Source organism: Anomaloglossus baeobatrachus, chromosome 3 (assembly GCF_048569485.1).
Source record: "Anomaloglossus baeobatrachus isolate aAnoBae1 chromosome 3, aAnoBae1.hap1, whole genome shotgun sequence".
In the NCBI taxonomy this organism is placed as follows: domain Eukaryota; kingdom Metazoa; phylum Chordata; class Amphibia; order Anura; family Aromobatidae; genus Anomaloglossus; species Anomaloglossus baeobatrachus.
This window is the reverse complement of record NC_134355.1, coordinates 390,156,202-390,300,380: the sequence shown is the minus strand read 5'-3', so window position 1 is coordinate 390,300,380 and position 144,179 is coordinate 390,156,202. Positions and strand designations below refer to the sequence as shown.

General features: G+C 44.5%; 1 protein-coding gene across 2 annotated transcripts; it reads left to right on the top strand.

Annotated features, from left to right (window-relative positions):
* Positions 1–24,222: 24,222 nt before the first annotated feature.
* Positions 24,223–92,285, top strand: OGFRL1 (opioid growth factor receptor like 1). 2 transcript variants are annotated; one of them, XM_075340234.1, is made up of 7 exons: positions 24,223–24,621; positions 57,685–57,774; positions 63,760–63,838; positions 67,044–67,122; positions 72,599–72,665; positions 76,562–76,707; positions 85,077–92,285. In XM_075340234.1, the coding sequence occupies exons 1-7, from the start codon at positions 24,412–24,414 to the stop codon at positions 85,798–85,800; spliced, it is 1,395 nt and encodes a 464-aa protein (XP_075196349.1). In that variant the 5' UTR covers positions 24,223–24,411; the 3' UTR covers positions 85,801–92,285. The 2 variants fall into 2 exon arrangements, with proteins under 2 accessions (XP_075196349.1, XP_075196348.1); XM_075340233.1 differs by having other exon boundaries at positions 63,757–63,838.
* The last annotated feature ends 51,894 nt before the right edge of the window (positions 92,286–144,179 follow it).

The window sequence follows — 144,179 nt, the reverse complement described above, 5'->3', positions numbered from 1 at the left end:
ACACATACAGGCACCCTTTGACCAGGACACACACACATTAGAGGAGACCTCTGGGCAGACCCAGGAAGGGGGTGTAGCCCACGCATCTCAGTTAGTGTGGTGCGGTAGTGAGGCTGGAAAGAGAGTTGTGCAGTGGCTGCTGGCGGGAGAGAACATTACCACCAAGTCAGACTGAAAGACACCCGAAGAAGGAGAGCAGTAAGGAGTCGAGTATGGGGACTCCTGGTAATGAACGCACACACGGGGGACAGGCCCCTAGAGACAGTCATCCATTTAGTGGTCTGCTAAATCCTGCAGGCGGTGGGAATAGAGGTTCCACGCCAACCAACACAGAACCCGCAGCATCAACAGCAACGAGGGGGCCCATAAGGAGGATTGAGCCTGGAGCCATCTTATCCTTGGTCCACGCTGTCAGCAAACAGGTCAGAAAGGGGAGAAAGGCAGTAGCGACTTCCCTGGATGCACCCCACGATATACTTCAAGTCAGGGGTGGTCCGAAACAAAGGTGCAGGAAGGCAAGTCAGCAGTCACCCCTATATCAGCCTGAAGGATACCTGGTTCCACCTGGTTCATCATAGCATCGCCCGGGTTGTCTCACTCTACCAGCAAAAAGTGAGTAAAAACCCGAAAGACATTGCTGCCTGTGTGTGAGTTCTTCTGCGCCCCGTTGTACTACACACGTACACCTGAGCCCCTGGGGCCAGCCTCACTCTCGGGAGGCCATAACACCAGACTGCATTTACCATCAGCCCCAGGCGCTCTCTAAACTGCAGTGGCGGTTACCCCCTGACCACAATTACCGAGAGTGGCGTTACGATTCCTATTGAAGTTAACCCGACATACCTGTTGCCGGAAGATTTCCAGCACGTGAAGACCCTGAGGCAAACTGAAGGTGAGAGGGGCTTCACATATACACAGCATGCATACGCAGATGCCACCATGATGAACCCCACCAGCTTGGCCTTGGGAAGAGGACCAGAGTGGATATTCAGCCGCAACAAGAAACGGAAACTGCAGGAGCTGTGCCAGCGATGACAGATCAATTACCAGGCCACAGACACACAGTTGGATTTGATCCAGAAGTTGGTCTGTTGGGATGCCCAAAATGTTGTGAATGACGACGAAGACCCTGGCGAGATTAAGGCAGAGGAATTAAACTACTTGCCAGATCAAGGATCCAGCAGTCCTCACTGTCCTTACCTTACGGCAGATTGGTCACCCTACACCAACAAATCTCTATTGTCACATGCAGTCTGTCAAGGTCTGTGACATCCGGGCCCTAGAAATTTAGGAGACTGGGTCTTCCATCACCCTGGTAAGTACAGATGTTGTCCCCCCAGGGTCTCATATTGGGAAAAGACTACATCCTATCCAGATAAACCCTGGACCTGTGTTCATTAACTCGTGGTACTCCAGCTGTGCTGACCCCAACTTCTGAGCTTGGCCAATGATGTCTCTGCAGCTGGGCACAAGGAGGTCAAAAAGACCAGCGTAGTTTTCTTTTCTTGAGGATTACTCAAGATGTACAGAAATACCAAGCCTTTTGACTGGTGTGTAACAAGATGGAGGGAGCCCCTTTTTGTGCCCCGCTCCAATTCATAACCTTGATAAGTGAACCATTCCAGAGGGTTAACATTGATTTAATAGGCCCTTTAGCCATATCCAGTCCTAACGTAAAAAGGTTTATCGTCACCCTGGCTGACTTTCCCTCCCGCTACCAAGAGGCCATTGCTTGTCATCCATAGGTGCGGAGCACATGGCTTAGGCTCTACTTGACATCTTTACTTGAGTAGGGTTTCCACAAGAGATATTGACCAACCAGGGTGGCCCAGTTCCAAAGCAAGCTGATTCTGACTCTCTGGGAGAAACATGGAATCCGCCCCATGCACATCACCGCCTACACCCCTGAAACTAACGGGCTGTGTGAGCTCTTCGACGGAATACTCAAACAGCTCATTAGCCGGTATGTAGAATTCAAGGGGAGAGACTGAGAGAAAAACAAGAAGTTGTAGCAGCTCCTCTTTGTCTACTGGGAGGTGCCATAGGAGCATACTGGATTTTCCCCCTTTCGAATTGCAGTATGGCCAAAAAGTATGAGGTCCATAGAGCTGGTATGAGAGAGTCGGGAGGGCACCCTCCCCATAAATGAGGTTTCCATTCTGGAATAAGTCCAAAACTTTAGGGAAAAGATGTTTCAACTCATAACCTTAGCCCACGAAAATTCAGAAGTAGCTCAGGAAAGGCAACAACGATTGTACAACCGTACTTCCAGACTCTGAGAATTTACCTGTGGATAGAAGGTTCTAGTACTAGTAAAGCAACACAAAAACTAGCTGTAAGCCATGTGGGTGGGTTTAGTAACCATTTCCAGGAAATGTGGGAATACTGACTACACCATGGCCATGGATCAAACAGGTGTTCGTGAAAAGACCTACCATGTCAACAGACTAAAAGCTTATGAGGAATGGGAGGTCACCAACCTAGCAGTTTGTTCTCTTTTAGATGACCCAGATATGGACCAGATCTGAGACTTATTGGTGGACTTCAAAAGGGAAATGAGGTAATGGATCCCCCATTGGGGGAGTGCCTTGGTCCATCCCAAAAGCAGATATTAACAAACCTGCTCTGAACATATGGACTACTGTTCATGAGTCAGAATGGTCAAACACAACTAGTCCAGCATCATCTTAACACAGAGGCAGCCACTCCACTCAACCTGCCTACCGAGCGCAAGAGAATATAAAAAAGGTTTTTGGGAGGTACACAGGGGGAGTCAGGGATAATATACACTTTTATGGATTGCAGCACAGGTGATGCTGACGGCAGTAGTCTTAGTTCACACATGCAAAATCTGGTTGTTTAAGTACTAACAGCAGATCTAGCAGACCGGACTTTAGATATCCATAGAAGAGAGTAAACCGTCCATATACAAAACATTCAATTCCGCTGGACTTTGCCTTTGTTGATTTAACTCCGCCTGAACTTCTGAGGTAGTGCCCTAGCTGGCAGTTACTATCATAATGTCTGTGATACATACTGTACAAGGAACTTCGGATGGAAATGGTGACGTCGCCTCAATTAGCTACGAAATCCTGCTAGATCAAAAACGCTCCATTAGCGTTTCAGAGAACACTGTCTCCTTCCTCAGGGATCACATATTTTTCTAGAGTTCTGTCCTCATGCTTGATCATTCAACGTTAGACACGCCCAGGTACTAAAATGCAAACAATTTTATTTCAATGTTTAACTCCTTAAGCTTAAGCGTATCCAACTCAAATATCTGTCTGCTTTCAACCCTTGATATGCTCTTAAAATAATCAACCCCCTCCAATGGGCTGTAACCGTTTCGGATCAACCAAACTTCTGATCCTATAAATTGACCACCATGTTTATGTACATAATGCTTTGACAAAGGGTAATTATTTCATATTTTTTTTTACAATATTTCTGAAGTGTTCACAAATTCTTTTTGTAGTTGTTGTTTGGTGCATCCCATATATCTTTTATCACATGGGCACTTATTTGCATTATGTACCCCTTTTGAAAAGCATGACAAATGTTCCTTAATCTATTTGTGATCATTATTAAAAAACCTCTTTCATAATTTTTCTAGATTTTAAGACACGACTAGTGATGGGTGAACCTGAACTGTAAGGGGTTAATGACACTTGTGGTTTGTCAAAAGATCACAGCTGTCATCAAGTCCAAGGTTATTAATGGTGAGGGGTCTATGAAACTCACTACTAAGATGCTCAACTTTGGGTCAAGTCCAGTCCTGAAAATCTGTTAGTTCGCCTATCTCTAGCCCTTTCATTCCCCAGTGATTTTTGATTTTTCCTTTTTTCTCCCCTTCTTCCAAGAGCCAGAACTTTATTTTTCCATCAATATTGCAGTATGAGAGCTTGTTTTTTGCAAGATGAGTTGTACTTTTGAATGAAACCGTCAGTTTTATCATATAGTGTACTGGAAAACTGGAAAAAAATCCAACTGTGGTGAAATTGCAAAAAAAAAGTGCAATTGCACAATTGATTTTGGGGCCTTTCATTTACCACATTCACTATATGGTAAAACTGACATGTCAGCAGGGCATGACAACCATGACTGGTATATGGGGCCCGGCCGGGCCTGGGGTCATTGCTTTATTAAGTGCTGAGCTGGTGGAGCTCCGCCTCTTCACCGGGCCCCAGCCACAGCCGCAACCGAGGGGCCTGGTCTTGTTGCTTCCGCTACTATACATGGCTAATTTGCATATAAAGGGTTGGCACATGCAAATTAGCCATGTGTTGGACAGTAGGCAGGATCAGTGGGGCAGAGCAGGGCAATGGCGTGTCATCTTATGGCCTAGCATGCAGCAGCATGCTGAGGTCATCACTCTGTAACCTCATCACACTGCTGCAGGTAACAGAGCCAAGGAGGTAGCGAAGATGCGGCAGCTGGCCTGGCAAGGACAGGTAAGTGCTCAGTAAGCTGAAGACAGGAGCAGGACGATCGAGGGGGGTGCGGTTCAGAAAGGACGCCCTGCAACGTGAATGAATGTGCCCAGGAGAGGGATATATATATACCAGGAGGAGCCCAGGAAGAGAACATATATTCCAGGAGGAGGACAAATATATCTGGATGGGGATAAATAAACCAGGATGAGGACATATATAAGGGAGGACAAATACCAGGAAGGGGACAGAAACCATGAAAAGGACATATATAACAAAAAGGGAACAGAAACAAGGATGACAACAACATATATATCAAAATGTGCCAAGAAGAGGGATATACATATCAGGAGGGGCCAAGGATGGGATATATATACCAGGATGGGGACAAATAAACCAGGATGGAGACTTATATACCAGGAGGGGCCCAGGATGGGGACATACATACCAGGAGGACATACACTATAGTTCAAAGGTTTGGGGTCACCCAGACAATTTTATTTTTTCCATGAAAAATTATACTTTTATTTATCAAATGAGTTGCATAATGAATAGGGATGAGAAAGCATGCTTGCCGCTACTCGGTGCTCTCCCGAGCATCTCAGTGCTCGGTATACTCGGTGAGCTCCGAGTACCAGCGAGATGCTCAGGAAGATGCTCGGCTCCCCCTCCCTGCGGTATTTACAAAGTCAGCCCAAATGCAGGTATTGGCTGTCACACTGTAATGCCACAACCAACATGGCTGTGGCATTACAGTGATTGGCTGGCCACACAGCGTCATCAGCTCTATATGACACCTGACGGCACTGTGCTCGGCAGTGTGATCCACAGTCAGCTAGTGTAGGGGGAGGTGCTGCTGAGCTAGAGACAGACTTTAGTGTGTGTCTTAGGTAGTGTAGGTACTAGGAGACGTAATGTCATCATTGCCATAGTAACCTACCGAGCTGGTTACTATAGCATCGGTAATCTCTGATCATCTGATTACCGAGGCCGCTATGAACTGGCTCCTACTGGAGTCGCAGGAGTTAACTCCCTGTTTACCGGAGCCGCTATTCAGCGGTTTATGCAGGAGCCTCTGAATAGCGGGAATCAGCTGATCAGAGATCACCGTTGCTGTAGTAGCCCGCTCAGTAGGTTACTATGGCAACGGTGGCAGCGGTGACGTCACCGCCTACCAACCCGCTGCAGCCTCTGCTCGATTACACAGCACGGGGAGGAGCAGCATTCTTTCTCCCTGTGCTGTGTGATATAGCAGAGCTGCATGGGTTGAAGAAAGCAGAAGACCAGGATCATGGAGGGGTGAGAGGGAGTAATAAACATGGGGTCCCTAAGTGTGTCTCTGTATTTATTTCTAATAAAGTATTTTTTATCTGTGTGGTGTCTTTTTTTTAAACCTTTATTGGAGATTCTTAATGGCCGGGTCAAACTTGGCCTGACATTAAGAATCTCAGACTTAATACAAGCTGGTAAAACAATGCTGGTAATAACCCTTTATTACCTAGTGTGCCACCCGGCACCAGGGCTGCTGGAGGAGTTGGATACAGCGCCAGGAGATGGCACTTCTATGAAAGCTCCATTTTCTGGGGCGGCTGTGGACTGCAGTTCGCAGCAGAGGGGCCCAGAAACCTTGGGCCAACCTGCACTGCGGATTCCAATCCCCAGCTGCCTAGTTGTACCTGGCTGGACACAAAAATTGGGTGAAGCCCATGCCATTTTTTTTTTTTTAAATTATTTCATGAAATTCATGAAATAAAAAAAAGGGTTTCTCTATATTTGTGGTTCCCAGCCTGGTACAAATAGGCAGCTGGGGGTTGGGGGCAGCCCGTTCCTTCCTGCTGTACCTGGCTAGCATACAAAAATATGGCAAAGCCCGCGTCTTTTTTTTTTTTTTTTTTAGTTTTTTGGATAAAAAATTAAAAAAAATGGCTTCCCTGGATTTTCCATTGCCAGTCAAGATAACGCCAAGCAGTGGGGGTTAATAGCCAGTAGCTGCTTGGGTTACCCTTAGCTAGCAATAGAAAATATAGCGGTAGCCCATACATTTTTTTTTTTTACCCCTTAGGTTAGGGTTAGGTTTGCCCCCAACCCTCAGCTGCCTATTTTCAGCTGGGAACCAAAAATATAAGGAAGCCCTTTTTTTTTTTTATTATTTCATGAATTTCATGAAATAATTAAAAAAAAAACGATGTGACAGAAAAAAACCAGAAATGTAGAAATATTTGCAAATTTATTAAACAAGAACAACTGAAATATCACATGGTCATAAGTATTCAGACCAATTGCTCAGACACTCATATTTAAAGGCCACTTCACACATAACGAAATCGCTAATGACATTGTTGCTACGTCACAGTTTCTGTGACAAAACAACGACTTCACCAGCAATCTCGTTATGTTTGACACATACCAACGATCCGCCCCCTACTGTGAGATCGTTGGTTGTTGCTGAATGTCCTGGGCAATTTTTGGCTCATTGGAGTCCTGCTGAGCAGGATGGATCTGTATGTTTGTCCTTTCAATGATGTAGTCTAAAGGTCCAGTCACACTAAGCAACTTACCAGCGATCCCAACAACGATAGGGATCGCTGGTAAGTTGCTAGGAGGTTGCTGGTGAGCTGTCACACTGCGACGCTCCAGCGATCCCACCAGCAACCTGACCTGGCAGGGATCGCTGGAGCGTGGCTACACGAGTTGCTGGTGAGCTCACCAGCAACCAGTGACCAGCCCCCAGTCTCCTAGTTACAGCACACATCAGGTTAATTAACCCGATGTGTGCTACAGCTAAATGTGCACAGAGCAGGGAGCAGTGCACACCGCTTAGCGCTGGCTCCTTGCTCTCCTAGTTACAGCACACATCGGGTTAATTGCCTGATGTGTGCTGCAGCTAAATGTGCACAGAGCAGGGAGCAGCGCACACTGCTTAGTGCTGGCTCCCTGCTCTCCTAGTTACAGCACACATCGGGTTAATTACCTGATGTGTGCTGCAGCTACATGTGCACAGAGCAGGAGCCGGCACTGACAGTGAGAGCGGCGGAGGCTGGTATCAAAGGTAAATATCGGGTAACCAAGGACAGGGCTTCTTGGTTACCCGATGTTTACATTGGTTACCAGCCTCAGCAGAAGCTGGCTCCCTGCTCACTGCACATTAGTTGTTGCTGTCTCGCTGTCACACACAGCGATCTGTGCTTCACAGCAGGACAGCAACAACTAAAAAATGGCCCAGGACATTCAGCAACAACCAACAACCTCACAGCAGGGGCCAGGTTGTTGCTGGATGTCACACACAGCAACATCGCTAGCAACGTCACAAAAGTTGTTCGTTACCAGCGATGTTGCTAGCGATGTTGCTTAGTGTGACGGGGCCTTAAGGGGATTGAGGTAATCCACAATCAGCAGGCATTCCACAAATTAGTAGACAAAGGTGGCTCCAAATAGTCTAACATGAAACAATGGCTAATATGATTTACTGAACAAAACGTCTTGCATAATTAAGAACAGTTCACCACCTCAGTGGCCAGATTGCCACTATGTAGGAAAGTTTATCACAAACAGGTTTGAAATATGCCCCATCTGAGAATTTTATCAATTTTTTTCAGTAGTTTATAGGTATAAAGAAATGTATGCGGTGCTTAGCTTTGAAAAAATATTATTTAAAGAGACCTGGCCTGGATGCAGCAGGTGTTGAGGCTATTTACATATGAACGTAAAATGTTTTTCAAACTTTAATCCTCAGTAAGCATATTCTGAAACATTTACCCATTTTGAGAATCCGGTTACTAGAGATATCAGTAGATCATATATCAATAAACGTAATCCATTATACAACAACCTAATGGTGGGAGAGAAAAAAAAAAAGCTATGGGGTGCCGTTAAAGAAATAATAATATAGTAATACGCCCAGCTGACAAAGGAGGGAGCATAGTAGTGATGGACTATGAAAAATACCTTTCAGTTTCTCCGCTTGTTAGGGCATGCTAAAACCTATGATATTAAAAAATAATTTTAGTCAGCAATATGGGAAAGAATTGTAGAATATAGATAAAGAGGGTTTAAGTAAAAGTATATTAGCAAGCAATGAGGCAGAATTCATTAATATTTACAGCCCAAAAATAGCTATATATTCTCAAGTATCTAAGCGGCACTTTGTGGAACTTTCTCTCATCGCATTGAAAGGACAATTATGCAGTTAGAGTGAATGAGTAACCAATGAGGGGACAGCCATCTCCCATCAATCCTGTAAGGCACAATGCTAAATAATGCGAGCTGTGGAATATAAAAAGGGCCTTGTTTTAGTCACCAGTGTTATTTTACTGGACTTCAGCCTAGCGTCCATGGATCCAGCTAGAGGATTACAGAACTGCTCTACTGCCCAATACTGAGCCCACAAATTTGCTTGGAGAAGCCAGGTTGGGACAATTCGGTCACCTAGCTACACTCCTTACAGTGCTCAGTCAGCTTCCTAAGCTTGCCGCTATCTTCTTTCTGTGAATGCCTGCCAAAAGTAGGGTGTTGCTGGCTGGAATAGTTGGCCCTAGATGCTCTAAAGTAACAAATTTTCTTATCTCTGGTGGGCCAGTGAAAGGCTGAGACGCTTGTACCATCTTGTATTCTTGCTGGGAATATACTACTGTATATGCTATGACTGTTGGGAATCAGTTAAAGTCTTACTGGAGTATAGTACCTTTACACTGTGTTGGTTTTGTAGTGTTCTGCCTACGGGGAAGGAGAACGGGTGTTCAGTGGGATGAACCCTGATCTGTGCAGTCTGTTGTGAACGTCGTCTGTGTGGGTGCTGTTCTGAAGCTCCCTCTGGTGGCCAGGAATGGTATTGGAGCTAAACCTGAGCCATTGACTCAGACAGGTGTCAGTGTTAATTGGGAATTGGGGAAATCCTATTGCAAACAAGTCTGGTCTATATAGGAGAGCACTTTTGATCTTCCATTTCATTATTATACTGTCCTGAGGAAGGGGGCAGAGACCCCTGAAACGCATAGACCTGTATATGCTCCCTGAATAAATTACTTGGAAAAATAACTACTAAGTGTCATTGGTGACAAGCGCGGCGGTGATCCCGGGTTTCCTATAAAGATCCATTATTTACAGGAGTACCTGGTATAGTGGTAAGGTCGTATGATCTCAAGGACCATTTTTACTCTCAGGAGTTTAGTATTTTTCTATAGGGATTTTGCACTGACCACAATCAGTTCCTTTCATATGCTTTGTATCAAGTTGGTTGGGCCTCGCCTTTGCTAATTCTATTTATCCTATCCTATCTGAGTGTTGTGTTTTTCTACAGTACAGACCAAAGGTTTGGACACATCTCATTCAAAGAGTTTTCTTTATTTTCATGACTCTGAAAATAGTAGATTCACATTGAAGACATCAAAACTATGAATTAACACATGTGTAATGAAATACTTAACAAAAAAGTGTTAAACAACTGATAATATGTCTTATATTCTATTTATATCACTTCTGGGCATGCTCAGAAGTAAAAACCGGAACCGGTACATGCTTCTGGTGTTTTACGCATGTCACCGGATTCGGCACGCATAGACTTTCACTATGCACCATGCCGCACAGCGCCGCACCCGGCGCTATGCAGTTTTTTGCCACTGGCAAAAAACGTTTCTTTCTGCGTCCTGTGCGGCCACCGGAGTGACGATTTTTGCCACATTCGGCAAAAACCGGATCAAATGCAAGTACATGCTGCACAATCCGGCGCTAATAAAAGTCTATGGGGAAAAAACGCATCCGGCGGCAAAAAATAAACAAATGCGTTTTTCCCGCAAAGCGCCGGATGTGTGAACATACCCTAATCTGAGCTGCTGTTAACCTGCGATTTCTGAGGCTGGTGACTCGGATAAACTTATCCTCCACAGCAGAGGTGACTCTTGGTCTTACTTTCCTGGGGCGGTCCTCATGTGAGACAGTTTATTTGTAGCGTTTGATGTTTTTTTTTCCACTGCACTTGGGGACACTTTCAAAGTTTTCCCAATTTTTCGGATACATTTCTTAAAGTAATGATGGCCACTCATTTTTCTTTACTTAGCTGCTTTTTTCTTGCCATAATACAAATTCTAACAGTCCATTCAGTAGCACTATCAGATGTATATCCACCAGACTTCTGCACAACACAACTGATAGTCCCAACCCCATTTATAAGGCAAGAAATCCCACTCATTAAACTTGACAGGGCACACCTGTGAAGTGAAAACCATTTCCGGTGACTACCTCTTGAAGCTCATCAAGAGAATGCCAAGAGTGTGCAAAGCAGTGATCAAAGCAAAAGGTGGCTACTTTGAAGAACCTAGAATATAAGACATATTTTCAGTTGTTTCACACTTTTTTGTTAAGTATTTCATTCCACATGTGGTAATTCATAGTTTTGATGCCTTCAATGTGAATCTACTATTTTCAGGGGACTACTCTGAGGCAAGATAATTGTCATCATTTCATTCTGTGAGGCGTAGCTAGTTTCTCAGGCTGTGACGTGGTGTCTAGGATTTTAGGAAAGCTCCACGGCTAATTCTAGTGTGGTCTGATAATCAGGGGATTGTGGTCAGCCCAGGTTCCAACTACTCCTGTTTCTTGGTATTTTTCACCAATGGAAGTTTTTTGTAATCTTCCACGGTTACCGGATCATAGCAGCAGTCTTTCTAAAGACAGTTATGCCATCAGATGAAAGCACCCACTGACCCACGTGTCTCCACACTGGGCACTATGCTTTACCTGTGTGTGACTTGTGCGTGACTTGTGCCCTATTGCAAGCCTCATCACTGTGAAATTCTAATTGGGCAATCACCCCCTCCACCAATTGGTAGGTTGAGAGTGGTTGTTTCATCAGTATTTTGCCCTGGTGTTACTGAATCCTGTTAGTGCATTTATTTCTGAGAGCTTGGATGGTAAATACCATTGCCTTTTTGCTATGTCTATAATGTTCAGGAGGAATGTAGAATGAAAGTCAATTGGATGGTGGTAACACGCAGCTCATGCAGAGGATCATGAAAATAATGCAGCTTTTGTAAAGTTCCTTCCTCAGACTTTGTAGAACACATAAAGTCTCCAGAAGTCTAGCATAGTCATAGCAAAAGCAAGATGAGTAGACCATGATACCTGAAGTCCTAAACAGGACTGTTGATAAACCAACTGCAAATAAGATTATTGGATAACCTAGGACCTAGTGGTGTCATACTCAATGCCCGCGGGCCAAGTCCAGCCCGCCAAATCATTTTATGTGGCCCACGAGATCAAGAAACAGAAAAATTAAAATTTTGTGCTGATCTCATCCTAGCCTCGGGCAGCACTTGAACAGATTAATGTTAATGTTCCTAGTGGACATCAGTAAGATGGAGCCGGTGGCACTGAGCAGTCTGCTTATGCGCAGCCTCCAGCGTCATTTTCCTGAAAACTGCCAAGGCTACTAATAGCCCTATTACGCAGGGACAGCACCCTTAGCCCTTCTCATCAGTGAGAACACTCCTAACCCTACTAAGCAGGGACAGCATTCTCACCACTACTAACCAGGGACAGCTCTCTTAGTACTACTACCCAGGGACAGCATTCTCAATGGTACTAACCAGGGTCAGCTTTCTTATTCCTACTACCCAGGGACAGCTCTCTTAGTCCTACCTCGCAGGGACAGCTCTCTTAGTCCTACCTCCCAGGAACAGCTCTCTTAGTCCTACCTCCCAGGGACAGCTCTCTTAGTCCTACCTCCCAGGGACAGCTCTCTTAGTCCTACCTCCCAGGGACAGCTCTCTTAGTCCTACCTCCCAGGGACAGCTCTCTTAGTCCTACCACCCAGGGACAGCTCTTAGTCCTACCACCCAGGGACAGCTCTCTTAGTCCTACCACCCAGGGACAGCTCTTTTAGTCCTACCACCCAGGGACAGCTCTCTTAGTCCTACTACCCAGGGACAGCTCTCTTAGTCCTACAACCCAGGGACAGCTCTCTTAGTCCTACTACCCAGGGACAGCATTCTCACCAGTATTAACAGCACTTTACAATTCAGAGATTCATATACAAACAAACATTCCTAAGTAGCAGTTAGAAAAATACAATTAAAGCAAAAATAAAGACAACCCTGCTCGTAAGAGCTTACAATCTACATTGGGGTGAATTGGGGTGACAAAGTACAGGTGCTTACTACCTACTACCCAACGACAACTGTTGTAGAGCCCTACTATCCAGGGACAGCTCTTAGATAGCCCTACCACCTAGCTTTAGTACCCAGGGACAGCAGTCATATAGCCCTACTACCCAGGGACAGCTGTCATATAGTCCTACTACCCAGGGACAGCTGTCATATAGTCCTACTACCCAGGGACACCTGTCATATATCCCTGCTTTCCAAGGGACAGCTGTCATATAGCCCTGCTTTCCAATGGACAGCTGTCATATAGCCCTATTACCCAGGGACAGCTGCATTATAGCCCTACTACCAAGGGAAAGCTGTCATATAGTGCTACTATCCAGAAACAGTTGTCGTATACTCCCACTTACCAAAGACAGCCGTAATATACCCCCTACTCTCCAGGGCCAGCTGTCCTATACCCTACTTCCCAGGGACAGCTGTCACATTGCCCTACTACCACTGAACGGCTTATCTTATAGTACTGCTACCCTGGGACAGCTGTTGTACAGCCCTAATACCCAGGGAAAGCTCTTGCTTAGCATAAAAACCCTGTCAGTACTATAAGTGTCAGATTTGCTATTTTTTAACAACTGCAATATTTTCCCCACAATAAAGCAATTGAAAGGGTTAAAAACATGTGCTGCATAAAGGTATTATGTAAAAAATGTCAGCTCACCATGCAAGAAAACCAAGCCCTCACACAGGACCACCGACAGAAAAGGAAAAGTTACTGGCTTCAAAGAATGGCGACACAAACCACTTTTTTTTCCATTTATTTTAACTAATATATATATATATATATATATATATATATATATATATATATATATATTACAGACCAAAAGTTTGGACACACCTCATTCAAAGAGTTTTCTTTATTTTCATGACTCTAAAAATTAAACAACTGAAAATATGTCTTATTTTCTAGGTTCTTCAAAGTAGCCACCTTTTGCTTTGCTTACTGCTTTGCACACTCTTGGCATTCTCTTGATGAGCTTCAAGAGGTAGTCACCGGAAATGGTCTTCCAACAGTCTTGAAGGAGTTCCCAGAGATGCTTAGCACTTGTTGGCCCTTTTGCCTTCACTCTGCGGTCCAGCTCACTCCAAACCATCTCAATTGGGTTCAGGTCTGGTGACTGTGGAGGCCAGGTCATCTGGCGTAGCACCCCATCACTCTCCTTCTTAGTCAAATAGCCCTTACATAGCCTGGAGGTATGTTTGGGGTCATTGTCCTGTTGAAAAATAAATGATGGTCCAACTAAACGCAAACCGGATGGAATAGCATGCCGTTGCAAGATGCTGTGGTAGCCATGCTGGTTAAAGTATGCCTTCAATTTTGAATAAATCCTCAGTGTCACCAGCAAAGCACCCCCACACAATCACACCTCCTCCTCCATGCTTCACGATGGGAACCAGCCATGTAGAGTCCATCCATTCACCTTTTTTACAAAGACACGGTGGTTGGATGCAAAGATCTCAAATTTGGACTCATCAGAACAAAGCACAGATTTCCACTGGTCTAATGTCCATTCCTTGTGTTCTTTAGCCCAAACAAGTCTCTTCTGCTTGTTGCCTGTCCTTAGCAGTGGTTTCCTAGCAGCTATTTTACCATGAAGGCCTACTGCACAAAGTCTCCTCTTAATAGTTGTTCTAGAGATGAGAAGGTGTGTCCAAACTTTTGGTTTGTACTGTATTTTTATATATATATATATATATATATATATATATATATATATATATATATATATATATATATATATATGAAGGGAATTTTGTTACTTACCGTAAATTCCTTTTCTTCTAGCTCTTATTGGGAGACCCAGACGATTGGGGTATAGCTACTGCCCTCTGGAGGCCACACAAAGCACTACATCAAAAGTGCAAGGCCCCTCCCCCTCTGGCTATACCCCCCCGTGGTATCACGGGTTCTCCAGTTTTAGTGCCAAAGCAAGAAGGAGGAAGCCAATAACTGGTTTAAACAAATTAACTCCGAATAACATCGGAGAACTGAAAAAACCGTTCAACATGAACAACATGTGTACCCGCAAACAACAAAAAAACATCCCGAAGGACAACAGGGCGGGTGCTGGGTCTCCCAATAAGAGCTAGAAGAAAAGGAATTTACGGTAAGTAACAAAATTCCCTTCTTCTTCAGCGCTCTATTGGGAGACCCAGACGATTGGGACGTCCAAAAGCTGTCCCTGGGTGGGTAAAGAAATACCTCGTGTTAGAGCTGCAAAACAGCCCTCCCCTACAGGGGTGTCACTGCCGCCTGCAGGACTCTTCTACCTAAGCTGGCATCCGCCGAAGCATAGGTATGCACCTGATAATGCTTGGTGAAAGTGTGCAGACTGGACCAGGTAGCTGCCTGGCACACCTGTTGAGCCGAAGCCTGGTGACGAAATGCCCAGGACGCACCCACGGCTCTGGTTGAGTGGGCTTTTAGCCCTGAAGGAACCGGAAGCCCTGCAGAACGGTAGGCCTCTAGAATTGGTTCTTTGATCCATCGAGCCAGGGTGGCTTTAGAAGCCTGCAACCCCTTGCGCGGACCAGCGACAAGGACAAAAAGTGCATCGGCACGGCGCATGGGCGCCGTTCGGGAAATGTAGATTCTGAGTGCTCTCACCAGATCTAGCAAACGTAAGTCCTTTTCATACCGGTGAACCGGATGAGGACAAAAAGAAGGCAAGGATATATCCTGATTAAGATGAAAAGAGGATACGACCTTAGGGAGAAACTCCGGAATAGGGCGCAGCACTACCTTGTCCTGGTGGAACACCAGGAAGGGAGCCTTGGATGACAGAGCTGCCAGCTCAGACACTCGCCGAAGCGATGTGATCGCAACAAGAAACGCCACTTTCTGTGACAGCCGAGAAAAGGAAACTTCCTTCAGAGGCTCGAAGGGCGGCTTCTGGAGAGCAACTAGTACCCTGTTCAGATCCCATGGATCTAACGGCCGCTTGTACGGGGGCACAATATGACAGACCCCCTGCAGGAACGTGCGCACCTTAGGAAGACGTGCTAGACGCTTCTGAAAAAACACGGATAGTGCCGAAACTTGCCCTTTAAGGGAGCTGAGCGACAAGCCCTTTTCTAACCCCGATTGCAGGAAGGAAAGAAACTTGGGCAATGCAAATGGCCAGGGAGACACTCCCTGAGCAGAGCACCAGGACAAGAAAATCTTCCACGTTCTGTGGTAGATCTTAGCCGAATTCGACTTTCTAGCTTGTCTCATTGTGGCAACGACTCCCTGAGATAATCCAGCAGATGCTAGGATCCAGGACTCAATGGCCACACAGTCAGGTTCAGGGCCGCAGAATTCTGATGGAAAAACGGCCCTTGGGACAGTAAGTCTGGTCGGTCTGGCAGTGACCACGGTCGACCGATCGTGAGATGCCACAGATCCGGATACCACGACCTCCTCGGCCAGTCTGGAGCGACGAGTATGACGCGGCTGCACTCGGATCTGATCTTGCGTAGCACTCTGGGCAAGAGCGCCAGAGGCGGAAACACGTATTTATATATCTGTACAGTACACCGATACACCGTGAGGCACTAGAGGGACCAGCACAGAAAAATCGCTTACCGCCCGCTTAAAAAGCGGGTGTGTGGTCGCCAGATAGCCCCTAGTCCAGGTCTCCCAGAGCCTTGCGTCCTTCCTCCAGCCAGACTGCATGTAATGGCTGCCGGCGTCTGAGAGGAAGGGGGGCGGGCCCTGGGCGTTCCTGGCCAAGAGCGGGAAGCCTGCTTCCCTCTGTGCCTAGTGTGAGGGCTGGAGCATGTAAATCAGGCTCCAGCCCTCGTCGCTGCTAGCGAACAGCGTCTCTCCCCTACCCTGAATGACAGGGTGGGGGCGGGAACGAATCGGAGCTGCCGGCGTCCTAGGCCCAAAAAGCCGGGGACTCAATTTATAACCGCCGCCGCCGTAAAAGCGCGGACGGCGGATCCCCGGCGCACCACAAGTCACAGCAGCGCCGCCCGGTCCAGAGGGGGTCGGCGCTGCGTTCCCATACACAAACAATCCCCCAGTAATCTGTAGGGACACTAGCTCCAACGTTGCGGTCCCCGGCGCACTACAACACCCAGCCAGCCCGGAGTGTGTCTGTGCCTGCCGGGGACACAGAGTACCTGTATGATGCAGGGCCTGTCCCTGATCGTACTCCTGCTCCGTCTCCAACAGGTTCTAATGGGTCTGTGGATGGAGCCCGGCGTCAGAGCTGAGAGGCCGGCAGGATCCCACTTCCACAGAGCCCTACAAGGGGATGTGGAAGGAAAACAGCATGTCAGGCTCCAGCCCTGTACCAGCAATAGGTACCTCAACCTTACAACACCATCCAGGGGTGAGAAGGGAGCATGCTGGGGACACTATATGTGTCCTCTTTTCTTCCATCCGAAATAGTCAGCAGCTACTGCTGACTAAAATCTGTGGAGCTATGCATGGAATGTCTGACCTCCTTCGCACACAAAGCTAAAACTGGAGAACCCGTGATACCACGGGGGGGTATAGCCAGAGGGGGAGGGGCCTTGCACTTTTGATGTAGTGCTTTGTGTGGCCTCCAGAGGGCAGTAGCTATACCCCAATCGTCTGGGTCTCCCAATAGAGCGCTGAAGAAATATATAAATGTTGGTATCATACTGCCAGGTCATCACTGCTGCACAATGAACGCTGTTAAAGCAAAAAAAAAAAAAAAAGAGACATAAAAGGAAATGGCGAAATTTTGTTTATGCTCAATAATTTATTGCACTAGGAATTTTTGCTAATTTTTTCAGCATTATATGGTAACATGAATGGTGTCATTTGAAATTACAGCTCTTCCAGAAAAAAAAGACAAAAAAAGCTAAGACTATTGGAAGAAGGGGAGGAATAATCTAAAGAGTTAAACTCAACATGACCTTCACACTGTGACCAGTTAACCCCACCCAGGTCGCCAGACACTCGCCATGCTTCTCGCTGTGCCCACTAGGGTGCCATGTACACTCGCCATGCTCCTCACTGTGCCTGCTAGGTCAACATGGATACTCGCCATGCTCCTCACTGTGCCTGCTAGGTCACCATGGATACTCGCCATGCTCCTCACTGTGCCTCCTAAATTACCATGGACACTCGCCATGCTCCTCACTGTGCCTGCTAAGTTACCATGGATACTTGCCATGCTCCTTACTGTGCCTCCTTGGTCACCATGGATACTCGCCCTGCTCCTCGCTGTGCCTCCTAAATTACCATGGACACTCGCCATGCTCCTCGCTGTGCCTCCTAGGTCACCATGGACACTCGCCATGTTCCTCACTGTGCACTCTAGATCACCATGCTTCTCACAGTGCACCCTAGGTAGCCAAGGACAATTGCTATGTTTCTCGCTGTGCCCCCTAGGTCACCATGCTCCTTGCTGTGACCCCTAGGTTGCCATGGAAACTTGTCATGCTCTTCACTGTGCCCCATAGGTCACAATGCTCCTTGCTTTGTCCCCTAGGTCACCATGCTCCTCGCCATGCCCTTTAGGTCACCAATGACAATCGCTATGCTTCTCACTGTGCCCCCTAAGTCGCCATTGACACTAGCCATGCTCCTCACTGTGCCTCCTAGGTCACCATGGACACTCACCATTCTCCTCACTGTGCCTCCTAAGTCACCATGGACACTCGCCATGCTCCTCGTTGTGCTTCCTAGGTCGCCATGGACACTCGCCATTCTCCTCACTGTGCCCCCTAGTTCACCATGCTCCTCACAGTACCCCCTAAGTCGCCATGGACACTCTCTGTTCTCCTCACTGTGCCTCCTAGATCACCATGGACACTCGCCATTCTCCTCACTGTGCCCGCTAGGTCACCATGCTCTTCACTGTGCCCCCTAAGTCGCCATTGACACTAGCCATTCTCCTCACGGTGCCGCCTAGGTCACCATGCTCCTCACTGTGCCCCCTAAGTCGCCATTGACACTAACCATGCTCCTCACTGTGCCCCCTAGGTCACCATTAACACTAGCCATGCTCCTCACTGTGCCCCCAAGGCCACATGCTCGCCATGCTCCTACCGTGTTTGCCCGAAAATAAGACCTCCCCCGAAAATAAGACCTAGCAGGAGTTTTCAGGGATTCTTAAATATAAGACATCCTCTGAACACAAGACCTAGCCGCGGTGAATAATGAAGTGTCATGCAGCGGTAAATTAAAGATACTGCAGGACACATCATTCATTATAGACAGCGGACACCCCCAAAAGAAACGAGAGAAGACCCCCCCGATCATACTCACCAGACGCCGGAGCAGATGAGTGCATCAAGGTCCTGTGGCGGAACACACACATCACACACATCCGATCTCACACACACACACATCAGATCGCATCCACACACTCACCACATCTAGCGATATCGCTTCCTTCTTGGCGGCGATACTGTGCAGTGCAGTTGTGGCGCCCTTGAATACATCAGGGTGCCACAGGGTACTGCATCCTTACCCAGGGTGCAGGGCCCACCCCCCCATGGTTCCAGGTACCCAAGAAACCGATGTCACTCCCATCTGCACCAAAACCCAATCACCTAACAGCAGACACTGTCAGACACACCAGGGGGGTTGGACTAACTGGAAAATGGGCCAGCCACTGGGGGACTGAGCAGACTGCCAGGGAGAGACAGAGAGAGAGAAGTAGGTTCCAAAGAGAGAGGATCTGTGAGAGTGAGCTCCTGGGGAGCTAGGGACACTGGTTGGGTCGCAAGCGGTGATTCGGGTCCAGAGGAGTCGGGGACCAATAGCAGGGACATTGGACAAGGGTGCGACGGACATAGTCTTGGAAGACTGTCGGCACCAGAAGGGCCCAACAGAACTGACCGGTACCGAGCACGACGGGGTACAGGACTCTAGGTCAGGAGCCGATTCAACGTCCTGACAATTCACCCGAAAGGGAGAGGATCTTCAAGGACTTCCCTAGACGCTCAGAGGTTGAGGGTATCAGCACAAGAAGAGGGGGACGGGGGTGTTTCCAGGCACAGTAACCCACTAAAGTCCAAAGTGTCAGCCTTCAAGAGCATGGCTACGCTACACATAGTGAGCAGAGCCCCCAACAGCTTCAAGCCACGGGAACCACCAATGGACAATAAATTGTGCACGGAGGCAGGTTCTATATCACTAAGTGACAACGGTGGGACCGGGTACTTGGACGGGCTCCCGGCAGCGTGAGCTATACACTGAGACTTTTGGTTTAACTACAGTGTGTGTGTCTCCTTTCTAAACCTCATCCAGCACCACGACTACCCACAGTGAGTACCCTGGTCCCCTGCACCCTGTCCTCCCCAAATCTACCAACACTTTGAGCCCGGGGCCTTCCCTACCTGCGGAGGGACTGACACCTTGCTGCTTACCACCATCTGCCCCGGTACTCCTTCCAGCAGCGGCGGTACTCCCATTACCGCAACCCACAGTTGGCGGCACAAACTCATCCCCTGTAAATACCCCCTTTCACAGATCAAAGTGTCCGCCAAGCCGGGTCCGGACCCCTCGAGCCACGACGATCCCGGATCCAAGCAGCCCGACTTACACCGGGGCGGTACACAGTGACCTTCCAGGACCTGCCGGAGGATCACATGGCCGGAAGCATGTGGTATCTCCGAATGTTGTGAGTGTGTGCGCGCGCGATTGTACCGGTATATGCGATATCGTGAGTCTGTGTGAGTGTATGCGATCGGATGTGTGCGTGTATGCTGTCTGATGTGTGAGTATGTGTGTGAATGTATGCGATCGGATAAGTGAGTGTCGGCAGGAGGCAGAGGAGGACGGTGTGCAGCACAGCTGCTGGGAGCGCCCACCGGAGAGCACAGGGAGGAATGATGTGAAAGCTGTGTGTGTGTATGCTGTCTGATGTGTGACTGTGTTCTGATGTGTGAGTGTCGGCCAGACGAAGGAGCACAGCTGCTGGGAGATCACAGGGAGAAATAATTTAGAATGTGATGTGTGTGTGTGTGTGTGAGAGAGAGATCTGATGTATGCAAGTGTCAGTCAGATGTAGGGGAGCACACCTGATGGGAGATCACAGGGAGGAAAGATGTGGAATCTGATGTGTGTGTGTCTGTGTGAGTATGAGTGAGTGTGATCTATGTGAGTGTCAGCCAGACGCAGGGGAGGCATGCAGCACACCTGCTGGGGGATCACAAGAGGATCTGGGAGCCATACAGACGCCCGGGGCTGGTAAGTATGACGATGCTGGGAAGGGGGAGGGGGGGTCTGCTTTTTGTGGGGGGTAAACTTACCCCCAACCATGTCTCCTGGAGAATGACACCCCTGAAAATAAGACCTAGTGCTTTTTTCAGAGCAAAAAAAAAAATATAAGACAGTGTCTTATTTTCGGGGAAACAGGGTAGCTGTTCCATCTAGGTCGGCATGCTCCTCACTCTGCTCTCTAGGTCGCCTTGTTCCTTATTGTGCCCCCTAGTTTACCATGATCCTCGCTGTGCCCCCAAGGGCGCACACTTGCCATGATCCTAGTGTGACGCCCTGGACCCCCAGGGGTCACAGAATAACACCACATACACACACCCCCTCCCCTGGTTAGGTACAGCAGTCAAACAAAATCCTTGTTGCCTCCCTCCAAGGCTTGATGTCCACACCAGGTGGGGCAGGGCCATGCGGTTGGCCCCACCCACCGAGGAGTTTAGAGGCCTGGAGGCGGGAAAAAGCCAGTTAGTTGAAGTTAGAGGAGTTGAAGTTAGAGAAGTGGAAGTGTGAGGAGAAGGACTGTGTGTCCGGGTTGGAGCCCAGGCACAATCAGCAAGGTCGGCAAACGGTGGTGGCCGTCTGCAGGAGTTGGTGTAGGTCAGCGGAACCGTAGGACCGGGGTCGGGCGGTGGCCCGCCGGTACCGAACCGGGGAGCAGATTGAAGCCAAGCACCAAGGCAGGGTACTCAGACCCCGAATAGGCTAGGAGCCGCCGTAAAGATCAAATTCTGATTGCGGTCTGGACCTCAAGGGTTCATTCCCAACCAAGTCCCGTCAGAAGGCAACAGCCCAACCCGTCCGGATAAGAGCCACCGCCAAGGGCCAGAGATCTAAGGGCCAGCGCCTGCGGGCAAAACGGGCTCTCCCGACACGTACACGCCGGGGAGCGGACTACCCGTGGGAAGCCATAGGAGTCAAATACACCTACATAGGTGCAGGAAACGACAGCCACCATCAACCCATCCAGGGAGAGTGAGAACACCACAGACGGCTGTGGGCCCCGTCCATCCAGCCGTTTGGTTTACCAGAGACTCTGTCCTTCTGTGTCTGAGTGAGTACAACAGTGCCATCCGGCACCGCACTGCACCACAACGTTGCGCCCACGCTGCCTCCCCGCATCGGCACCTGCACCTATACCCTCCTCCCCAACCGGGGCCCTGGGACCAACAGCCCCTACCCACGGTGGGGTCAACACCTCAGCTGCTCTCCGCCATCGCTCCCTGGATCCCCCATCACCAGCAGCGGTGGTGCCCACCATCACCACAACCCGTGGGTGGCATCACGACCGACATCCCCAAATACCCACCACAAACCTCCCCTTTTCACTCGTGGGCAAGGAGGCGCTGCTTGAGCCCCGGGTCCAGCCCCGTGCTCGAGCCACCGAGGAGCAGAAGCAGTGGACCCGAGCGCCAGCGATTCCCAGGCGAGCGGCGTTCCCACCCCTCCGCCTGCGACACTTGCTGTGCCCCTTAGATCGCCATGGACACTCATCATACTCCTCACTGTGCCCTCTAGGTCGCACACACTTGTCATGCTCCTCGCTGTTCCCCCTAGGTCGCACACACGCCATGCTCCTCGCTGTTCCCCCTAGGTCGCACACACGCCATGCTCCTCGCTGTTCCCCCTAGGTCGCACACACGCCATGCTCCTCGCTGTTCCCCCTAGGTCGCACACACGCCATGCTCCTCGCTGTTCCCCCTAGGTCGCACACACACCATGCTCCTCGCTGTGCCCCCTAGGTCACACACACGCCATGCTCCTCGCTGTGCCCCCTAGGTCACACACACGCCATGCTCCTAGCTGTGCCCTCTAGGTTGCACACACGCCATGCTCCTAGCTGTGCCCTCTAGGTTGCACACACACCATGCTCCTCGCTGTGCCCCCTAGGTCTCCATGGACACTAGCCATGCTCCTCACTGTGACGCTAGGTCGCACACACGCCATGCTCCTACCTGTGCCCTCTAGGTTGCACACTTGTCATGCTCCTAGCTGTGCCCTCTAGGTCGCCATGGACACTAGCCATGCTCCTCACTGTGCCCCCTAGGCTGCACACACACACACCATGCTCCTCACTGTGCCCCCTAGGTCGCACACTTGTCATGCTCCTCGCTGTGCCCTCTAGGTTGCACACACACCATGCTCCTAGCTGTGCCCTCTAGGTTGCACACACACCATGCTCCTAGCTGTGCCCTCTAGGTTGCGCACACACACCATGCTCCTAGCTGTGCCCTCTAGGTTGCACACTTGTCATGCTCCTCGCTATGCCCTCTAGGTTGCACACTTGTCATGCTCCTCGCTGTGCCCTCTAGGTTGCACACTTGTCATGCTCCTCGCTGTGCCCTCTAGGTTGCACACACACCATGCTCCTAGCTGTGCCCTCTAGGTTGCACACTTGCCATGCTCCTAGCTGTGCCCTCTAGGTTGCACACTTGTCATGCTCCTCGCTGTGCCCTCTAGGTTGCACACACACCATGCTCCTAGCTGTGCCCTCTAGGTTGCACACTTGCCATGCTCCTAGCTGTGCCCTCTAGGTTGCACACTTGCCATGCTCCTAGCTGTGCCCTCTAGGTTGCACACTTGCCATGCTCCTACGGTAGCTGTGCCCTCTAGGTTGCACACACACCATGCTCCTAGCTGTGCCCTCTAGGTTGCGCACACACCATGCTCCTAGCTGTGCCCTCTAGGTTGCGCACACACCATGCTCCTAGCTGTGCCCTCTAGGTTGCACACACACCATGCTCCTAGCTGTGCCCTCTAGGTTGCACACTTGTCATGCTCCTCGCTGTGCCCCCCAGGTTGCACACTTGTCATGCTCCTAGCTGTGCCCTCTAGGTTGCACACACACCATGCTCCTAGCTGTGCCCTCTAGGTTGCACACTTGTCATGCTCCTAGCTGTGCCCTCTAGGTTGCACACACACCATGCTCCTAGCTGTGCCCTCTAGGTCGCACACTTGTCATGCTCTTAGCTGTGCCCTCTAGGTCGCACACTTGTCATGCTCCTAGCTGTGCCCTCTAGGTCGCACACTTGTCATGCTCCTAGCTGTGCCCTCTAGGTCGCACACTTGTCATGCTCCTAGCTGTGCCCTCTAGGTCGCACACTTGTCATGCTCCTAGCTGTGCCCTCTAGGTCGCACACTTGTCATGCTCCTAGCTGTGCCCTCTAGGTCGCACACTTGCCATGCTCCTAGCTGTGCCCTCTAGGTCGCACACTTGTCATGCTCCTAGCTGTGCCCCCTAGGTTGCACACTTGTCATGCTCCTAGCTGTGCCCTCTAGGTTGCACACTTGTCATGCTCCTAGCTGTGCCCTCCAGGTCGCCATGGACAATCGACATTCTCTCTCTCCCTCCAGTGACTGCTCCTCACTGGGAACCGTGCTACCCTCGGGAAGAAGCAACACCACGTGACTGTAAGAAGTGCTTGGTCACATGATGTGATGACGTGGGGTGTTCCTTATGGAGAATGGGAACTAGCCGCTACCCCAGCAATAAAGGAGGGGGTCACCTGTCTCCTCTGTTATCCGCGCTCAGCAGCAGCGGAGGGAGCGACGCTCTGGAGGACAGTGTGCTGCTCCGCGCTCATCCGCTCCGGGACATGTCAGCCCCCGCTGCTGGGCACTGCTAGCACCCTCCGTGCCAATGGGCAATCTCCTGCCTGGGGTCAGCTTTAAAGAGCCCACCACTGTAGAGGAGTGCGATTCTACCTGGGACACTGACTCCGGGGGAGAAGACGAGGGAGAGGATGAAGAGGAAGCGGAGAGGGAGCAGGAGGAGAAGAAGCGGAGTGGCATGGAGGACGAGGCTGGCACTGATGTGATGCCAGGCGACAGAGAGGACGCTACCAGCCAGGTACATGTGTGCTATGTACTTCACTGTACTCGGTGCCACTTCTGCCATTGTAACCACAGGACAGGCGTGGCTCATCATGTCCTGCACAGCCGGCTGTGGCATAGGGTGGACATGGCATACACTGCCAACTTCATGACTCCAGTGCCCTAACCATGCTCTATACTGTGCAGGAGCAAGGGCACACATGTGCAGAGTGGGCATGGCTGTGTCCATCACTACATTACTACTGATCTGCTGTGCAGCAACATGGGCACTTACTGTGTGCTACCTGGGCAGGATTACAGTAATATGGGCACTTACTGTGTGCTACCTGGGCAGGATTACAGACACATGGGCACTTACTGTGTGCTACCTGGGCAGGATTACAGTAATATGGGCATACTGTGTGCTACCTAGGCAGGATTACAGGAACATGGGCACTTACTGTGTGCTACCTGGGCAGGATTACAGTAACAAGGGCACTTACTGTGTGCTACCTGGGCAGGATTACAGTAACAAGGGCACTTACTGTGTGCTACCTAGGCAGGATTACAGGAACATGGGCACTTACTGTGTGCTACCTGGGCAGGATTACAGCAGCATGGGCACTTACTGTGTGCTACCTGGGCAGGATTAGAGTAATATGGGCATACTGTGTGCTACCTGGGCAGGATTACAGTAACATGGGCACTTACTGTGTGCTACCTGGGCAGGATTACAGTAACAAGGGCACTTACTGTGTGCTACCTGGGCAGGATTACAGTAACAAGGGCACTTACTGTGTGCTACCTGGGCAGGATTACAGTAATATGGGCACTTACTGTGTGCTACCTGGGCAGGATTACAGCAACATGGGCACTTACTGTGTGCTACCTGGGCAGGATTACAGTAATATGGGCATACTGTGTGCTACCTGGACAGGATTACAGTAATATGGGCATACTGTGTGCTACCTGGGCAGGATTACAGGAACATGGGCACTTACTGTGTGCTACCTGGGCAGGATTACAGTAACATGGGCACTTACTGTGTGCTACCGGGCAGGATTACAGTAACATGGGCACTTACTGTGTGCTACCTGGGCAGGATTACAGTAACATGGGCACTGTGTGCTACCTAGGCGGGATTACAGCAATGTGGGCAGTTACTGTGTGCTACCTGGGCAGGATTACAGTAACAAGGGCACTTACTGTGTGCTACCTAGGCGGGATTACAGCAACATGGGCACTTACTGTGTGCTACCTGGGCAGGATTACAGTAACATGGGCACGTGGGCGGGATTACAGTAACATGTACACTTACTGTGTGCTACCTGGGCAGGATTACAGTAATATGGGCACTTACTGTGTGCTACCTGGGCAGGATTACAGCAACATGGGCACTTACTGTGTGCTACCTGGGCAGGATTACAGTAACAAGGGCACTTACCGTGTGCTACCTGGGCAGGATTACAGTAACAAGGGCACTTACTGTGTGCTACCTGGGCAGGATTACAGTAACAAGGGCACTTACTGTGTGCTACCTGGGCAGGATTACAGCAACAAGGGCACTTACTGTGTGCTACCTGGGCAGGATTACAGTAACATGGGCAGTTACTGTGTGCTACCTGGGCAGGATTACAGTAACATGGGCACTTACTGTGTGCTACCTGGGCAGGATTACAGTAATATGAGCACTTACTGTGTGCTACCTGGGCAGGATTACAGTAACAAGGGCACTTACCATGTGCTACCTGGGCAGGATTACAGTAACAAGGGCACTTACCGTGTGCTACCTGGGCAGGATTACAGTAACATGGGCAGTTACTGTGTGCTACCTGGGCAGGATTACAGTAATATGAGCACTTACTGTGTGCAACCTGGGCAGGATTACAGTAACAATGGCACTTACTGTGTGCAACCTGGGCAGGATTACAGTAACAAGGGCACTTACTGTGTGCTACCTGGGCAGGATTATAGTAACAAGGGCACTTACCGTGTGCTACCTGGGCAGGATTACAGTAACAAGGGCACTTACTGTGTGCTACCTGGGCAGGATTACAGTAACATGGGCACTTACTGTGTGCTACCTGGGCAGGATTACAGTAACAAGGGCACTTACTGTGTGCTACCTGGGCAGGATTACAGTAATATGGGCACTTACTGTGTGCTACCTAGGCGGGATTACAGCAACATGGGCATACTGTGTGCTACCTGGGCAGGATTACAGGAACATGGGCACTTACTGTGTGCAACCTGGGCAAGATTACAGTAACATGGGCACTTACCGTGTGCTACCTGGGTAGGATTACAGCAACATGGGCACTTACTGTGTGCTACCTGGGTAGGATTACAGCAACATGGGCACTTACTGTGTGCTACCTGGGCAGGATTACAGTAACATGGGCACTTACTGTGTGCTACCTGGGCAGGATTACAGTAACATGGGCACTTACTGTGTGCTACCTGGGCAGGATTACAGTAATATGAGCACTTACTGTGTGCAACCTGGGCAGGATTACAGTAACAAGGGCACTTACTGTGTGCTACCTAGGCGGGATTACAGCAACATGGGCACTTACTGTGTGCTACCTGGGCAGGATTACAGTAACATGGGCACGTGGGCGGGATTACAGTAACATGTACACTTACTGTGTGCTACCTGGGCAGGATTACAGTAACATGGGCACTTACTGTGTGCTACCTGGGCAGGATTACAGTAACAAGGGCACTTACTGTGTGCTACCTGGGCAGGATTACAGTAATATGAGCACTTACTGTGTGCAACCTGGGCAGGATTACAGTAATATGGTCACTTACCGGATTACAGTAACACTGTGTGCTACCTGGGTGGGATTACTGTAACATGGGCTCTTACTGTGCACTACCTGGGCAGGATTATTTAGGGCTAGTGGGTTTGACATGGGGGAGTCTGTTATAGTATCTGTTCAATTTGGGCACTACTATGGTTATTACGGTTATAACTATTATTTTTTTTTTTATGTATAAAGTAATCAGGCCAGAGCATCCTTCTATTCTTATTTTCTTTGTCATTATTTGTTTTGAATGTGGTTTTATGGGATCTCGTCCTATCATCACATTCAGGACTGTTGTATGTAATCACTATGGATGGTCTTTCACTCCGTGTTCCTTGTTACCGGTGTCTGAGTGTCTTCTTACCTTACAGTAAGAGAGATGATCTATAAAAATAGGAAAAAAGTGTATAAAATACATTAAGAGTGCGTACACTTGCAGCTCTCCGTGCACTCCACTCTCGTGGGGCAGAATTCTAGTGCAGTTTGCTATTTTTTTCCCAGTGATGAATATTGAAATAGACGTTTGGCTCTAAATAACAGATGCATGATGCCAGCCGACCGTGCCCACATCCCTCCAGGTATCTGCCGATGCACCATCATCAGCACCGTTCACCTCCGATATGTAAGTGAGCAGTAACAGAAAACTCTTATAAGGCCGGGGTCACATTAGTGAGATGCTAACGACACTCGGCTCAAACTCTGCTGCGGGTGTGACTCGGATGACATCGGCTCAGTCCAATGTTTCACACGCACCCATAGACTTTTGTTGGGGCGCATGAGCCGAAAGACACTGACAGTCACACCATGCAGCAAATTTATGTTATTTTTTATTACCCCTCCTTTCGTGCCGATCCAGCAAAAAAGAGAAAAAAGTCCCAGACCTGTTCTGCCTCACTGACTAATGCTGGAGTCACACTTGCAAGGCATTCGCATGGCCTGACGCTCTCCGGACAGGAGCATCTCAGCTGTATAGAAATTCACACAGCCAACCCTATCCTGTCAGGAGAGTGTGCGGCCATGACGGGCTATGCGATGCGAAACTCGTTAGAGTCCCTCGCAAGTGTGACTCCAGCCTAACATTGGTCCTAGGGCAATGCGAGATTTTCTTACATAGTACTCTTCCGTATTATTTGCCAGTGTATTAAAGGGAATCTGTCACCAGGTATTTTCCACCCACCCTGAGAGCAACACAGTGAGAAGTCCCTGTTATCTTTATGGCAGTATAATGAGAAGTGTAGCCTCACAACAAGCACTGACACACTGCTAATGTCTGACCTGCCAACTTTTACGTAAAGAGAACCAGGATTTTCGTGTATAACCTAAAGCCGGTGCTATACTGGCACTATCAGGCTGATTCTCTACATACCTTTAGTGGTCAGCTCTGATGTTTAGGTTTTAAAATCCAAAAAAGTAAAGTGAATAGTTTGTATAATACTTATGTTAATTCTATTATCTGATTCTCAGCTGCTGTCACTCAACAAGCTGCTGATTTTATAAACTTTACTTTTTTTGGATTTCAAAACCTAAACATCAGAGCTGACCATTACAGGTATGTAGGGAATCAGCTTGATAGTGCCAGTATAGCACTGGCTTTAGGTTATATACGAAAATCCTGGTGATGTGTTCCCTTTAACAGAAAAAGATACAAACTATGGGCACTGTGGCAAACGTTGACCACACCCATTTACCATTTCTTTTTACCATGGCAGGAGGAGATCGCAGTGAGAAACATTCAGCATATGTCCGAGATTGCTGGATGTAGACTACAGCTCTCTGGCCAGGAATATGGGCCACACATAGAAAGAAAACTTAATTTGCCTGGCCACATTTTTTGACAATATATATCTCTCACCAATCAGATTCCACCTTTCATTTTCCAAAGAGACTGTGAAGAATGAAAAGTGGAATCTGATTGGTTGCTAAGGGTGACTGAGTCACTTCCACTTTACACCCTGTTTGATAACGCTATTACATATACTGTCCACCTACTTTTGGACCACCCAGTGTATATATATCTACATACATAATTGCCAGTTGCGGATGTAACAGTATCCCACAATGCACTGCGGCACTGTCAGTTGCACAGCCGCAGTTCGCGCCCACATCATAGCCATGGTAACCAGGGACAAAAGTGCAGGCGTAACCCAAATTGTGGGCTGAGTAAGCACAATTCTGTTCCCAGTCTAAGATTGTGCTACCCATACCACATCCAGGTATAATGAGGTGTTGGTGTTTTAAATTACACATTTGTGATGTCACGGAGCAGTAAGGAGGCGTGGCCGAGATATATTGGAAAGCGGAAACAGTGTGACACATGTCCACTGCTCCTGTAACGCAAGTGTCGGCGTTGCATCCGCTGGACGACGCAGCGTCGTTATTTTGACGCTGCATCGGGCGGAAGGAACGCAGCATGTAACTTCTTTTGAGCGGCGGAAACCTTTATTTTTCACTGCGAATGCTCATTATTTTTTTTTTTTTTTTTATCAAATCACAGAAACTTTATTTTGTTTCTCGGTGGCCGAACGTTCAGCTGAGCACCCGGCCGCCGGCATGTGAGAGCGTTCAGCTGAACGCCCGGCCGCCGGCTATTGAGAGCTCTCAGCTGAGCTCCCGGCCGCCGGCTATTGATAGCTCTTAGCTGAACGCCCGGCCGCCGGCTATTGAGAGCTCTCAGCTGAGCGCCCGTCTGCCGGCATATGAGAGTGCTCAGCTGAGCGCCCGGCCGCCGGGTGATCAGCTGATCGTTCACAATAGTCTGCTGCCGGTGAAACTGTAAAGAAGAAAAAAAAATAAAAAAAGCTTTCCGTTTTGTACGATTTGTTGCATCCGTTGCGCCATTATATGCGTTGCATCCGTCACACAACACAATGGATGCCGTTCAATGCAAGTGTGAAACTAGCCTTAATCATGTGTTATGGCACAGTTTAATAGCTTGGGTCATTAATGATGTGGCGATAACAAATGTATGCTTTAGTTTGTACATAAAACAGCATTTTCAATGACAAAATATTTTCTGGGGGTTTTTTTTGCAAATATTTTTAATTATTTATTCCCCCCCCCCCCCCCCCATTTTTTTCTATCTCCCAATTAGCCCATTAGCCCAATGCTGTAATGTTGTCTTACAAATAGCACCATATAGTAAATCCAGCCAACATCATGTAGCAATGTCCCCCATCCAGGTCCCGATTTTATAGCAATGTCACCATCTTCCAGTAATGTCAGCCATTCTGCTGCTCTTTACATGCACATAAAAAAAATAAAATTCTTCTCACTTGTCCTCCACTCCGTTGGCAAACAGCGTCCTCTTCTCTTCCATAATCTGGACGGTGCATGGCAGTGACGTCATACACCATTGCGCCAACATCTGACGACCTCTGAGTGGCTGGTATTGGTATTGCAGTGCAAAAAGCTGGTCTCTGCGGCGCAATAAATTTCAAGTGTTTCCAAGCATGCACATTCATCTGAATTAGAGCACTGACGTCTGCAGCTCCCTGGACCAGGCTGCAATCATCACAGAAGCTTTGGTGCATGCGTTCCACATGATGCAGCCTTTAGGGGCGCCTTGTAGACTCCTGACGTAGACCCAAATCCTGGACTGTCCATTTATGTCTGTGATGGGTGAGACTAGAGATAAGCCGATCGATTCACAAGACCGGTCCAGCCTCCAGGTCAGTGACACCTGGCGACTTGATGGGAGGCACTTGAATCTCTTACTTTCCTGTGTCCCCGATGCAGCTTTTGATTAGCCAGGAATGGTGCAATGTCACCTGTGTGTCATGCTCCTCTCTGGTTGGGACCTATAGATTTATTTTTTTTGTTCATTCATTCATAGTGGTAGCCTTAACGTTTACCAAATTAGAGGGTTATAAAATATATATTTTTTTGGCATTTGTAGATCAGGTTGGAGAGAGAAGGGTTTTCCAGTGAGGATAGAGTGTCCAAAAAAATAAAATTATTAAAAAAATGCCTTTATTAATTAGCTTAAAATTATAGAAAAACCTGCATAAGAATATGAGACAAATAGTGGAATCGGGACTACACGTTTCGTTAAATAAACTTCATCATGGTCCATAATGAAGTTTACTTATCAAACCGCGTAGTCACCATCCCCCTGTCTGTCTAATTCTAAGGCCCCTTTCAAATGTCAGTGATTCTGGTACGTTTGTGCTTTTTTTTTAAACGTACCAGAATCACTGACATACGCAGACCCATTATAATGAATGGGTCTGCTCACACATCAGTGATTTTTCACTGCACGTGTCTCCGTGCGGCGTACCCGCGTGTGCGTGATTGCTGCACGGAGACATGTCCATTTTTTTCTGGCATCCCTGATGTCCCACGGACCACGCAGGGGTGTGGTCTGTGAAACACGTGCCAGAAAAAAACGTGCATTTAAAACAATAAACATTTTAACTCACCCAGCGTCCAGGGATGTCCTCTGCAGCCCGTTCTCCCTGCTGCTTCTGAGCCGGCTCATTACTGTCGCGCATATTCATTATGCGCGACACAGCCGACCCGGAAGCAGCTGCTGCGGGGGTCAGCGCCGGCCGGCTGCTGCACCGCGGGAGGATTCAGCACCATGGAGAGCGGGAGCGGGCACAGGTGAGTTGATTTTCTAAGTGCAATCACGGGCCACGGAGAACGGAGCCCGGATTGCACTTAGACAACCCACGTGTGCCGAGATTCACGGCACACGCAGGGACATGTGCGTGTTTTACACGCCAGTGAAAAACGTCTGTGTTTTTCACTGACGTGTGAAACGGGCCTTATGCTGGTTTTTCTATAACTTTTTGTATGCTAATTATTAGACATGTTTTAATATATATTTTTTTTTGGACACTTTTTTTTTTTCATTGGTGGAAAACACTTCTTTTTCCTTCCTTGAATTACATTGTGGTGGGCTGCTCCCGACCATCCGCGGGGGGAATACGTGATCCAAAACTGGAACTGCAACCAGGACAATTTTGTGAATGATGAGCTGGCACTTTTTCATTTTTCTTGTAGATCAGGTTGGGGGCATATATAAAAGTGAATGCCAATAAATTAGAATATCATCAAAAAGTTAATATATTTCAGTAATTTAATACAAAAAGGGAAACGCATATATTATATATAGTCATTACACACAGAGTAATCCATTTCAAGTGTTTATTTCTGTTAATATTGATGATTATGGCTTACAGCCAATGAAAACCCAAAAGTCATTATCCTAGAAAATTAGAATAATTACCACAAAATGCCTGCAAAGGCTTCCTAAGCGTTTAAAATGGTCCCTTAGTCTGGTTCAGTGAGTTACACAATCATGGGGAAGACTGCTGACTTGACAGATGTTCAGAAGGCAGTCATTAAAGGGAACCTGTCACCTAGAATATGCGTTCTGACCTATCAGCAGACGCATGTGTGCCCTAATTACACCTCCCTACCAATCCCGGTGCTGAAAAAATTGTATAATATGAAAGTAATAAACGTTTTATTACCTTCATATTTCCTATGTAAATAGCAGGGAATGGGGTCACAGGGGCGGCGCCTTGCCCTCTGGACGTCTGCATACTGTCCGTGGTATCACGCCCCAGTGGGATGTTATGGGCTGCTCATCTCCAGGTAGGCAGGTAAGTACATGTGACAGCTCCTAATGATATTGTGCGCCACGGGCAGCGATTTTGTCCATGACGCACAAACGACAAGGGGAGGGTACGCTCGGTAGCGATATTGCTGCGTGTCACAGGGACTTTAGTCCGACATAATCCACAGGAACAGCAATGTCAGGTTCATCACTGTGTACAGACACAGTCTATACACAGTGAGAAGCACAGAGAGCCAAGTCAGCTCTGCTACATCACTCTGTACAGAGCAAGAAGCAGGCTGACTGTGAGGGGATGATTGCATTTGCGTCTCTCATCACCCCGCACGGACTGACAATGTCTGGACAGGAGCACATCAGCTGCATGGAAATACATGCTGCCGACCGCTCCTGTGGGGAGATTGTGCGCCGTGATGTGATAGTTCAGCTACCAGGACCTTTGATGACGTCATAGTCATGTGACTAGTCTGTAAGCCAATCAACATTCACATAGATGGTCACATGCTATGATGTCATTGAAGGTCCTGCAAGTCACTGCTAGTTACCGTCAGCACAGCAATGATCGGACTTAGAAGCAGGACGCGTCGCGGGACCTGTAAGTATAATGACGATGTTTTTTAATAATGTGCTTTTTTTTTTTTTTTTTTTTTTTTTTTTTTTTTTTTTTTACAGCCCATGACCCGACCTGCACCCGATCTCGACCCGGTCTGTAACACGAGCTTCTCAGGATAGGTAGGGATCGTGTACACGATCACTACGTGACCGGTACGATCCCCGATCTATACAGATCGGGATCGCCCATACCTAATTAGCAGAGTATGGGACAGCGTTCAGCAGGATCTCGCTTCTACACTGCAAGAGCGGCCTTGAAGGGTTGTAAGATCCCATTCTGAAAGCTGCGTTCCCACAACTGAGAAATTGGTGTTTCTCTTTTGCTAAACATTGCTACATTTATAAGTGATTTTGTTATTAGATAAATGTAGTAAAATCACCAAATTGGGGCTGCCCACCCTGTCATTAAATAATAAGAGCAGCACCAGGTTGGTGATTGTATGCTCATTAGATTCCTGGAGTAAAGGCCCAGTCACACTAAACAACTTACCAGCGATCCCAACAACAATACAACCTGATAGGGATTGCTGGTAAGTTGCTAGGAGGTCGCTGGTGAGCGTCGCTACACGGGTTGCTGGTGAGCTGTCACACAGGCAGATCTCACTAGCAACCAGTGACCAGCCCCCAGCGCTGCGTGGCAGCGATGTTGCGCTTGGTAACTAAGGTAAATATCGGGTAACCAAGGTAAGGGCTTCTTGGTTACCCGATGTTTACCGTGGTTACCAGTGTCCGCAGAAGCCGGCTCCTGCTGCCTGCACATTTAGTTGTTGCTCTGACGCTGTCACACATATCGATGTGTGCTTCACAGCGGGAGAGCAACATCTAAAAAATGGTCCAAGACATTCAGCATCAACCAGCGACCTCACAGCAGGGGCCAGGTTGTTCATGGATGTCAAACACAACAACCTCGCTAGCAACATCGCTGCTATGTCACAAAAGTTGTTTCTTAGCAGCGATGTTGCTAGCGATGTTGCTTAGTGTGACGTGGCCTTAAGGAGGATCGGTCACCAGATTTCACCATACAATCTGCATTCATTAACAGATAGATCTTTAGACTTGATGGGATGCTGTATTTACTATGAGAATTACGTGTTAGCCTTGCTTTTGTTTGTTTTTACAACTTTAGAGTTGCAAAATAGACCAATTACCAGAAACTGCTAATGCAGACAGAATAAGTAGACTTCATCAACATAGTCTGCGCCTGGAGAATTCATGTAACAATCTGCTTCATCCTATAGATTAGGTAAGGGAATATGTGAATCACTTTCCCTATTAACACAAAATTACTTGTGCAAAAGGAATGCAAATCCCTTAGTCCTGGATTTTAAGAATAAAATATGACAGAACGCTTCCAAATAGATATGTATCTTATAGTAGTGTTTTGTTGTGTGGTGTTTTTTGTTTTACAGCAATAAATGTTTAGACTTGATCTTCCTGGTAACATTTGGACACCCACAGGCAGTGTAATCACAGCATTACAGCAACCCTGTGTTGTCAAAAAATAAGCTAATTTTTAAAAACGGATTTTTGTGTACTCACCGTAAAATCGTTTTCTCTTAGCCATCATTGGGGGACACAGGACCATGGGTGTTATGCTGCCTATCCATAGGAGGACACTAAGTAGATGCAAAAGCATAGCTCCTCCTCTGCAGTATACACCTCCTGGCCGGGCCAGGCAAGCTCAGTTTTAGTACACAAGCAGTAGGAGAAAAAAAACAGTAAAAACTTCTCAACAGAGGAACATGAGGGAAAAAAAAAAAAAAAAAGTCATAACCAAATAAGGTACTGAGAGAACCAAGTGCCAACAGGGCAACAGGGTGGGTGCTGTGTCCCCCAATGATGGCTAAGAGAAAACTATTTTACGGTCAGTACACAAAAATCCGTTTTCCTCTGACGCCTCATTGGGGGACACAGGACCATGGGACGTCCTAAAGCAGTCCATGGGTAGGAAACATAAAAGAAGACAACATAACCCAAGGACTAGGAACCAGTCCCGGACAGCCTGGAGCGCCTACTGAGAGAGGTGCTCTACTGCCGTTTGCAGAATTTTCCTACCCAGATTTGCCTCAGCTGAAACCTGGGTATGGACTCTGTAATGCTTTGAAAACGTATGTAGGCTAAACCAGGTTGCAGCCTTACACACCTGTTCCACTGAAGCCTGATGCCGAATGGCCCACGAAGCACCAACTGCTCGCGTGGAATGAGCCCGCAGCCCACTAGGAATGGGCTTGAGTTGCAAGCGGTAGACTTCCTGGATCGCAGAGCGAATCCAGCGAGCCAGCGTCGCCTTTGAAGCTGCCTGTCTCTTCTTAGGCCCCTCAGGAATGACGAACAAAGAGTCCGTTTTCCTAAAGGGGGCTGTCCTGGATATGTAATATCTGAGAGCTCTGACGAGGTCTAACGAATGCAGAGACCTTTCCACCCTATGAACTGGGTGTGGACAAAAGGAAGGCAGAACAATGTCCTCATTCAAATGAAACGGGGTAAGAACCTTTGGAAGGAAATCCGGAAGGGGGCGCAGAACCACCTTGTCCTGGTGACAGATCAGAAAAGGCTCACGGCAAGAGAGTGCTGCCAGCTCCGAAACCCGTCTGATGGACGTAATTGCCACTAAGAATGTTACCTTCCAGGACAGAAGAGCAAGGGAGGATTCCTTGAGAGGTTCAAAGGGAGACCTCTGGAGACCGTCCAGAACGAGGTTGAGGTCCCATGGTTCCAGCGGCCGTTTGTACGGGGGAACTAGATGGGGAAACGCCCTGGAGGAAGGTCTTGACTTGCGGTTTTTGAGCCAGGAGGCATTGGTAGAAGATTGAGAGCGCTGAGACCTGCCCTTTAAGGGAACTGAGAGCCAACCCCGCTTGCAAACCAGACTGTAGAAAATCGAGAATTCTGGGGATGGCCAGAGGCATAGGCTGGACGTTAGTTTCCCTGCACCATGAAAGGATGATTTTCCACGTACGGTTGGTAAATGCGGGATGAAGCAGGCTTTCGGGCGCTGATCATGGTGGCAATAACTGCGGGGGAGAATCCCGCTCTTGTTAATATCCGGGTCTCCATGGCCATGCCGTCAGCTTCAGGGCTCTGGAGTTCTGATGGGAAATGGGCCCTTGGGTCAGCAAGTCTGGGATGTCTGGAAGTTGCCACGGTGCGTCTGTGAGCATTTGTACTAATTCGGCGTACCAGGCGCGCCTGGGCCAGTCCAGTGCTATCAGTATCACCGGGACTCCCTCTGCCTTGATCTTCCTGATTACCAGCGGCAGCAGGGGTAGAGGTGGAAATATGTAAGGCAGGCGGAAGTGGTGCCAGGAGCAGACTAGAGCATCCGCGCCGATGGACTGTGGGTCGCGTGACCTGGCTATGAACGCGGGTACCTTTGCATTCAACCTTGAGGCCATTAGGTCCACGTCTGGTGTGCCCCAGCGAGTGCAGATGTGTAGAAACACATCTGGGTGGAGGGACCATTCTCCGGCAGCCAGGCCTTGGCGACTCAGAAAGTCTGCTGCCCAGCTCTCTACCCCCGGTATGTGTACCGCTGATATCACTGATCCCGTCGATTCGGCCCAGCTGAGGATCTTGTGGGCCTCGAGATAAGCCGCTTTGCTGCGGGTGCCCCCCTGCTGATTGATATAAGCTACAGCTGTCGCATTGTCTGATTGGACTCGAATCTGACGACCCGCTAGCAGAGGGTTGAACGCTCTGAGCGCGAGGAAGATCGCGCGGAGTTCCAGGATGTTGATGGGGAGGAAGGACTCCTGGGGCGTCCAACGTCCTTGAGCAGTGTGGTGCAGGTACGCTGCTCCCCAGCCTAGGAGGCTGGCGTCCGTGGTCAGGATCAGCCAGTTCACTGGGAGAAAAGATCTCCCCTTCGATAGGGATGAGGACTGAAGCCACCAGCGGAGTGCGTACCTGACTGAAGGCGTCAGGTGAAGATGTCTGTCCAGGGAGAAGGGGCTCTTGTCACAGGCCGCTAGAAGGGCTAGCTGCAGTGGGCGGAGGTACAGTTGAGCAAAGGGTACTGCTTCCATAGCCGCCACCATCCTGCCGAGCACTTTCATGCTGAATCGAATGGAGCGAGACGGAGGACGTAGAAGGCAGCGTACCGCTCGTTGAAGAGCGAACGCCTTGTCCTGAGGGAGAAGGATCAAGCCCCGACGGGTGTCCAGGGACATGCCCAGGAAGGTGATGGATCGTGATGGGATCGGGGATGATTTGTCCAGATTCACTAGCCACCCTAAGCGGGAAAGGGTGTCCACAGTGATTTGTATGCTGATTGAGCAGTCACAGAAGGAGGGGGCCTTGATGAGGAGGTCGTCCAAGTAAGGGAGAACGACTACTCCCCTGGCGTGAAGGACGCTCATGGCGGCCGCCATGACTTTGGTGAAGACCCTTGGTGCGGTGGCAAGGCCGAAGGATAGAGCTACGAATTGAAAGTGGGAGTCCTGAATTGCGAAGCGTAGGAACATTTGGTGATCTGGGGCGATGGGTATGTGCAGGTACGCGTCCTTGATGTCTATGGAGGCGAGGAATTCCCCTTCGACCATGGATGCAATAATGGACCTTAGGGACTCCATTCTGAATCTCCGTACGTGCACATGTTTGTTTAGGTGTTTGAGGTCCAGGATGGGTCGAACTGACCCATCCTTTTTGGGGACCACAAAGAGGTTGGAATAAAACCCCCCGAACTTCTCGTCGACTGAGACAGGTATTATCACTCCTGCTGTTTGGAGCGAGTGGATTGCGGAGAAAAAAGCGTTGCGTCGTTTTCGAGTCTTTGGGGGGTTTGAGAGAACCGACTCGGGGGTCGGGTCCGAAATTCTACGTGGTAACCGGAAGACACAAGGTCTCACACCCATTTGTCGTCTGAGGCAGCAGCCCAGATGTGTTGAAAGAGCCACAGTCGACCTCCCACAATGAGTGTGTCTTCCGGGGCGCCGAAGGAGTCATGAGGGGGTAAAACGTCGTGGCCGAGTCTCCCTAGTCCTGGACTGTTTCGGTCTAGGCTACCATGACAAAGTGGGTTTCGGGGAGAGCTGCGAAGGTCGGTCCCTGCGTAGTCCGCGGCTGGTGGCGGGGACAGCACGGGATGTCGACCAACCAAATGAGTTCCGAAAGGAGCGGAACGAGGACTGTGGACGTCTGGTGAAGGAGGTCCTGGACTTCAGCTGGGGGAGGTAGGTACTCTTTCCTCCCGTGGCGTCAGAAATGAGCTTGTCCAGACGTTCGCCAAGCAATCGGTCTGGAAAAAAAGGAAGGCCCGTGAGAGACTTCTTGGAAGCAGAGTCCGCTCGCCATTGTCGGAGCCAGAGAGCTCTACCAATGGCTATGGTATTTGAGGCGGCAAACGCTGCGCAGATAGCAGCGTCCATGGAGGCCTGGATGAGGTACTCCGCCGCAGCGGCAATTTGAGCTGTTACCTCTGTGAAGTTGTGAGTGAACTGGGATTCCTCAAGAGAAGTGTTAAGGGATTCTGCCCAGACCGAGATCGCCTTTGCGACCCACACAGAGGCAAAGGAGGGCGAGAGGGAGGAACCCGCAGCCTCAAAAGCAGAGCGGGCGAGGTGCTCCACCTGTCTGTCTGTCGGGTCCTTAATGGAAGAACTATCGGGTAAAGACAGGAGTGTCTTTGTGGTAAGGCCGGAGACCGGGGGGTCGACCGAGGGCGGATCGGCCCAGCCCTTAGGGGCAGGTGAGGCAAAAGGGTACCGGGACTCCATGAGTTTTCGGTTACCGAAGCACCTGTCAGGCTTCTCCCTTTGCTTTGTGAGGATATCCTGAAACTCTGGGTGATCAGCGAAAACCTTTTGGGGTTTCCTTGCCCTCTTAAAGGAGACTGCATGGTCAGTGGTAGTGGATGGGGGATCCTCCACATGCAGAGTTTGGTTGATTGCTGCTATAAGGGAGTCTATTGCAGTTTGATCATCTGGGGGTGATGAAACCAAGGAATCCTCCTGGTACAAACAGCATTCTCCCTCCTCCAGCTCTTCAAAAGCCGTGGAGCGTGTGGGAGAGCGTGCCCTGTGTGCTCTCGAGGGAGAGCCCTCTGGAGACACCCGGCCGTGTGCCCTTTTCCTGATCCCTGCAACCGGTGAAGCATGTGCCCGGATTACCTCAGAAGGACCCTCCATAGGGGTATGCTCAGGCTGCGTTCCGTCCAGGGACCCAGAAGGGTGTGGAGGACGACATTGCATAGCCAGAACCAGGTTCTGTGACAGTTTTTCCATGGATTGGGACAGAAACTGTGCCCATTCCGGTGGGCTGGGGGCCCTAGGCTCTGGGCTGCCGGTTGCGGCAGTGGTGGCAGGTGTGTCTTGGGGGGCTATAGGGGCACAGGACTCACAGAGAGAAGAGGTGTGTTTACGTGGTAGCTCAACGTGGCAGGCAGTGCAGGCTGAATAATAGACTATGTGAGCCTTAGCCCTCTTAGTGCCTTTTGAATTCTGCATGTTCCTAATAGGAGTATGCCAGGAGGGGGAGCAATGCTCAGCAGAGCTACAATTGATAGCAAGCACCTCATCAGAATCAGCCGATGACCCTGTCCTCAGGAAGGCTTAAGCTCTAAGAAGATCTCGCACGCTTCCCTGGGGGGGGGCTTATCGCGGCCGCGGGGGGGCGGGGCTTAGCGCTAAAAGAGCGGGAAGATGAGTCAGTGTGCCCCCCCCTGCTGTGGGTAGTAAAAAAAAAATGGCGGGAAGGGAGCCTTTGAGTTTTCCTCCCTCTCTCTACAGTCAACCACGGGTTACAAGCTGTGTGCTATCAGCCGGCTTTTGCTGGAGCAAATAAACATAGCAAATAATACACAGAGTCCCTGAGCCCTGGGTCCTCCCCCTGCCACCGGAAGTTATCTGCAAGACTTTCTGCAAACAGCAGAACTTCCCCCCCAGCCAGCAAGCTAGAAAAAGTTAACACTGTGTGTGAAGGATCCTTGCTCCTTGCACATAAATACTGTAAATGGCCTGGGAGCCTTCTGCAGCGTCCTTTCTCCCTTTGTCTGGGAAACCAGTCAGGGGGGATCTCACCTTAAAACACTGCTTTCCAGGCAGTGAAAATAGCAGAGCCAGCTTGCTGTGTCAGTGCCATCTTCATCTCATAGCCTGCGGAGAGGGGCTGAGGAATCGGGCTATAGGGCACAGGCCTCTACCCTGGGCTTTGGAAAATCGGTGTCTGTGGAACCCGTCGTCCAGCCCAGGATCCAGCGTCGCGGGAGGGGGTACGTGTAGGCAACGGTTCACGTTCCCGCCCGTTGATGGTAGTGGGAGATCAAACCCAAAAGGAAACAGTCTCCCTCAAAAAAATAACAAACCTTGAAAGGAAGTGCCTCCTACAGACACTAAGCTAAAACTGAGCTTGCCTGGCCCGGCCAGGGGGTGTATACTGCAGAGGAGGAGCTATGCTTTTGCATCTACTTAGTGTCCTCCTATGGATAGGCAGCATAACACCCATGGTCCTGTGTCCCCCAATGAGGCGTCAGAGAAATCAAGTTTTATTTTATTAATATCATAATCTTCATTGTAGATAAAAATTTAATTTTTGAATTTCCACATTGGCAACTGGGGTTTAGTTAGATTTCTTGAAACAACAGGAAGGGAAAATTCTATCTGCAATGAAGATTCTGACCCTATCTTTTATATTGAACCATCTATTGAGCCTGTGCACAGATCACTGTTAAGAGACAGAGGCATCTGTGACTTCACCTATTGTTATGGTGTAGCCCACGTTATCAAAAAAATCAAATCTTTTTTTTTTTTTTTTTTTTTAGATAGCGCTAACATACATCAGGAACACTGTCCCCATTGGGGCTCACAATCTAAATTCCCTATCTGTATGTCTCTGGAGTGTTGGAGGAAACCGGAGAACCCGGAGGAAAACCACACAAACACGGGGAGAACATACAAACACCTTGCAGATGTTGTCCTTGGTGGGATTTGAACCCAGGACCCCAGCGCTCCAAGACTTCAGTGCTAACCACTGAGCCACCCACGTTATAAAAAAAATAGATGAATTTCAGAGGTGTTAATTGTCATTGTAATCCTGCCTCTGGTGATATGCAGTTGCTGAAAACTCCTCCCTCATTTATCAGGAAGTATTAGTCGAAAATAGCCCTGGTTGCCAGTGTGAAACGTGCAAGATTACTGATTTAGTTGTTTTTTTTTACCTATAGTACTTCTTCAGTACGATTACAATAGCAGGGACTAAAACTTAACTTTTACTTATTATCAGTTAAAAGAATAAAGTGCAAATGCAAAATTACATATAAGGTGCCAAAGAGACAAAAAATGGAATAATCTCACCCGATCTTTCTCCACAGGCAAGGATAACCACCAATAAGATGAGCGAGGAAAAACGGGCTGGAAACACCGTGGTAAATCAGGCTGTCATGTACAAAAACCCCTGTCGTGCCCCATGTATCAGTTTCCTCCCTGACAAGGGCAGCACCCTAGTAAGCTGTCTGCCCCGCAACCTCATCAAAAAGAAACGCCCCCCCCGACGCTTTTCCCTTTCATTAAAGAGAGTTCATGAGGGGAGAGAAAAATATCCGTACATCAACCTGCAGTTTCAGGGATTGGTACAATTTAAGGTCCAAAAACCTGTGTGTGCAAAGAGTTCAGTACGGCCCATAAATGTGTGGGCAGTCCACTCTTATTCCTGTACTGATGTTGAAATGGTCAGTGCAGTGGAAGCAGCTTTCACTAGATTGTGAAGCTATGGGGGAGCCAGACTTCCCAGAGAGAAAATACCTTCTCATCTACGTATCCATAGTGCTGCACTAGTTGCTGTGTATATAGATTACGAGGACCACGGGGAAGACTATTCTCCTTATGGAGACCTGACAAACAAGTCTGGCTGCCAGTGAGGGGACTTATAGTTGCACTGCCCCTCAAATTCTAATTATCCCTCCAGTGAGGTGTGAGTGTTCTCACTGGAGGGACAATTTGTATAGATTATGAAACCCCCCTGCTTTCTCCTCAGACCCAGTGAACGTGATCACTTGATCTAGGGTGAGAATCGGAGCTGCTGGGGCCTAGGACATCCACACTGCTCTGCTATACAGCCAAGAGGGTGGTGTTTTCCTGTAACTGGGGATAACATACCAGCCCTAGTTATTTAGGAAATCTGCAAAAAAAAAAAAGTATAATACATAGAAAAGAATAAAAAAATATATATATGACCTATAGAAAAAAAAAAACCCGTGTTTGGGGGGAAAAAAATATACAGACATGGCTATTTTCTGTTTTTAAAAGTTTTTGTTTTTTTTTTTCCTTGAGCTATAATTTTTTTTTAATTTTCCCATCAACATAACCATATTAGGAACTGTTTTTTTTTTTTGTGGGATGAGCTGCACTTTTCATGGACATCATTCACTTTATCACTTCATCATGTGTTGTACTGTTAGGGTGAACTCTTAACCAGAGATCACTAGTTGCCTACTGCCTGGCTGAATTGGTATATACCAAGTGCATGCATAAAAGAATTCACACCAGACACAGTCGGATATGAAATCTCTTCTTGGTCACAGTAAAGATGGCACCAAACAGACAGAGTACAAGCATGCGTCCTCTTGATATAGGCTAGGGGCGTACACAAGTTCAGATATGCCCATTTAGTGGGACAGTTCATGGGTTAGCCAATGGGGAGATCCGTGTTGCTGTTGACGGGCGGGTCTGACTTCAGTGGATGATACCATGGTGATGGGAGGGACGTCATCTGGTGGATCCATGCTGATGGTTTGGTCTGTGATGTCATCGGGGGCCATCTTGGCTTCCTCTTGAGTGACTGGCTTATGTATAGAGAATTGATTTAATTGAACACACTTCTCACAGTGCTCTGTCCAGAGGTTAATTAAGTATTTCATCTTATAGCTCTCCTCAACAGTCCCCCCTAAATACTTTATTAACCCTCTGACCCTATCGTGGTCCTCTAACACATCAGCTCTAATGCTTTAACTGCAACTTTTTTCATTTTTCTATCCGCTATACAAGCAATGCTAAGCCTTTGCCCCCACTGGTACAGACTGTTGATCAGAGAGTTATTCACATTCCGCACACACAGTTCACAGAGGCACAGGTAATGTCCCAGTCCTTAGTGCAGACTATTTAATGCTGAAGAGCTCACCCAGATTTTGAGATTAATCAATTAGAAAGAGTAAGGCAATTGTAAGAATAAGCTTCTTACTGTTATGCTGCAGCTTTTAGTATTACCGTTTCTGAAAGACTGATTCTCAGTCAACATCCGAGTGCTGTCCACATCTTCGAGACTTTTCTACCTGAATACATCTGATTGTATCACAACACTAATGGATCTCTTCTTGTCTCTGGTCCCTAATCTACCACCAGGAGGCCTTTAACAAGATTTCCCTTACTGAAGGTAATCGGATCCATGTGTAAGGGTTGTGTCACACACAGCGACGACGACAACGACGTCGCTGCTACGTCACCATTTTCTGTGACGTTGCAGCGACGTCGCTGTCGCTGTGTGTGACATCCAGCAACGACCTGGCCCCTGCTGTGAGGTCGCCGGTCGTTTCTGAATGTCCAGCTTCATTTTTTGGTCGTCGCTCTCCCGCTGTGACGCACACATCGCTGTGTGTGACAGCGAGAGAGCGTCGAAATGAAGCGAGCAGGGAGCAGGAGCCGGCATCTGGCAGCTGCGGTAAGCTGTAACCAGGGTAAACATCGGGTAATTAAGGGAAGACCTTTCCCTGGTTACCCGATATTTACCTTCGTTACTAGCGTCCGCCCTCGTTGCCAGTGCTGGCTCCCTGCTCTCTGCACATGTAGCTGCAGTACACATTGGGTAATTAACCCGATGTGTACTGTAGCTAGGAGTGCAGGGAGCCAGCACTAAGCAGTGTGCGTGGCTCCTTGCTCTCTGCACATGTAGCACAGCGACGCGTGTCGTTATGATCTCTGCTGCTTCTGCTGTGTTTGACAGCTAAGCAGCGATCATAACAGCGACTTACAAGGTCGCTGTTGCGTCACAGAAAATGGTGACGTAACAGCGACGTCGTTGTTGCTGTCGCTATATGTGAACCCAGCTTAACACAGAGTAGCACTTTTACGGCTTCAAATACCAACAAATAAGACAATACCAGTTACCTACAAGTGTATGTTATCCTTAAAAGGTCACTTAAACCCTTAAAATAATGAGCTGGTTCAGGTCAGATAATGTTTTTCCCACCATGAGCCCTTAGTTGTGTAATGTTCCTGTACCCATTGTTCCCTTATCATGGTTATTTCTCATGTTTCATCCCCAATCTAGAAATTCTCTATAAGGTTCTATGTGAAATAGTCCAGCACTGTGTGTTGTAACCCTCATTCTGCTGGTATGATGGACTCATTACAGCGGCTGTTGTCTCCAGATGGGTTTTCCCTCAAGCTTCATGGAAGTTGCTGTGGTCAGGAAAAGCTGGATCGGTCCACCTGATTCTGACTCGGGGATCATTCTGACTTGTCTTTTAAGGATCACCCAGTCTCCTGGCTAGAGACCACGTGCTCCTGACACTGATTTAGTTTCTGGAATTGGAGGATACACATGTTTAACACACTATATAGGCAGTTGTATAAGGCTCGTACATCACTGGTCAGGATATCACACTGCATCTGAAGTATCTGTGAGAAATATAATCACGTTCTAGGGGCTAAACCAAAAATATCTTATATAAAGATCTAATTATTAAGAAAAAGGAAAATTTGTTACATGATTTTCCAGCGTTCACCATTATCTTGGGGATCGTTACATTTTTATGTTATAATCATTAAAATTCTAAACATATACCCATGTAACTATAGACACAATTAAATATTCCAATAAAGGAGGGGGCAGAGATTAGGGCAATAGCCCTAAACTCTCCCTACCTCGCAGCGGTCGGCACCCTATAAGGCGAATTGGCGCCCCCGCTCACCGACGGCTCACCCTCCCTATCCCTACACTGCTAAGCTAATACGTGCTGCTAATGTCAGTGAGGGAATATAGAAACCGTGAGATACAGGGGATAAAGAGGCGTCAATATGCAATTTTATATATATCCAATTCATTCCCAAAGATTAAATATTCAAACTCTGTATTTTACATAGCTGTTGGGTAGCTTAAATCAATATAATACAGCAAATTAAAGGACCAAACCCTAAAATAAATTGAATATCTCACATGTATAACATGTACCCACTGTATCAATATAATAATAATAATAATAATGCCAGGTAAAGTCATGAGGAGATCTTGTCCGATCACAGACCCTCCACTGTCCAATTCACACTCAGGCTAATAAAATAAACGCATATTTGTCAGACACTTAGCATGAAAGAAGCCCAACGCGTTTCTCCCCTCTTCACAGTGGCAGACAGGGGTTCATCAGGGGCATCCCCAAGTATTGTAAGATCTCTATAATGACCTCTGCTATAGAATATGTACTTTTACCGCTTTTTAGGAACTCCATTTTTACATACCACCAGCATCATGAGTTTTTCAGCAGTAATGTTTTCCATACTGGATATGTTTCACAGCAGGCCTGAAAAGAAATTCACACAACACGCACAAAACTCATATATACATCTACCATGAGTAGGTTTATGACTAATCTGCTATCACTGGAGCAGTAGAGCGGATGAGGGGGTGTTGCTACGAGGTCTTTACAGTTTTTCTACCTTAATAGACATGTCTTACAAGACTGGATGTGTCTGGCCACCTGGATACTGAGCAGTGGTGCCGCCCATATCTTGTCCATCCCAACACCTTTGTCACATGTGTCACCTGGGCCATTATTGAGTAGAGCGCTCATGGCAGATAAAGCTTACCGCCCTTGATACACAGACCTTCCTCAGTCAGCTGGCTCCCTGCGTCTCACACGCCGTTCCTTGCTGAATCGCTTGTTCCTGTAGGGATTTAAAAACACAAGGAGTGACCAATGTCACGGACGTGACAGGAGCCACCGAGGTACTGGTCTTCATTGGTAAAGGACTCTCAACTCTAGGCCCATTCACTGCTTCTTTGTTGTCTACACCTGTGCGACCATCTCCTCCGGCTGCTGCCTATATCCACAGTTGACCATCTTACCCCCCTCCGCTCTACAAACCACAGTGATCGCAAATCTTCATCTCGTTCTCCTATTCCGTGGGAGAGGAGCGAGTGGTTCGATTTTTTTTTTTTTTTTTTTTTTTTTTTTTTTTTTTTTTTTTTTTTTTAATTACCTCCTATTGCGTAACCTCAGCATATCCAGTGCAGAATCAACCAGCATCTTGGTATCTAGATCCATCTACGGAAAAACTCAAAATCTGCATTAGCAATGGGCTGATCTGAGATATGTTCTCAAAACCTGACGATTCTTGTTACATCAGAGCAATCGTGAAATATATGTACTGTAAATCTACTGTATCCTCCTCACAGATAAAAAAAATAAAGAAAACTTAATAGAAAAACTCAATTGATGAACAAATTAAAACCTTAAATAATGTGTGATTTTCCACATCATGCTTCCCCCCCCCATTTTTGAATCTATTTTCCAAAACATAATTAGATTAAAAAAAAAAAAGTGTGTGGCCCCGGAGCTCTACATTTAGGCATATAAGTCACATTGTATAGATTGTACCTAACCGGGAACACCATAAATATTATGTTATGTGTAACCTTATAATGGAAAACTATTTCAATGGTTTTTTTAACCTTTGCTTGAACCACAGAAATCTGCATTACAATCTTTCTTTCTATAAAAAAGAAAACAGATGATTCAAACATTATATATCAAACTCAGAATGACATAAATCATCCACATACTTTTAAACCAAATTATTGTAATTATTAATAAATTAGTATTAATAAAAATTATTTATCATTAACAACCATAATAATAATGATAATACAACCTCTGGATATAGAGGCGTTCGTATTTGCAAAATTGAGGACGTTATCGGGAAATTTTCAGCATCTCTGTGATAATTCTGTCCATGAATACTATTACTTTTTATAAAATGCTGATTTACCATAGAAATCCATCTGATTAAACAGCTTCCTATGCTCTTGTATTTACCAATAAATCTAAACATTTCCACAATTAAGTTTTATTCCTTTGGGATTAAATTAGTAAAATAAAAAGCTATTGTCAATGACCTTTTTCCAATATAATTTGCAATGAATTAAATGCAGGGTTTTTTGTTTTTTTTTTTTTTAAAAAAAAAACATGCTTGGGCTTTTCACAAGAAACCCCCTTTGTAACTTAAAACTCTAGTGGAAAAACCTGTATTTTCCTCCTCCCACTAAGGCAAACAGGCCTTCTCCTATGCTGTTGGACACACCAAGAAGCCAAATCTCTCCTCCTGGATATATATCTTCCATTGATTCATTCATTCATTTCCTTTATTGTTCATTAATTCCTTTAAAATTTATTATCTACTTATTTATCATGACCTCTCCAGCAAAGGTACGTTATTTATGAATTTTTACCTTTAATGCTTCCCTAACCCTATTATTTTTAATATTGTAATGGATTTTAACTATTAATCCCTAAGCTTCACACTGCAAATACTCATTTCATCTAATTCCTACCAAAGATGGCTGCACAGCACATGGTCTCCTTGCTAGAATAGGACCAAGTGGGAAGGGAGGGTAAACTGATTTTTTTTTTCTTTTGCTCAACTATTACCCCCTATAGTCTGTTTTATACACACACACACACACACACACACACACACACACACACACACACACACACACACACACACACACATTTATATATATCATATACACACATTTTCAGATATCTACAGTCCTGATCCAACTACAGTTAAAAACACTCATTTTTCTAAGTATATAGTAGTCCATCCAATCCATTGTTCAAATATTTACAGAGCACATGGTCTTCTTCATACCCCCCCCCACTTCCTCTTCTTTGTTTAAACCATGCTTGCCTCAGCCATGTGCTTCATCCACCATTTTAAAATCTGACCTAAAATGGCTACCACCAAAAATAGCACATGGTTTATCACAGGATTGCGGCCTAGAGTCCCCACATCCCAACAAAGTCCACTCTCATCCAGATTTTTCTGACCACAACTAGACGCAACTTCACCAATTTCTCCATATTTCTCTCAAGATAAACAACACCAAACAATCTTTCTATATGCAGACCAAGATAAGAACAACAGACAAACAAAGATGGGGAGATGACTCACAACTGAAACACTAAAGAAAACCTAGGGTTTGCAGCATACACTTCCAAATCCTTCCTTACTCTGTCATGTGGTCCCTGTCTGATTTCAGCATTCTGCAATTCACAAAGACACCAGTGGTGTCACCCCTGGCTACAAGGTGTCTATACTAGCCGATTCACTCCAGGAAAACACTTTAAAAAGGTTAGATTTATGTATAAAGCAAGGCTCTGCACTTAGTCTATCTAAGCTGGGCACTTACATATGGTTCTGCACTCGTCTGAGCTTGGCATTACAAACCATATACTTTACACGTTTTCCCGACACCACTCACAAACCCAGATGCTCTCTTGACTACCAGTCAATCTCCCCTCAAATCAAATACACAAGAGGCAGCAGGCAACTGAATATGTGACGGTTCTTCCGAGATTAATATGGCCAATAGCCGTGAGACCCGTCTGCCCGTCAACAGATAACCGGACACAGTCAGGCAATCAGTGCCACACACCTGACCGAGACCACGGGAAGACTACAGATTATGAAAAATCAGCAGACCTACCGTACTCTCGTTAGGAGGTGATCAAATTCCTGGGGTGTCCAGCACGTCATGCCATTCCAGTTGCCGGTTCATCAGGATTTCAGGTGTCTCCGTCTATTGGCCCCACGTTGGGCACCAATAATGTTAGGGTGAACTCTTAACCAGAGATCACTAGTTGCCTGATGCCTGGCTGAATTGGTATATACCAAGTGCATGCATAAAAGAATTCACACCAGACACAGTCGGATATGAAATCTCTTCTTGGTCACAGTAAAGATGGCACCAAACAGACAGAGTACAAGCATGCGTCCTCTTGATATAGGCTAGGGGCGTACACAAGTTCAGATATGCCCATTTAGTGGGACAGTTCATGGGTTAGGCAATGGGGACATCCGTGTTGCTGTTGACGTGCGGGTCTGACTTCAGTGGATGATACCATGGTGATGGGAGGGACGTCATCTGGTGGATCCATGCTGATGGTTTGGTCTGTGATGTCATTGGGGGCCATCTTGGCTTCCTCTTAAGAGTGACTGGCTTATGTATAGAGAATTGATTTATTGATTTAATTGAACACACTTCTCACAGTGCTCTATGTCCAGAGGTTAATTAAGTATTTCATCTTATGGCTCTCCTCAACAGTACTGGAAAGCGGAAGTTCGGGGAAGTTGTGATTAAAAGTGAAATTTCTTAACTGTGGGTTTGGTTTTTTTTTTTAACCATATTCACTATACGGTAAAAATTACTTGATTTTCCAGGCGAGTACAATTACTGAAATACCAAATATGCATAGTTTTTATTATTTAAAGGGAACCTTTCAGGTCCAATATGCTCTCAGAACCACGAGCAGTTCTAGGTGCATATTGCTGATCCCTGCCTAACTGTCCCTGTATAGACCAGCATAGATAAAGAGATCTTTAGAAAAAGTATTTCTACAGATCCTTTACAATATGTTAACGAGCGCAGGGACTAGTGCCCTGGGCATTGCTTCCCTTATTAGTCGCCCCTATTAGCATGTTAGTACTCCCCTGTTGGCGTGCTAACATACTAATGAATACGCAGCATCAGAATCTCACTCACCTCTCCACCACCATCGCATCCGACGGGATTTCGGCTCAGTGCACATGACCCCGGAGTTTCGGTCATGCGCACTACTTCACTTTGAAGCCAGAAAGCGTCCACCTGGCTTCATAGTGCGCACTGAGCCGAAATCCAGCTTCGGGCGGTGATGGCGGTGGAGAGGTGAGTGAGATCATCCTGTGATGCTGCACATTCATTAGCATGTTAGCACACCCACAGGGGCGTACTATCATGCTAACTGGGCCGACTAGCAAGGGAAGTAACGTCCAGAGGACTAGTCCCCGTGCTCATTAGCATATGATAAAAGATCTGTAGAAATAAAGATCTCTTTATCTATGCTAGTGTACATGTGACTCCCCTGAACTATCAGGTCGTTACCGGGTACTGCACAAGCTGCCCTTCCGTGCAATATTCCGCCTCCCTCTTGGTTCTGGGTCCTTACTTAAGTGGTGTTGCCTCCAACAGCAAATCAAATCCTAGAGACACCCTGCACCACCCCACCCCGACACACCAGTGGACAGCTTGAGTGGAATAGAGTCGCCCATCTGAGGGGTCAGGGAGGGGAGGAGGGAAGTGTAAGGAGTCTGTCTGTGAGTGGAGAAGGAGTTGCAAGTAGCCCTCGAGCTGAGAGGAGCTCAGAGGAAGTCGGGAGTTGTGACTCCTGAAGTAACATACAACGTACATGGAGACGGAGCACCCAGACTCTGCACCCCCGGCTGCGGAGCAGTCGGTCTTCCCTCACAAAGTAGCGATGGCGGAGCATGAAGAGTCACTATCTCCGCCACCGCGCGGCATCCTAGCGGCTGTTGGGGCTGCCGAAATACAGCTAAAACCCATGCCAGTAAGGGAGGCGAAGCCGGACGCTGACGCCCCCTACTGGGAACGACACCAGCAAAAGATATACCAAGAGATCACCACACAAGATCAGTGACAAAGGGAGATTGCTGCCCGCATTAACCAAGAGAAGTTGAAAGAGTGGGGCTGGTATACCCTGGAGGTAAAGCATCATGTTATGAGTGATGGAAAAGTCATGCCGGTCTCCGCAGTCGGGTATCGGTGATGATGGTCTATCAATATTAGGGACAAAGCCCGGGAATATTTATAAACAGTAAAGGTACGTTATTCCCATTAACAATATTTTATTAAAGATATAAAACACACCATCAGTGTAAAAATAGACCAACAGGTCACAGTGAAATAAATACAGTAAACACATGCAGAATATAAAATTCCAATTTCTGTGGGACCAGAGGGCTCAAGACTTAACTTGGAAACAGAAATACATTCAGGCAGCGCCACAAAAAGGAGGTTTTGGATGCTTGCTGTCCATGAACGTCCAGATAAATGTAAGTCAGTGCTCTCCAGGCGTCCCCTTGTTTCTTGTAAAATCAAGGAATGGCAACTATTTCATTCAGTTTAGCAGAAGTGAGCCATTAAATTCAAGATTTACATCAGTCTCCACCTCGACGCGTTTCCCCACATAATAAATATGTGGTTCATCAGGAGGCTACAAAACAGATAAGCTCTATCAGCAACAGGTTGGAAAAATGTTCACCTAGATTGCAGCTTTGAAGCGGTGTCAAAATTTGTTTAGTTTAAACCTGATTTGCTCTACTTTGCAAACCTCCTTTCCTTTTGGAATGGACCATATTGTTGGTGAATATCTATGCATTTTAGTCCTTGCCATGGGAGCCTGGTTACAGATGTACCCTCACTCAGTGGGGGATATATCTGACTAGGAATGATTGTATTTCTGTTGAATTTTTTTGACAGCACCGGATGTATCACTATGTTATCAGTTTGTTCATCAAATTCCATACTATGCCTATGTAAATTAAATGCCTACTAGGGGTTCGATCTGACATGGCGTCTTTTTATGATCATGGACGCCCATGTGGTATATATTGTTATAAATGAGGGTCATGTCTGTCGTGGCGTCCTTTTCATTAGCTTTCTTATCTATATTTTCCCCAAATAAGGGACCCCCTAATCACTATTATCGTTATCAATATAATTAAGGGTATATCTATATTAATGGGGGCTAAAGGCTAATATTGTATTTATGGAGGAGGCACTAAGTACTTTTTTCTTACGCCTGCGCATATATATACGGTCTTCTGCACTATCTTATTATCTATATGCAGGCTCCGTTGGTTTTTGGCGCTTGCGCTGTGCTTCTATTTACTTCTTCTTAACTTTGGCATCCTGAGGCCTCCGTCCACATGTGCGCGCTGCCTGTTGATTGGCGAAGGCGCAGTGGTGATGTGGACGGCGGCGTTCCTGTGGGCGTCACGATTTCCATGATCCTCAGACATGCGCCGTCCCTTCTGTTTACATCCACCTACTTTTTGGCACATGAGGGCCTCCGTCGGCACATGCATGCTGCCAATGAGAATCTGGGCAGGCGCAGTTGTGATGCGGACGGAGGCGCCTCTAATACATCAGTCTCCTGGGTTTTTCTCAGGTGTGCGCATTTTATTTGGCATGCGCACATGTGGCGATATCGGCATCAGCATGATTGCCTTGACCGCCTACAGCTGATCAGAAGACCGTGGGCTATTTAAATCTCTAAGTGATGTGCAGTTCCATGACGCCTCTCTGGACTATGGCAGTACATTTCTTTCAGCATTGCCTGACTAGCCGTGGATCCTGTGTGATGGGCGCCATGGATCTGCACATCTAAATACCCCTTCTCCCTGGGCAAGTACTATTGTATTATTGTTTTGTATTACTGTGTTGTTCTGTTATCTTACATGCCTATTTGTGATGTAATGTATGAGTGTGCAATCTAGGTGAACATTTTTCCAACCTGTTGCTGATAGAGCTTATCTGTTTTGTAGCCTCCTGATGAACCACATATTTATTATGTGGGGAAACGCGTCGAGGTGGAGACTGATGTAAATCTTGAATTTAATGGCTCACTTCTGCTAAACTGAATGAAATAGTTGCCATTCCTTGATTTTACAAGAAACAAGGGGACGCTTGGAGAGCACTGACTTACATTTATCTGGACGTTCATGGACAGCAAGCATCCAAAACCTCCTTTTTGTGGCGCTGCCTGAATGTATTTCTGTTTCCAAGTTAAGTCTTGAGCCCTCTGGTCCCACAGAAATTGGAATTTTATATTCTGCATGTGTTTACTGTATTTATTTCACTGTGACCTGTTGGTCTATTTTTACACTGATGGTGTGTTTTATATCTTTAATAAAATATTGTTAATGGGAATAACGTACCTTTACTATCGGTGATGATGGTATCTAAAAGTTAGCAACGTTATAAAGAACATCTGTGTTTTCTTTTATTGTTTTCCATAGTTTATTTTTCTTGTACCATAGGGAATGGTACTGTTTTATAAAAAGAAAAAAAAACTGAATAATCATACTGGGTTTAAATCAACAGAGAATTTTTACCAGATTGAGAAAAGTTAATAGAATATTTGCACAAGGTGCAAGGACTTAGGTTCTCTATATATATTAGTAGTAAAAATGGACCATGGCCACAGGACTGGTTGTGGCCAACACAGACTGGTGGTGTTGTACATAGTTGCACCTCCTGTGCCTACCAGAGTCGCTTTGCAACACCCGGGACCTTACCTGGTCACGGACCCACGGATAGGAATGCAGCAAGTCAGGTTGTTTGGGTGGTGGGTTGATGGGATCCGGGACGTTGGGACTGGACTGTCGCAGGAAGAGGGTGCAACAGAGTAGGTTGAGCCTCCGCTACTAACATAACCGGTAGCGTTCCATAGTTGAAATTATGAACTCTAACTGTTTAGTAACGTTTAGGAAATGTGCCTCCCTAATGTGGGATGAAAATCTTATAAATAAAATGTTTCCTTTTTCTTAGTTATACAAATAAATCTCTGGGTGTCCTGTAGCTCGGGGACGAGCAACTTTTAACCAAGGGGGAATGTGATGCCCCTGTACTATCAGGTCGTCACAGGGTACTGCACAAGCTGCCCATCCTTGCAGTATTCCGCCTCCCTCTTGGTTCTCGGTCCCTACTTAAGTGGTGTTGCCTCCAAAGGCAAATCAAATCCTAGAGACACCCAACACCACACCTCCCTGACACACCAGTGGACAGTTTGAATGGAATAGAGTCACCCATCTGGGGGGTCAGGGAGGGGAGGAGAGGAGTGTAAGGAGTCTGTCTGTGGGTACAAAAGGAGCTGGAAGTAGCCCTCGAGCTGAGAGGAACTCAGAGGAAGTCAGAAGTGGTGACTCCTGAAGTAACTGCTTAGGTTGCAGATGGTGGTCTGGGCCTAGAGGAGTCGGACCCCCAGTCGCAGGGGGATTGTGGTGAGGTGCTCGGACCTGTCGAGGAGGACTGCCAGCAGCCTAGCCCTATCGCCGGTCCGGGACCAAAGACACGATTGGGTACACGGACCCTAGGCCGGGGAGTAGCTTCAGGCAACCCGACAATTCACCTGAGGAGAACGGAGCCTTTACGATCCATTCCCACCCACTCCAGAATCGGGACATTAGCGCAACAAGGGGGATAGGACTTTCCAACCAAAACGGTCCAGAAAATACCAAGCGTGAGCCCTGAGAGCAAGCTCCCATACTTAGCCATAGTAGGGAGTGGGGCCCGGCTAGTTCCATGCTACCGGGCCATCAAGTTGAAGTCAAACTAAGTGCCAGGAGGCAGGTCCCAAATCACCACGCAGCACCACTTGGGGATGGGATCCAGACAAGCTCCCCTCAACGGCAGCGGTACCCAGAGACTTGGCTTACCCGGTTGTCAGTGTCTGCCTATGAACTGAGTGAGTACGAGAGTGACCCCTGCATCCCCACGGCACCCCCTCACCGTGTCCCGGGGCACCCCCTTCCCGTGGAGGGTTACAACACCTTGCTGTCCCCGCTCCATCATCCCTGGGTACTCCCAACGGCATCGATGGTACTCCCAATTACCACACACCACGGGTGGTGTCATGAACTATAACTCCCCTGTAAATATCCCCCTTTTTATTCGAGTGGCCGCACGACCCCCGGGTCCGAAGACCCTCGAGCCACAGCGAACCCGGATCCGGGCAGCTCGGCTACTTCCACGGAGGCGGTACATACACATGGACAGTTAGGCAGGGATCAGCAATATGCACTCAGAACTGCTCGTGGTGCTGTGGGCATATTACACGTGACAGGTTCTCTTTAAGTTGTGGGGGAAAAAAAAAAATCGGAAATTTGTTTAAATAAAAATTGTTGTCACCATTTTCTGAGACCGATAACATTTCAATTTTTGGCCAATGGAGCTGTGAGGGCATATATTTTTGCAAACTGAGCTGACATTTTTATTAACATCATTATAGGATAGATAAGATGCTTTGATCACCTCTTGCAGCATTTTTTGACGTGTTGCGGTGGCCAACATTTTGCTGTTTACCAGTATTTGTCAGGGCCGGGAGGACTGGTAGGCCCAGGAGGTGGATCCAATGGACCATGCACCCCACCAGGAGGGCTTGCTACACGGTAGCCGGAGCACAGGCGTGGCAGGGACAGGTATAACCAGGTCACCAGGGTCACTGAGTTCTTTAGGACAGTAAAGGAAACAGGCACAGGTACCAGGGAGCAAAGACAAGAAGTCTACAGGACACGGCACCAGGGGGCCTGAGCACCTAGCTCATAAGACTATGCTACAAGACACGTTGATCAGGCACCGCCCATATGGAAAGGCCAGTCTTATATACCCAGCACAGCTGCATGTCATTTCCTGCTGCAGGTGTGCTGGGCCTATAAGACCAGGAGAGTGGGTGCGGCCCGGTCCTATACAGAAACATGTGGCTAAGACTCAGAGTCAGACTCATAAGACCAGGAGCAGGACACAGGAGAGCGGGAGCGGTAGCCATGACCGGTGAACACGTGGACTGGATCAGTGGTTAAGGAGCGGTGCCGGGATGGTGCAACCGGATCGGTGGGTAAGGAGTGGTGCTGGGACACCGGGAGCGTGACAGTATTGCTGTATGTAGCAAAAATCACGGCCTCCTTTTGAACACCACCGTTTGTCAGTATTGCTGTAGATAGCAAAATCAGTCTTCTATGAATACTAGCCAGAAGTTTGAGTACTTTCATGACAGGCGCAGGAGTCTTCAGCAGACCCCCAGCTGTCATGGCAACACATAGTCGCCGCTGGGTGCATGGAATGATACGCCTCCTTGTCTATGCACTGTAAATTCCGGCTGTTAGAGGCAGATGATGTCTGAATACCACAGCCATCATCTGCCAGGAAAGATGCTGGCTTACTTTCTGAGATCACATCAAAGTCAGGAAACCAGCATATCGCGGAACTGTACATCATATGTTGGCAAAGGGTTAAAACATATTTGTGATAAAACCCAAATATGTCTTTGGTCACGAAGGGGGGTAAATGGCCTGGTCGTGAACTTATGTGATATGAAAAATAAATATACATGTAACATAATAACCTGGTGTAAGCCTCTTTCCGTTTGAAGGGATTGTCCAGTCTTGAGTTGTGAACAGTAAAATGAGCTGAACGGCGCAGCTCTAGCCTCTGGCAGCTGATCGGTAGCAGGTTTCAGACCCCACACATCACATATTATTAAGCATAGGTAATCAATCTCATAAGCCTAGACAAGATCTTAATGTAAAGCCTGCTTTACACCATACGATCCAGCATACGATATCGTATGTGATCGTACCCGCCCCCATCGATTTGTTGAACGTGTCGCACAAACGAGTAACCCCCCCCGTCACACGTACTTACCCGTCCTTACGACCTCGATGTGGGCGGCGAACATCCACTTCCTGAAGTAGGAGGGACGTTCGGCGCCACATCGACGTCACGCGGCAGCCGGCCAATAGAAGCGGAGGGGCGGAGATGAGCGTGACGTAAACATCCCGCCCACCTCCTTCCTTCCGCATTGGCGGCGGGAGCCGCAGGACGCAGGTAAGCTGTATTCATCGTTCCCGGGGTGTCACACAGAGCGATGTGTGCTACCCCGGGTACGATGAACAACCTGACGTTCAATTTTTAGGAATTGAACGTGCATGCGATGAATGTTTTACCATTCAATCGCAATCGCACGTAGCTGTTACATGCTACAATGTACCTTACGATGCCGGATGTGCGTCACTTACGGCGTGACCCCGCCGACACATCGTAAGATATATTGTAGCGTGTAAAGCGCCCTTTACTCTATGGAGACAAGAGATTCTTGATCATCACAAAATTTCAGACTCCTTGAACGTATCAACCTTCTAGAGAGAGTATGTGAAGTGTTGATTTCTTTTTATGACACATCTTGGTGTATGATGGCCGTTCTCACATATAAAGTGATAATGATTCCATGGAAATTTCACAAGAACTCATACAATGTGCCTGCTTTTTCCAGAGTGACTGCAACACAGCCGACCTGAACATAAAGCCAAAGAGAAGCTTTTATGCAGCAAGAGATTTGTACAAGTATCGCCACCAATATCCGGTAAGACATTCCTTGCCATTTCTCGAATTCAATAAGTGATGTACCCTTTTTATGTTTCAAATCTAACTACTTGCAGTACATTACATGGAATCAGCAGTAAATGTAGCTGTAATATCTGACTCCGATTATTTCAGTAAAAGGGACTAAATATGGCAAGACACATGGGATCAGCGGACTTACCTTTATTGTTATATTGCCCACTTCTGAGCTTTATAACATTGGGGGTGTTGTGTTTGCAATACTATAATTTTAGATGTCATTCCCAATTACTGTGTGACAAATGCATGTAGATGGCTCCAAGGCACTTCTACCTAAATTATTACTGTGTTTGCTTTCTGCGTTTTGAGTCCTAGCTTAAAAGGGGTTGACGTCTAAATACATGTCTTTTTTTGTCATTGAGTCACTGTCACTCTGCATTAATAGTTAGATTCCACAGTGCTCCAAGGTTACCAGAAGCATTTGGTAGCCTAGAATAACCTTGCTTGCCATTTTCATAATCTACGTTTTTCTAAACACTCATTTTTGTAATAAAATAACCATTTAAGCAACGAGTCTCTTACTGAATTGCTTGTTTTAATTTGTGTGAAATCATTGTTTTATCATCAGGAGATTATCACCAGAGGGCTAGTAAACCTGCTGCAATGTAGTTCTCGATTTTAATGATCTCTGTATAACCCCACTCCCCCACTGATTGGCAGCTTTGTGCCTATGTCAGCTTTCTGTGTACACTGTGTAATCAGATGGTGAGTGGGGCTATTTTGATCTCAGCACTCATAGAACAGGTAACTCTGTAGTAGATAAAAGTGATTTAGCAAAATTTCTGCCCAGTAACTGATACATCTCTGGAATTGGGATTGCTGCTCTGAGATGGGGTGACCGATTCCTTTTCAAACTATGAGCTTAACTTTTTTAAGTATTATCGAATGTTGAGTGAGCAGTACCATGCTTGGGTGCTCGGTTCTCGTATTGAGCAATTTGACGCTCGGACGGGCTCGACTCATCTAGTGAATAGAATGGGAGTCAACTCGAGCATTTTTCTGGAAGATTTTCTGGAAAAATGCTTGAGTTTCCCATAGACTTCCATTATACTCGGGTCCTTGATTTGCGCCCATCCGAGCATCCAACTGCTCTTTACGAGTACCGAGCAAGGCTTGACTCCTTGACACTCCCTGCTCTTCGAACAGGTCATGGTCTAAGTGCGTGTACATGTAGCAGGCTCAGGAGCTGTGCCTGCTCCATATAGAGCAGATGACGGCTGTAATACATAGCTGGCATCTGTCCATAACAGCAGCAATTGGCTTTAGCTTAGATCACTGCTGTCTAGCTAATTAAATGCTATCTCAGACAGAAGCATTTAATGACACTAAAAGATATTAAGAAAATAAGAATAATGTTTTAAAAAAGGTTACAATTCTAAATTGCCCCTTTTAAGTTTTTTTTTTTTTTTTTTTTACAACAAACGTGTATTATTATTTCTTTACCATGTCTATGGAAAAAAAAAAGTTTGGTCTATCAAAATATCAAATTATGTAAAACATACATGATACATTAAAATTATACCCCCCCCAAAAAAAAAACCTAAATAAACAAAACACAACAAAAACAAAAAACAATGGTGGAATTGCAGTCTTTCACAATTTCACCCCACTTTTTTTTTTTTTTTTTTTGTTTTGACCTTTTCTTGAAGACATGATAAAGTAAAATGAATGATGTAATTCAAAACTACAACTTGACTCATAAAAATAAGCTAGTCCCAAAGGGGATAAATTAACCTTGTTACATTTCTACTTTTTTTTTTTTTTCTTTTTCTTTTTTAAACATGACTTTTATAGTTGTTAATCACAGCCTTCCATTGACAACTTTGGCAGCTTTTAGAGGCTTTGTAGTAAAACTTTGCCTAAATCAATAGTACAGGAAACTTTACAATATATTTTAACAGAGAAATCTTGTTTCTTTCTCTATTTCTCAGCCCTTATTCCCATCCCCTCTATATCCCGTAGGCACCATCCACCAACCAAAATCAACTCAACTGCCAACACAGTGAGATGTCAAATTACATAGCCTTTTAAACACAATAGAGAGGGCAGGGGGAAAAGGAGTGAGGAGCAATTCAGCACAATGAGATATCACGCAGCTCAAGGTTTAGTTTATAGCTGATACATTTCACTTCAGTGGTGGATTCACAGGCACACTGCTCAGTATTGCTGTATAATGTCTTCCATACTGCTGCTGCATGTGTGCTAAGGGGAAAGAAGAGGTGGATTCCGTATCTCTGTGCGTACTGTGTAAGAGAGACATCACAACTGATGAAAAATGCAGAATCTAACCAGAAATATTTATATATCCTTATGTATACACCTGGGCTGTGTAGTCTGTGTCCATTTTGGTGGAGTCGGAGTTGGTATAAAATACATCAACTCCGACTCCTAAAATAATACTACATTGAACCACTGTACCCAATTAATTATGTGTTGAATATTTTTAATAAGAATTTGTGAAAGTTATGAATTGTCCTGTAAATGTCTGTTCTATTCCTGATCAAAAAATCTAGGCTTTAGTTGAGATGAATCTGGCTGCACTTCAGCTACATGATATAAGTAGTGATGTTACCATTTTACTACAGTAAATTTATCAAACATAGTCATATACAGTTGAAAACAGAAGTTCACTCCATTGTCTATAAAGACACATATACCGCATTTTTCACTTTATAAGACGCACCTGATTATAAGACGCACCCCCAAATTTGGTGAAGGAAAAGAGAATTTTTTTTTTTTAATGTAAAATGGGGTCCATCTTATAATGCCAGTGTCCGTCTAACAAATCATATAGGGTATATGTCCCTCATCCTAACATTAGCCCCCTTAATCTGGATATGGCCCCCTTATATTGAATATAGCCCCCTTGTGCTGGCACACAGTGATGCCACATGTCCCCCATTGATGGCACACGTCCCCTATTTCTGGCACACATCTCCTATTTATGGCACATGTCCCCCTGTACTGGCACCGTCCCCTATTGCTCGCAGCCTGGCACACGTCTCCTATTGCTGGCACACATCTCCTATAGCTGACACAGGTCTCCTACAGCTGGCACAGGTCTCCTATGGATGGCACACGTCCCCCTGGGCTGTCCATGGCCACATATGGATGGCACTTGTCCCCCTGTGCTGTCTATGGCCCCCTATGGATGGCACACATTCCCCTGTGCTGCCCATTGCCCATTATTGATGGCAAATGTCCCCCTGTGCTGCCCATGTCCCCCTATGGATGGCACACATTCCCCTGTACTGCCTATGGCCCCCTATGGATTACACACGTCCCCCTGTGCTGCCCATGGCCCCTATAGATCGCACAAGTCCCCCTGTGTTAGATATCGCCCCCATGCTGCTACCCATAGTAAAATAAAACAGACTTTCCTTACCTTCTCAGCGCTATCCTCCCTCGTGTCTTGTCTCCCTCCGTGCTTCTGCTCCTCCACTTTCTGGTTCCAGGTGCTGGTCATGTGATTGGCACAGCAGAGTGATATCATCTCTGCGTGTCTGATCAGTAGAAGCAGGGACACCGGGGAGAAACGCTGGAGGAGGTAAGGAAAGCTTTTTTATTTTAGGATGAGCAGCAGCATGGGGGCCATATCTAACACAGGGGGGGGCATGTGCCATCAAAGGGGGGCGCAGGCACACAAAATATGCGCCGCTGCCCCAGCCCATCACTGCGGTGCGGTTTCAGCACCACGGTGATGGACAGCGGCAGTGCATATTATATGAGCGGGAGCAGGAGATCTAATGCTCCCTCCTGCAGCTTTCACAAGCCCCCAGCACCGCTCCAGAGCTGCCCCCACCTCCCCTGAACCCTGCAGTGTGTATATATGTGTGTGTATATATAGTAGGGTGTGCGTCTTATAATCCGAATATACGGGGGGGTGTAATTATATATATATATATATATATATATATATATATATATATATATATATATATATTATATATATATAATTACACCCCCCCGTATATTCGGATTATAAGACGCACACCCTACTTTCCCCCAAAATTTGGGGGAACAAAAGTGCGTTTTATAAAGCGAAAAAATACGGTACATGTTTTTCTCACTATATGACATGAAATCAGAATAAACCTTTCTCGTTTTAGATCAGTTTGGAACCAAAATTATGAGAGTGAGAGAATGTTTTAAGACATTTGTATTACTTTCTGCAAAGTCAAAAGTTTACATATGCTAAGAATACTATGCCTTTAAACAATATGGGACAGCCCATATGATGATGTCATGTCTTTGGAAGTGCCTGATAGGTTTATTGGCAATATCTGCGTTAACTAGAAACACACATGTGGATGTATTTTAATGCACACTTGAAACACATTGCTTCTTGTGTAGCATCATGGGAAAGTCAAAAGAATGAAGGTGCCTCATTTATCTGTACAAACAATTATACGCAAGTACAAACCAGATGGAAATGTCCAGCCATCATACCGCTCAAGAAGTAGGACCCAGGTGATTCCATTATCGAGTGAACTGAAAAAAACTTTTCTATTACCTTAGCTCAGTAAGTGGACAGATTCTATGTACCAAAGATGAGCGTGGTTTGGTCAGACATGTGCATATCAACCCAAGATGAAGATGCTGGTGGAAGCTGGTAAGATTGTGTCATTATCCATAGTGAAACGAGTACTGTATCAACATGGCTGAAAGGCCACTCTGCAAGGAAGAAGTCATTGCCCCGAAAGAATGTTTGCAAATACACAGCGGAACAAAGACCTTAATTTTTGGAGACATGTCCTGTGGTCTGACAAATCTAAAATTGAGCTATTTTGGCCATAATGACCATCGTTACAGTTGGAGGAAAAAGTGAGAAGCTTTGAAGCCTAAGAAGACCAACCCAACTGTGAAACACGGAGTGGCAGCATCATGAGGTGGGGTTGTTTTGTTGCAGGAGGGACTGGTGAAATTCAACATATCAAAAACATCAGCCAGGAACTTAAAGCTTGGGTGGAAATGGGTCTGCCAAATGAACAATGACCCGAAGCATACTGCCAAACTGTTTAGAGAGTGGCCTAAGGATAACAAAGTCCATGTTTTGAAGTGGCCATCACAAAGCCCTGATCTGAATCCTATTCAAAATTTATGGGCAAAGCTGAAAAGGCAGGTTCAAGCAAGGCGACCTACAAACATGGCTCAGTTACACCAGTTGTGTCAGTAGGAATGGGCCCAAATTCCAACCAACTATTGTGAGAAGCTTGTGGAAGGATATCCAAAACATTTCACCCAAGTCATACAGTGTAAGGGCAGTGGTACCAAATACTAATGAAATAGATGGAACCTTTTGAGTTTCAGAAAGTAATAAAAATGCTTCAAAACATTCTCACTCTCTCATTCTGGCATTTGGCAAAGGTAAATAATTTTGGATTCTAAATGACCTAAAACGGGAAAGATTTATTCAGATTTTATGTCAGATAGTTAAAAAAAGCATGTAGATGTGTCTTTACAGAGAGTGGATGGAAACTTCTGGTTTCAACTGTATGAGGGAGTCTGAGTTGGAGTCGGAATCAGGGAAATTGAGTAGTCAGTTTGAGTTGGAGGTTTGGCTTACCGACTCCACAGCCCTGGTATACACACAAATTATACTGAGACGTTTCCTGAAATGATATACTTTAAAGGGAACCTGTCTCCAGGTTTTTCCAGGGGGCAGTCCGATGTGATGGGTGTCGCTGCTCTTAGTTTGGCGCCTTCTCCATCTTATGCGATCGCCATCCTCCTGCCCAGCCCTGTGTAGATGACGCGTCTCAGAGGTCTCCATTACACATGCGCACTTTGACCTGCCTGGCTGAGGTCTTTCACCTTTTCTCATGCCTGCGGATTAGAATTATTTGGTCTGCCCTCAGCAGTGTGAATGTTTCAATGGTTTTTATGCTTACAAAATTATATATCAAATTATATATATCTTTTATATTTGTTTTTTTTTCCCCAGCAGAATTTTAAGGATCTTCGTTGTCAAAATGACTTGTGCAATCTCCGATTTTACATGAACAAGATCCCATTTAAGCCTGATGGTATGATTCATTTGCAGTTGTTTTATAAATGCTATTCATAGTTTTAACTTTATTTAAAGTTATTAAACAGAGCAGGTATCAAATTACATGTTTCCTAATGAAGACTGAAGGAAGTGGGGCAGGAGAAAAGAGCACAGATTGTGCTGCTGCTTTCTTGTAAGTGTTCATTTCTCACTAGTGCAGGATTCACAGCTGTACTCTTTGATATTGTCCTCCATTCTGCTATTACGACGGTGTACAGGAAACAAGCTGTGGATATAAGGAGCGCAATAGTCTTACCAGTGTAAAAGATGGTGACTTTTTAATAGGAAAATCGCTCACCTGGAATAATTGTCAGACTCACAACCAGTATACAGTAGAGACATATAACAGCTGCAGCCGATCCCACGTGCCAAAGGCAGAAGCAAGACAAAAAACAGGATAATTGTAGTATACTCCGCGCTGCTGTACAAAGAAACATTCCAAAAAAATAAAAGCAATGTGGAAAATCCACCTGAGGAAGAGGGGATATCTCTTCGAAATACGTAGAATAAACCTTCCAAAGAGATATTCCCTCTTCTTCCTCTGGTGGATTTTCCTGAGGAAGAGGAGGGGATATCTCTTCGAAACGCGTAGCATAAACCATCCACATTGCTTTTATTTTTTGGAGTGGTTTTTTTTGTACAGCAGCGCGGAGTATACTACAATTATCCTGGTTTTTGTCTTATTACGACTGTGTAGACACAGGAGAGCATGAATCTCATTTCATTCTGCTGTATGTAAAATAGAACATAGCTGTTAGATTCAACCCACCAGCTCAGAGAGAACTGAAAATTAGAAATTGAGCACGTTGAGGGGAAAACTGGTGGAAAGTGTAGACTACAAGTCAAGTAATGGCCAGCAGTAATTATGTACAACAATTCAGTTCATGTTTCAAGATAATTAGAAGTTAGAGAAAAAAAAAATCACATGTCTAACTCAAAATATCTAAGTATATAGCATTAAGGAACTACTTGGTATACTGTTATTGGATACTTTTTCGCAGGTACCTGCAGTTTTTGCCATAGATAATGGTAAAAATCTGCAGGGACCAACCTGCGGAAAATCCGCACCAAACCTCTGCAAAACCGCATGCAGATTTCGTTGCGATTTTGGTGCGGTTTTTTTTACCGCAGGTGCAGGATTTTTTCAGAGGGTCCGGATTTTCTTTGAGAAAAAGTCACTTTCTAGTGCGCACATGGCGTAAAGAAGCTTTGTTTTTTTCAAACATTTTTTCTACGTTTAGGCCTTATCATTCAGCTACAGGACAAGTTTAAAAAAAGTTAGTTTCATTCAGCTAAAATACAGCAATAAACAAAACTGTATTTTTTTCCACTCATTGTTTTCAATGGTGAAAAAAAAGCAGCAAAATCGCTGAAAGAACGGACATGCTACTTCTTTCAAAAATGCAGCTTTTTGCAAATTCAGTCAGAAAAAAAAAAGTGTGTGTCCATGAGAAACTGGAATCTCATAGGCTTTGCTGTTGCTGTTAAAAAAGCATGAATTTACATAAAACCAATGAAAAAACCATGCAAAAAAATTGCACCAAAATCGTCCTGTGTGGACATGGCTTTAAGGCTACTTTACACGCTGCGATATCGGTCCCGATATCGCTAGCGTGGGTACCCGCCCCCATCTGTTGCGCGACACTGGCAAATCGCTGCCCGTGCCGCACAACATCGCCCAGACCCGTCACACATACTTACCTGCCCGGCGATGTCGCTGTGACCGGCGAACCGCCTCCTTTCTAAGGGGGCGGTCCGTGCGGTGTCACAGCGATGTCACTGAGCGGCCGCCCAATAGCAGCGGAGGGGCGGAGCTGAGCGGGACATAACATCCCGCCCACCTCCTTCCTTCCGCATAGCGGCCAGGAGGCAGGTAAGGAGAGGTTCCTCGTTCCTGCGGCGTCACACATAACGATGTGTGCTGCCGCAGGAGCGACTAACTACATCGTTACTGCTGCAGTAACGATAATCGAGAATGGACCCCCATGTCACCGATGAGCGATTTTGCATGTTTTTGCAACGATGCAAAATCGCTCATCGGTGTCACACGCAGCAACATCGCTAATGCGGCCGGTTGTGCGTCACAAATTTCGTGACCCCAACGACTCCGCATTAGCGATGTCTCAGCGTGTAAAGCCCCCTAAGAGTGTATTGTCTACAGAGGACTGAATCCACCTAAACTTAGACAACCTGCTCAGCAAGCAAACAAGCAGTAATAAAAGGCAAGAAAAAAAAAAGGAAGAACAATACTGATTGTAAACTACATGTTTCAGTTAACTAAACTAGCAATAAAAGCCACAGTGATGAATGTGGTCAGACCTGAAAATCAGCTTTTCCTTAACGCGGGAAAAGAAGTGACATGCACATTAATTCTGCAGCGGAAAATCCACGGTTAAATCCGGAGGCATAAAAAAACTCAGTGTGCGCACAGCATATTTTTATACCCATAGGTTTTCCTGGGGAATGACTGCAGCAAGGTTAGACACATTTTCTGCAGAAAATCTGCGATAAATCCGCAGCATGCGTACATAGCCTTACTGCCAAAAATAAAACACCAAAAACGCAGCAACAACTCCCTGTGTGAACATTACTTTTAGCCTATGTTCACACTTAGGACTTTTGCAGCAAAAAAACACAGCAGTTTACTTTCCCAGCAAAGTGAATGAGACTTCTGAAACGTCATGCACATGTTGCTTATTTTTACCTTGCAGATTTAAAGCACTTTCAGCAGGTTATTATTTTTTTTCCAGCCTTTTTCATGCATCCTAATGAATGTGGGTTTTATGCAGTATTTTTCCTGCCAAGGGACACTGTTTTGATGCAGAAATGTCTGCCACAAATACTTCACGTGTTACATTCCCTTTATCAAGGTAGAATTCCTTCCTGTTCCTTTGCTATCGCTGTTTGGGTGCCCTGCTCCATGTTTATAATTTTTGCACAATGGTGTGTCTTCCATACAGACCTCATCTCATCACCCGTAGTAGCAGCCCATGGGTGATACATTAGTACAGTAGCCTATGGCTGAACGGCCAGCCATAGCATAATGATCCTGCTTTTCCCAAGTTTTATCTATATCTTATCTGTGCCAATTCCAAACTTCTCGTAATTCAAGTCGCTGTATTCATTGATTTGTATACCATTATTATTTAGCTGGCTCTCTAAATATTTTGTTACATTTTTAGGTGTTTATATTGAAGAAATTTTAAACAAATGGAAAGGCGACTATGACAAGTTGGAACATAATCACACGTATATACAGTGGTAAGTCACATCTATACTAGATAAGAGGCTGAAAAGATCGACAACAAAAAATAAAATTGACAACACACCTTGTGTTGTCAATTTTGTATTAAAAACAAGACATTTATCCTGAAATTTAAGTTGTATTCAAGGATTCTCAAAGTAATCAACACTTCAGAATAAAGTAAACTGTAACTCACTTTCACTAGAAAATTATTATAGTGCAGGACTCATTTTTTCATACACTCTATAACCATTTTTAGCTGACAACCCACAGCACGGACTGGCCAAACTAAACTAAAGATGTGTTCAGAACATGCATGTTCGCTCTCATAGAGTTTTTGCCAAAAACGACCTTCGATCCTAGCAAACTAAAAATGATCTATAAACAGAGGTAGGAGCCATGATCCTGTTAAAGTGACGAGCAAAGCCGCCCTTTAAGATGTTAGCTCCATCTTTATTTTTAACTACAGGGTTCACTCTCTCCTATGCTCCTGTGCAACCTCTTCTTTCTTGTAGGAAGATACTAGTAGCTTTAGTAACTATTGGAGTAAGGTGGAACTCTTTCCTGCCATCTGACTGGGAACAGGAGGGAACGATTACCACTCTTCTGTTCTCTATGACTGAGCAGTGCCCTTAGCACAATGAAATACACAGGCACAATCTGTAACACTTGCAAGGCAGCTATAAGAAATAAGCGAATTGGCCAAGATTCAATTTTGGCAGGTCACTGGAATTTGGTAGGGAAAGTATTTGCTTCAAAATTATTCGATGTAACTCAAACGTTCCTTATTCTGCCCCCACCATATGATAAATGTAAGGTGTTAAAAAAAATTATCTTCTCACCACTCACCCATTGTTTTTATAATATACCGAATTTTTCTGTTTATAAGACACCCCAGATTATATGACACACCCTAAATTTAAAGGAGGAAAATAGGAAAAAATAACTTTTAATGTTAAAACGAGGGTCTATCTTATAATCCTAGTGTGTCTTGATCCTAATGCTCACCAGGGGGGAGCGGCGGCAGTGGTGGAGTGGCTCAGGAAGGTCACAGGAGGCAGTTGTGCTGTGAGCTCAGAAGAGGAGGTGTTCCAACACAGGAGGTTCAGTGGACAAAGGAACTGCAATACTGCGAGCTTGGGGGTGTCACGGCGGTGGGAACCCTTGATCTGCCGGCAGGCTATGGGGGTGTCACTGTAGTGGAGCGACTCAGGAGAGTCACAGAATGGGGTGTCATGGCAGCGGCAGCTCCATTGAATCGCCCATGGTTGACGTGATGGACTTAAAAGATGGCCGCAGAGATGGCGTGTGCGCAGAAAGGCCTCTGCAGCCATTTTCTTGAAGTACGTTGTGTCAATTTGTGCACGTGCCGCCTCCCCGGCCATTGTCTTGAAGTCCATCTCGTCAACCACGGGCGATTTCAATTGAGTCAGATCGAACGTTCGCCGCCGCAACACCCCGTTCTGTGACCCTCCTGAGCCGCTCTACTGCAGTTACACCCTCAATAACACCGACCCTGCCTCCTATGACCTTTCTCCGCCAACCCGGTAGGCTATATCTGGTTTGTAAGACACCACCCCCATTCTTCCGCCCCCCCCCACAGTTTTTTTGGGGGGGGGGGGAGTGCTTCTTACAATATGGAAAATACGGCACCTCATTATCTGAATTTGCTTTTTTCTCTCCCAAGCACTATGCTGTGATTCTGTTAATGTGACCAGTTAATGCACCTTTCATCTGCTGTGACCAAGATCCATACATTTCGCATATAGGACTTTCCCTGTTTGAGTCTGTCTGCTCCCCCTTAGGCCATGTTTACACGTATGTGGTTCTAGGACGTGTGGTGTCTGTTTTCACACATACCGGAGACACATTAACACGCATGCCCATTATCTTTGTTGATCTTCACATCTCTGTTTTTTGACCCCTACTCCACACGTGTGTGTGTGTGTGTGTGTGTGTGTGTGTGTGTTACACACAGAGACAAATTCGTTTTTTTCTTTGTTTTTTTGTTTGAATTTTTTTCCCAGCAGTACTGATCACATGGACCCATATAAGTCAATGGGTCTGTGAAAAATGCGTACAGCACACAGATGACATCCATGGGACATGTACCAGAAGTAAATGCATTCAAGAAGTAAATTTATTTTTATGTGCTAAAGATAATAGCTGATTCGATGATGGATAGATCGCTAGATACTTTGTACAGATATTAACCAAATACATTGTTAAATGAAAAAAATACTTTGGATCCCCCCTCCCCATTTTTTTGATAACTAGCAAAACTATAGTAGAATGCTGTGGGCTGGCATTATCAGGCTGGAAAGATCCATAGTTGATGGGCTCTTACCACCCTAAGAATACCAGCCTGCAGCCACCCCAGAATTGGCGCATCTCTTTAGATGCTCCAGCTCTGGTACTTTGCCTAGGTTTTTTATGATTCCAATTGGGGCAATGGTTTTTGGGGTTGATTGTCAACTGTGTAGTGTCCAAAAACACAGCTGACCTCAAGCCCTGATGTTGGTAATCAAGAGGTATCTATTAGACACCCCCTCCATTACTAACACAGCAATTAAAAGAAAAAAACACACACATATAAAAAAAACTTTATTAAAATAAACACTTCCCGAAACTTTCCCTCATTCACCACTTTTATTAATAAATGAAAAACTCCCCAGCTGGTCTGCCATAGTCCACCGTATACAGCAAATGGAAACCTGAAAAAAACAGAAAAATAAAACAAGATCGTTACTCTTCTATACCATTCTATTACAAAAAGAAAATTCACATGCAGGTCCTATGTAGTCCAGTAATTGCAACAAACTAAGTCTATGGAGCATTGTTCTGATACTCCATTGGCTTTACTGACTGGCAGTTCTGGGTCACGCTGCACTGTGTCAGACCTGTCGCCTTTGAAGAGTGGTTACATCAGTAACATTACCATTGTTCACGGTCACCGGGTCATAATACGCTGTTCATGACTGCAATTCTGAAGAGCGGTAACGTTGCTGATGTGACTGATTTTCAGAGGAGTATGGTCTCCTGCGGCGTATTGTGTCCAGGAAGTGCCTGTAAGCAAAGTCTATGGAGTGTCAGAACAGTACTCCGTAGACTTTGAATTTCAGAATCCTTAAACTGTCAGACCTGCGTGGGAATTTTTTTCATTTTTTTACATAAATGCTGAATGAGGGGAAGTATCTTGTAATATTTCTCGGTTTGTATGTTATTGTTCTTTTTCAGGCTTCCATTTCGCTGGACTAGGACATATTCGGTGGATTTCCTTGACTACAGCACACCTGCAGGGGATATATTTATTTTTTCATTTCAACAAAGTTTTTATTGTAAATAACATATAACATACAGTAGTAGCTTACATGTAATAGTATTGATCCCTATGCAGGAGGCTTAGAAATAGTGATCCTATTTATAGTCAATATCTCTCTAGTTTTGGAAATATAGGAGAAATAAAAGAAATAGGGGGAAAACAGAGAGAAAATTAAAATCGGATACGGGTAGGGGGTGGGTGCATAAAAACCATAGGATATCACTTTACTATAATAAGTTATATACATCCTTATAAGGATAATTATCCAGAGAGACATGTGACCTGTCGTTCAGACAAATTGAGAGGGATAACACTCTGGAGAAATCTGGGATAGTATTACTTTGGATCTAGGGATCTCAGGTTATTACAAATTGCTCTAGTTGGTCACTTCTAGGAGCTTCTATTTTCTCATATAACATAATTAGATTTAATGAGCGTTTTACCAAGAGCAAGAGATGGGGGATCTTGTGTTATGAATTCTTGTAGCCATTATAATACAGTTGATGAGGCAATATGTTTTATTATTGATCCCAGGTGGTTTATCTTCAAGTAGCAATACCATGGGTGTCAGCGAGACCCCATGGCCTATTGCCCTGGTTATTAATTTAACCACTTCCTTCCATAGCTTGGGCAGGTCCACCAGCTGTGTATTAAACTGCCCAAGGATTCACACCCTATAAAGCATTTATTGGAGACCTCCGGGTAGATGTTATGTAGAAAGGTCGTCACATGGTATATACTGTGAAAGAGCTTAAGGGAGGTATCCATAAGGGAGACCTGATTCCTTCCTTTTAAAATATTATCATGACACTGATGCCAATGTCTCCAGTCAGCATAATCTCTAGGTCAGTTTCCACTTGTTCCATGAGTTTTAGTTTTTGATTCTCTAATGGTTGGTTTCTATTGGAGAAGAGAAGGTAAATTTTTATTTATTTTTTTAATAAAGTGTTGAGTGTTTATTGTAATAAATGGGGTTAGTAATGGGGCTGTCTGATAGACACCTCTCCATTACTAGCACCAATGTTTGATGCCAGCTGACACTACAGAGCTGGTCATCAAGAACAAAAAACATTAACTCGATTACCAACGCACCAAGGCAATCAGGAAGAGCCAAGGAGAAGTGCTACAATTGGCACATCTAATTTGATGCGCCACTTCTGGGGCGGCTGCAGGCTCTAATTTTTAAGCTTGGAAAGGCCCAATAACTATGGATCTTTCCAGCCTGATCATATTCACTCACAGCTCTCTGCTTTACCTTTTTGCTGGTTTTCAAAAATGGGAGGAACCCTCTTTTTTGTTGTGTTTTTATTTTATTTTTTTATTTATTTCAATAATATCTCTACAATATATTTATTATTTATCTATTCTCTCTATTTTTACACATTTTTAACACATAGAAGACCTTAATTTCAGTCTCATGCAGTTTTTTTTCTGGCACATGTCACATGGATGTCACACGTATGGCACACAGGTGTACATGGATGGCCAAAACTGAATGTGCATTTTTTTTTTTACAAGCACATGTGAAGGGGGCTTTACACAGAGAATGGAATTCCGTGCTTTGTTTAAATATACTATATGGATCTTGCACAGCAGCAGTTGAAAGAAGCTTGTAAAGGTGCATGAAACAGCACTACAGCTAAATGTTTGGTAGAGGAGTAAAACTAAGGTAATAAAATATATAACAAAAATTCATAAGGTTGTAATTCTCGGAGGATAAGTAAATAAGAAAAGTTTAGTTACATAATAAGCTACACTTTCCATCCTGTGACAATTAGCTATTGACTTGGACTATTTGATTTGAGAACAGACTGTGTAAATAGGTGAACCCCACTTATGTTTGAGGGTTATTTTTTTGATAAGACAAGAAAAAGCTAAAATTGATGACGTGGATAAGCTTGTATAAGATTTAATTTTTACATTTGTAGTTAGATCCTAGACCTTTTACATTTCTTATTGACATTTGTGCTTTTTTTTACATTATTGAAGCCTCAATTTTCATATACCCTAAGAATTCCAGAGGAAGACAGAGTTTAGAGCTATTCTTGCAAGCATATCACAATGCTAAAGTAAATAATTTACGAAAATTAATTTAGTTTCCTGATATCCGTTTCACATCTGTGTATATTTGCTAGAACCCAGATCTATTACTAATTGATGCATTTTTTCAGGCTTTTCCCTCTTCGAGAGCAAGGCTTAAATTTTTACGCTAAGGAGCTGACCTCATATGAAATTGAGGTAAAACCAGCACTCTATTAATATGAAGCTAATTGTAAATATTTGCTGCTAATTCGTTTTTTAAAGACTAAAGCAATGTACATGCTGTGTGTTTCGACAGTGTTCTATGAAAATTACTTTTATAAGAAAAGTAGAGGATGAATTGTTGAGGGAATGAATATGTCTTAACTGCTCTGAGAGCTGACGGCTGTTGGAATGGATTCCTCTGAAACAGAGAAGGCGACATCTTTGATGTTCTTAGAAGTTCCCATATGATATCTAATAATACATCAAGCAGCGCACAAATATTAGACGAACAGATGACAAGAAAAGCCTCCCATTTATTGTCACCCCGGTGCTAACTTTAATAAGCTGTCTTTTTTTATGAGTGCTTAGCGTTTTCCTTAGCACAAGATACTGAGGTTTGCAAGTTAAAGTCTCCATCTGACACTAAACCATTACGTCTACGATAGAAACAAAAAGAAATATGGAAGCAGAATTGTGTTGATGCGGATTAACATAAAGGAGATGTAAAATGTATAAAATTAATGCGTTATTTGGATTTTCAGAACATTTAATCTTATTGCGCTCTGCTGAAATAATTGTCATAATCACATTGCTGAAGAGTTTAATAAATATAAAAAAAAATCTTACAATCATACAGATGACAAGTCACTGTAGAATAAAACCATATTTGATTCAAAAGGCTATATTAAGACGAGATGTTATAGACATGCTTAATAGAGAGAGAGAGAGAAATGTATCCATCAACTTTTGTCCCACCAGTTTGGGTTAGAAGATGGCTAACACCATCAATTCTTAAGGGTGCTTTACACGCTGCGACATTGCTAATGATATATCGTCGGGGTCACGGTGTTTGTGACTCACATCCGGCGTCGTTAGTGACATTGCAGCGTGTGACAGCTAGGAGCGATGATCAATGATCGCAAAAACTTCAAAAATCGTTGATAGTTGACACGTCGTTCCTTTTCATAATATCGTTGGTGGTGCATGCCGCCTGTTGTTCGTCGTTCCTGCAGCATCACACATCGCTACGTGTGACACCACAGGAACGACGAACATCTCCTTACCTGCGTTCACCGGCAATGAGGAAGGAAGGAGGTGGGCAGGATATTCCGCCCGCTCATCTCCACCCCTCCGCTTCTATTGGACGGCTGCCGTGTGACGTCGCTGTGATGCCGAACGAACCGCCCCCTTAGAAAGGAGGCGGTTTGCCGGCCACAGTGACGTCGCAGGGAAGGTAAGTCCGTGTGACGGGTGTAAGCAATGTTGTGCGCCACGGGCAGCGATTTGCCCGTGACGCACAACCGACGGGGGTGGGTACGCTCGCTAGCGATATCGATATCGCAGCGTGTAAAGCCCCCTTTAGCTTAGGAGCAGCCTGGTCTTCATTGAAGGCAAGGCAGCGTGAGAAGGTTGCTGCTTCATAAACCTGCCTCTCATAGTTTCTTCCAAAATGTTTTATTTTAACCGGTTCAATATCATTGACTGTAAAAATACATCATCTTCTGCTGGGCTTTGTGAAGAGACGACGTTTCATTATGGTCAGGAGGGAATTGTGACCTCCTGAGACCTACAGTTGCTGAGGTTCCGATGCAGAATGGTACTTCTTCCTGGACACATCATCAGGACCTGAATGGATCAGGTCCTGATTATGCTAAACCTTTGCAATCGTGTATGCGTTGCAGTCAATAGCGATCGTGGCACATAGATGTTTTAGAGAAGCTGTTGCTTCTCTTACCTCTCTGGCTCCCTATAACACGAGCACAGGGAAGCTGGGGCTTGTCATGACAGCCGGAGGTCACATGATAACTTCCGCGTCTGCCATGTAATTTGGCATGTCAGACTCCTCCTGCAGCAGGGTCTGACAGGCGATCTGCAGCCTGACACTGACAGTAGTATGATCCATTGCCATACTGCTGCATGGCAATGCATTATAACGGGGATCAGCCTAAGTAAACAAAAAACCTGCAAATTGTAAAAAAATAACAAAAAAACCCCCAAAAATACATTTATATAAAAACAAAAAAGTACACATTTAGTATTGTCGTGTCCAGCCGAACCTGATTTATAAAACTGACACTATTTAATCCCTTCAGTGAACAGTTTAAAAAAAAATGTTTTTTGATCATACAGCAGAAAAAAAGTGGAATAAAACGCAATCAAAAAGTTGAACATAAATAAAAATGGTATTAGTAAAAACTACATCCTGTCCCGCAACAAACAAGCTGCTACACAGCTCCATCAGTGGAAAAATAAAAAAGTTATCACTCTGGGAATACAGCAATGCAAAAAAAATATATATTTTTTTTCTAAAAAAAATGTATTGCGTAAAAGCAGCAAAACTTAAAAAATTATATAAATGTGGTATCGCTGTAACTGTACTGACCCAAAGAATAAACCTGTGTAGTTACTTTTACCAAACAGTGAACAGCATAAGGAAAGCAAAAAAACAATTCCTGAATTGCTGTTTCATGTTAATTCTACCTACCAAAAATGAGAATAAAAAACAATCCAAAAATGTTATGTGCCCAAAATTAGTACCAATAGAAACGTGAACTCATCCCGCAAAAAACAAGACCTCATATGGATGGCTTTCCAAATGCAACATGGCATCCACTATCTATTCCAGACAATTGTGCGCTCTCAAATTCCACCACATATGGGGTATCTGTGCACATAGAGAAAATACACAACAAATTTTATGGTGCATATTCTCGTGATATTCTTGTCAAAATGCAAAATTTGAGACTAAAGTAACATTTTTGTGAGAAAATGTGAAATTTTCATTTTTGTTTTTCCTTCCACATTGCTTTGGTTCCTGCGAGGCACCTAAACTTCTTGGATGTGGTTTTGAGCAGTTTGAGGGGTGCAGTTTTTAGAATGGTGTCACTCTTGGGTATTTTTTTTTTGTCACCTAGGCCTCTCAAAGGCACTTCAAATGTGATGTGATCCCTAAAAAAAAATATGGCTTTGTAAATTTTGTTGGAAAAATGAGAAATTGAGAAATTTGAACCCTTCTAACTTCCTAACAAAAAAAAAATTATGTTTCAAAACTAATGCTGATGTAAAGTAGACATAGGGGGAAATGTTACTTAACTATTTAGTGTGACATAACTTTCTGGTTTAAGAGCATAAAAATTCAAAGTTTGAAAGTTGCGAAATTTTCGCCCAATTTCCAATATTTTTACAACACAATAAATATTGTCTTAATTTTACCACTATCCTCAAGTACAATATGTCATTAAAAAACAGTCTCAGAATTACAGGGTTCCAGAGTTATAACCTCCTAAAGCGACACTGGTCAGAATTGGAAAAAATTGGCCTGGACAAGAAGGCAAAAACAGGATCTGGCGCAAAAGGATTAAATGACCTAGCATTAAAGAGTGGAGAAGATAGAGAAATGGATGCTTTTGGAACCCATGTACTACGTAGAATACTTTTATTTAATCCAGCTCTTAACAGAAATGCTATGGCCTATAAATTTTTTTTTTCTTTTTTCTTTTTTTTTTTATTTTGTACATTCACTGTTTTTTTAAGTGTTCTGTTTTGGAAAAACTAAAATGTCTAAGTAATGTCTAAATTTAGAGCACAACACAATAATCAAAACATTTTTACTATTCCATTTTTTTCCTATATGATTGCTGTCATAATCATTTTTCCTTTTTTTTTTTCTTTTTTTCTTGCAATATATTTTTGTGAAAAGTTTCATCTAGCAGATTAGAGATAACACACATTACCACGGCAGAGGCTTTATTCACACGATGACACTTCTGTTGTGACATGTGTTATGTTATGAGATATAAGTATAGAGTATTGTGCATGACTGTATGATTATTTCTTGTCATTGATGAGCCTAACTTGTAAAAGTAAACCTCTTGTTTTTTTGTCTAAAGGAGTTCAAAAAAACAAAAGAAGCGATTAAAAGATTCATCCTGGCGTACAAAATGATGCTGGATTTTTTTGGGTTAAAACTTATGGACAAGAATGGCAGTGTTTCACGGGCTACAAACTGGCAAGATAGATTCCAGCACCTGAACGAGTATGTATATTTCTCGATCATTGCCATCAGACCCATGCACAATATTTTCAGAAATAATGACACTTGATTAATGAATTAGTGTAATTTCATTCTGGTACAATGCACAGACATATTTTATAAGGTCATTGTAGCTTAGAATTGTATGGCTGTAGTGAACATAAAAAATAAAATCTGATCCTGTTGAGGTGGGGGATGTAAATTTAGCTCGAATTCTATTAACCCCTTCACGAGCATGGACGGATATATCCATCATGGAGCGTGTCCCGTTAAGCCCCGCCCCCTGCCGCGGGCAGGCGGTCGGCACACATATCAGCTGTTTTCAACAGCTGACGTGTGCCTGCTAGCCGCGGGTGGAATCTCTTCCACCCGCGGCCATTAACCCCTTAAATCTTGCTGCCAAAGTCTGGCAGCAAGATCTAAATGCGCGCGGCCATGTTTTTTACTTACCGCCGCCCCCACCGGAAGTCACGTGCGTGATCACGTGACTATCGGTCGTTGCCATCGTAGCACAGGGTCATGTGATGACGCCTGCAGCTATGATGTTTCACTTTCGTTTTCCCTCGGCCGAGAGCAGAGGGAAAAAGAAAGTGACTGTATCTGCTGTTTACAGCTGTATAGCTGGGATCAGCAGATAGATAATAGCGATCGGATTGCTGATCGCTATAGCCCCCTAGGGGGACTAATAAAATTAAAAAAAGTAAAAAAAAAAAAACAAAAAACCTAAAAGTTCAAATCACCCCCCTTTCCCCCCATTGAAAATTAAAGGGTTAATAAATAAATAATTACACATATTTGGTATCGCCGCGTTCAGAAATGCCCGATCTATCAAAATATAAAAGCAATTAATCTGATTGGTAAACGGCGTAGTGGCAAAAAAATTCCAAACGCCAAAATTACGTTTTTTGGTCGCCGCAAGTTTTACGCAAAATGCAATAACAGGCGATCAAAACGTAGCATCTGTGCAAAAATGGTACCATTAGAAACGTCAGCTCGAGACGCAAAAAATAAGCCGTCACTGAGCCATAGATCCGAAAAAATAAGAATGCTACGTGTTTCGGTAAATGGCGCAAAACGTGCGCACACTTTTATTGGACAAACTTGTGAATTTTTATTAACCCCTTAGATACAAGTAAACCTATACATGTTTGGTGTCTACAAACTCGCACCGACCTCAGGCATCATATCCACACATCAGTTTTACCATATAGTGAACACCGTGAATAAAACATCCCAAAAACTATTGTGCCATCACATTTTTTTTTTCAATTTTTTTTGCATTTGGAATTTTTTTGCTGTTTTCCAGTACACCATATGGTAAAACTTTTATGGTTTCATTTAAAAGTACAACTTGTCCCGCAAAAAACAAGCCCTCATATGGCAAGATTGACGGAAAAATAAAAAAGTTAGGGCTCTCAGAAGAAGGGGAGCAAAAAACAAAAACGGAAAGTGCCCCGGGGCTGAAGGGGTTAACCATAATTACCATTTATACTTGAGTATAAGCCGGTCCGCAAGAAGCGGGTAAGAGTACCGCGGGAACTGAGGGCAGGTGAGAATATTTTGTGTGTATGTGTGTGAACAACGGCATAAATGGGGGACAAGAAGGGGACCGGAATGAGGACATTACTACAGGGCACAATATGGGCATATTGCTTCAGGGGAGAATATGGGCACCTTACTACAGGGCACAAGGATGGGGCACATTACATTTTATCGGTATCTATTTTTAGTTTGGAAATTTTACCAGCAGCTGCTGCATTTCCCACCCTAGGTTTATACTCAAGTCAATAAGTCTTCCCAGTTTTTTGTGGTAAAATTAGGTGCCTCGGCTTTAACTCGAGTATATATGGTACTTTGAGTAATAACAATAAAATAAATCTTTGAAAATGAGAACATTTTCTGCAGTGCTTTGTTATGAGCACATTTCAAGAACACATAAGAGATGTTTTCCCACAACGCAATGTGAACACCATTAAAAACATCAATGAAGAAAAAACGCAGCCATACTCACAATACCATGTTCAGACACAAATGCACAACAGGGCACCGTAGCCCTTCAATGATATAGGCAGGGACATCGCAGATACAAAAAACTAATGAACCACTAATTACTAACCCATCAAACATCTGTTGAGTTGCTGCTCAGTATTCAAAAGGCACATGTTTGTAATGTGAACACAGCCTGAGAAGATTTGAAAAGGGGCGCAGCAAATCTCAAGAGACAGCAGGTGAAATAAGTATTGAATACGTCTCTATTTTTCTAAGTAAATCTATTTCTAAAGGTGCTATTTATATGAATTTATAACCAGATGTCGGTAACAACCCATCCAATCCACACATGTGAAGAAATAAAAATATATTTGGTGATATGTAATAATGAAGAATGACACAGGGAAAAATAATTGAGAATTACTTAATACTTTGTACAAAAGTATATTATTAGTGATGACACCCGCCAAACGCCTCTTGTATGGAGAAACTAGTCGCATGCATTGCTCAGTTGTGATTTTGGTCCAATCTTTAAATCCTGAAAGTTTCATGTGCACCTTCTATGAACTCTTAGCTTTCGTTCCTTCCATAAATTTTCTATTGAATTCAGGTCAGATGATTGACAGGACCATTCTAGCAACTTTATTTTCTTTATCTGAAACCAATTGAGAGTTTCCTTGGCTGTGTGTTTAGGATTATTGGCAGATCTGGTAGATGGCAGCAGACTTTTATCAAGAATGTCTCAATACATTTGTCCATTTATCATTCCTTCAGTTATATGAAGTTTGCCAGTGCCGTATGCTGGAAAACCGCCCCACAGCATGATGTTTCCACCTTAAAACTTCACTGTCGGCATGTTTTTGTTTTTGGAGTGATATGGTGTGTATTATGGCATCCAAAGAGTTCAATTTTGATCTCATCTGATGAGAGTATATTCTCCCGGTATTTCAGAGGCTTGTCTAAATGTTGTTAAGCAAACTTAAAATGCGGTGGATCATGCTCTATGGTCAGCAGTGGGATCTTGCATGATACAGGTATGTGAAGTGTGCATGACCATGAAGGTTGAGTGCATTAAGGTACCGTCACACTAAGCAACTTACCAGCGATCCCACCAACGATAGGGATCGCTGGTAAGTTGCTAGGAGGTTGCTGGTGAGATGTCACACTGCCACGCTCCAGCGATCCCACCAGCAACCTGACCTGGCAGGGATCGCTGGAGCGTGGCTACACGAGTTGCTGGTGAGCTCACCAGCAACCAGTGACCAGCCCCCAGCGCCGCGTGGAAGATGCTGCGCTTGGTAACTAAGGTAAATATCGGGTAACCAACCCGATATTTACCTTGGTTACCACTGCACGGAGCTACACGTGCAGAGAGCAGGGAGCAGCGCACACTGAGCGCTGGCTCCTTGCTCTCCTAGTTACAGCACACATCGGGTTAATTAACCCGATGTGTGCTGCAGCTAAATGTGCACAGAGCAGGGAGCAGCGCACAATGCTTAGCACTGGCTCCTTGCTCTCCTAGTTACAGCACACATCGGGTTAATTAACCCGATGTGTGCTGCAGCTAAATGTGCACAGAGCAGGGAGCAGCGCACAATGCTTAGTGCTGGCTCCTTGCTCTCCTAGTTACAGCACACATCGGGTTAATTAACCCGATGTGTGCTGCAGCTAAATGTGCACAGAGCAGGGAGCAGCGCACAATGCTTAGTGCTGGCTCCTTGCTCTCCTAGTTACAGCACACATTGGGTTAATTAACCCGATGTGTGCTGCAGCTACATGTGCACAGAGCAGGAGCCGGCACTGACAGTGAGAGCGGGGGAGGCTGGTATCAAAGGTAAATATCGGGTAACCAAGGACAGGGCTTCTTGGTTACCCGATGTTTACATTGGTTACCAGCCTCCGCAGAAGCCGGCTCCTGCTGCCTGCACATTTAGTTGTTGCTGTCTCGCTGTCACACACAGCGATCTGTGCTTCACAGCAGGACAGCAACAACTAAAAAATGGCCCAGGACATTCAGCAACAACCAACGACCTCACAGCAGGGGCCAGGTTGTTGCTGGATGTCACACACAGCAACATCGCTAGCAACCTCACAAAAGTTGTTCGTTAGCAGCGATGTTGCTAGCGATGTTGCTTAGTGTGACAGGGCCTTTACTTAGTGTTTTCTTTGTTGCAATTATACCTGATTCAGGTCATTCTGTAGCTCTCCACAGGTGGTCCTTAGCTCTTGTACAACTCTACTGATAATTCTATTCAGTCCGCTGTCTGAATTACCTGGTCATGGCCGGTTTATGGTGAAATTATGTTTTTTCCACTTCCGGATTACAGCCCCAGCTTCAGTAGTTTACATTCAGCAACTACCTTCAGTAGATTAGAAAGTTTTCTGTAAACAATGTCATCAGTATATTTTGCAACAAGGTTTTGAGACAGCTCACTGATTTTACCCATTATGAGATGTTTCTTTTGTGACTCATTGGTAATGAGATATCTTTCTATAGTCATCAGTTGAACCAGCTGATATTATTTTCCACGAAGTGGCAGGATTTTTTTCTAATTACTGATAGATTTTAGCTGATGGACTTGGACTGGATGGGTTCTTACCGACATCAAGTGATAAATTCATGTCAATAGCACCTTTTAGAATTTTTTTTTTTTTTTTTTTAAATTGGTGATGTGTTTAATACTTATTTCACCCGCTGTATTTGACCTTATACTGTAAGGCTATGTGCGTACGTTGCGTACAGTCACTGCAGAAATTTCTGCAGCGATCTGAAGAGCACACGTGCGCTTCAAATCGCTGCACAAAATGTCCGTAGTGGAAAAAAAAAGCCGATTCCATGCGCTCTGACTGCAGCTCCTCCCATAGACAGAGCAGGGGCTGCAGGCAAAGCGCACGGAAGAAGTGACATGTCACTTCTTAGAACACGCGCTTTGGGTAGCAGCCGAAGCGCTGCGCTGTAAGACGCCACGTGCGCATGGCTCCTGCATAATCTTCATAGATTATGCAGGGGACGCAGGACGCATGCAGTTATGCTGCGCTACAAAGTGTAGCGTAACTGCATGTAATTACGCAACGTGCGCACATAGCCTAAGTCATGAGACTAGTTGGTGACCAACTTGAGGTTATATGTATAGTGTGGTCACAGGAGAAGCTGTTGATTGAAAGAAACACTTATGTAAATTTCATAAAATTCTTGTTGCAAATATTGATCCAGGCGATCAACCATCTGAATCAGGAAGAAGAAAATCTCCTTTCTAGGGCATATTAGTTAATACTTTATGGTTCTATCTATACCCCTTCCTTTTATATGCTCACATTCCACAGTTGAACTTAATGTACATGTGGATTTTTTATTTTCAACCATACAGCATATAGGAAAAAGGGAGATTATAAAATGTTAATTGAAACCTAAAACACATGTAGATACAGTCCTATCAGACTGTTCTTGCTATAACAGACATAATTTGGTTGTGTGCACAGTTAACACTAAAGAGCCATCAAAGTTGTGCTTCCGCTTTTCTATTTCTATATATATCAATTTTGCTTCCTCTTCTGTTTTTTTTTTTTATACTTTCATATATTTTCCTTACACTTTTTTTCCTTCAAGAGAGTAAAACTGTTTGTCTTTTAATGCAGTCTTCATCAAATATTTATTATTTATATTTTTATATATACATATATACCGTGTATGTATGTGTGTACATGTATGTATATGTGTATATATGTATGTATATGTGTATATATGTATGTATATGTATGTATATGTGTATATAATTTTTTTTTTTTATTTTTTTTTTTTATTTTCATTTTTTTTTTTCTGCCTTGTCTTGTTTGTTTGTTTGTTTGTTTTTGTTTTGTTTTTTAATAGAAGTTATTGTATTTTATGTGATTGAACCAGCAGTGTTTGGAAGGGAAAAAACTAGCCAGAAAACTATATTGTGAAATAATAATAACAAAAGCTTTTCATAGCCTGACAGGGCACATGGTGAAGAAGTTGGCACTTCAATGGGAATAAATGCCCCTCAGTCACATAATGGTGCACGAGTATAATTCACTTGAGACCCGCTGTGTCTTATTGCATTGTATCTCTTTTTATGACAAGTTATTAATAAACTATTTTAAATCAATAAATGAAACTGTTTGAGGGACTATTTGGTAGCTTTTCACAATAGATCCCAGAAGCTTGGTATTATGTCTCCGCCGCCATACCGGGTTGGTTTTATCTCCCATGTGGAGATCTACCGAAATCAAAAGCAACAGATTAGAAGATACAAGGTGTTTGAAAAATGGAATATATAAATATGACATTTATGATTTTAGTGGAAAATGAACAGATAAGGTTGTGTTTGTTACAGGAAAATAAGGTTAAATGCGATAATGAAATATAAAAAGGGCAGATTTTCTCTGAAGTCTAGACTGTTGGACGTGTGTGGAAACCAGTAAAGCTCCGTATGTTGTCCCTTTCCAAAGACCGTGCCAACATCTCTGAAACTGTTAACCTACAGCCATCCACAATTTTCATTAATATATGTATGCTAAAGTCATACATAACACACAATGTATATGTTCAGTACAGGTAAATCTGATTATAGCATTTTTCAAAATATTGCTGGCATTGCCTATTAGAAATGCAGCCCTTCTTTAACGGTGCTAACAATTTAGTACACTTCATGATGCCTTTGGCTTCCATTCTATTATAATCTATTCCTTTTGTTTCTGTCTGTGTTATCCTGCACCTGTACATCTGCTGGTCCTTTATCCTTGGGTGCTTAAAGGGACTCTGTCACCATGTGTTTGCTACCCCATTTGATAGACCCTGTAGTGTCACTGGGTGCTGCAGTTTTGATTAAAAACTGATGCTATCAGTTCTTTGAATGCTGAGCCGTGAATAACTCCGCCCACATCACTGATGAGCATCTTTCTGTGTACACTCTGCATAGGCACAAAGCTGCCAATCAGTGGTTAGGGTGTGTTGAACTGCATGGTTGAAAAAAATACTTTATCATAGTGGGAATAGACTCGACATGTGTAACATTTTATTCCTTATAAAAGAGATATATTTATTTATTAGAGTAAAATTCCACCACAACCCCAGGTGATAAAGTGTATGCGACTGTGCAAAAAAGAAAGGCAGGGTAGCACTCAGGGAATGTCCCCTACTTGGATAGCAAAGCTACCAAGATAGGTCTAGCCTCACCCGCGGGATAATATCCCAGTGACTAGCCCTACTTAGCCATGAAAGCTGGCACCCTAGAATTAATATTATAGGGTAACACAGGCAGATATTGAAGCATTGACCATAGGGCAAGAAATAATTGCTTTTCAGCTAAGTGGCTAAATTTTTTACACTTTGCTTTATTATTATAGCATGAATACATTTTCTTCTTTTTGTCATTTAGTGCCAAACCTTAGTCAGAGACTTCTGTTACTCATTTTAGGGCCAATATCTTGGTTCACAGTTTCTGATCTGGTTAAAGGCAACTAATCAGGAATATATTTTCATGCTATTTGTACTGACAATAGTCCTATTGTTGTATTATACTAATATTGTTTTTACCCTCTGTACCCACTTCTTTCCTCTTATTATTTCTCTCAATGGGGATATTTCAGGAACCGTGAAAGAGACCCATTGAGGTGCGGGGGACCATGTATCATTCTAGGATGCCAGCCTATGTTGCTAGGTGGGTCTAGTCAGTAGGATCTTATTCCTAGGGACAGACTATGCGTATAATGTTTGCCTGGCTATCCACATAGGGGATACTCCCTGAGTGTTACCCTCCCTTTCTTAATTACACATTACACGTTCTCACCTTGGTTTGTGGTGTGATTTTTGACTCTAATAAATTAATATCTGTTTTATTGGGAACTATATGTTACACATGTTGAACTACCTGGCAGCAGATTTACTAGTAATATCTTGTTGCTGATAAAACTGTGAATTTATAAAGCAGCCCAGTAAGTGACACATCGCTGGAATCAGGGTCTCTGTCTCTACATTATTTTGCTGGTGATGGATTCCTTTTAGTTTGTGCAATATAAATGTAGACAAAGTAATCCACACATGAAGCATCAATTTGCAATATTTTGTCTTTTTATTCACATGAGTGGTTTAGAATCCCCATCTATAAAGAAACCTTTTCTTCCACAGTTACATGCATCAGAAATCGCATAAATATATATTAACATAGTCACAAAGTTGGAAAGTTATTTATTCATTGTAAAAATAAGTTCTATCTACAAAACACTACTGCTATTCTAGATTTTTCCACGTGTGCTTCACTATGCATAACTGAATTCTGCAGATGTTAGATCTTTTATCATTGAGAAGAACTGAAAGTATCTTTCTCAACAATATTTAAACTGTCTTCTTTGTATCATTCTAGGTCTCAGCATAATTACTTGAGAATTACTCGCATTTTAAAAAGTCTTGGGGAACTTGGATATGAGAGTTTTAAGTCTCCTTTGGTGAAGGCTTTTCTTGAAGAATCTATTGTTGAGAACACCATCCCAAACATGAAGCAAAGTGCATTAGAGTATTTTGTGTACACCGTCAAAGAGAGAAAGGAAAGGAGGAAACTGTTACGCTATGCTTCTCTTCATTACCAACCCCAAATGCACTTTATTTGGGGGCCAGACAAGAATCAAAAGTCTGGGCAAAATAAAAGTATAAAGAAGAGCTCTTTAAACAGATCTTTGAAGAAAAATACACAAAAATTTAGGGATAACAAGACAGAAAATAGCCTAGAAAGACCACAGAGTAGTGCAGTGGAAGACACAAAGGTGGAAACAGAACAGGTTGATGACGTGAAGAGCAAGTTAGAAAGTGAGGCTGATGGGAATGAGCAGGGGTTCAACAATGTGTCTAAAAATGATGATTCCAGCTCAGAACATTCTCCAAAAGCAGTGCTGCATCCAATCGTGGACTCTTCCGTTCCATCGGCCACTGGTGAAGAAGATAATGAACCCTACAAAGAAAATAATATAGTCAGTATAATAATAGTTGATTCGACTGATGTAGGCAATACAGATTGTTTGTGTAATCTGTCACCCAGCACTTCGACAAATGTTAATGTCACTGAACCCTCAGGTACAGATGATTTAAGTTGAGCTGGAAAATGAGGAAAGCACACCTTGAATCGGAATTGTCGACTAAATCAATATGAATCATAAATGAAGCACAGGATCCTGTGTAATGTAAGGTGTAAAGCAATTCAAGTTCACAGAATCAGTGGCCTCCCTCCAGAGGCAAATGGTGCACTTAAATATGTATGAATACTATTTAAAGCTAAGTCTTTAGATTTATTTTTATTCCCTATTTTTACTAAAATTATCTACTTAGTTTGGTGGTGATTTATCATACTCTGTAATGTTTGATCACCTTTAACAAAAGTAAAGCCATACTGAACTGTGTGATGTTGTAAAAATGTTAATTAGGCAGTTTGATATTCTGCCGTTAACATGTTTTGTGATCGTGTCTGTTAGTTTTACATACAAACTATCCTTTTCACATTGTCTTCTGACCCAGCGACACAAAAATAATTAGCAGCCTGAATTCCTGGTATTTGCTAATTATCTTTCATTATCATCAAGTGCCATGTCAGTAGGATGACAACCTTGTTGCAGGTGCTTTTAGGTAGTGATGATCTGTGAATGAATTGTTAATAACCTTGTGCCACTTCAATGAGAGTAGTCAAGATATAAAGAATCGAAATGATAAAGAGGGCTTACTCTTTAGGCCCCTTTACACACTACAACATCGCAAACGACATCGCTGTAACGTCACCGGTTTTGTGACGTAATAGCGACCTCCCCAGTGACATTGCATTGTGTGAAACACATCAGCGACCTAGCCCCTGCTGTGAAGTTGCTGATCACTACAAATCTCTCAGGACCATTCTTTTGTCCTTTGTTTCCCGCTGTGCAGCATGATCGCTAGAAAGTCTCAGTGTGTAAAGGGGCCTTTACAGTGACTTCGTTAGCGACTTCCCTTTCAAAAAGCTGCTTTACAATGTTCCCAATGACTAGCTAGGTCATTCTGCAGGTCTGTATCGCTGTTGCATCGTTTTCCAGGTTTGCCTGTTTGACAGCTCACCAGCGACTCACCAGAGACTTTGTAGCGATCCCGGCCAGGTTGGGATCGCTGGTGGGATCGCTAGAAAGTCTCAGTGTGTAAAGGGGCCTTTAGACAACATGAAAGTTTTTAAGACTTTTAAGACAGTAGATTCAAAGGGGCAAAAATGCATTTAGTATATTTTTGTCAGAAAGAGTAGAAGAATCCACAAGACTACCATGAAGCAGGTATTAACCCCTACTGTACTCTAAACCATTTCGGATTCCGAGGCTTGGCCTATGATTAGCGAGGATGATGAAACATCACATGTACACTGAACAGATGATGTTCCACCAAGCTGAGTAACCTTGATGCTCAGAAAATTGGCTCAGCTCCTATCCTTCAGCCAGAGAGCACTGATCTGGACCGTAGACTGGGGTTGCGCAAAGTGATTCACTTACCTATTTAATGAACAGTGCAACAATACCTTGGTGATTTAGGGTATAGAGGGGTAAATGTCTACTTTCATGGTGGTCTTATGAATATTCTTGATTAAAAAGTACCCTTCTGACAAAAATACACCAATTGCATTTTTGTGACAGTGAAACTGCTGTGTGTAAACCTTTTAACTATATGAAAGTTTTTATTAATTTCTGTTATAGGCAGAAATAAAGGGGTCAAGGTTTGTTTCACACCACCTCTGTGATCCATGGTCAGCATATGTGTATATTTTCCAAATTTACAGAGATGCCCATAAACGTGTGTGTGTGTGTGTGTGTGTGTGTGTGTGTGTGTGTGTGTGTGTGTGTGTGTGTGGTGAAATTTCAGGATGATCCTAAAATGTCCTCTAACCTATTCAGGTGACCTTAATGTGACCTTCTCTAAACTTTTCAATGCACATGTCCAACTGTTCAATTTCAATTCTTTTTGTACAACTTGCTGTTCTCTAACAAGGAGCTTAATGGCAAAAGTAACAACGGGTGTTTTGATCTATGAATTACCCAATAAAGTTTACCAATTCTAATAGAAGCCCAAACAGTCCTGCTCCTCAAGCTGTTAACTTTTTTTTTTTACATCATGACACCAAGACGACACCTAACAATTGATCAACAGTACCTCACCATTGCGAGGCTTCAAGCAAGATGTTTTCAGACGGAAGTGGTCACTGAGCTTAGGGTGTCCCAGAGTGTGATCAGTAGGTTGCAGCAGAAAGACTAGAAGAGTCTCAGAAAGGCATAGAAGTGGACGACGTTTGGCCACATCCCACACTGATGACTGCTTCATTGTGAACAGTGCCCTTCAGAACCGGATGATAAATGCTGCACAAATCCAGGCACATGTAAGGGAGATGAGAGGCACTTAAGTGTCACCTCAGAGCATTCAAAACCATTTGCATTAGAGTGGTCTGTGTGATAGATGACCTGCAAGGGGTACCTGACCACGCCACCAGGCACGCCACCATTTCTTTGCTTTACGAGTGACCAGTGGGCTTCCGTGATGTTCACGGATGAAAGTCTATTCACGCTGAGCTGAAATGATGGTCACCAACGATATTGGAGACCTCAAGGAGAGCGCATCAGCCACTGTTATCACTTGCAGCCTTTGATGGTGGTGGTGATACAATTTGGGCAGGTGTCTAATCAATACAGAACTGCCCTACACTTTGTGAATGGTACAGTGACAAGCCCCTACTACTTGAATAACCTCATTAATCCACTCATTGTGCCTCTACATGAACAACATTATCCTAATTTAATCTTTATGGACGACAATGCTCCAGCTCATTGAGGTTGTATCATTAGAGAATGGCTGCTGGAGACTGGGGTACCTCAAATGGAGTGGCCTGCACTTTCTCCAGACCTGAACCCCATAGAAAACCCACGGGATCAAATGAGTTGCCATGTAGAGGCTTGTAACTCTGTACCCCAGAACCTCAATGACCTGAGGGCTACCCTTCAAGAACAGTGGAATGCCATGCCTCAGCATACAACTAGAGTTGTGAACAGTATGTGATGTTCTTGACAAGCTATAATTGACTCTCAATGCCACATTACAAGTTATTGAAACATTGACATTTTGGGGAGGTATACCCACTGGTGTTGGTTTTTGTTTCAATAAATTGTTTGAGATGATCAAATCACCATTTAATGCTTCTACATAAATGCCCAACCTTGATAATATCACTGTAGCATGAACGTATATTTTACGTAAATTTCATTTGAAAACCAAATATCCCTAATGTTTTGTGAGTGTTGTATGTCAGGCCATGTATTTAGCAGGACAATTAGAAATAGTTCTCTGAAATACGTGTAAGGTGTGAATCTTGGTTAAGGTTTATTAAAATACTGAAGTTAATGAATATTCTCTACAAAATGTGAAATCAAACTTGAAATATATTGTATTAAGATATAGTACTGTATCATCCTGTTTCCATTCGCACAAATGTATATTTTGTTACCCCTCATTTTATGTGCACTTTTTGACACTTACTTAGTAAGTCAGATAGTAAAATGTTATTTTCTTCCTACTATTAACTGCTAACTTATCATGAGTTCCCTATGCAAAAGAATGTAACATTATAGCACACAAACTTGACCAATACTAGTACAAATGAAAATGTGTAGACATGGTGAGATGTGTGTAGTTAATTTTATATTACAAATTGCTTCTAAGTCTGTATAATGCATCTATGGACAAAAGTATTGAGATACCTACATGACATCCTATTCTAATTCCATGGGCATTAATAGAGATTTCATGTACTCGCCCTTTTGCACCTATAATAGCTACCACTCTCTTGGGACGGCTTTCTAAAATATTTGGGCATGTCTATGTGGGATTTTTTTTTTCCCGTTCATCTAGAAGAGTATTTGTGAACTCAGGCACTGATGTTGAACAAGAGGGACTGGTTCACAACTCCATTCTACTTCATCTCGAAGGTGTTGAAGGGGTTGAGTCAGTGCACGATGTCGGCTATTCAAGTTCTTCCACTTAGAAGCTGCCAAACCATGTCTTTATAGACAGATTGTGCACTGTGGCACAGTGATGCTGGAACAGAAAAGGGCATTCTCACAACTTCGGGCGCATACAATTGTCCAAAAACTGTCCCATACCAGTATCTCTCCTTCCCCAAACTACAATTGGCACAATGCAGGTAGGCATTCGCCAAACTAAGACTCATTCTTCGAGACTGGAGCAGGTAAAACGTGCTCTTTAGAGTGACAAATCCCTCTTCTCAGGCAGTGTCCAGCAGTGGTATGCTTTATAAATATTCCATCCAATGCGTAGCATTGTGCTTGGTGATGTAAGGCTTGCATTGTTTTGCTTACCCAAGGAAACCCATTCCATGAAGCTTGCAGGCCACCGTTTTTGATGTGTATGCTAGAGGTTAGGTACTAGACAGTGAGTACTTCAGTGACTTTTATGCAGGATTTGCCTCAGGATTCGCTTACCCTGCCCTTTAAACTTATATGGTTTCCACATCATGGGTGAGTTGCTTTGGATCCTAAATACTTCCACTCTTTAATAACCCCACTCACATTTGATAACGGAATGTTTAAGAAATTTCATAAATTGACTTCTTACAAAGGTAGCATCCAACTACAGTACTACAATCCATTTCAGTAAGTTTTTTTACAATGACCAATTCTTTCACAAATGTTTATAAAGTCTACATTACTGGGCCTTGATTTTTATATACCTGGGACCGAAAAGAAAACCCTGAAATCAATGATAATGAGATGTGTCCTAATACTTTTGTCCATATAGAGTATTTGTTTTGTACGTTATAATTTAGACTGTTAAAGAATATTTAACATGAATATGAAAATTGTTCCACACCTTGTCTATGTGCAGGTTTTATCATGAGTAGGATGCTATGCCGTAATCTGTTTTATATTAGCTGTCTGAATTTAATTGCTGTTAATTATAAGACTTGTAATCTGTAATCCTAAATCAAGAATGTTTTTGTAATACTTTTATTTTTGCAATATAGTATAAAAATCATACAAACATTTATTTCTCTGTGGCTGTAGATTATCTATAAGATGTCTTTAAAAAGTCTAACTGTGCCTGTTGAAGCCTACTTAGGAGTCGCTAATGAAAATCTCAAGCCCAAGTATTGTCTTTAGATGTTAATGTATATGATGAATTTTGCCCAAGATTTTTAGGCCACTCAGATACTATAAATGTAGGATGCCTTGTCCATACTATATATTTAAAATCCATTATACTTTCCCATTACTTTTTGCTAGTGCCTATCAAATGTTTTTTTCCAGACATAAAAGATGTAAAATGATAAGATGTAAACATTCTAAAGTTTATATAGCATCATAGCACAGATATGTATCAGGGTAGTTTATAACTTTGAGTGCACATAATTTCTAAATCTATTTTTGTAGTATTGATTAAATCTGCCTATAACAGTAATAGAGCAATCTATCAATGCCATAACATTTAGACCACTCTTACACATTACAGTTCCCTCCTAACAGTAAATTTAAATGCATTGGGTCCCATTTGTTGGATCCCCCATGATCAGCTGTTCACTCTTATGGGACTGTAACTAAACAGAATCCGTCAACATGATTTTGTAATGTAATGACATTGGTGAAGAAACTTGCTTTGTGGTTTTTATTTAATCACCATTTGAAAAGGCCTACTAATTAGATTTTGGTGCACATGGGCTAGAATGTACACTGGGTGTTCTCCCTGCCTGTGATTCCCTGGTCCCTTCGACTACCTCCGGTATATGAATGACCTGCCTCCTCTGTCACAGACTGGGGGCAGGTGGAGGGCCTGGGTTATCATAGACAGGGAGGTGAAGACCCAGTGTACAGTCCGGCCCCTGTGCACCGAAATATAATTAGCAGGATAATTCAATAATGATTACAGAGGAACCACAAAGCAAATTTCTTCACCAAATGTATCAATTTAATCAGTATTACAGTTCCATTCCAACCATGACCATACTTTACATTTTAAGTGTTGCTAGGGTCTTTTTAAATACCTGAGTCCCAGGGGAGGACTTATGATTGGTGCAATCGGTACTGTTCTACAGGAGCACAAGAAGTATGGGTGACTACTACCACCTCCAAAGGTGTGAACAGCTTCTTTAACGTACACTTGAAACAGTGCATTACGATGGGTTCTTGGACTTCAAAGAGTCCATATACCATTCTTGCACAGGGACCTTTTCCTGTCTTTCTACTCCTGCCTGTGTCCATTCTTTTTTTACAGCAGCCCTTGAAATCTATGGGTTATATTAATTTTAATTAGTTCTACACAGCTGATAGAAGTTTTTGATGTGGATTTTGCGTTCACTAATAAAATATAAAGTCACCCACCCTTTTCTTCTCAGTATGTTTTAATAGGCCTCATCTAACAAACATAACCACCTAGAATTTTCTTCAAAGAAATATTGTGTACAGTTTGTTGACCTATACAAATAAACTTGACACCTCTGTTAAAAACTAAGAATTACTTGTCTGCGTTCTTGTTGTTTTAAAAAGCAATGTTGGAACCCATATCACTAAATAAAGTTTTTGGCACAATTCTGTCCTAGGAATTCTTTATCATTGCTTTAGTCTACCTTTAGAAGTTTGAACATTTACTTAAGAATAAAATAATGTATTAAAGAAGCCAGACTTGTCTGTGAACAAAAGTGAAATGGGTAAAATGCAAATGCGTAGGGACCCATAAGGAAAGAAAATACTCTTGTGAGGATTTTTTTCTAGTGTCAAGTTAACAACGGGGTATGACTGTGCTTATGTAAAACCGTTAAGGGGCTTTACACGCTGCGACATCGCTAACGATATATTGTCAGGGTCACGGTGTTTGTGATGCACATCCGGCGTCGTTAGCGACATCGCAGCTAGTGACAGCTGGGAGCGACGATCAACGATCGAAAAAACGTCAAAAGTCGTTGATCGTTGACACGTCGCTCCTTTTCATAATATCGTTGGTGGTGCATGCTGCTGGTTGTTCGTCGTTCCTGCGGCATCACACATCGCTATGTGTGACACCGCAGGAACGACGAACATCTCCTTACCTGCGTCCATCGGCAATGTGGAAGGAAGGAGGTTGGCGGGATATTCCGCCCGCTCATCTCCGCCCCTCCGCTTCTATTGGACAGCTGCCATGTGACGTCGCTGTGACGCCGCACGAACCGCCACCTTAGTAAGCAGGCGGTTCGCCAGCCACAGCGACGTCGCAGGGAAGGTTAGTCCGTGTGACGGATGTAAGCAATGTTGTGCGCCACGGGCAGCGATTTGCCCGTGACGCACAACCGACGGGGGCGGGTACGCTCGCTAGCGATATCGCAGCGTGTAAAGTGCCCTTTAGGATATAGGTTGTACACCACGACATTAGTGATGGCAGCAGGTCAGATCTTGTGATGAATATTTCTACAGCGTATCATTGAGATTTGTTCTACTCATCCACTTTGCTACTTCCGTATTCCGCCCCAAATTTTTCATCCAAAAATCTGGTTACAAAACCTATAGTACTTCCAAAACATGTGAAAAAAAATCTACATAACTCTTATTTACAAATTGCTTATTCTTTACTTTTATCACCTATAGAATTATTGCATAGCCATAACTTAACTGTGGAATTGGTGCTTCTTGTTTTTTTTTGTTTTTTTTTTATTGAAGATCCACTGAGTGTAGGCTGGAGAAACAAGGTTATACACCAGCAGAAGCTGAGGTTAGTTACCAAAACACTGTTTTTAGTGTTATTAAAACTAAAGGTGTCCATACACCTTAGATTGCTGTCATCTGATGTCTTATAACCAACAGCTAGCCCACTAAATAGGAACGTTCAGCCAAGGGTCCATGTGTCTTCAAAGGATAAAGAGTAAATTGTCGCCAGGTAGTGGGTTATCTCCCAGAACTACACATTGATTGGGAAATTGAATTTAAATTGGCAATCCTTATCTCCCCCGACACAAATGATAGGCGGAGAGTTGTGAAGGCTCCATAAACATTAGTCGAGCAGCCATCTTTAATTGATGAGTTAAGTAAAAAAAAAATCACAGAAAAGGAACAGCTATTACCAACACAAGATCAGCTCACCAATGCTCTAGCAGGATGCAGCAAGCAGCACAGGTGCAAAATACTGAAGAAGCTACTTACAACTAGAGGTGAGCCACCCCCCTAGAGTTCAGTTCGGTTCGCCGAACGGTACCCCGTTCGACGAACCGTTCGTCGAACTCTTGAACCCCATAGGAAACAATGGGAGGCAATCACAAACACATAAAAACACATTATAAATGTACACATACAGTTAATAAACATTGCCATAACACTTACCAGTCCCTGCGATCCGTCCTGCACTCTGTCTCCCGCCGCTTTTCCATCGGTAATCGCTGCGTCCTCCCGATAACCAGCAGTGATGACAGGACCTATCGTGACGTCAAAATAGCATGTGACCAGTCACGTGTCTATTATCTCATTGGCTACAGACTGGTCACATGGCTTTGATGTCATGCTAGGTCCTGTCATTGCATCTCTCCGGTACACGGTGCATGTTTGTGTATCGCCGTGTACCGGCGACATACTCTGGCACACGGTCGACTCCCCGTTCTGCTTCCCCGTTCCATTATTGACCGGCTGACACAGCTGGTAAATAACGGAGATCACCGTTGCCATAGCAACGCGCCTGTTAGCGGTGACGTCACCGCTAACAGCCGCAGCGGCACCGGGAATCCCGTGATCGGAGCACCGTTACTATGGCAACCCGCCTGTCAGCAGTGACGTTACCGCTAACAGCCAGCAGCACTGATCACTCACGGAGTGAAAAGACTGCACGGGGAGCAGCAGCGTCTTCCTCACATGCAGTGCTGCTGATGGAGCAGAGCTGCATGGGCTGAAGGAGAAAGAAGACAGAAGACCATGGATCGTGGAGGGGTGAGAGGGAGAAATCAACATGGAGTCTGTGTATTTATTTTTATTAAAGTATTTTTTCTCTGTGTGGTGTGTTTTTTTTAACCCTTTATTGGAGATTCTTAATGGCCGGGTCAAACTTGCCTGACATTAAGAATCTCTGACTTAATACTAGCTAGTAAAACAAAACTAGTAATAACTCATGATTACCCAGCAAGCCACCATCACCAGGGCAGCTGGAAGAGTTGGATACAGCGCCAGATGATGGCGCTTCTATGAAAGCGCCATTTTCTAGGGCGGCTGCGGATTGCAATTCGCAGCAGAGGCGCCCAGAAACCTCGGGCTACCCTGTACTGCGGATTCCAATCCCCAGCTGCCTAGTTGTACTCAGCTGGACACAAAAATGGGGCGAAGCCCACGTCATTTGTTTTTTAATTATTTCATGAAATAAGTGAAATAATTAAAAAAAATGGGCTTCCCTATATTTTTGGTTCCCAGCCGGGTACAAATAGGCAGCTGGGGGTTGGGGGCAGCCCGTAGGTGCCTGCTGTACCCAGATAGCATACAAAAACATGGCTAACCCCACGCAATTTTTTTGGTGGGCAAAAAACTCCTGCATACAGTCCTGGATGGTGTATGCTGAGCCTTGTAGTTCTGTAGCCTCTGTCTGCTCTCCTGCATACAGACAGACAGTAGCTGCAGCACTACAAGGCTCAGCATACTCCATCCAGGATTGTATGCAGGAGTTTTTGCCCCCCAAAAAAAATTATGTGGGCTTCGCCATATTTTTGTATACTAGCCAGGTACAGCAGGCAGCTACGGGCTGCCCCCAACCCCCAGCTGCCTATTTGTACCCGGCTGGGAACCAAAAATATAGGGAAGCCCTTTTTTTATTATTTAATGAATTTCATAAAATAATTTTAGTGTAAGGAAAAAAAAATAAGGGGGTCCCACGATGACTCTGGACCGTCTAGAATATGGGGGACACGCTCAGGGAACGTATCCCCCATTTTCTAGGAGTGAAGACCCTCCATGTGAGGAGTGTGGGTGCAATGCATCTGCACCCACTCTCCCCGGGTCCACAGCAGCAGAGTCCATGTCGTAATGGTTGCTACCAAAGCTGCAATGTCCTGCTCATGAGGTAAGGGCATGCCTAATCAGGAGAACTATTCTACATTTCCAAATATTGGTATTGGGGATAGGATCTTGGAGATGGAATATCCCTTTTAAGTCTAGTTATCCAGCTGAATGAATACTAAACAACAGAGCTCGCTATTTAGACATGTTTTCTTGTGGCGTATAACGGACTCTCATGTTTAGTAGTCGTTCAGCAGGGCAACTATAAAAGCAAATACCTCCATTTGGAAATGTAGTATAGCTCTCCTGATTAACTATGTTCCTTACCTCATGAGCAGGGCATTGCAGTAGTTTACAGATGCATGGTTACCACCACTTACTGTGTCTGAACACAGGAAGCTGAGCTGACAGCCGCTCTGTGCATGCGGCAGTGTCTATTCTGAAGGAGGGGGCCGCGGGGGATCAACGCTGCACAGGTACCGTGGGACACCGGGGATCACCAGTGGGGTTATAGGGGGTGACTTGGCAGGGCCTAGGGAGGAGTTTTCTGTCGCATGTGTCATGGCACATACGACAGAAATCAGAGGAGTAGGGTGAATGCGGCCGACACGCTGCTGTGCGCGTGGCCATCTTGGATTTCCGGGAGGAGTCGGGGGGGGGGCACTTTGGCAACACTGGGGGACCGGAGGGGACCGGGGAGGAGATTTATCTCCCATCTGACATGTTTGTTCATGCCTGATGGGAGATAAATAATTTTTTACTGGCGCTGTCATTTACTGTAACGTGATCATCGGTATACGGTGTATACCGGTGATCACGTGAGCGGGGACCGGAAAAAACGGCCTTAATCATGATCTCCAGGGTCTCAGCTACCCCCTGAAACCCCAGAGATTTTTTGATGCTGGGGGGCGCTATTCACTTAATCTGATCTGTCGTTTATAAACAGCAGGCAGAAATAAGGCTACATTCACACGACCGATCCGTTTTTGCGGTCCGCAAAAAACGGTCCTTTTTTTCACGGGTGCATCCGTGTTGCATCCGTTTCCGTTCCATAGACTGTCCGTATGTCATCTGTTTGTCATCCGTTTGCCTTCCGTTTTTTTTTTTGCGTACTGCAAAAAAACTGAAGGAGGGAAAATGCATAAATTTACCCAGGATCCATAGCTTCAACCTACATGAGGCGGTCACATGTTCACTCCAGTGCCGTTTTCTACTGCTTTTCACAGCGTAGAGCGCTCTGGTGATTTTCCTGTGCTTGTACACTTCATATCAGTCTTTTCTGTCATTTTAATGGCAGAAAGACACATCATGTCCCACTCACCTGCATTTTGTAATTTGCACGCTTTGGTGCCTTCATGTGGCACTAAGAGGTGCTTAGCCTTGTATTTAGCCAAAAAAATAAATACATTTTAAAAAAAAATGACGTGGGGTTCCCCCTATTTTTGATAGCCAGCTAGGGTAAAGGAGACAGCTGCAGCCTGCAGACCACAGCTGGCAGCTCACCTTGGCTGGTAATCCAAAACTGAGGGCACCCCATGCTGTTATTTTAAATTAAATAAATAATTAAGAAAAAAAACACGTGGGGGTCCCCCCAAAATTGGATCACCAGCCAAGGTAAAGCAGACAGCTGGGGTCTGATATTCTCAGACTAGGGAGGTCCATGGTTATTGGACTCTCCCCAGCCTAAAAATAGCAGGCCGCAGCCGCCCCAGAAGTGGCACATCCATTAGACGCACCAATCCTGGTGCTTCGCCCCAGCTCATCCCGTGCCCTGGTGCGGTGGCAAACGGGGTAATATATGGGGTTAATACCAGATGTGTAATGTCACCTGGCATCAAGCCCTGGGGTTCATGATGTCAGGCGTCTATCAGATACTCGACATCACCAACCCAGTCAGTAATAAAAAAAAAAATAGACGACAAACACATTTTTATTTGAAAAAACACTCCTCAACACATTCCCTCTTTCACCAATTTATTAGAAAGAAAAACAAATCCAGGTCTGCTGTAATCCAAGGGGTTCCCATGACGATCCATACCATAGTCACTGTCCCAGTCAATGAAGAACAGAATGTTCCCCATTGGCTGGGAGAGCAATGCAGTGACCTGAGCTAACATCAATAGGTCAGCCCAGGTCACTGCAGGGCATGATGAGCGCTGCTGTCAGGAGCGAGGTACATTACCTGCGGTGACGATCTCCTGAACTGCTGATAGCAGAGCTGTCACTGACTTCAATTACCGCCGCCTTCACAGCCAAGTATCGCGGGAGCCCGTGACGTCACCGCTAGTCACAGTCTCGGGTCAGCAGCGAGAGGAAATGTGAAGTGGCAGCCATGGAGGACAGTGACAGCGCTGAGGTCGGAAGGGCGGGACTTCATCACCGCAGGTAAGCCGAGCGGGGCCATGTGTGCGGAGTGCGAGGTGGATGGAGCTAAGCGGAGAAATGTGTGTGGAGTGCGAGGTGGGTGGAGCTAAGCGGGGTAGTGTGTGCGGAGTGCAAAGTGGGTGGAGCCTAGCGGGGCCATGTGTGCGAGCGGCGGAGTGCGAAGTGGGTGGAGCCTAGCGGGGCCATGTGTGCAGGCGGCGGAATGAGAAGTGGGTGGAGCCTAACGGGGCCATGTGGCGCTGAGGACGTCAGTGCCGGGGACTGCATGGCTGAGGACAGGTGAGTGTGTGTGTGTGTGTACATGCCGAGTGCAGGAGGGGGCGGAGCCCAGCGGGGAAGTGTCGGCTCCCTGCACATGTAACCAGAGTAAATATCGGGTTACCAAGCAAAGCGCTTTGCTTGGATACCCGATATTTATCTTGGTTACCAGCTTTCCGCAGGCTGCCAGCGATGGCTCCCTGCACACTGTAGCATTGAAAAGCCCTGCTTTTGGTGATCTAGCCGTTCTCGAATGTAACTCGAACTGTCGAGCTTTTAGCATAAAGCTCGAGTTCGAGTTCGATCTTGAGCACCCCTAAAATCACTCGAACATCGCTCGCACATCGCTCATCTCTACTTACAACCCATATTTTTTTTATTTTATTGGCTGCAAATATGTTAGTTACACAAGGATTAAGAGGTGAAACTAGACTCCACATTTATTATACAATTTCTCCCCAATGGGGTGATGCCCTATAGGTAATCAGAAATGACTGCTTGACCACAGGTCAGGGCTGAGAAGAAAGGAGCGTTATTCGTCTTTTAGAGCACAGATTTTGCTAGACTAGTTTGCGGAACAATTGCAAAGCCCCCAGGGTGCCATAACAGCAGAAAAATCCTAAAAGTGACCCCATTGTAGAAATTGCACCGCTCAATGAATTAATATACAGCAGCAGTGACTATTTTGTAAGACCCACTCTATGCCTTCTTTTCTACAGAATTCAAGTATGAGATGTTTGTACTTATACGTTTTGGGGTTTTTGTTTTTGCCAAACATGTTTAGGGCATTATCACCAACATCTCCTCTTTGGTCTTGTCTCGCTAAAGGACATTGTTCCAGAACTGTTGTGGTTTGTTCAGATGAAGAGACCTTTTCTTGGCAATCCTTCTAAATAGCAATACTTGTTCTGTCTTTTTTTAATTATACTTTCATGAACTTAAGCATTCATCATACTAACTGAGGGGTCTTTACAGTTTAAGCTCTTTTTTCAAGTTTCTCTAAGCATTGCATGGCCTAACTTTAGGGTAAAATTGGTGGGACACCCACTCCTGAGAATATTGTGAACCATCTTGAAATTTGTCACTTGTGAAGATTACTCACTGTAGAATGTTGAACTCCAAATTGTTTGACTATAGCCATACAACCGCCACAGATTTGATGAGCAGCAAAAATTGCTTCTGTGATATCATTGCTGATATCTGCCCTCCTCAGCATGTATTAACACACACCTGAATGGTTTGATGTAGATTTTATACAGTGTTTCTGAAGCAAACTCCACATACTTTTTATTATTGTAGAATTGTGGCATATTTCCACATTGGAATGTGGAAGAATTGACATGCTGCAAATTCCAAAATCCACACTGCAGGTCTACTTACGAGTGTAGATTTGAGAATGTCATCTACTTAGCTGATACCGTGTTATGGTGTAGATATTCCGCAGATGAATGTGCCCAGAAAATCTACACTAAATATGTACCAAGTTAATATACAGTAATGAAATGACTGACTGAAATGTAGCAAACAAATTTCTCTACTCAATTATGATATGGAGTTGCCTGACAGGGTAAAGGACCAGGGGGATTTCTATAATTTACCCAGCCAATGCACATGCACAGTAGATATGGAAATTTCAGACACTTCTCATTTCTTCAGTAGAACATGGAGCTGTCAGTATAAAAAGATTGTTAAAGCTTTTCTTTAGTAAAAAGCAACCTCCCAAGGATGATGATGATCGTTAATACAATTGTATTGTACCAAAGGCAATTACCAGTCTTGTGGCGCTCCTGCTACTAATGGGGGAACATATTGGATGATTTTCGGTCATATGTCTAGACCAGTATACAAATAAGTAAGGAGATATTTTATTTGTACATTAAAATATGTTTAATTATACAACACGTTTCGGCTCAAATGTTTTATCCTTCAGCCTTTTTAAGGATGTGGCCCAGAATGGTACCAATAAAAACACAAACTCATCCCGCCAAAACACGCTCTCACATGACTCTGAAAAAACTATAGCCTTCAACATTCAGTGATGCAAAAAACCTTTATTTTGTAGAAAGCGGTTTTAATGTGATAGTAACCAAACCTAAAAAAAAACCTGTACAAATCTGGTATCACTGTAATCGTACTGACCTGAGAAATATAGCCAACGAATCACTTATACTGATAGGTGTACAGGGTAAAATATAAAGAAAAAAAAATGCCAATTCTTCAACTGCTATTAATTTGTTCATTCTGCCTCTAAAGGATTGCAGTACAGCATGGCTCATATTTATTCTTTGCTCTACGCTGAGCGCTTATACTTTGCATTACTTGAAAGGGTGTGTGCTTAAGATCAGGAATAGCAGCGTTTTGGACACAGCGTGTTTTCGCTGCATCCAAAATGCTGCATTGTACAAGGCAAGCAAAAGGGATATGATTTATAGAAAGAGCAAAAGTCCACAGTGCCCCAAACCCTGATCTCGGGCATGGGCAGCTGGGTCTCCTATGGAGAACATTTGCTTCTCCACTGCAGAAGACACGCTATGCCCAGAACACAGCATGTGTGGATCGTGGGCACATACTATAAATTTCTGAAAAACATAACTCAGATATAATTCCTAATGCAAAATTCACTGTATTGAGGCGGTGGGAGTCACTTTGACCTCACATCTAGACAGTGGTCTGACAGTGTCCTTCTTTATAAGCCTCTTTTTAGGTGTGCACAAAGAGCGGTCAGTTTTGTTCACCTTTTAACAGACGGACACTGCTGAACAGAGGCCAAACAGAGTCTGGAGTAACTTTGCTGCCTCATTAGTGATTGGATCCATTGGGGGTTTCACCTGAAACACGTATTTTGGAGATGTAAATGGAAATCCCGATGTAAGTGCTCAGCATAGAGCTTAAGGTAAATGGCAACTGATCCAAAAAGTTCTGAACTAAAATTGCAACCAAATAGCATTCAACTCAACCCACAGAAATAGAAGTCCCCACTTACGTCCATCATCAGTTAACCTAAATATAGCACAAGGAATAATGAAAAGCTCTATGGCTCCCCCCTCAATGAAGAAATGCAGCAAAATCTGCACTCCCAAATCCAAATGTACCCCTCGCTTTTGAGCCCCACAATGTTTCTAAACCACAGTTAGCATCCACATATTTGGCATTATTGTAGTGAGGAGAGCCTGCATTATTTACGGGGTGTAGGTTTCCAGAAGCACAAGCTGGGCACAATGTATGGGCACTACAATGCAATGTACTGAGCATGACAAGGACTTATTTGCAAATTTTAATTCTGCAACATTCACTGTATTTTGACTCCATTTGAGTCTTCCAGAGTCTAAATCGTCACTACACCCATAGATAAATTCATAGAGGGATGTGATTTCCAAAATGTGGTCATTTGAGCGTAATTCTTCTGTTCTAGCACTTAGGGTCTCTGCAAATGGAGTCCGCTTACTATTCTAGGAAAATCTGTGCTCCAAAAATCAAATGGCGCTCCTTCCCTCCCAATCCCTACAGTGCGGCCAATCAGTACTGTACAGTCACATGTGAGGTATTTCCATGTTTAGAAAAAAATGCGCAACACACTATAGGGTCTTTTTTTACCTATTCTTCTTGTGAAAATTAGAAATCTGGGGTTAAAACAACATTTTAGTGGTAAAAAATGTAATTATTTTTTGTTCACTGCTCAATAGTATAAAATTTTGTGACACACTTGTAGAGTCAATATGCTCACTGCACCACTGGATTAATTCATTGAGGGGTACAGTTTGTAAAATAGGATCACTTGTGGGGATTTCTGCTGCTCTGGCACCTCAGAGGCTCTGTCAATGTGACAGGGCACCTGCAAATCATTCTATCTAAATCTACATTACAATATGGCACTCCTTCCCTTCTTCACTTTGTACTGTGTCTCAAAAGTAGTTTTCGACCACATATGGAGAATTGGCGTACTCAGAAGTAATTGCACAACAAATTGTATGGTCTATTATCTCCCATCCTGTTACCCTAGTGAAATTGAAAAATTTGGGGTTAAAGCAACATTTTTTAGTTTAAAAATATACTTTTTAATTTTCACAGCTCAACGTTATAAAATTCTATGAAGTATGAGGGGGTTCCAGAGTTAGATAAATTCCTTTAAGGGTCTAGTTTCCAAAGTTGAGTCACTTGTCGGGGAGCTCAACTGCTTAAATACTTCAGGATCTCTGCCAATATGACATGGCACATGCAAACCATTCCAACTAAATCTGATCTCAAATATGGTGCTCATCCCCTTAACTTTGCACTGTACCTTAAAAGTAGGTTTTGACCACATATGGGGTACTGGCATACTCAGGAGAAATTGCACAACAAATTGAATGGTCCATTATATCCTGTGACCTTTTTGAAAATTAAAGCTTTGGGGATTAAGGTGCTCACCAAACAGCTAGAAAAATTCCTTGAAGGATCTAGTTTCCAAAATGGGGTCACTTCTGGGGGAGCTCTACTATTTAGGCACATCAGGGGCTCTCCAAACGTGACATGGTGTCCGCTAACGATTGCAGCTCTTTTAGCATTCAAAAAGTGAAATGGCGCTCCTACCGTTCCATGCCCTGCCTTGTGCCTAAACAGTTGATTTCCGCCGTATATGAGATATAGGCATACTCAGGAGTAATTGCACAATAAATTGTATGGTGCATTTTCTCCTGCTACCCTTGTGAAAAAAGCTATGTGTTTGAAGTAACAAATGTATTTTTATTTATTTTCACAGCTAAACGTTATAAAATTCTGTGAGGCAACTGGGGGTTCACAGTGCTCACTAGACATCTAGAAAAATTCCTTGAGGGTTCTAGTTTCCAAAATGGGGTCACTTTTGGGGGAGCTCTACTATTTAGGCACATCAAGAGCTCTCCAAACGCGACATGGCGTCCGGTATCTATTCCTAAAATTCAAATGGTACTTCTTCCCTTCCGAGCTCTGCCGTATGCCCAAACAGTCGATTTCCACCACATATGTGGTATCAGCATGCTCAGGAGAAATTGTACGACAAATTGTATAGTACATTTTCTCCTGTTACCCTCATGAAAATGCAAAATTTTACGGCTAAAGTAACGTTGTTGTGGAAAAAGTAAAATTTAATTTTTTTACTTCCATATTGCTTTTGTTCCTGTGAAGCACCTAAATAGTTAATAAACTTCTTTGATATGGTTTTGAGCAGTTTGAGTGGTGTAGTTTTGAGAATGGTTTCACTTTTTTGGTATTTTTGTTACTTAGGCCTCTCTCTTACTTCAAAAGTGATGTGGTCCCTATAAAATGGTTTTGTAAATTTTGTTAAACAAATTAGAAGTTGCTGATAAACTTTGAACACTTCTAAATTCTTAACAAAAAATAAATTACATTTCAAACATTGCGCTGATATAAAGTAGACATGTGGGAAATGTAATTTATTAACTATTTTGTGTGACATAACTCTGCTTTAAAAAGCATAAAAATTTAAAATTTGCTAAATTTTCAACATTTTTCCAAATTTACAATATTTTTCACAAATGAATGCAAAAAATATATTCCTAAATTTACAACTATCATGAAGTACAATATGTCATGAAAAAACAATCGCAGAATCACTGGGATCCATTGAAACGTTTTAGAATTATAACCTCTTTAAATGACACTGGTCAAAATTGAAAAAAATGGCCTGGTCAAGAAGGTGAAAATGGGTTTGGGGTGAAGGGGTTAAAGAAGGCTGGGTTTTTATTAAGCTGTGAAATGTGCATGACCTGGCCTTTCCTAACAATGATAGTGAACAAGTCATAACCCTAACAGGCTAATTAAGGGCTGGTTCACACTAAGCGACAGCGACAACGAGGTCGCTGTTACGTCACCATTTTCTGTGACGTAACAGCGACCTTGTAAGTCTCTGTTATGATCGCTGCTTAGCTGTCAAACACAGCAGCCGAAGCAGCGATCATAACCGCGAGAGCAGGGAGCTGCGCACACTGCTTAGCGCTGGCTCCTTGCTCTCCTAGCTACAGTACACATCGGGTTAATTAACCCGATGTGTACTGCAGCTACATGTGCAGAGAGCAGGGAGCAGCGCACACTGCTTAGCGCTGGCTCCTTGCTCTCCTAGCTACAGTACACATCGGGTTAATTAACCCGATGTGTACCGCAGCTACATGTGCAGAGAGCAGGGAGCCGCGCACACTGCTTAGCGCTGGCTCCTTGCTCTCCTAGCTACAGTACACATCGGGTTAATTAACCCGATGTGTACTGCAGCTACATGTGCAGAGAGCCGGAGCCGGCAGCACAGGCAGCGTGAGAGCTGCGGAGGCTGGTAACTAAGGTAAATATCGGGTAACCACCTTGGTTACCCGATGTTTACCTTGGTTACAGCTTACCGCAGCTGCCAGATGCCGGCTCCTGCTCCCTGCTCGCTTCATTGCGTCGCTCTCTCGCTGTCACACACAGCGATCTGTGTGTCACAGCAGGAGAGCGCCTTTGAAGAAAACAAACCAGGGCTGTGTGTAACGAGCAGCGATCTCGCAGCAGGGGCCAGATCGCTGCTCAGTGTCACACACAGCGAGATCGCTAATGAGGTCACTGTTGCGTCACCAAAACCGTGCCGTAGCAGCGATTTCGGTAGCGATCTCGCTATGTGTGAAGCACCCCTAAGTTCTGAGACATTGGTCAATGTTATTTGAGGACACAAATCTCCAAGAGTGTCCAAACTTTTGCATTGTCCCATTTTCCTATTTGTAATATTTAAAAGATAAGAAATAAAAATATATATATTTTTATTGCCTAAAGTACAAAGGAAATGTGTCATAATTAACTTTATGCCTTTCAAAGATCATTTCATCATCTTCAACTTTCGTAACTGTACACAATTACAGTAATTTTGACCAGGGGTGGAGATATTTTAGCATGCCACTGTATGAGAAATTGGATTGTCAATTTTCCTTTGCCTCAAAGTAGAAAATACTGGTATTTATTATTTCGAGTCTGACAATAAGCTTGACTCCCAGTGTTCATGTTAAAGGGAAAGTATTGCGGCTTTTTATTTTTGTATTAAAAATAGTGATTATGAAATCAAGTATTTCTAATACAAAAATGAAAATCGCAGCTTATTTAGTTTTTATTTAATTCTAATTTTACTGAAGGCACTGGGGGCTGCCATGCTGGATTTGCTGTGTTTGTAACGACAGTAACTCATTCCTTTATGGCAGCTGCTGTGCATAGAGAACAGTAGTCGGGATCTGACCCCATACAGTAACGTTACAGTGGGTGTCTGCTGTGATCTGGACGCGCCCCCTTGGCTGTCCAGATCACAGCAGAGGGAGGAGATCAGCACCATCATTGTGGAGCTCACAGCGTATGCTGTTTGCTCCACTATACCCCTGTCAACCGCCGGGATGTGTGAGTACGAGCCGCCTCCATTCCGCTCCCCCCCACTCCCCTCCCCCCGTTACCATCTCCAATGACACCCTCTCCCTCTGTTCTCCCCAGCCCCCGCTCTGCCTCCACTACTGCAGTGCTACCGCCGCCCCTCCCCCCGCCATTACCGTCTCCAATGACACCCCCCTCCCTCCGTTCTCCCCAGCCCCGCTCTGCCCCCGCTACTGCAGTGCTACCGCCACCCCTCCCCCGCCGTTATCGTTTCTGACACCTCCTCCACTCTGCCCGCCGCTGTGTGTGTGTGCCACTTCATGTGAGTACCTGTGTGTGTACCGGTGATACTTTCTGCAGGGCTGTGTATCTAATCCTATCCTGTGTGATACTGTCTGCACAGCTGTGTATCTAATCTGTGTGATACTGTCTGCTGATCCGTGTATCTAATCCTCTCCTGTGTGATGCTGTCTGCACGGCTTCGTATCTAATCCTATCGTGTGATACTGTCTGCACGGCTGTGTATCTAATCCTCTCATGTGTGATATTGACTGCTGAGCCGTGTATCTAATCCTATCCTGTGTGATACTGTCTGCACGGCTGTGTATCTAATCCTCTCCTGTGTGATACTGTCTGCACGGCTGTGTATCTAATCCTCCCCTGTGTGATACTGTCTGCACGGCTGTGTATCTAATCCTCTCCTGTGTGATACTTTCTGCACGGTGTATCTAATCCTATCCTGTGTGATACTGTCTGCACGGCTGTGTATCTAATCCTATCGTGTGATACTGTCTGCATGGCTGTGTATCTAATCCTATGTTGAGTGATACTGTCTGCACGGCTGTGTATCTAATCCTATTGTGTGATACTGTCTGCACGGCTGTATATCTAATCCTCTCCTGTGTGATACTGTCTGCTGAGCTGTGTATCTAATCCTATCCTGTGTGATACTGTCTGCTGAGCTGTGTAACTAATCCTATCCTGTGTGATGCTGTCTGCACGGCTGTGTATCTAATCCTATTGTGTGATACTGTCTGCATGGCTGTGTATCTAATCCTCTCCTGTGTGATACTGTCTGCACGGCTGTGTATCTAATCTTCTCCTGTGTGATACTGTCTGCTGAGCCGTGTATCTAATCCTATACTGTGTGATACTGTCTGCTGAGCTGTGTATCTAATCCTATCCTGTGTGATACTGTCTGCTGAGCCATTTATCTAATCCTATCCAGTGTGATACTGTCTGCTGAGCCGTGTATCTAATCCTATCCTGTGTGATACTGTCTGCACAGCTGTGTATCTAATCCTATCCTGTGATACTGTCTGCTGAGCCATGTATCTAATCCTATCCTGTGTGATACTGTCTGCTGAGCGGTGTATCTAATCCTATCCTGTGTGATACTGTCTGCTGAGCCGTGTATCTAATCCTATCCTGTGTGATACTGTCTGCTGAGCCGTGTAACTAATCCTATCCTGTGTGATGCTCTCTGCACGGCTGTGTATCTAATCCTATTGTGTGATACTGTCTGCACGGCTGTGTATCTAATCCTCTCCTGTGTGATACTGTCTGCACGGCTGTGTATCTAATCTTCTCCTGTGTGATACTGTCTGCTGAGCCGTGTATCTAATCCTATACTGTGTGATACTGTCTGCTGAGCCGTGTATCTAATCCTATCCTGTGTGATACTGTCTGCACAGCTGTGTATCTAATCCTATCCTGTGATACTGTCTGCTGAGCCGTGTATCTAATCCTATCCTGTGTGATACTGTCTGCTGAGCGGTGTATCTAATCCTATCGTGTGATACTGTCTGCACGGCTGTGTATCTAATCCTATCGTGTGATACTGTCTGCATGGCTGTGTATCTAATCCTATCCTGTGTGATACTCCTGCTGTCCTTGGTGACACTTTAGACATTTGTGGTCACCAACAAAATGGCTCTGCACTGTGTCCCTACATGTCATTCTCTGTTATCTGTTGTAAACACTCAGATTAGGAAGGGGAGCTGTGACATCACACACAGGAGAGCAGACTCCGCCCACTTTACTGCAGGTTGTAATGTGAGTTTTTTCTACAGTCTGATTTCTGTAGGATTTCAGACGCTGCTCCCCCTAGTGTTTAACAGTGGAAAATATGAAACTTTTTAATTTTTTTTTTTTATATTTTGCTCAATTAAAAACAAATAATAATATTTAAACAAAGCATTAAAACATTATTAATTTGCATTTTTTCTGATATTGATTTTTTTTTTTTTTTTTGATGATACCTTCCCCTTAAGAAATATGCAACTTTCTAATTGTGGTATATGGATAGTGCCTTAAGTATTACTGTATTTCTTTTTATGTTTGTGTTTTGTTACATTTTGGAAAAAGTAAAATGTAATCAAGTGGTTTTTCAATAAATTTTATATGATCTAAAAAATGAAATGTCAGTGTTTTTTTTGGGGGGGCTCCACACCTCCCTAAAAAGGTGTAATTAAGAGCAAATAAAACATTATGTCTACCCCAAATCGGTCAGTTCCTTACGCAAAACATCAAGTCAATACAAAACTCCATAAAAGGAAAAATAAAACTGTTATGTGCCTCAAAAAAACAATTTTTATCTTTTTTTAACAGATCAAAAAGAATCTATGAAAGCTTGGTATCGCTGTAATAGCATAGATCTAGAGAATCATCTTTACAGGTTATTTTAACCATACATTTAACCTTTTCTCCACCCGGCGATATTTTGTTTTTTATCTTTGTTTATTCTTCCCTTTCTTCCAGGAGCCATAACATTTTTTTTTTTCAATCAATATAGCCATATGAGGGCTTGTTTCTTGCGGGATGAGTTGTGCTTTTGAATGACAATACTAATTCTGAAACATAGCTGCAGAAAAAGACATGAACCGCACATCCAAAAATCATACAAAGATTTAATGCCGCTTGGCAAAAGTTTATATACCTGAACATGAGGTTCTTGGTCTAACATTCTGATCAGACTATATGAAGCCCACTGTCATGTCACAGCGAACTTCTCAGTAGGTCCCTAACTTATTTCAAGCCTTAAAGGTTCAGTGCAATGGGCCAACTACTGCCTCAGCAACAGTGCACCAGTAGAGCAGGTGACCTGGTGCCTCACAAAACCCATGCTACAAGGCTGAGCCCCCATGACTCCCAGGCCACCCCCCCCCCCCCCCACTGACACAAAAGCACCACAACAATGACCACCACACAGCACAAGCACCCTTTGAAAGGAGCTGGACAACTGACCTTCCACAAGCTCCTAGACTGCGAACTGAGAGCAAAAAAGGCAGGACCCCACTTGCAGACTCCTGATAATTAAAACTGTCAGTGCAAAATGGTAGGAGTGCATATTGTACTGGAAAATGTGAAAAAAAAATCCAACTGCGGCAAAATTGAAAAAAAAAGTGCACTTCAACAATGTTTTTTTTTTTATTTACCATACGCACTATATGGTAAAACTGATATGGCAGTATGATTCCCCAGAACAGTACGAGTTCGTAGATACCAAACATGTATAGTTTTTTCTTATTTAAGTGGTGAAAAAACCTCGGAAATTTGGCAAAAAAGTGCTCTTTTGTCGCCATTTTCCAAGACCCGTTACATTCGGTGGTTGAAACGCGTAGCACGTGTCCTCCTCCCTGAGTGGAGTGGGTTTTTACTGTTGACTAATGGAATGATTGTTATTGAATAAAAGTGCAATTTTGAAATAATCCTCAAGTCCGTGGTGCATCGCCGGAGAAAAAAAACTTTGTTCGCCTTTCCTATTGCCAAGCGCCACAAAGCGTGTACCTCTGAGCTGAAGCAGGAACGGAATGCAGGAGCGTACAAGGGTGAGCTAACTCAAACTGTGTTTTTCATTCTCATTTTTTGAGACCTGGGGCTCAGTGACAGCTTATTTTTTGCATCCTGAGCTCATGTTTTTAATTATACATTTTTGGTGTAGATGTGATGTTTTGATCGACTCTTATTGCATTTTATTCCAATGTTCCAGCAACCAAAAAAAACCTCATTCTGGTGTTCTGATCCACCCGTGCCTGTTAAGTCTGCTTTACACCTTACAATTAAGCATACGATATCGTATGCGATGTGACACGCCCCCATCGTATGTGCGACACCTTCAATTTGTTGACCGTGTCGCACAAACGATTATTTGCCGTCACACGTACTTACCCTTCCATACGATCTTGATGTGGGCGGCAAACATCCACTTCCTGGAGTGGGAGGGACGTTCGGTGTCACAGCGACGTCACACGGCAGCCGGCCAATAGAAGCGGAGGGGCGGAGATGAGTGGGACGTAAACATCCCGCCCACCTCCTTCCTTCCGCATTGCCGGCGGGATGCAGGTAAGATGTGTTCATTGTTCTCAGGGTGTCACACACTGCGATGTGTGCTGCCTCGGGAACATTAAACAACCCGACGTGCAATTTTTAGGAAATGAACGACGAGTATGCGATGAACGGTTTTACGTTCAATCGCAATCGCACGTAGCTGTCACACGCTACTACGTCACTAACGATGCCGGATATGCGTCACTTACGACGTGACCCCGCTGACACATCGTTAGATATGTTGTAGCGTGTAAAGCGGCCTTTAGAGGCAGGGACATGCTAGCTGATCAGATCAGCCGACGTGCAGGGAAATGTGCGGGCTCAGCAAGTGAGAGAGCATGAAAGCAGGGAACACAACCTATGATGTACTCAGGTTAGTATTATTAATGCAAAACCCCCAAAACTATGACGGAATTCCTTTCATTTATTGCAGGTTTATATTGAACTATGGAGAAAAGCAGCATCTCAATTTTCACCTCAGGCAGGAGGAAAGCTAAAATTAGCCCTGTATCTGGGTACCAGCAGAGCAGAAATCAGCTGATCACTGGGGGTGTTGGAACCCCTCTGACCTACACATAGGGTATCAATTGTTTAGTTCCAAACAACTTCTTTAACATCTACATCTGTTAACACGCCGCGTATAATAAACTAAAAGCAAGCTATATAAAAGCAGGCACTGTTTGTAGTACAAATTAGGATCAGCTCAGACATTCATGAATGCTGCTGGTTAAGAATTTAAGTGAATGAATAAATGTAAAAAATTCAAGTGATTGAAACTGACATAATGGCTAAAGCTGATTCACTTATTGTCAACTGTAATCATGTCAGAAACTAGATCATGCTGTCAGGCCTCGAAACATTTGAAATTTATGGAGGACTCAGAACAAACCACACGATCAACAAGAAATTTGCAACAGATGTTCAGAAATCAAAGTGGTCCATTAATATATCCTTACTGAAAGACAAATTGCTACAACCAATGCATCTTATATATTTTCTGCACAAAATACTTGTCACCACAATTGCGGTATGTAAAGGTTTCAAGAAGTCTACATACAGTTAGGTCCAGAAATATTTGGACAGTGACACAATTTTCGCGAGTTGGGCTCTGCATGCCACCACATTGGATTTGAAATGAAACCTCTACAACAGAATTCAAGTGCAGATTGTAACGTTTAATTTGAAGGTTTGAACAAAAATATCTGATAGAAATTGTAGGAATTGTACACATTTCTTTACAAACACTCCACATTTTAGGAGGTCAAAAGTAATTGGACAAATAAACCAAACCCAAACAAAATATTTTTATTTTCAATATTTTGTTGCGAATCCTTTGGAGGCAATCACTGCCTTAAGTCTGGAACCCATGGACATCACCAAACGCTGGGTTTCCTCCTTCTTAATGCTTTGCCAGGCCTTTACAGCCGCAGCCTTCAGGTCTTGCTTGTTTGTGGGTCTTTCCGTCTTAAGTCTGGATTTGAGCAAGTGAAATGCATGCTCAATTGGGTTAAGATCTGGTGATTGACTTGGCCATTGCAGAATGTTCCACTTTTTTGCACTCATGAACTCCTGGGTAGCTTTGGCTGTATGCTTTGGGTCATTGTCCATCTGTACTATGAAGCGCCGTCCGATCAACTTTGCGGCATTTGGCTGAATCTGGGCTGAAAGTATATCCCGGTACACTTCAGAATTCATCCGGCTACTCTTGTCTGCTGTTATGTCATCAATAAACACAAGTGACCCAGTGCCATTGAAAGCCATGCATGCCCATGCCATCACCTTGCCTCCACCATGTTTTACAGAGGATGGGGTGTGCCTTGGATCATGTGCCGTTCCCTTTCTTCTCCAAACTTTTTTCTTCCCATCATTCTGGTACAGGTTGATCTTTGTCTCATCTGTCCATAGAATACTTTTCCAGAACTGAGCTGGCTTCATGAGGTGTTTTTCAGCAAATTTAACTCTGGCCTGTCTATTTTTGGAATTGATGAATGGTTTGCATCTAGATGTGAACCCTTTGTATTTACTTTCATGGAGTCTTCTCTTTACTGTTGACTTAGAGACAGATACACCTAATTCACTGAGAGTGTTCTGGACTTCAGTTGATGTTGTGAACGGGTTCTTCTTCACCAAAGAAAGTATGCGGCGATCATCCACCACTGTTGTCATCCGTGGACGCCCAGGCCTTTTTGAGTTCCCAAGCTCACCAGTCAATTCCTTTTTTCTCAGAATGTGCCGACTGTTGATTTTGCTACTCCAAGCATGTCTGCTATCTCTCTGATGGATTTTTTCTTTTTTTTCAGCCTCAGGATGTTCTGCTTCACCTCAATTGAGAGTTCCTTAGACCGCATGTTGTCTGGTCACAGCAACAGCTTCCAAATGCAAAACCACACACCTGTAATCAACCCCAGACCTTTTAAGTACTTCATTGATTACAGGTTAACGAGGGAGACGCCTTCAGAGTTAATTGCAGCCCTTAGAGTCCCTTGTCCAATTACTTTTGGTCCCTTGAAAAAGAGGAGGCTATGCATTACAGAGCTATGATTCCTAAACCCTTTCTCCGATTTGGATGTGAAAACTCTCATATTGCAGCTGGGAGTGTGCACTTTCAGCCCATATTATATATATATAATTGTATTTCTGAACATGTTTTTGTAAACAGCTAAAATAACAAAACTTGTGTCACTGTCCAAATATTTCTGGACCTAACTGTATAGTCACTCAATAGGAACAGTCAGGGATGTAGACAGGGGAGACCTTGCGGGGTATTTACCCTTGTTGGAGGGGGCACCATCGGGCCCCTGATACAGAGGTTCAAGGTGTCTCACTGACGGCTACATTTTACTGCCCTTGGACGGGGATTCGGCAGTTCTCTAAGCCGGCTGTCAAGCTGACAGCCAGCTCAGTGAATGTGAACTGCGCCAGCTTACAGCAATCAATTGTAGTTGTAGCTTTCAGAAGCGAGTACAATTGAAGTCCTGCCAATGGACACTTCTGGGTCAAGTAGGTGTCAGCAGGGTGTTCGAGCTATCTGATCACACTGTGGACATCACTCGCCAGTGCAACAGAGGCGCATACAGTATTGGTGGTAAGTGTTCCAGTGAAGCTGAAGACACCAAAGATATATTCAACAAAAAAAAAACAAGAAAGCCAGCTAAACTCAAAATGATACGTATTATAAGATGTGCACTGCACTAAAAATTCCAAACTGTACTATTATAAATTTGAGATTTTGGCAAAAAATTTCAATTTCTTGAGCTACCCCACGACGTCATGGCAAATCTCTTTGCGGCAGTCCTACTCTAAGATATTTTAAATTTAAAATGTGCCATATGGCCTCACATATGAAAAAGTAGAACTGTTTATAGCAGCACTTACCTGGTGCTTTTCAATCCCGTACCCATGACTGAATCATGGCTGTGGGCAGGACAGGACCAAGCAAATGCTTGAAATAAATGGCTGAATGTCAACAGCCACCAATGCCAAAATCAAGACAGGTGGAAAAAACAAACCAAATTGAGGTGTATTTCCACAACAAATGTATTGTTGTGGAAAAGAAAAATTGGTAAGGCTAGTTTCACACATCCTTCTTTTCTCCGGATTGGCTGATCCGGTGCATTCCAGCACAGTGTATACAGTACAATGGCAGCGTGACAACTTCCGGATCACATGCTCCGGTCACATGACAGCATGTGACCAGAGCTTGACACGCTACCATTGTACTGTATACACTGTACTGGAGTGCGCCAGATCCGGCAATCCGGAGAAAAGACTGATGTGTGAAATTAGCCTACGTTAGCTCACCTCTCCCTAAAGGAGAACAACACCACTGACCTGTGTTGGGCCGGCCTCGATCCCTGGAGCATCGCTCATCCTCCTGTCTGTGCCAGCCACGGCTGCGTGTGGACATGTGCGCACAGTGATGACGTCATCGCTGTGCGCACCGCTAGTCTCCACACAGCCACCGCCGGCACAGACAGGAGGACATCGCGGTGCTGCAGGGATCGCGGCCGGTGAGTATACTGATTCACTGCACCCCGCGCTGATGATGATGATGCGCGGGGGCAGTGAATATAGCCACACATGATCACACCAGGCTGTAGTTGCCAGGGGTGATCATGCAGGCCGTCTCTTTACGATGCGCGCACCCTCCGCCCATCATCCCGCCCACCTGTCAGCGCCGGCTTCAGCGCTGAGAGATGATGGGCGGGATGATGGGCGTGCATATTAAATGAGCGGGTCCACATGGTCACGGCAGGCGCTGCTCCACTGCAGCACCCTCATTCCCCTCAGCCCTACATTCAGACTATAAGACGCACCCCCCACTTTCCCCCCAACATTTGGGGGGAAAAAAGTGCATCTTATAGTCTGAAAAATATGGTATATTAACTATACATTATAATAATGATGCTGATCCATGGAAACTATACGTGCTACAGAAAAACAATATACATTTTTGATCTCAGGGCAAAAAGATGATTCAGAAAAGTACAAAGTCACCTGCGATGATTAAAAAAAATATTTTTTTGTAGACCTGTGTAATCATTCCACTATTTTTAAGTGCATTGTGTCAGATATACTGCAGAAGACTTGAGTATATGAAACTTTACTGTTTGGGTCCGCTCATCTCTATATATAATAATGCCTTGCAATTTTTGTTGTACCCTGACTGATAACTTTCAACAATGAGATCCCTTTCTGTGTTGGAAGCTATACCATTGCTTTTGCTGTAAAATTGTAAAATACCACTAAAAAATGGTAGAAAAATCCTACTACAACAGCTAAACTTTATATGTGACAACCATAATCACTATATATGATTGCAGCTTTGCACTGGCTAATATTTACCATGCATTTTGTTTGCATTAATTGTGAGCACAACCACATCCCCAATTATGACAGTGTTTTCACCTAAGCAACTACATTATTTTCTTTTTTTTATTTTTATTTTCCCTCCCAAAATTATTTATTTCAGTTTGTTTCACAAAAGATTTGTCCAAATCATGTTTGACATTAAGGGTACAAAAAGTTTTGAAATTCTTCTTCTTATGATTTTTTTATCTGACAAAATCCTGGCATTTTAACAGGAGTTTGTAGACTTTTTAAGTCCCCTGTATATGTTCACCAGTCCGGCTCAGGGAACAGCCAAACCACATTTCAGGAGGCCACAAATTTAGGCGACACCTCGGATCACTGCATGGTGCGACCCTACAGTGTCCTCCTGCTGGCTGCACCCAGGACACTTGCTCAGCATGTCCCTCTCCCAGTTTCGCCTCTAATCTGTGGTGTGACCTAGGACTGCAAGTAACATCTATATTATCTCTACTCAGAGATTTATTGCCGTTTTTGTTATAATTTTATCTTCAGTTGCCCAAAAATAGTACAAGAGTAGATCGACGACTCTACTATCTACTTATTCAGAAGATTTTAACACTGAAAAGCACATTTTTTGCGATGGCTACAACAGGTTCTAAAATTGGGAATATGCTTATACAATACTATAATAATAGGATCTTTTCCCTGAGGGATGTACAGACACGAATACTGATGTACCTGCCTATTGCTTTAATAAATGGACTGTGGCAATCGCGATCCAGTGGCAGTAATTATTAATAGCCTGATGTTTATGCTGAGCCAATGTGCAGGTGCAATTGCTCGTTGGCACAAGTGAAGGTAATACACAACATTTCTTAAAAAAAAATATTTAGCCGCTTTTCCTAAACAAGTCATTGAAAATTCTTACAAATTTCAATGCAACAGAAATGTTTACTTTTCAATTAAAACATGAACTTTATTTTATAATTAAAAAATTCCAAATAAAATTTAAATATTTTCTAGCATTAGTCAACTGTGAAAAATCAAGTATCATAACACATCGTAAACTGAGGAGAATACAAAATAATAGATTATTTTAGCATGACATTTAAGTTCTTCACGAACATTAAAGAAAAGTTGGCTGAACTGGACAATTTTGGTGAGAAAGGATTAATATCTTTTACTTATGTGGGCCTCTTTACTCTCTACCAACTGTGAGTTTGTGTACAGAATGATTGGACATGTTGAATTTCAGTGCAACCCCCTTTTGTTGTTATAGATGATAATCCGCAGCTATAGTTGTCTTCCAGCAGCTTAATTCACACTTGGCGGTAGTGAGCATGCATGTGAAAGGAGAAATCAGTAAAAATAGCTGATGGCCAAACTATCAGTAACTCGTACTCTGTGTTATTTGCAGAAATTACAAATAGAGTGATTTAGGAAAATGAATATACTGTAGCATCCTCCACTATAAAAATTTTCTAGTGAAATTGTTGGTATGATTTAAGTGGTAAAACTTTTCATCCATCTAGAATCTCATACAGGTGTAAGGGGGTGACAAAAGCCTCACCAACCTCCCTGACGAGTCCGACCTGTCCTCTTTGGTGTGAGAAACATATGGTTGACTGGTTAATTCACAGTATGCAATGGTTTGGGTTGTGGTTTAGTTTTGCCTTCCACCACTAGATGGCACAGTATCCCCATAGTTGGTTGGGGGGAAGTGGATGAGCGCAGCCCACACAGTGGAAAAGGGGAAGGGATCAAGTGAGCATGCAGAGTAGTGAAGAAGACACCACAGAGAGAGGCTGGGGAGGCAGAGTGAGAGACATTGGATCCTGATCTGTAGAAGGCTGCTTCTGTGGCTTATGGACTGGTGGTGAAAGACACGGATGCAGAAGGCGTGGGGCTCAGTCCTAAGGACAGCCACCATGTAGTATTGCTGAGGAACTCCAGAAAGTGGGGATCAGCATGGCCAGAGTATCCAAAGCCATAGGGAGAAGGGCTGGTAATTCAGGAAGCCAGTGTAACTTTCTGACAGCCGGGGTAATGACAATAGTGTGGAAATGTATGTCTTGCCCAGTGAAGAAATTGTGCGTTTCCTCTGGAAAAGGTGTTTAAAGCATGGATGTTTAAAGAAAATCTGGAGTCTGCCTCTAATTTGGTGGGACAGGAGGCTGCCACGAAGGTAACAGAAACACAGCCTTTCACAGCAGGTCCCACACCAGCACTAACACCCCCACAAACTCCTAGCCTTTGCAGAGCCCCCGGCGATTCCTTCACAGGTATATGAATGACCTTGATTCTCTTCACTTATTAATGCTAGGTGATCATCAGAAGATAACCTATTGTTAAATCAGATATTTGTGTTACGAATATTTTAAAAAAATGTAGGTTACGGTAGTTCTATCATGATCTTAATTAAAAAAAACAAACAAACAGAATTAAAGAGGACCAACCAGCAGGATTTTACTGTATGAGGTAAAGGCAGTGCCATACTGGCACTAAGATGATGAATGCATTCATACCTTTTATAAAAAGATCTGATGCTTGGTTGATGAAAAAAATGTAATCAAAATTGCAGAAATTCACTGCACTTTCATAAATGTGTGCAACATAAGTGGGTCTTTGTGGGTCGGGTTCTTGTGTTTCTACCTCCTCCTCTGAATGAAAAATTATCACGGCACTTCTTTAAGGGTATGGGTGCTCAGGTGGCGTCCAAGTCCATATATAGAAAAATTAGCACCAGGCACTCCAATTAGTGTGAAAAAAGAATAAATTGTATTACAACTTCAAACAGTTCAACGTTTCAGTCGCTGCTCGGACCTTCTTCAAGAACCAGCTGTGAAGCCGTATAAGAATTACTCGTAAGTAAATATAAAGGGACAGAAACCTGTCTTAGGCTATGTGCGCACGTTGCGTAGTGTCCATGTTGAAAAATTTGCAGTGATTTGGCAGTGCATGTGCGCTTAAAATTGCTGCAGAAACACTGCGTAATGGATGCAGTGTGTCTGCAGAATAGTTGCCAATTTCATGTGCTCTGGATGCTGTCTCTCCCATAGACAGAGTGGGAGCTGCGTCCAAAGCGCACAAAATAAGTGACATGTTACTTTTTTGAGCGCAGCAATTTAGATCAAAATTTCAGCATGCAAATCGCTGCGCTCTCAAACGCAACGTGCGGATGAATTATGCACAATATTCCTAGATTGTGCTGGGGGACACAGGACGCATGCATTTACGTTGTAGTGCAATATGCAGCGGAAATGCATGAAATTACGCAACGTGCGCACATAGCCTTATGATAATTGAGAGTCGAACGGAAAAAGTTCAAGTGTGAATGAGAAACCAGGTAGGAAGTAGACCTGTTATAAGAATGGTTTTGAATAATAATTCACATATAGCGTACCCTGTGTGAATCGTTAACCAGCAATGATGAAGATTGCTCCAGAAAGGGCAGAAAATAAGTAAGCGGTATCCACCGCTTGTTATAAAAGTATGGTAATCTGGCTGATGTCACCAAAGGGGCAAGAGGAAAGCATGCAGTGTCCACCGCTTATTGAGGGTATGGTGACTAAGGTTGCTGTTACCAGAGAGAGAAAGTGAATCACGTGGTATACACTGCTAGCCTATACACTGCAATCTTTATCATTGCTGGTTAACAATTCACACAGGGTTCGCTATAGGTGATTTTTTTTATTCAAAACCATTCTTATAACTGTTCCACTTCCTACCTGGTTTCTCATTCACACTTGAACTTCTTTCGTTCGACTCTCAATTATCATAAGACATGTTTCTGTCCCTTTATATTTACTTATGAGTAGTTCTTATATGGCTTCACAGCCGGTTCTTGAAGAAGGTCCAAGCAGCGACCAAAACGTTGAACTGTTTGAAGTTGTAATAAAATGTGGTGCTAAGTTTTCTATATATCTCCTCCTCTGGCTTGCCCCCTTTTCTGTATTTGAATATCGCTTTGCCATTTGTTGTTGGTGCATGCACATTGCCACAGTACTCAGGTCTTCATTAAAATGGCGCCGGAAACGTGCCGATGCTTCTCATAGCCTTCACCACAGTGTGTTCAATAAAATGGTGCTGGAGATCACGGTACGCGCATGCACGGACTCTGGCACCATGTTAATGAAGACCTGAGTACTGTGGCAATACGCATGTGTTGCCAACACCAATGGGACACATGAATGAGAAACAGAGGGGAGATTTACATCAGGTGCCCTTCTATGTCATGGAGGTTGTGAAGTCTTATCCCAGAGGGGGTGACCACGATCGACATATACTACAAAAACAAAAGTGAGTCGATCTTCAGACTGGACTCCCTAGCCCTGAACGGAATTAATGAACAGCTATCCTTCACATGTTTTTTATAGTAACCGAGTGTCATATGATATGGTCCTGTTTATAATAGCTTGGCGTTATAATCCTATATATGGGATTGTTACTTACAGCAAGATGGAATTGCAGCTGTATATTGCTCAGGCCAAAAGACTACTGCTACTCCAGCAGGATACAGCTAAACCCCCACTAGGTGGAGGCAACACAGGTGCAGGTGGAGCCATTCACACTCACTTCCAAATATGGAGGAGGTGATGGCTGGATGGTAAAACTGCACACTGGTGGCTTGCATAGAGCACTGTTCACACTAGCAGACGCACAGTCACAAACCCGCAGCCTATTAGGTGACGCCCATACTATTAGATCAGGCGGGCTGCCAAGCCGTACCCCCACTGCGCGCTACGTAGGGACAGAAACTCCGATAGCAAGGCCTAACAAAAAGGGGCCTGGCTGTATCCTGTACAAAAAAGTTTGAGGTTTTTTGTTAGCGTTATGGCCATAAAACGTAAGCCTACAACCCTCGTCACGGGAACCTCATGCTTGTAGGTCCCTACACTATATATAATATAAAAAAGCAAAAAAGAAAATATCATTACTTACAGCAAGATGGAATTGCAGCTGTATATTGCTGCAATTGCTGTGTGAATGGCTCCACCTGCACCTGTGTTGCCTCCACCTAGTGGGGGTTTAGCTGTATCCTGCTGGAGTAGTAGTAGTCTTTTGGCCTGAGCAATATACAGCTGCAATTCCATCTTGCTGTAAGTAATGATATTTTCTTTTTTGCTTTTCTATATATGGGATTGGAATGATAATTGTCATCAATGGTGTCCACTTTTGGTCCAGGTGACAACACAATATGATATTTGATCATATATTGGAAAGCCTGGTAATATCCCCTCCTCCTTTTTAGCCCATCCATCATTATTTTGGCCCCTCAGAGATCAGTGGGTTTATCTGGAGATATATCCTGTACACCTATAATAATTAGTATAATAATACATTCACCCCTAAGTTACACTATATAATTATATAAACACCAATGGTGCCCACCGCGATACTGAAATACAGATAAGTGGGCATGCCAGTGGACACCGGAGGAGGAATAAACGTGACAGCCTGACCCACAAATCCGCGCCCATGTTGCACACATCAATCAAATTGCAGTGAATTTCTGAAACTTTAATTAAAGATATTTAATCAACCAAGCATCAGAGCTCTTTATAACAGGTATGCCTGGATTCAGCATTGTAGTGCCCCTATGGCACTGCCTTTACCTCATATAGCAAAATGCTGCTGGTTGGTTCTTTTTAATAATCTTGCAATTTTTACACTTGCCTTTAGGTATTTTAGACTCATTCCTCCTCATTCCTGAATTTTTTTGCTGTTTTCCAGTACACTATATGGCAAAACTCATGGTTTCATTTAAAAGTAAAGCTCGTCCCGCAAAAAACAAGCCCTTATATGGCAAGATTGATGGAAAAATAAAAAAGTTATGGCTCTCGGAAGAAGGGGAGCAAAAAATAAAAATGAAGAAACGGAAAATCGCCCGGGGGTGAAGGGGGTAAAGAGGCATATGAAGCTGCTGAAAAATCCTGGAGGTTGTGTGAATAATTAAGATATGGTTACAGGAGGACCATTTCTAGTAACAAATATTCAAAGAAGATCAGACACCAGCTTGAACAATATAAACCATATAAATTATTAACCCCTTAGCGGCACAGCCAGTTTTGGTCTTTCTGACACACCATTTTTTCCCCACTTTTTATTGTGGAATTCCAGGAGCCGTAAGTTTTTTGTTTTTTGTTGTTTTTTTTTAAAAGGCTTTTTTTTCCCTTCAGAATAGTGTTTTTCAGTGGTATCATTTTGGGCTACAATAATATTATTAAGTGTTTCTTAACTCTTTATCAGAAGGAATATAAACAAAACATTTTATTATAATGGTCAATTTTAGTTATGTCGATATTTCTAAAAAAATAGCAATTTTCCAACTTTGAATGATAATCCCTTTAATCTAGATAGTCACACCCCACAAACAAAAATAATAAATAACATTGACCTCATGTCTTCTTTACATCAGCATCATTTGTAAAATATTCTTTTATTTTGTCAGGATATTGGAAGCTTTAAAAATAAAATGTAGCAGCAATTTTTCATTTTTTTCAAGGAAATGTACAAATCTTATGTTTTTGAGACCTATTCCATTTTCAAGTCAGCTTTGGGAACCTATATATCAGAAAACCCCTAAAAGTGATAACATTTTAATAACAGTGCCCCTCAACATATTCAAAACTGCTGCAAGGAAGTTTATTAAACCTTCAGGGATCAATTCAAAGTAGAATGACAGGAATTAATCATTTTTTTACCTTATCTTTTTAATATTGCCCGTTGTAATGCTATAACCATAAGGAGTTAACAAATAACCATAATTCTCATTGGTCACAATAAAATTACAAGTCATGCCATAGATAATGGCTCATAAAATGATCATAATAACTATAATACATGCTTAATAATAAGGTTAATTTAGGAAATGCACAATATACCACTAATACTATTTTCCTTATAAAAGATAACCTACAGGTATATTTTTGCCACAAATTTATGTGATGTGGCTTCACTCCCACGTAGTGATGGTCTTGGGATAGATATATGTGCCGCCCCCGTGCCAGCAGCCGTCGCTGCTCGGATCCGGACCTTCAGGGGTAGTGGCTCGAGGGTCTCCGGACCCGGGTTCTCACGGACACGCCGAATAAATGCGGGGACGTATATGTACGGGCTGGGCCGTATTAAGTTCGTGACGCCACCTACGGTGTTTGGTGAGGTGGGACACCACCACTGCTGTCACAGGGCACCCGGGGGAGATGTTACGCAGCAAGATGTTAACTCATCCGTGGGCAGGGATGGTGGCCCCGGGACCCGATGGCTCTGGTGCAGGAGAGATGACGACCGCAGAGGGTGCTGGTGTACTCACTGTTAGGAAAACACACAAGTCTCTGGTAAACCAAGGTGGTGGTGGATGCCTTCGGGATCCCCCACCCGGCTGGTGGTCTGTATCCTTTTCCTGCACTGCTTAAGTAGAAAAGACTTCCTAGTATGAAACGTAGGAGTCCGCTCCCGGCTGGATGTGGCCTAAGGAGCTGTGCCCGCAGGGTTCTATGGGGAAAAAAAGGGAACCAGCACGATCTGAAATTGGCATGCATCATATAAAAAGTTAAAATTCACAGATTTATTCCAACTGTACTATAATAAAAAAAAATGAGATTTTTAGCAAATAATTGATCAATTTTTTGAGCCACCCCTGCCAACGTCACGGCAAATCTCAATAGGGGGGTCCTACTCTATATTCTGTATTTCATGTGCCATGCGGCCTCCTAGATAAAGTTAAAAGCAGAACCATAATGGAGCACACATACCTGTAACCTGTATATAGCCGCTTCCATGTTGCAAAAAAGGCAATTGTGGATAGAGACCAGCCCAGGTCCCAGCATGTGGAGCAAGCTCTACACATACCAGGACTATATCAGAACTGATCCTCCCAGTGCCAAACAGCAACCATTGATAAAGGCGGACCAGATCCAAGAATGGTGCTTAATTAGCATTGCCTGTGGAAAGGGGTGAGGTAACTGAATCTGAACAGCTACCAACAGGAGGAATACATTTTAAACCAAAATCAGGCGTGCATGGTATGGTGATGGTCAGTCACCAGAATTGTAGCATAACTACAGTCATAACAGAGAAAAAAAGGGAACCAGCACGATCTGAAATTGGCATGCATCATATAAAAAGTGAAAATTCACAGATTTATTCCAACTGTACTATAATAAAAAAAAAATGAGATTTTTAGCAAATAATTGATCAATTTTTTGAGCCACCCCTGCCAACGTCACGGCAAATCTCAATAGGGGGGTCCTACTCTATATTCTGTATTTCATGTGCCATGCGGCCTCCTAGATAAAGTTAAAAGCAGAACCATAATGGAGCACACATACCTGTAACCTGTATATAGCCGCTTCCATGTTGCAAAAAAGGCACTTGTGGATAGAGACCAGCCCAGGTCCCAGCATGTGGAGCAAGCTCTACACATACCAGGACTATATCAGAACTGATCCTCCCAGTGCCAAACAGCAACCATTGATAAAGGCGGACCAGATCCAAGAATGGTGCTTAATTAGCATTGCCTGTGGAAAGGGGTGAGGTAACTGAATCTGAACAGCTACCAACAGGAGGAATACATTTTAAACCAAAATCAGGCGTGCATGGTGTGGTGAGGGTCAGTCACCAGAATTGTAGCATAACTACTATGGGCCCTGGCGGTGACCTCTTATCCCGAATCGGTGGGCTGTTGTCTTCTATGAGGGACTTTGGGTGGGACAGAACCTCTAGTCCTGGCCTCAATCGGTTAATTAACCAGTTCCACTTGTTTCTGGCTCCTGGCTTCAGGGTCCGAGTACCCCCCTTTGTGCTACGGTTTCCGGGTTGGATCCCCGTGTCGGTCCCGGGGGCTACAACCCTGGCCCGGTCCACCTCGGTTCCACCGAGCCGTCTTCCCGTCTCCTGCTGACGGAGACCACCATCTGCCTCCTAGCCAAGGCACCAGGGCTCCTACCCTGTTACCTGTCAGTTTGCTTCAGGCCTGAAACACAGGCCTGACCTCCACTCTCACTGAACTCTTAAACTGATCTGAAGCTTAACTGCTTGTTTTCCTGCCCTGGACTGTCTAAACCCCTGGGTGGGCATGCACCAACCGCCTGGCCAGGTCCACTGGTGTGTCTATCTTTCCCTAAGGGGGGTGACTAGGGTTTAATGGTTGGCTGTGTGTTTCCTAGTGAGGGAAGGTGTTATGCAGGGGCCTATTTGTGACTACCTGGTTTTGCCAGGGCATCACACTTCCCATTGGTTAAACACAGACCGTCCACGGGCTGTCCGACCACCACCGGTTTATTCTTACTGCAGAAAGATAAATGGAATTGAAACATTTTACAAGGATAATAACATATTTACATTGCAAGAATATTTTGGTTTCTTCCCTTACGGGAGGCAGGTTACTTAAAAGTTGCATAACATACCTGGGACAGGACAGGACAGGAGGTCCTTCTCGCCTTTACCACCCAAACAAACCTAACCCTGATGCCACCTCTAAAACACAGGTTGGCACCCCTTGCCCAAGTTCAGATTAAGTCCGGGTGTTCCCCAAACGGGCCGGGTAAAAAGTTTCTTATCCGGCAGTCCTTTTCAAGGGCCCCACGTCCAGGGAACCCCTGACCCGGAGGATAGTCACCGGTCCCAATGGTGACTGGGCCTCGGCCTACTCTACCGTAGGCCCATCCTCCAATCAGCCTCTCCGGAGACTGCTGCAAAGGTTGTAGAAGGAAGGTCCAGGATTATTTACAAGGCCCAATAGTTTATGGGTTGGCCTGCAAGTTCTCAGCCATTGTTTTTGGTTTTTAACTTATAAAACGGGAACATTAAAGGCACACTGTCCCAACGGGGAACTGAACTTATGGGTAGCCGGGAACCGCTACCACTGCTGCATGGGGCCGTATGGCTCACTTTTGCGCCGAGGATTGGCATTCCGGAACCAGCTGCAATGCATCTTGGAGCTCTGGACTTCCATCGGGAACGGAGGGGGTATAGCAGGTACTGCCACTGCTTAAGGGAGCGGTGCCAGCCGGCACTCTCTCATCACGTAGGAAACAGGCTCCATCTCCGGGCAGGTCAACGAGGTCGAGTCGGTTTGGGTACCTTTCTCCCGATGCGGTGCCATATGGGTAGCTCGGCTCTCACGGGCCCACACCACGGCCACCATTGTCTGGACCTCCGCCTTCCACTACAACACCTGTTGCAGTGACTGCGACCAAACCCGGACACAGAATCTTGCCAGCTCCCGCTCCAGCCAGGCAGCGGTCCCCATCGGTAGGCGATCTGATTCCTGCTCCTCCGCGGAGGTCACCACTCCTCCTCGGGGCGCCAATGCTCCTGTGACCAGAGCGAGAGCCGCAGCTTCCTCACCAACTGCTTCATTCGCGGGCGCCACCGCTCCCGCAGCGGGCGTTGCACCGCGGTCCATATGGGGCACCGACAGCTTCCCGCTTCTCCCCCTCGGTCTCTTGCTGGCGCTCCTTTATGCGGCCTGTTAGATTTGTTTTGCGACTTCCGGCCTCGCTCTCCGCCTGCGTTTCCAGGGGGCGGGGCTTCCGCTTTCACGCCCTTTTCGCTGGGAAGAAGACGCTGGGCTGTAGTTTTTTGCACCAAAATGGTGACCAAAATGGTGACTTCTGAAATTTCGGCAACGGATCACCGCTGACTGTCCAATACAAGGCGCACTTCCACAAGGTAAGTGGATGGGTAAGTATCCTGTTCGTGACGCCAAGTTTCGGGGGCCGCCCCCGTGCCAGCAGCCGCCGCTGCTCGGTTCCGGACCTTCAGGGGTAGTGGCTCGAGGGTCTCCGGACCCGGGGGTCTCACGGACACGCCGAATAAATGGGGGGACGTATATGTACGAGCTGGGCCGTATTAAGTTCGTGACGCCGCCCACGGTGTGGTGAGGTGGGACACCACCACTGCTGTTACGGAGCACCCGAGGGAGATGTTACGCAGCAAGATGTTAACCCCTCCGTCCGTGGGCAGGGATGGTGGCCTCGGGACCCGATGGCTCTGGTGCTGGGGAGATGACGACCGCAGAGGGTGCTGGTGTACTCACTTTTAGGAAACCACACAAGTCTCTAGTAAACCAAGGTGGCGGTGGCCGGTGCCGTGGCCAGCTGCGTTCAGGATCCCCCACCCGGCTGGTGGTCTCTATCATTTTCCTGCACTGTTTAAGTAGAAAAGACTTCCTAGTATGAAACGTAGGAGTCCGCTCCCGGCTGGATGTGGCCTAAGGAGCCGTGTCCGCAGACACTGGCCCGTGGGATCCATGGGCCCTGGTGGTGACCTCTTATCCCAAATCGGTGGGCTGCTGTCCTTTATGAGGGACTTTGTGTGGGACAGAACCTCTAGTCCTGGCCTCAATCGGTTAATTAACCAGTTCCACTTGTTTCTGGCTCCTTGATTCAGGGTCTGAGTACCCCCCTTTGTGCTACGGTTTCTGGGTCAGTTCCATGTGTCGGTACCGGCGGGCTACAACCCTGGCCCAGTGCACCTCAGTTCCACTGAGCCGTCTTCCCGTCTCCTAGCCAATGCACCATGGCTCCTACCCTGGTACCTGTCAGTTTGCTTCAGGCCTGACACACAGGCCTGACCTCCACTCTCACTGAACTTTAAAACTGATCTGAAGCTTAACTGCTTGTTTCCCCCCCCCGGGCTGTCTAAACCCCTGGGTGGGCGTGCACCAACCGCCTGGCCACACCCACTGGTGTGTCTATCTTTCCCTAAGGGGGGTGACTAGGGTTTAATGGTTGGCTGTGTGTTTCCTAGTGAGGGAAGGTGTTATGCAGGGGCCTATTTGTGACTACCTGGTTTTGCCAGGGCGTCACATATACTCAATTGATACTGTACCACCCTGGGCTCGGCTGAGTCCGAGCTGCTCAGATCCGGGCTCGCTGGTGGGTGGCTCTAGCGTCTCCGGACCTGGGGGCCCCGTGGTCCACTTCGATCTGAAAGGGGGGGCTGGCGGTTTTATGGGACATAGGTGTACGGCCGGAGCCATGTTTAAGTTCGTGACGCCACCCACGAGTTGTAGTGAAGGTGGACACCACCACTGCTATTGCGGGACACCCGGGGGAGATGTTATGCAGCAAATTGTTAACCCCTCCGTGGGCAGGGATGGTGGCCCCGGGACCCGTTGGGAGTTGTAGTTTGATTGGGCGGTGCAGGGAGATGCGCGGCCGGAGGGCACTGTTGTACTCATGATTAGAAACACACACAAGTCTCTAGTAAACGAAGTTGATGGTGGTCGGTGCCCGCAGCCAGCTTCATCTGGTCCCCCACCCAGTTGGTGGTCTCTGCCTTTCTCCTGCACCGTGTAGTGTAGCTGTGGACTGCCTGCGCTTCAGCGACGAAAGTCCGCTCCCCAGCTTTGTGTATGTCGGGAGAGCCATTTTGCCTGCAGACGCTGGCCCGTGGGATCTCTCTGCCTGTGTGGTGGCTTTCTATCACCCTCGTTGGGCTGTTGTCTTCAGTCGGGACTTTGGGTGGGAAAAGACCTATAGTCCAGACCGCAATCAGTTAATTAACTCGGTCCAGTGGCTTCTGGACCTCGTTTCAGGGTCTGAGTACCCCCCTTTGTGCTCCGGTTTCCGGGTCGGTTCCCTGGGTCGGTACCGGCGGGCCACTACCCTGTCCCAGTCCACCACAGTTCCACCGAGCCGTCTTCCCGGCTCCTGCAGGCTGAGGCCACCACTTTCCTCCTAGCCAAAGGTACCAGGGCTCCTACCCTGGCACCTGTCTGATTGTTGCAGACCTGCCACACAGGCCTGCTTCCACTTTACGCCACCTACTGAACTAATCTGCCTGTTCTCCCGCCTCTGGCCCTCTGAACTCCTCGGCGAGCATGGCCAACTGCCTGGCTCCGCCCCCTGGTGTGTCCATCATGCTCAGAGAGGGGTGACTAGAGTTTAATGGTTGGCTGATGACACCTTTTTAAGGGACAGGTGTTGTGCGGGGCTCTAACTGTGACTACCTGGCTAGTCCAGGGCATCACAATACTGTTTTACGGAATTAACTTGAAACTTAATTCCATGGATAGGATACAATAGTGACAAGAATTCATATTTTTCAAATTTTGGGTATTATATACCTATTGGAGTCTCTATTGATATCCTTGTATAAAAAAGGTTTTTACTACAGATTTTTATGTACACTAATTCACTTGGGCCATATATCTTTTCTTGAACGAGCACCATTGAATTGCGGTATATATCTAGAGAAACACGGGTATTCTATACTGACAGTAAACAGATAACTCTTGGTAAGGTAGTCTACCACCAGTAATTTCTAATCACACATGAATTAATTTATCTATTGATCCCTAAGATGCACCACAATTCAGATTCACATTTTCGGCTTAACTTTATGGCGGAAAACCATAGTAATGTGATTCTCAGTTTATTTACGTGCTTCTGTTAGAATGAGTGTGACAACTACATGAACCAGCACCACACCGGCTAACAAATTTGTTATCAAGCTTGGTCTAGCTTACGGACAGGAGATTACTATGTCCAACAACCATATGCCGGTATATATGAGCGTACCTACGTGATTTATAACTTTTACACCATGATTAATACTTAATTCAAGTTGAAACGCTTTGGATTTTTATTCCTGATTTTCTAATGGTAATGCCTGACTGCTGAAATGTGCGCTCCTCATGCTGGGGGTGGATATTTTCCCAAAATACCACTGGACCTTTTTCCTTTCAATGCCCTAAAACATAAATTCCATTCTATAGTAATACATTGTCTCCAATAACAGAGGTACATGTGTAGGGAAAAAACTACTTAGTTTGTACAATAGTAAGTCCTATAAATATATTTGAATTGTTAATGAAAAACATATTTAACACAATATGCAAACAACCAATAAAGTGCAATAATAAGTATGCAAAATGTGACTGCAAAGTGCAAAAAGAGTGCCACATATAATATGCCGCATACTATGGCATAAATATAAAAGTATATAATGGATGAATTCTTCCAAATGCGTCCACATAAGAGTCAACACAGGGACAAAAGTTAAGAAATGTAAACATATGGAACTGAATCAAAATAACCACATCACCTCAGATGTTGGCACCAGATGCACGTTTCGCCATCACTTCTTCAGGTGGTAGATACAGTAACATTATATTATGTAAACTGACCAACAGAAATCCACCCTTCTAAAATTGTTCAGTTGTGGTTTCAATTTTATAGCAAAAGGCACAAGGTGTTGACTTTGCCTCCACACTCCCTAGATCACAATCCATTTCTTCCAATTGTTGGAAGAGATAGAAAATCAGGTCTGATACATAGACCCCTTACCTTGCAGCTTGCAGAGTATTTTGAAGATCTCTAACTAAAATCTTGGTGTCAGATACCACATGATAACTTCAGAGTTCAGATAGTTCACTCAGTTTTACAATCACAAGGTGAACCTACCTAAATAGCACTAAAAATTGAAACATTGCATGTCTTTAAGAAGCCTGCTGAGTATAGTTTCATGTATACAGTCAAAGTTCCTGATTGTCTCTAGCATTCCCAGAATGGGTGTTTTTATTGTTCAAATTGAACTGTAACCCCTCTAATATGTAAATCAATTAATTCTCTGTTCCCATTTGAACTTTTATTTATATTTTATCTATTTTTTTTAATTGCATTTTTTACAACTTCATAGTAAAGAATATTGCAATTATAATATACTGAAGTTGCTTAAAAAAAACAGGGCAAGCTATACAATTCAATTTATAGGTCACTAAATCTTTATCGTGTACCTTTTAAAATGCTGCAATCAATTACACAGGAGAACGGATCAGCATTTCTAAACACAGCACAATTTCTAACACTGTGCGGGGAGTAATAGATATAATAGATCATTGTAAAAAGTGTTTTGTTTTTACTTTTTGGTCTCAGCGACATTTTTTCTTTTTTTTTTCCAATAAAATGTAGAACTATAATAGAGAGATAGTTTGGATAATCGTTATAGGAAGTGTGTCAATATCTGGTGTTTTAGTTTTCAAACTTAGACCTTTTGTAGTGTTAAAAAGGGTTATAGATTTTAATGTGGCAGGATGCAAATACAGTTGAATACAATTGAGGAAAAGTGAACTGTTATCTCTGAGCCTCAGTGTAGTAGGTGCGACAATGTCACTAGATCACGCCTGCTGAGATAAGCCTCAGTCCACATACTGCACTGATTGCAACAGTGCATTGTGGAAATAAGGCTAAAGGTACTGTCACACTAAGCAACTTACCAGCGATCCCAACAACGATAGGGATCGCTGGTAAGTTGCTAGGAGGTTGCTGGTGAGATGTCACACTGCGACGCTCCAGCGATCCCACCAGCAACCTGACCTGGCAGGGATCGCTGGAGCGTGGCTACACGAGTTGCTGGTGAGCTCACCAGCAACCAGTGACAAGCCCCCAGCGCCGCGTGGAAGATGCTGCGCTTGGTAACTAAGGTAAATATCGGTAACCAACCCGATATTTACCTTGGTTACCACCGCACGGAGCTACACGTGCAGAGAGCAGGGAGCAGCGCACACTGAGCGCTGGCTCCTTGCTCTCCTAGCTACAGCACACATCGGGTTAATTACCCGATGTATGCTGCAGCTAAATGTGCACAGAGCAGGGAGCAGCGCACACCGCTTAGCGCTGGCTCCTTGCTCTCCTAGTTACAGCACACATCGGGTTAATTACCCGATGTGTACTGCAGCTAAATGTGCACAGAGCAGGGAGCAGTGCACACTGCTTAGCGCTGGCTCCCTGCTCTCCTAGCTACAGCACACATCGGGTTAATTAACCCGATGTGTCCTGCAGCTAGCTACATGTGCACAGAGCAGGAGCCGGCACTGACAGTGAGAGCGGTGGAGGCTGGTATCGAAGGTAAATATCGGGTAACCAAGGACAGGGCTTCTTGGTTACCCGATGTTTACTGTGGTTACCAGCCTCCGCAGAAGCCGGCTCCTGCTGCCTGCACATTTAGTTGTTGCTGTCTCGCTGTCACACACAGCGATCTGTGCTTCACAGCGGGACAGCAACAACTAAAAAATGGCCCATGACATTCAGCAACAACCAACGACCTCACAGCAGGGGCCAGGTTGTTGCTGGATGTCACACACTGCAACATCGCTAGCAACGTCACAAACGTTGTTCGTTAGCAGCGATGTTGCTAGCGATGTTGCTTAGTGTGACGGGGCCTTAAGTAAGAAAGGTTTATTTATTTATTTATTTTTATTGTCAGTCAATACTTGTATGAAGAAACTGTGGTACCCATGAAGAAACTGTGGTACCCCTGAAGAAGGTTGGCCGAAATGTGCATCGGGGTAGGCGGCATTATACTTCAGGTTTCCATTAGTAGCTAATCACTAGCACATTATTTTGTGCATTACTTTATCTTACTTTGGATTATGGCACTAGAGCTATATGTTTCTTAGAGGTAGGCTATATATGTCAGTGAAATCTTATTAGCAAGGTATACTTACTAACTCTGACTATGTGTCACTTTATTATGACATGGTAGTGCACTGTCACTTTATATGCATATATGATGTTTACCACTAGCTGATACTGGTCATTACTTTATATTGCACATTGACTTTTATACCTGCTAAGATATGTACATGTGTCATATAGCAGCTGATATTGATTATAATTGATATATATCAATTGCCTTTCCCTCACAACTTACATTTTTTACATTTTTTGTACCACCAATTTGATACAATTTTTATATATATATATATACACTGTATATATATATATATATATATATATATATATATATATATATATATATATATATATATATATATATATTTCACACACAGCATGTTTTGTTACCACCATATTAGTTGTCCCCATTTTATGTATACTTTTGCTTGCCTATATATTACCCGATAGCCAACACCATGTTTTGTTATCAATTTTACTTTGTTTCAATGAATATATTGTTTTTATTTGACTTTATATCGGTGTCCTCAGTGAATGTACCCTATGGGAGCTAATGAGCGGACCCGGAAGCAGTGTAACAGCCGGGAGACTTGGCAAGTATAACTGACCTGCTCTAATCCCCTTTTAGCTTCCTTTTGCAACCCCCTAGAATTTACTATCACCATTTTACACCACACCAAATGAGAAAGAGCACACACTTGAATAGAAGTGAAACAGGAAAGCACAGCAGATAAGAAAGACAAGAGATACTTCAGCAGTTCAACCAGCACAAAATAGGCTGTGGTCAGCCAAAAGGGAAGTTGACCAACTACGAGCCATGGCAGCAGGTACTATTCATGATAAAAGTATATAACTATTTTTAAAAATACTTTCATCCAAATGGGCCCACACATGGAGGCCTTTAGGATCTTGATCACACCCAGCCTGATCAGATTCTGCAGTTTAAAAATTCAAATATTTTCCATTTTCTTAGGAGACCAAAACAATTAGAATTGTGCATCATTACTAATTAGTAATTTGTTCAGTGGGGAAATTGGTAAAATCGCAGAAGTTGCAATTATACTGATTAGCAGCATATAACTAAATATAGTCATAAGAAAAACTAAACATACCTTCTTCATATTTTACAGGTTTACTTATCAGCACATAATACAAAACAATCTAGTCATTAAAAGGTCTTAAAATTAGTAAAATACAATCTCAGATGAAAAACAGCACATGACAAATTACAACATCAACACATTACAAAATAAACTAAAATGCAGACGCAATGTGTGAAAGATTAACTCAAACTGCCTCCATAAGAATTAGACTTAAAAAGAGAAGTAGTAACAGTCACATACTGCTAATCAGAGGTCCTGGATTAATTGTTCATTAGCAAGAGTGACCACCTATATAAATGCCATGACCCACGAGTTAATTTGATGATATGGGCTTGTTTTACAAATGGTAATTAAGTAATGATATAGTGTAATTTGCTGTGTATTGTTCATCTGAGGTTGTATTTACCTATTTTTAAGACCTTCTAAGGACCAGCTGTTTTATTATTGTTTATTATGTAAAACAATAGAATTCAAAGAAGGTGTATTTAGTTTTTCTGATGAGTATATATTAAAAAGCTGCTTATGTGATTGTTATGCGAGACTACACATTGACCTAGGTTGGCTGTATTGCATATTTTGTTGGAGGATAAAGGTACCGTCTCACTAAGCAACATCGCTAGCAACATCGCTGCTGAGGCACAACTTGCTAGCGATGTTGCTGTGTGTGACATCCAGCAACAACCTGGCCCCTGCTGTGAGGTTGCCGGTTGTTGGTGAATGTCCTGAACCATTTTTTAGTTGTTGCTCTCCCGCTGTGAAGCACACATCGCTGTGTGTGACAGCGAGAGAACAACAACTGAATGTGGAGGGAGCAGGGAGCCGGCTTCTGCGGACGCTGGTAACCAATGTAAATATTGGGTAACCAAGAAGCCCTTTCCTTGGTTACCCGATATTTACCTTCGTTACCAGCGTCCAGCGCTCTCACGCTGCCAGTGCCGGCTCCCTACTCCCTGCACACATAGCCAGATTACACATCGGGTAATTAACCCGATGTGTACTCTGGCTAGGAGTGCAGGGAGCCAGCGCTAAGCGGTGTGCGCTGGTAACCAAGGTAAATATTGGGTTGGTTACCCGATATTTACCTTAGTAACCAAGCGCAGCATCGCTTCCACGCGTCGCTGCTGGCTGGAGGCTGGTCACTGGTTGCTGGTGAGATCTGCCTATGTGACAGCTCACCAGCAACCCGTGTAGCGACGCTCCAGAAATCCCTGCCAGGTCAGGTTGCTGGTGGGATCGCTGGAGCGTCGCTTAATGTGACGGTACCTTAAGATCCTGTCACTGTGCACTAATCCCCTATCCAGTTCACAGCAAACAAGGATATGGAGAATCAATCCAAGGGTATAAAGAAGCTAGGGACAATCAAGTGCCAAAAGTGCCAAACACGCAATTTAAATATATGAAAATGTTAGTAAGCACCAGAAAAGCCATTCTTGGTCCAGGCTATATAGCTTCCACTATGTACACACAATCCTATAGATCAGAAGTGGGGAACGTTTTTCAGCCGGGAGCTATTTGGAAATTTCTACCATCATTCGAGGGTTGCACAAAATTTTCAACTTGAAAATGACTCTACTATATTTGGTCAAACAATTCAATAACTCACCCCTAATGTTATGGCTGGAGTTGCTTCTCCTTGGTGAGGCTATTGTGCTGCCCCAGAGCATACCGTGGTGCTTGGATCCGGGGTGGTCGTGGCTCGAGGGGTTCGGACCCGGGCTCAGCACTCGCTCCGATCCTTGAAAGGGGATTATTTACGGGGAGATGTTCTTGACACCACCTGCGGGTTTACGGTAATGGGAGTACCGCCACTGCTGGAAGGAGTACCGGGGCAGAAGGTGGGGCGTAGCAAAGTGTCAGTCCCTCTACAGGTAGGGACTGATCTCTGGGGGTTTTGGTGAGATGTTTGGGAGCGCAGGGTGCAGGGGAACCAGGGTACTCACTGCAGGTAATTGTGGTGCAGGATGAGGATTATAAAGCAGACACTCACACTGATAATAAAACAAAGACTCTGTGCATCACAGTCACTACAGGGGAACCCGTCCAGGTGTCCGCTCCCACTGGTGTCACTTGGTAATCCAGAGCCGCCTCCGTGCACAAGTTAGTTCTCTGTTGTGGAACCTCGGCTTGAAGCTGTTGGGGCACCGCTCACTATATTTTTAGTGTAGCTGTGCACTTGATGACTGGCACTTGGGATTTTAGTGGGCCGCGTTACTGAAAAGCCCTATCCCCCGCGGTGAGCTGTCGCCTTCAATCTCTGATCTCCTAGGGAAGGTCATAAAGAGACTCTCCCTCCCAGGTTAATTATCAGGACGTTGAACCGGCTCCTGACCTAGGGTCCTCCTGTACACCGTCATGCTCGGTACCGGTCAATTCTTTTGGGTTTGTGATGCTGACAGTCCTCCTAGACTATGTCCATCGCATCCTTCCAATGTGACTGCCACCGATCCCCGACTCCTCTGGTCCCGAACCACCATCTGTGATCCAACCTCTGTCTAGCTCCCGGGGAGCAAGTACTCCAGATCCTCACTCTTTGACGGCTCTCACTACTCTCCTACTTCCTCCCTCCCACCAGTCTGCCTGACCCCTAGGTGGGTGGCCTTATTCCGCTTAACCAACCCACTGGTGTGTCTGACAGGTCATGATGTGAGGTGTGATTGGGATTTGTGCTGATGCTAGTGACACCGGTTTCTTAGGAACCTGGAACCATGGGGGGTAGGTCCTGCACCCTGGGTAAGGATTGCAGTACCCTGTGACACCCTGATATCTTCAGGGGCACCACACTGTGATATTAGGCAATATTGATTTTGTAGCTTCTCACAACTAGTATTTCAGGTTTGTGTCTGCTGGAACTGCTGTATATACATAAAATAGGAGATTCTGGGGGCTTATATGTGACAGGAGATGGCTGGAAGGAATATATATGACAGGAGATGGCTAGGAGGAATATATATGACAGGAGACGGCTTGGAGAAAAATACATGACAGGAGACGCTGGGGGCATATATCTGACAGGAGAGGACTGAGGGCGTATACATAATAGGAGACTGCTGGAAGGAATATATATGACATGAGACGTTGAGAGTAATACCCATGACAGAAGATGGCTGAGAGGAATATACATGACAGGAGATGGCTGGGAGGAATATACATCACTAGGAAAGCTGGTGGGCACAGACTGTTCTGGTGGTGTTTGGACAGCCTCTTCTGTGGGACAGGAGCACACTGTGCGCCTTCTCTGCCAACAAAGTACGCCCTCACTCTAACAATGGCCAGCATGAGGACATAATGCTCCAGTGTATGCATCACAGCATTTAGCATTGAACAATGTGTGTGGAGTTTAAAGGGCCGGCAGCCAGCTAGACACGGCTCCTGCCCAAGCACTGCTGTCCCTGGGATAGAAATACTTATTATTAGTACAGACATTTGTTATGGAGATTATCAGCCAAATTGTCATCAACTGTTAGATATGATTGCAAAAGTGTGATACAGATAGAGTTTAATCTATGAAGAATACTTCGGTTGCCATGTGCTAGTACATATGTCTTTATAGATTCATTATCTCAGATTGGCCTTTCTTGTGCTGTAGATGATTATACAATATGACGTGTACCAAGTACTCTATTAACCGCTAGTGGCTATGTCTGGGAAGCAGCCAGGAAAGTTCTAGCTGTTAACCTTAATGTGTGACCAGCCATCAGTATAGTACGGGATACGGGAGAAGCCAGTAACAGAGTTTAGACGTGATATTTATATTGATAAAGCAAGGTTCTGTAAGATGAAATAATGTAACATGTAAGTCATATAGGACACTTAAAGAGGACCTATCACCACAAATTACCCTCGCCTTTTTCTATTTTAAACAACTAAATTCTAAATCGGTTACGAAAGGGCTTTTATTAATGTGGGGAAATATGCAAATGATATGCTAATCCAACTAGCAGTAAATGTATATGGGGTGAGAGTGCGTGCTGCTTCGGGGGACACATTACTACTTCATTAGAGAATTTTTCCATCTGTCTACAGCTTCACTATCTACCATTTTCATTCTGTGCTCTGATCACAGTGAAAACGCTCAGATCAGAGCAGAGACCAGTGTGATAGTGATAGATAGTGAAGCTGCTGTCAAATCTAATAACATACTTATCACTGCTGGAACGGCGGTGATCGGTCTTCTGAGAAAGTGCAGATGTGTCCTCGGGTGGTGTGCGTATGATAATATTTCCTGGCCTTCTCCTTACTAAGCAGTGAGAACTCATGATAACTGGCAAGATCTCACTGCTTAGTGAGGAAATTGACCAAGAAGTGTTATGATACGCATGACCCCAGCGGACACCTCTGCACTTTCTGAGAAGACCAATCACTGATTCTCCACCAACGATAACTATATTACAGTTGTCCCTGCCTGTCTGCAGCTTCTTTATTGTTATCACATTGGTCTTTGCTCTGATCGGAACTTTTTGATCTGAACTTTTCACTCCGATAAGACCACAGCTCAGTGTATAACAATGGTACATAGTGAGACTGCAGACAATAAGAGAAAAGTCTTCTAATAAAGAAGCAATGTGGTCCCTGGGGGCAGCGCAATTCTGATCTCTGTCTGCACATGCATGTTAGAAGCATGCATAGTCAGAGGGTTCAGTGAGAAGGCATGGCATTCACAAGATGGCAGCACGCTTTCATTGAAAAATAGGTGCAAAAAAACAGGTTTTTAGGTAATCCCTGACTATCAAAGCAGTAAATACACACACATAGTTCTATTTGTTATTTTTTAATAAAACTAGTTTTTCAGTAATACGTCCTCTTTAGGAAGTACAAGAATAAACAACTTACTAGACCATTGAAAGATGATAGTAGTGCCCGGAAATCCTGGACCGGTTAACGAGGTGCATAAATGGGAGTAGAAAAATGGAAATTCCAGCACCACTCAAAAATTTAAAACATTACTTTATTAGGAAATAAAATAAAAAGCCATGGAAAAATGATCCATTTAGCAACATAAGTAGACCAGATAAGTGTCTGCATCTATGCGTTTCAGGCACAACATGGGCGGCAATGAACTGTGCTAACCTCATGACGTCACCACTCGTCATGCCCATGGCCGCTCACCCACTGTTGTGGGACCCATTGCTAGGACCTGGGGTGACCTTATGAGGTCATCTCAATTCACTGCAGTGCTTCTTACAGCAGTGTTCGAGGCTGCAGTGATTGCTCTCCCAGCCAATGGAGAATGTTCTGTTCTTCATTGACTGGAGCAGTGAGTATGGGATCTTTGTGGCACCCCTTATTAGATTATGCCAGACCCGGATTAGGGATTCGCCAGGGAAATAAATTGGTGAATGAGTGTGTCTCTTGTCTTTATTTGTTTACTCATTTTCTCTTTTTATGCCTTTCAGATTCGCTTTTGGGGAACATTGTGGGACATCACTATGGATTACTTCAGACACTTTTTAGTAAAAATTTGTAATATATTGGTGAAAGATGGCTGCATTTGGGGGGGTGTTTGTACAAGTAAAATTTATTTTTCTTTTTTCAACTACTAGATTAGTAATCGGGGTGTCTGATAGACACCCACCCATTACTAATACCAGGGCTTGATGCCTGCTGGCAATTCACAGCTGACATCAACCCCATATATTACCATATTTTCCACAACACCAAGGTAATGGGAAGAGCCTAGGTGAAGCGCTAGGATTGGTACATCTAATGGATATGGGGTGACTGTGGCCTGCTATTTTTAGGCTGGGGAGGGCACAATAACCATAGGCCTCCCCAATCTGAGAATAACACGCCACAGCTGTCTTATATATGTGTTGACCTTCTATCTATCTCTCTCTATCTAGTTCTCTATGTATCTATTGATCCATCTATCTAGCTTTTGAAAATATGTAAAACTTCATGTTAAAAACACGTCACACAGACATCACACAGATGACATGGACAACACACGGAGACTAGGCGAAGGGAAAAATGCACTCGTATAGCACTCACATGATATACAGCATGACACTCGATTGTCACTCGCATCTCACTCCAAGACACTTCAGGAGCAACAACGGAGCTATATTTTACACGCAGATGTGACTGAACCCTTAAGGGTCAGCACACATGGCAAGTCTACTGAGTGAGTGGAATGTGATAAAAAAAAAATCACATTTCACTCAGACCAATATTACTCTATGGGGCAACTCCCATGAGCGATTTTTTTTGTCAGCCCTAATCGGACCGAGAAAAAAATCGCAGCACGCTGCGGGTGGAATGTGATCCTGTTTCACTTGCACCCATTCAAGTCTATGGGTGTGCGAGAAACATTGCATTGCACTTGCATTACACCGGTATAATGTGAATGCAGTGTGATTCTCGCATCAGCCGGCAATGGAGGAGATAGGGAGATGAATCCCTCCTTCTCCTTCGTAGCACTGGCCCTCACCTCCGCAGCGTCGGCCCTCCACTCCACAGCTGTGGTCTGATCGCACGATCGGATCACAGTCTCATGACACTCCCATGACACTCGGCTATGCGCGAGCGTGAGCTGAGTGTCATGTGAGGACTCTCACTAATCCCCATTTGGCCTCAGCTTTATGTGGGCTTTACACAAGACGAGCTATCGTGCGATGCATCGTCGGGGTCACGGTTTTCGTGACGCACATCCGGCATTTTTCATGACGTCGTCTCGTGTGATACCTCTGAGCGACGCAGTATCGCTCACAAATCGTGAGTCATGTACTCGTCGCTCAGTTTTAAAAAATTGTTTAATTAAAATGGCGCCCGTTGTTCATTGTACCCGGGGTAGCACACATTGCTCCGTGTGACACCCCGGGAAGGATGAACACAGCTTACCTGCGTCCCGCGGCTACTGGCGGCTATACGGAAGGAAGGAGGTGGGCGGGATGTTTACGTCCCGCTCATCTCCACCCCTCTGCTTCTATTGTCCGGCGGCTTTTTGATGTCGCTGTGACGCAGAACGTCCCTCCCCCTTTAGGAAAAGGATGTTCGCCGCCCACAGCGAGGTCGCTCAGCAGGTAAGTACGTGTGACGGGGGTTTCACGACTTTGTGCGACACGGACAGCGATTTGCCCGTGACGCACAAACGACGGGGGCGGGTATGATTGATCCTGAAATCGCACAATCGGTCGTCTCGTGTAAAGCAGGCATTACTGTGCATTGCCGATGCTGCTGAATGGGACATCAATTTTCAGAGGTACGTTATCTACTCAGACAGGATTACAATGGAAGAAAACACTTCCATGAAAAAAAAGTAGGAGCCAGATAAAACGAAATTGACGGGTCACAATGGAGATGGTCACTGCTTACTTTCCTGAGGAATGAGCTCTACATATGTCACAAAGCATGCCAAAAAAAACTCTCCAGAAGAAATACCGTAAATAGAGTCAATTCTGATTGACGTTTCTTGACGATTGACGTTTTTGTAACGTGAATTTGTGCACTGCAGTTCATAGTTTGGGCATAATAAAAAAAAATAATACAGGGGAAGACATCCCAAAAAAAAGTAAAAAAAAAATATGTTTTTCCTATGCCAGTATTGAAGAGGAATAGGTTGAGCTGGATGGAATAATGCCTTTTTCAACGTTATAAACTATATGTGCTCCTCAACAATGAAGATGAGACACCAAGAAGAAAAAGTTGTAAAATTATAAATCACAAGATTGATAGATTGTTAACCTCTTTACCTTCCGCAGCAATTTTCTGTTTTTCCATTTTCATTTTTTCCTCCTCTTCTTCCAAGAGCGATAGCTTTTTTATTTTGCCATCAATATAGCCATGGGGGCTTGTTTTTTTCCAAGAGAAGTTGCTCTTTTGAATGACATCATTCATTCTGCCACAAATTCTACTGGAAAACGGGAAAAAAATCCTAGTGCGGTAAAAATGCAAAAAAAAGAGTAATTTCACAATTGGTTTTTTTTTTAATTTACAGTGTCCAGTATATCGTAAAACTGACCAGGCAATATGATTCTCAGGTCAGTGCTAGTTCATAGACACCAAACATAGCTAGTTTGACGGTAGCGAAGCGTTCTAATTTTTTGGGACCTGGGGCTGTGTTTTTGCACCCTGAGCTAACGTTTTAATTATACTATTTTTGGATAAATGCAACATTTTGATCGCCTCTTATTGCATTTTTTTTTTAAATTCTTTATTTATTTAGAAACCATCACAACCATAAGAAACAGGTCATTGGACCTAAAGGCCCAGCTGCAATAACAGTAGTGCGCTCAGAACAGAAAGTACATTAAGTCTGATAAGAAAAACGAACAATATATAAATGGGCAATCCATCCTGAACACGCGTATATGCAAGGTTCCAATAAAATTTTCCTTTTTTGATTTGCATAAATGAATAAAAGGCAGATAGAAGCATAGATATAGTTTGAAAAGAGAATAAAAAGGCTAGAAGGGAAGGAAAAGTATTATAGAAGAAAGAGAGGGGGGATACAGGAGAAGAGAAAATCTGGGGGAGGATAGGGGAGTGGGAGGGGTAGGGCGGTTATGGGGGGGTATGTAGGCGGTCACTCCAACTCACTGTCATCAGCAGGACTACAGAATTGAAGAGTCATTGGTTCCCGTGCGGTCTCCCACCAGTTCTTTATATTCCTCCGTTTATTGGAACTCCATTCACACCCGTTTTGCCCGCAGGCACTGGCCCTTGGATCTCTAGCCTGTGGCGGTGGCTGTATATCCTCACGGTGTGGACTTTTGCCTTCTGTCGGGTCTTGGTTGTTGGGAAACCCCTGGGGTTCCTGTCACACTCGGATTTGACTATTGTTGGCAGCTCCAAGCCTGGTCGGGGTCCGATGGCCCTGCCTGTGTGCTTAGTTTCACTCCGCTCCCCGGTTCGGTACCGGTGGGCCACCGCCCAGCCCCGGTCCTACGGCTCTGCAGAGTTCCACTAACTCCTGCAGACGGCCACCACCGTCTGCCAACCTTGCTGTCAGTGCCTGGGCTCTGACCCAGACACTTGCAGTTCCGTGTCCTACTACTTTCACCGCCAACCACCTGGCTCCGCCCCACATGGTGTGGACATCAGACCCTGGAGGGAGGCAACAAGGGTTTTTGGTTGACTGTTGTTACTGTCTAGGGTGGGGGTGTGTGTATGGTGTTATGTATGTGACTACCTGGCTAGTCCAGGGCATCACACACTCCTCTCCAAAACAGCTTGACCGCCTTGCATTCCCAAAACACGTGAAGAAGAGTACCTTCCTCTCTTCCACACCTCCAGCAGGTGGAATCCACCGATGGAAAAATGGTATGAATCTTAGACGGTACTCTGTACCATTTGGATAACAATTTGTAACTGGCCTCCTGGAATCTAGAGCTAATGGATGAACTGTGGGCTAGCAGAAAAACACGGTCCCACTGGTCAGGGGAAAGATTGATACCAAGGTCATGTTCCCATTGTAGTAGAAAAGGAGGAGGAGGTTGGTCAGGGGGAGAGGATAGCAGAGAGTACACCGCCGAGAGTGAGTGCCGTATCGGCCCCATTCCCCTGCAAATAAGTTCAAATTGCATCTTGGGTAGCTGGAAGTGGGCCCTATTCGGTAATTTACTGAAGAAATGCGCAAATTGCAAGCTTCTCCACTGTCCAAGCGGGGTCGGGGTCTGTCTTGCTGCCAGAAGGGAAGCCGAAGGCCAAACCTCTTGATCTCCAAAGTCTTCTACCCAATCCACCCCCCTGTGTACCCACAATTGAAATACGGGATCCGATTTTCCTGGTTCAAGAGAGGGATGGCTCAGGATAGGCATCATTTGGGAGTGAGAGGGGATCAATTCTGCATGCACCGCGCCCGTATTGCAATAGTTCACTGTTGGGCCAATAGTCGGATGCAATTTCACCCCTGCAAGGGCCTCCGAAAGCACCCAAGACAGTTTATTTAGAGGTATTGGAGAGAAAGACTGCTCTAATTGTACCCATACCTTCTGTGTGCCATTCCTGCACCAAACTATCATTCTGGTAAGGTGTCCTGCTGAATGACATCGTTTCATGTCCGGCAGCCCGATCCCACCTCTGCGTTTGGATCTGAATAGGATAGTTCTTTTTATGGGTACCGATTTGCCCGCCCATATAAAGAATGACTGGATTGATTCAAGTGCCCGAAACAATACAGATGGAATTTTAATTGGGAGAGCTTGTAGTAGTTACAAGATTCTGTGCAAAATGATCATCTTATAAATTTGGACTCTACCAAACCAAGAGAACAAGGGCTTCCCCTACCGATCACAGTCCTTCCTAATAGAGGCGAGCAGGGCTGGAAAGTTATGTGCATAAAGGAGACCCAAGATACTGGTAAGACGCATCCCCAAGTAGCTAAGAGACTGGGTTGCCCACTGAAAACTAAAACATGATTTCAACTCTTCCACCTCCCTGGGACAAAGATTAATGTTAAGCGCTTCAGATTTTGAAAAGTCAATTTTAAATTTTGATAAATGAGAATATATCTGGAACTCTTTCATCAGGTTGGGGAGAACAATTCTGGGAGCTGAAATAAATAACAGGAGATCGTCTGCAAATGCCGCAACTTTATGCATAACCTGGTGCACCTCCACTCCTGCAATGTTTCCATTAGCTCTTACATGTCTAAGGAAGGGTTCAGGCATCAGACTGAATATCAGTGGAGACAACGGGCATCCCAGACGGGTACCGCTTGAAATACTAAATGGGTCTGAAAGGATCCCATTCACCTGTACCCTCGCCGAGAGCACCGAGTATAGAGACAATATCCATCCCAACATTCCGTTCTCCAGCCCCAGACTACTGAGCGTAGCTTCCTTAAATGTCCAATCCACTCTGTCGAACGCCTTTTCAGCATCAGTCGAGAGTAGCATGAACAGTATTCCCTCTGTTTTAGCTTTATGTAGATTAATGGCCTTAATTGTGTTATTCTGGGTCTCGTGACCCGCCATATACCCCGCCTGATCTGGGTGGATAATCCGTGGAAATAGAGGTGCCAACCTGGTTGCCAGAATTTTAGCAAAAAAAGTTTAGTGTCCACATTCAACAATTATATTGGGCGATAACTAGCGCACTGTGTCGGATCTTTCCCTGCCTTAGGTATTACTGTAATGTGTGCTCTCAAAGAATCAACGTTGGGTTTGAGTCCTTCCGAGACCTAGAATTAAATGCAGACAGAAGATGTGGTTTCAGCATGTCCTTAAGTTTTTTGTAGTACACGACGGGTAGGCCATCAGGACCTGGTGCTTTTCCTGATTTGGATGATGCAAAGGCATCCCATAGCTCTTGGTTCGTAATTAGGAGTTCTTATGCCGCAATCTACGATTCCTCCAAGCGTGGCATTTTAGCCTCTTTAATATATTCTACTATTTTACGCTAAAGGGTATAAGTTGACTTCGAAGGGCCATTTGTTTCTAAATTATATAGGGTTGCATAAAAATTTTTAAAAGTCTCAGCAATTTCCGGGGATGATTGTAGCATGGTACCCCTAGGGTGTGTAGGGACAATTTTAGATATGAATGTTGACGACAGTTGCTGTCTAAGAGCTCTTGCCAATGTCTTGCTACATTTATTACCGTATTCATAGACGTGTCGATGACAACTGGCAAGGACCCCTTTTGCCTTGTTATTAAGCATTTTCCGCAGTTCGTCGTGAGCCCTGAAGAGTAGACTTCCCACATCCGCCGACGGCATCTGTTTATGTCGGGTCTCTAGGTCTTTCAGCTGTGTTAAGAGGGAAGAGATCTTGAGTTCCCGTTCCCTTTTCCGTCTCGCCCCCTGCTGAATAAGTACTCCCCTAATGACACACTTATGGGCCTCCCAAATTGAAGTTGGTGAGGTGTCGCCGGGA

Excerpts from the sequence above, each read along its gene's own strand:
- OGFRL1 (XM_075340233.1), top strand. The coding sequence starts at position 24,412 with ATGGGCAATCTCCTGCCTGGGGTCAGCTTTAAAGAGCCCACCACTGTA. Across the intron at positions 24,622-57,684 it reads GAGAGGACGCTACCAGCCAG|AGTGACTGCAACACAGCCGA; the intron begins GTACATGTGTGC and ends TGCTTTTTCCAG. Across the intron at positions 67,123-72,598 it reads AATCACACGTATATACAGTG|GCTTTTCCCTCTTCGAGAGC; the intron begins GTAAGTCACATC and ends GCATTTTTTCAG.